At 38.2% G+C, this 144,179-nt stretch overlaps 7 protein-coding genes and 1 pseudogene across 9 annotated transcripts in view; 4 read left to right on the forward strand and 4 right to left on the reverse strand.

Annotated features, from left to right (window-relative positions):
* LOC127657309 (N-acetylaspartate synthetase-like) overlaps positions 1-3,230 on the reverse strand; it is a 12,226-nt gene extending 8,996 nt beyond the window's left edge. The window contains exons 1-2 of the mRNA XM_052146045.1: positions 2,820-3,230; positions 902-1,066 (exon numbers count right to left, since the gene is read on the reverse strand). Of these exons, the coding sequence (XP_052002005.1) occupies positions 902-1,066; positions 2,820-3,126 (472 nt within the window). The 5' untranslated portion in view covers positions 3,127-3,230. The remainder of the gene's footprint in view (positions 1-901; positions 1,067-2,819) is intronic.
* A 9,440-nt stretch (positions 3,231-12,670) lies between these two features.
* On the reverse strand, positions 12,671-15,685 carry LOC127657318 (neuropeptide-like protein C4orf48 homolog). Its single transcript, XM_052146056.1, has 4 exons — positions 15,567-15,685; positions 15,199-15,370; positions 14,744-14,832; positions 12,671-13,539 (listed from the first exon to the last, which is right to left on the reverse strand). Exons 2-4 carry the CDS (start codon positions 15,320-15,322, stop codon positions 13,468-13,470), a joined length of 285 nt encoding a protein of 94 aa, XP_052002016.1. The 5' UTR covers positions 15,323-15,370; positions 15,567-15,685; the 3' UTR covers positions 12,671-13,467.
* Positions 15,686-18,175: 2,490 nt separating this feature from the next.
* LOC127657298 (negative elongation factor A-like) lies at positions 18,176-27,158 on the forward strand. The gene is made up of 11 exons (XM_052146034.1): positions 18,176-18,385; positions 20,302-20,473; positions 22,886-23,047; positions 23,155-23,244; positions 23,412-23,539; positions 23,676-23,745; positions 23,863-23,951; positions 24,030-24,141; positions 25,030-25,340; positions 25,430-25,529; positions 25,635-27,158. Exons 1-11 carry the CDS (start codon positions 18,176-18,178, stop codon positions 25,817-25,819), a joined length of 1,629 nt encoding a protein of 542 aa, XP_052001994.1. The 3' UTR covers positions 25,820-27,158.
* A 10,868-nt stretch (positions 27,159-38,026) lies between these two features.
* Positions 38,027-70,856, forward strand: LOC127657284 (dual specificity testis-specific protein kinase 2-like). 2 transcript variants are annotated; one of them, XM_052146023.1, is made up of 11 exons: positions 38,027-38,150; positions 38,745-39,275; positions 56,440-56,561; positions 58,861-58,909; positions 59,037-59,183; positions 61,151-61,233; positions 62,586-62,676; positions 66,021-66,104; positions 67,020-67,106; positions 67,203-67,299; positions 69,448-70,856. In XM_052146023.1, the coding sequence occupies exons 2-11, from the start codon at positions 39,096-39,098 to the stop codon at positions 70,509-70,511; spliced, it is 2,004 nt and encodes a 667-aa protein (XP_052001983.1). In that variant the 5' UTR covers positions 38,027-38,150; positions 38,745-39,095; the 3' UTR covers positions 70,512-70,856. The 2 variants fall into 2 exon arrangements, with proteins under 2 accessions (XP_052001983.1, XP_052001975.1); XM_052146015.1 differs by lacking the exon at positions 38,027-38,150 and adding an exon at positions 38,211-38,372.
* Positions 70,857-82,664: 11,808 nt separating this feature from the next.
* Positions 82,665-104,276, reverse strand: LOC127663531 (phosphatidylinositol 3-kinase catalytic subunit type 3). 2 transcript variants are annotated; one of them, XM_052088884.1, is made up of 26 exons: positions 103,912-104,276; positions 101,120-101,308; positions 100,751-100,894; positions 98,829-98,958; positions 97,894-97,920; positions 93,836-93,922; positions 93,589-93,684; positions 93,326-93,397; positions 91,249-91,353; positions 91,079-91,171; positions 90,806-90,991; positions 89,856-89,998; positions 89,594-89,660; positions 89,417-89,484; positions 89,101-89,206; positions 87,862-87,978; positions 87,563-87,694; positions 87,346-87,474; positions 87,127-87,196; positions 86,934-86,998; positions 85,410-85,494; positions 85,196-85,270; positions 84,938-85,106; positions 84,666-84,756; positions 83,275-83,400; positions 82,665-82,906 (listed from the first exon to the last, which is right to left on the reverse strand). In XM_052088884.1, exons 1-26 carry the CDS (start codon positions 103,974-103,976, stop codon positions 82,892-82,894), a joined length of 2,652 nt encoding a protein of 883 aa, XP_051944844.1. In that variant the 5' UTR covers positions 103,977-104,276; the 3' UTR covers positions 82,665-82,891. The 2 variants fall into 2 exon arrangements, with proteins under 2 accessions (XP_051944844.1, XP_051944853.1); XM_052088893.1 differs by lacking the exon at positions 97,894-97,920.
* A 4,297-nt stretch (positions 104,277-108,573) lies between these two features.
* LOC127662805 (prostate-associated microseminoprotein-like) lies at positions 108,574-110,437 on the forward strand. Its single transcript, XM_052154157.1, has 3 exons — positions 108,574-108,683; positions 108,826-108,934; positions 109,106-110,437. Exons 1-3 carry the CDS (start codon positions 108,581-108,583, stop codon positions 109,269-109,271), a joined length of 378 nt encoding a protein of 125 aa, XP_052010117.1. The 5' UTR covers positions 108,574-108,580; the 3' UTR covers positions 109,272-110,437.
* Positions 110,224-130,483, reverse strand: LOC127655099 (RAB6A-GEF complex partner protein 2-like; annotated as a pseudogene).
* Positions 130,206-144,179, forward strand: part of gba2 (glucosidase, beta (bile acid) 2) — a 20,061-nt gene continuing 6,087 nt past the window's right edge. The window contains exons 1-11 of the mRNA XM_052147213.1: positions 130,206-130,487; positions 132,026-132,279; positions 136,568-136,659; positions 136,744-136,859; positions 137,160-137,378; positions 138,275-138,514; positions 140,609-140,865; positions 141,812-141,937; positions 143,038-143,222; positions 143,503-143,607; positions 143,707-143,814. Of these exons, the coding sequence (XP_052003173.1) occupies positions 132,089-132,279; positions 136,568-136,659; positions 136,744-136,859; positions 137,160-137,378; positions 138,275-138,514; positions 140,609-140,865; positions 141,812-141,937; positions 143,038-143,222; positions 143,503-143,607; positions 143,707-143,814 (1,639 nt within the window). The 5' untranslated portion in view covers positions 130,206-130,487; positions 132,026-132,088. The remainder of the gene's footprint in view (positions 130,488-132,025; positions 132,280-136,567; positions 136,660-136,743; positions 136,860-137,159; positions 137,379-138,274; positions 138,515-140,608; positions 140,866-141,811; positions 141,938-143,037; positions 143,223-143,502; positions 143,608-143,706; positions 143,815-144,179) is intronic.

The raw sequence follows: 144,179 nt of genomic DNA on the forward strand, positions 1-144,179 counted from the left end.
TCCTGAAAGTGTTTGTTGTAGAGATATAAATGTCAGATTGAGGAGGCTGGTATATTGTGGAAGGTCAAACACTGCACTGATGTTTTCTATTTTGGAGTAAAGTTTGTATTTTAAGTATTTAAGGCTAAGCATGTTATAAGATTAGCATAATTACATTCAGTATGAAGTGCCCAGATGCTACTGAGTCTTTAAGGAACAGTTCGCCCAAAAATGAAAGTTCTCTCATCATTTACTCACCCTCATGGCATCCCTGATGTGGATGACTTTTTTCTTCTGCTGAACAGAAACAAAGATTTTTAGAAGAATATCTCAGCACTGTAGGTCCATACAATGCAAGTGATTGATGACAAGACCTTTGAAGCTCCGGAAATCACTTAAAGGCCACATTAAAGTAATCCATACGAGTAATGTCACTTTCAAAATGTAAAAGTGAAAGTGAAGATTAATAGTAAAAACATATTTAAATATTGATCTGTTTCTCTCCCACAGCAAACACATTGCTTCAGAAAACAAGGATTTAAACACTGGAGTCTTATGGATTACTTTTATGTGGCATTTATGTGATTTTAGAGCTTCAATGTTCTGGCCACCATTCACTTGCATTGTGAGGACCAACAGAGTTGAAATATTCTTCTTAACATGTTCATTTGAGTTCAGCAGATGAAAGTAAGTAATACACATCTAGGATAGTATGAGGGTGAGTAAATTATGAGAGAATGTAAATTTCTGGGTGAACTATCCCTTTAAGTGCTATTTGGGAAAGTTATATTTATACATAATTTATGATATGACAATATATTTCTATTAGTAACATTTATATATTTGCAATATCTATTGAAATTATATCTAATATAGTGTATAATATCTATTACGTGTGTGTGAGAACGAAGCTACCCCTTACCTGTGGGTTTCATGTAATATGCCTCTATGTCAGCCATATCAGTGTGCAGAGCGCAGTCCAGGTAGTTGAGTATGACATTTCTGCTGTAGTAATAACGTGCACCCATGAGAATAAAGGGTGTGCAGAAGGTCAGTATGAAGGATTTGGTCATAACATAGCACATTACTATGGAGAAATGGAAAAAAAATAAACGACACCTGTCAGAAAAGAGAATCAAGTGTTTGATTTTTGGCAGAAGAGAGACATACAGACATCAAATGCATTCACATTGGGGATTGGGGGTATGGAAAACAAACACATTACATGGAGTATCCTGGAAAATAAACACATTTCCAGGTTCCAAAGTAACACTATACTTTTGTACTGCTTGGAATGGAACTGCATCGGAGGGCACAAAAACATGGTCTTCATTGCTGTAGTAAAACCCAGAGAAGTGTGTGTGTGAGGACAGGTTTAGGTGGTTTACTAGGACTTTTTTTAAGGTTATCATCTGGTAATTACAAGGGTATTTTGCTATAAATATGGTTTATGAGGGCATTTCTAGTGTTCCCATAATTAAAATCGCTTAAAAACTAAATTGTGTTTTTTTTGAACATGTAAAAATGCCGAAAGTTGTTTGCGAGGGTTAGGGGTATGGTTTGGGTTAGGGGATAGAATCTATAGATTGAACAGTATAAAAATCATTATGTCTATGGAGAGTCCTCATAAGGATAGCCACACTAACGTGTGTGTGTGTTTGTGTGGGCAGGTTTAAGTGGTTTACTAAGACTTTTTTTTAGGTTACAAACTTGTAATTACAAGGGTATTTTGCTATAAATTTAGTTAATGAGGACATTTCTAGCATCCCCATAATTCAAATCGCTTTAAAAACATACTAAATTATGTTTTTTTTTATATATATTTAAAAATGCAGAAAGTTTTTGTGAGGGTTAAGGGTATGGTTTGGATTAGGGGATAGAATTTATTGTTCGTACAGTATAAAAATAATTATGTCTACGGAGAGTCCTCATAAGGATAGCTGCACCAACGTGTGTGTGTGTGTGTGTGTGTGTGTGTGTGTGTGTGTGTGTGTGTGTGTATGTGCGCGCGCGCCTCAATAGACACAAGAGGTCGCCCTTGAGTACTCGCTACTGACTTACTGCGCCAATTTGCATGCTGCACCACGATGCGCACTGTTTACTGTCAACACAGAAATGTGTTTCCACTGACAAACTAAAAAAGTGTCTAAAATAAATTCATTGATCCACTAAAAAAATGCATATGAACCTAGCCTATATGGTTTATTTATCTGATTTCACAGAAGAACAATCACTGTGTACTAGGCTGTGTGCGGCGTACTCTGTAATTGACTGTAATAACTGATGGAAGTTTATGGACAATTTTAAAACCTCTCATTCATTTCATTCGTGTGGCGTAAGCACATTTTCAATTTAATTTCAAGATTAACAATAATTGGCCTTGATGTTCTTAGAACACGGAATCTTAAATATTCCGCCTGTAGATAAAAACATAATTAGTAGAGAATACAGTAAATGTTATTTTAAATATAGACGGGGGGAAAAAACAGCAAATGTAGGAAACTTACAGCCATTGGAGCACTCGCGCGGGACTCAGCGCGCGCACATATTCACCGGCAAAGCATGCTGCATGCTTTCATTTGCTGTTGTCTTTGTGCCTCATATTCTGATATTCAGTGGTATTTTATAATGAAACAATGCAATTAGTGCATGCGCTTGGGGAAAAAAATAACAATTAGATTCAAGGTTGAATTTAACTGTGCTCTGTTGGCCATATTGGTACTTTTTATTTCATTGTCACTGTAACGGTTCAGAGCCGATTTGTGTGACTTTATGTGATGTGCCGCGGAGCAGCGAGTAGACCGTTACGCTCATCGTTCACCACGAGTTGTGCCACCTACCTGTGAGAAAGGCGTAGATAAATTGGATTTTATTTTGTTGTTTTAGACCCCGAAATGCCGAATTGGGTATGCGCTCCATGATTCCCTCGTTGAAGATCCGGCGCACCTCCTCATGGTCAGAATGTTCAAACTCGCGGATAAAAACCTGATTCCGTTTTTCATCCTTGCTGTCGTGCACACTGGGAGAAGACGTCCACATTTGCGAAGAGGAAACGATCATTGAATCTTTTTTACTCCCAGCTATGGCCTCTTGTTCGTCTGCAACGATTTTAGTTTCGCAAACCATTTTGGCAGACATACAATGCATGCAATTGGCCTGGAACGAACTAAAACTGTGAAGAAAAGAAAAGAAAGTATGGATGCTGGTCTTCTTTGTAATGGAAAGAAAATAATGAATGCACCGCTGCAACCCTGAGCTTCCTCGCGACCAATACTTGCCGGTGTATCACAAGTGGTATTTATATTGCGCCAAACCCGCATTCAGATGCTGGAGAGTGGGTGTGCTCCTCATATCGCTTATTGGATGGAGCGTCGTGCCACATGACATGGGTGGGAGGTGAGAGTACAAAAGAAACACCCTAAAGTGTCATTTTAAATTAAAGTATATTTTACACCCGTCAATACACCGGCGAAATTCCTCACATGTGTGTTTCGGGGGGAGGGGAACGGATACGGGGTAACTGCATATGATGCGCATCGTATCGCCATGGACCCAAGAGCAACGTCATCAGACGCCATTGTCTTTCTCCTCATGAGACGATGCTGCGCAACAACAGTGGTCATATATCTGCCTTTTAGACACGTTTTACAATGTGCTTGGATAACGGTGGTTTAATCTCTTCCACCGGCATCTAGTTTATAGTGGGTGACACATCTGTTGCACTACTATTACGCTTCAGGGTTTATGTTCATCCAACACACCCTTCTTTTGACCGGCGAATGTCTGTCCCACAAATTGCTTGTGATTTGACACATTTAGACAGTGTTTCGCGGCGCGTTGTAATGCAATGTGACACGAGGAGCACCCTTTATTTACATCACGGGGTGAATGTTTTATATCACAAGCTTTAAAATCAACAGGCTACACCTGCTGCAGGTCATTTCTGTGTTGCGGCATCATGGAGTTGTAAATGTGTTATGATGCATTGATAAGAAGTAACTGATGCTATAAAGAAATAGCCTCGATTTTAATGTTACGTCGCATTCCACTCGTATTGTATAGAACTGGTTTAGACTGGATCTCGCCCTCCCATATCCTTTTCTCCTAGCCCTCACCCCCTCACTGACGAAGATTGAATATTTTTCTCCGAATGTATGTGGATAATGTATATCCGCACTCCTATACCAAAGCGGCGTTTAAAACGACTTAAAACTAAAGGCGCGAGCATTTGGCTCGTGTGAAAGAGTCGGTCATTTTCTCAGCCTCAGCAGCTGCGGTGCACGTGGGGTGACTGCTGGTTCCACCGGGCATGCGCGTGAATGCAGAAACTTGGCTAGAGCAGTGAGCACCATTCCACCTCAATTAGACTCCAAATTTTTTTATGCACAGCAACTGTAAAGATAAGAACGCTCGTGTATAGGATGTATTTATATTTTAGAGACATATATTAGTGCATGAGGATTTAATAATTTAATTTAATAATTTAAATATCACCCGCGAAGTTGTACACAGGATAAGCTGTTGACAATGCCTGGATGGATGGAATTTAAATATCAGGAAGTTTAAAGGATGTTTTCAAGCCTGATAAATATATATATATATATATATATATATATATATATATATATATATATATATATATATATATATATATATATATATATATATATATATATATATATATATAAACAGTGTTTCCCATAGTAGACAAAATGATTCACTGACTCAATCATAGCACATAAGATGTTGATTTGTCATCACCTAGTGACATTTCCAGAAGGGCTCACTGAACTAATCAGTTAATAAAATTGAATAAATTTGTGAAACAGAAGCAAGCTTCACCAAAATACTCTTTATTTTGCAGCTAATTCTGTACAATTATAAACTTGAATCACTATAATATATGGAATTGATGCTTTTAGATGGTTCTTTAAAAAAAAATATCCCCAGAAAAAAAGTTCGTAGACCAGTGATTGTCTTACCTTTTTGGCCCCTCATGAGTTTGCATCCCTGTAATTTGTGGTGGCATTGCAAGAACAAATCTACAAATTATAGAATTTGAAAAGAAGCAAATAGAAAATAGAAAATAGAAAAGAAGCAAATTGATTGTTTTTTTATTACCTATTTAGCACTCTTGCCACCTGTGACCTCACACAGCGTAGCTCATGGCATGGGTCAAATTAAACCTATTCACCGTACAGTCCATCAGAGTGGACCGGACTCATTTACATTTACATTACATTTATTCATTTGGCAGACGCTTTTATCCAAAGCGACTTACAAAAGAGGAAAACATAAGCGAATCATCTTAAGGAGACAGTGGTACGAAAAGTGCCATACTACAAAGTTTCACTATCATCAGAATAGTATACAAAACAGATTTAAGTGCAACAAAAAATGTACCCGCGTTCAAGACAGTACACAAACAGCACCTGATCTAGCAATGAATACCACTCTAACAACGTTAAAAACAGAACAAGCTGCTGGATGACAATCAGTCAGGCTTCAAAAGTGGAAACTCCACTGCGACTGCCCTGCTGTCTGTCATCGAGTCGCTGAGACAGGCGAAAGCTGAATCCAGATCATCCGTTCTGATTCTGCTGGACCTTTCTGCTGCCTTTGACACAGTCAACCATCAGATCCTACTCTCCACCCTCTCTAAACTGGGCATCACTGGAACTGTGCTTGACTGGTTCAACTCTTATCTCTCAGAAAGGTCCTTTGAGGTAGCCTGGAGAGGGGAGGTATCCAAGCCACATCAGTTACTTACTGGGGTACCTCAGGGATCAGTGCTCGGGCCACTTCTCTTCTCCATATACACAACATCACTGGGACCCATCATCCAGTCACATGGTTTCTCTTATCACTGCTACGCTGATGACACACAACTCTACTTGTCTTTCCATACCAACGACACCACAGTGACCGCTCGAATCGCTACAACTACAGTTTCACCTTCCAAAACGGTCAGAAATCTAGGGGTAACCATTGATGATGAGCTAAATTTCACAGACCACATTTCAAAGACTGCAAGATCATGTAGATTTACACTCTACAATATCAGGAAGATAAGACCCTTCCTCTCTGTACATGCCACACAACTGCTCGTTGGATGAATTAACAGTTTAGCTTTCTTGTTTTTTCCTCTTCACATTAATGTTATAGCCTCTGCCCCTGCCGACCCTGGCATGAGGAGATCAGAAGGCATAGGAGATTTTTTGAGTCTGTAGAAAAGTCAACAAACTGAAAAAAAAAGTTTTTTTGAGGTAATGTGTAATGTTTGCAATCTTGTTAAAATGGATTTCATAAAATTGGTATCAGAAAAAGTATTGATTAGGAACAGGTATTAACCTAAAATTTTCTTTAAAGATACCAAGCCCTACTCACACAAACACTAAACACCATCAGGGTAATACATGTTAAATTTAAATAATGCAGTAAACATGAACTAAATTACATTAAATATAAAACAGAACACCCCAATGTACGTAACTGTTATCAAAAATAAGATGAACCATAACTATTCCCATGAAATGTAATGAGCCATGCAGGGAAATCTAGGAATGCCTGATTACGTTTTGTTTACTGTAATTTTAACAATACTTTTCTGTAAAAAGTACATGTACTCTCTTGTTAAACACAATGTACATTTTTTACCATTAATTATACAGGAAAATCTTTATTTTTACATCTAAAAAAAAATAATTTTTATTGTAAAACTACTGTATTGTCTTTTCAAATATATTTTAAAAAATTACTGTATATTTTACAGTTAATATTTGTTAATCAAATAACATTTTATTTATGTAGCATTTTTACAGTATTTTACTGTTAAAATTACAGACATTTTTTACAGTGCAGACTTAATGAAACCAGTCTTACATTTTTTAAATTTAAGGAAATATGAGGGGGAACCTTGGTGTGGAAAGGAAAGAGTTTGCATATATCTTTGGACAAACTTATACCTTAATCTTTAATATTATCAGATTATATCCATTATGATGTAAACTTATACAGTAATATAACTTTAATATAAACTGATAAAACTTCCCTTTAGAGAAGTGTATTATGTGTGGTTGTGTAATGTGTATATCTGAATTCATGAATCGGTGTATGTAATCCAATGTAAATGGGGTCGCACACCGGACACGTCTGGTGGATGACATGGTGCATCCTAGAATTTGAAAGAACTGTTTTCAATGAAGGTAGCACACCGCCGACTCCACTCGGCATCTGTTGGCGGTGCCCAACTGTGACTTCGGAGGCTGCTCAAATTTCTTCTGCGCCTCGCATATTTTTCCATTAAATTCAACCCAAATCATCGCCTCTTCTTGTCTGGTGTGCGACCACCTTAAAAATCTAAAATTAGGTTAATTACTAGCCATTTATTATTGATTTTTTGTTTATTATAACGCATATTGTCAAGTTTTATGTCTGTTGCATGTCTTTAAGTCATCATTAGTGAATTTACTTTTTTTGAATTTATGTTCTTAGAATGAATCTTTTGAAGTTACTTGATGAACCAGTTTGACTATGGACTCAGATCACTTATCACAGGCTTGGTTACACAAGTGGTCATGTGCTTAGCAGTTTCTGTTCTGTTGTTACTTCCATTTCATATACAAATTTATTTTTATCAAAATGATTGTTCTTACATTTACAGACAAACATTTGCGTGCTGAGGGAGAAGACGGCAATACAGCACACAATCGAACGTAAGGTGTGCTTGATATACTCGTGTGTCTGTATCTCTGTGCATTCTCAATGTGCCCTGTCTACCCCGCTTGCACAACAGTAGCTCTAGCAGGTGTATGTATGTATGTATGGTATTGGAGCATTTTAACATGAACAAGAGCACAGTATTGGGCCCAATAACATTCCAAACACATTCTTTTCGAATGGTGCTATTATCAACAAGAGCAGATGGCCTGTGGACTGTAGTTTGGACACTCTTGCTCTGAGGGTTGTTTTGGACTGTGCATCTATACTGAAATAATTTTTAGAACAGTTAAAGTCAGAGCCAGAACAGGAGTACATTTCAGAAGAATAATTCAAAAACTCAGTTGCGTTTAGTTTGTCCATCAACCCATGAAAGCATTGGGACAGAGGACACAGAGCCCCAGAGGGCATTGGGATGTGTAGAGATATGCAATGAAGTGTGAAATGACGTGAAGTACAGGTATGAGTCTCACTGTTTATGTGAATGACAGGTTGGGATTGCCCATATTGAGTAATGTTACTTTTCAACACAATTATACATCATTGTCTGATGACTATAATGTCAAATATGTATTCCATTGAGATTCTATCATCTCTATCTTTTTGATGTTGTTGTTGTTGCTGTTGTCTTTACTCATTTCCAAAGAGCACTGCCCTAATTGAAAAGTTAGACAAGGCAAAGTTGTCATGGCAAGAGCCATTTTATTTTTTTTTACTGAATTTGCATTTCCTGAATAACATTCCAGTTATTACAAGGCAAGAATAGAACAGTGTTAAAGTTTGACGTACTGGTACGTTTTTAGACCTACTGAAGGTATTTAGGTTTTAGACTTGAATTAATGAAATTCTGCATCAGAGCTGCTTTTCTATTGCCATGACACTCAGCATGCATTTTATTTTCTGTAAGCTGTCTATAGAATTTAGTCACACTAGCACCATATTTCATTTTTGTGCCGGTGGTGGATTTGGCTTAATGTCTCTTCAATGGCATGCACTGTATAAAGCTGAAAAATTGTCATAGATCACATCTAATTTTAACAACTTATGCTTCTGGAGTAATTTTAATCCAAAGCAGACCAATCAGAAATAAATTTGCGAATATTATAATGACATCACAGCTGTCGCTTTGAATGGCATTCTATCACTCGTAAATGAGAGATATTCACTTTAACTTAAATCTAACATTTCTTAAAAATTATAATGTTGAAAAAACTAAACAAAAATAGATATCACAACTAAGGCTGAAAAACAAAACATAGTTTGAATCGGCTTGTTAAGCTGTTCAGGCTGAATTAATTGCAGAAGTTTAATACTTAATGTTAGTGGTCTCACTGCCAACCCTAACCAGAGTGTTTGAAGAATATCAACGCAGATCTGCTTTGCAAGCACTGTAATTATTCTGCTTTCTATAGAAACTTTCTCCCTTGCTCTGTAAAATTGCTACATATGAGTATTTCTCCACAATCTTTTTATAAAGAGTTTATAAAATACTAATATATGTTTACAGTTACACAATTAGAAGTACTGAAGAATTCAGAGTCTTCAGAAGGCATTCATTTTCCTGAACACTTTGTACACATGGCTTACTTGTAAATTCATAACAACAGAAAGAGAGGAAGTGGAAGAATGAGGGAGAAAACTGGCTGGTGCAGGATCTGATAAAGGCTTGAATGGGATGCCATATCCTCTGATCAGTCAAATACGCAAGTACACTACCAAATATGTTGTTCATCCAGAACCGTGTTGGTCAATTGTGCTCCTGTCTCCTCAGCTAAACCAAGCAGTCACATTTTTGTGTTACTGCATGAATCTGGTTTTATTCTGTGTTCAAAAAGTTATGGGAAAAAAGTAAAGGGACATAACAGCATTAGGAATGGACTAAACTGGATTTGAACAGGTTGTGATATTTGAGGTCAAAGAAAAGGGCTTGTAGTAATACATTTTGTAGAGTGTTGAGGTAGGAGCGTGCAGTTCTAGAAGAAGTCCTGAATGCCATCTTTAAATCCTTGAATTTGATGCATGCAGATAGAGGTAGCCAGTGGAGCAAGACCAAGAGATGTATGATGTGGTCGACTGATGAGCTATTTGTTTTTGTGGTATTATAAACTACAGTGTGTTTAAATGCATGAACATGCATTATCAGCCTCATGTGATTTCTGATTCTAAAATTAATCCATCTGTATGTGGGTGTGTCCTAGGATGCCCACTGTCAGCACACTGTGTCCATTTTCCTCTGTGACTCATGTCTATTGCCAGGAGCATGAACCACCCAGAGAGTAATATCACCATCAAGACACAGGGTCAGAAAGAGGGAAAGGAGGAGAATTAGAGAGAGAGTGAGTAGAAGAGAGGGAGAGAGCTAAAAAGGCTGTAAGGTTGGGAGGGTAGGAGGAGAGGGAAACAGGAACAAACTGGATTATCCACCGGAGGAGACAGATAGACAGACAGTTCTGGGAGGGAGACCGGAGGATTGGCGAGGCTCTGTTCTCTTTAAAAAACAGACAGCAACTCTACTTTACTTATTATGTTCAAGATCAGCAACAGATGTGGAGGTGTCAGCAGATGCATAATGCAACAGGGTGTCACCTTGTACCAATTCGTCACACAAGTTCTGCAAACACATTTACAGTGTGCATAATGGGAGGACTTTTGTTCTTCCTTCACCTGCCTCTTTTCTCCATAATTGTGTTGTATTTTTCTCACAATCCTTCTTGCCTATGATGGCAAAAATGAATATGTTTGAAGCTTCTGCAAAAATATGTATGCATTAATAATAGATTGTCATAATTCAATATTCATGAGTCCCCCTCCACCATAGGTGGAACTCCCTCTTAGACCTTTAGTTGCTGATCTGAGATCAGTGTTGCCATTTCACTTCAGACTCAGATTTTCTGTTTAGTGTACCAGTGTCATCTTAAATGATCAATACTTTGCTATTATTGCTAATTTGCTGGACATCATGAGTGAATCTCTAGACCAGTTTTTTCTGCCCATCCTTTGATCAATAACATTTTCTGATCTTTCATCCCTCACATTTTTGTCTTATGAGCTAAGAACCACAACAAAACAGACTCAATGCTAATTAAAAACAGTCGTTCAAATTCAAAGTGATGAATATTCTGTATGTCCTATTCATATATTTCTGGAGAAATATTATGCAGTCACAGATTCATCTATTCGCCGCAGTTGACTGTGCACAAGCTTGGGTTCCGCTGCATGCTCTGGGATCATGTGTTGTCGTGTTTCAGGTTTTCTTACAAGTGAGCAATTTCCTCTTTCTTCTGCACCACAGCTGGAGCAATGTATGCAAACGAGCCCTTTCCCTTTCACCCAAAGTTCTCCTTTTCTCTTCTTTGACTAAATTAAACATGTCAACAATGAGCCAAATAAATGTTGGTGCAAATTATGAGTATAGTATCTTCAGGGAAAATTTAGGATTTTTCTATTTTGCGCCATTGCCAATTGTTTAAATGGCTTTATTGCTAAGCTAAAGCTAATCAGGACAATGCAGTTTTGCACTATAGAAGTGGGGATCATGCCGGTCTCTGAACTTCTGGGTTTACTACTGTTGTGTCTATTTATTCCTTTAAAACTTGCTTGTTCTGCAGAGATGTGTTTTCACACCCCAATGGGAAGTGCTGCATTGATGCGACAGAGCTATAATTAATCTTTATACCCTTGTGCCCCCATCTGGTCATTTGATGTGTTACAAGCGAGATGTGTAGGTCACTAAAAATGCTGTTGAAGGCATTGCGAGTAATTTGATATTCACAAGTCATAAGTTGTCAGCCACCGTGCATAAAACTACACTTCTAAACCTGGATAGAAAAATGTACTTTATTTTTGATTGGCAACAACCTTTTTTCAAAGTCCATAGGCAGAAGACATTTACTGGCGGCTCATAAGAACTGATGAAATATTTAATTAGATAATTTTCAGACTTAAAATTGGCATGGAAAAAAACATGACTCTAAAATGATAAAAACCAAGCAAATTATAGTTGTGTTTTTTTTGCCTGGAATGCCAAACACCAATTCACAATATTGTTCTCTTTATTTCCACAGTGAACATGCACAAACATATACAAGCTTTGGTTTGCACCACACATTTACAATGACAGAGCTTGACAAAGCCACCAGAGGTTTCTGTATAAACAGCAGCATCTCCTTTCAGAAATATAATCTGATCTGGAACAAAAAAAACCCTGTCTCACATATGGGCCAACACCATCTGTAGATCTTCATTTAGGGGACAGACGTTTATTTGTAGCTGCCCTTAATGCTTGTACCACATGTATTTCACTAGCAATGAATTATGAACTAAAGGCTTGGTTACTGTTTTGCTTTAATTTCTTACAGAGCAAATATGACATCACAAATACTTTGTTAAATGCACTTTTTTCTACACACAAAAACATTGTTACAGCTGTTTATATACAGCTGTATATATATATATATATACACACACACACACTACCGGTCAAAAGATTTGAAACACTTACTCTTTTTTTTTCACATTTTAGAATAATAGTAAAGTCATCACAACTATGGATTAATAGAAATGAAACTATTGGAATTATGTTGTGACTAAAAATACAAAATAAATCAAAACTGTGTTCTATTTTAGTATCTTCAAAGTAGTCACCATTTGCCTAGATTTTGCAGACATTTTTTGTCTGTGACACTCCTGACAACTTCTTGAAGTATCACCCTGGGATGGTTTTCAAACAGTATTGAAGGAGTTCCCATCTATGTTGGGCACTTATTGGCGGCTTTTATTTATTATTTGGTCCAAGTCATCAATTTCAAAAACTTTATTTTTTTTTTATAAAATTGTACTTTTATAATGAAATAAATTAATACGGTGCCACAACTACATTTTTGTCTACAAAACTAATTTCAAACATTTAAGCATACACCTTCAGATTTTTAAGATCATGAGAAACATTTCAGCCAAGTGTTTAATTGGTAGTGTGTGTGTGTATATATATATATATATATATATATATATATATATATATATAAAACCATCTTTTTTGTTTCCTTTTCAGAATTGTTTTATGCCAACTACTATAATCATAATCATATGTTGTAAAGACACATACATTTTGGATTTACAAACCTCCCCATATAAAAATGCTACACTATTATCACTTTAAATGCAGGGTCTTTTCAAATCATCCATGGTTATCTAATCAGCTTGAAGAAAACCCTAAGACAACTCCTAAATATCTACATTTAAAAACTGATATTCCAGAAAGGTTCAGAGTCTCTTCTATCTAAATTAATATTTGCTTAATTATTGTTTAAAGAAATATTTAATCTGGTGTAATCATATATTTCTATAACACATAAGAAATTCAATGTCATGTGTGAAAAAAAGACATTCTACTGCGCAAATAAAGTCGGATGTATTTAATGTTTGCTCTATATATTGCAGTGCATGGTGCCTGGAGAGGAAACATTCACCTATCTTCACACACACTCACATGCACACATGGAACATTCATTGTATTAGAGCTGCTGCTCTAATATGAATGTACTTCTCAATATTGGCTTTCTAATTTATTTATTTTTTACTGTGGAATGTTGAGTTGACTCTTTAGTCAGGAATGTGGATTTATAACGTGTATGTTCAATTGTACAAAGACAAATCAGGTGTCCATGAATGCTATGATGCTACATAGAGAGAGTGTATGAGCATAAGAGCAGGTAATATCTATTAGGTACATAGATTTCTATAGCTGAGTGCAGTGTTTATATCTGGATTTCAGCGCAGGCCGCTGGCAGGCATACAGTCACACAGAGCCCTCTTCTCAGCCCGCAGTACCAAACTTTCAGTCTAAAAAACACAACAGATAGTTAAAAGTTACAACCCATGGTACACCAATCTCTACAGTTGATTGAAAACGGTATACAGTATACTTTAACGTTTTTGTTATGTATTGTTATATATTTTAAGTGCTTTTACAGTTCACTTAAATAGCCCTGTGGTTTGACAAATGTTTAAAAAGTAAAATATTATCACACCTTTCACATTGCTGCCATCCTGTGGGTGCGAGGTCCTGAGCACCCACAGGATGGCACCTAAGGGTGGACCGGGAAGAGACATCGGCCCTGGATTTTACCGCAGTTCTTTTGGCATATCACGGCCCCCTTCAGCATATCGGGGCCCTTTCGGCGTAACTCAATGGCCTGTTTCAACTTATCGCCACCCGTTCGGCCCCGTTTCGTGGCTGGCCCACCGGGAAAAGTCTCGGTTCTCTCTATGGCCAGTCCGCCCCTGATGGCACTTTCGCATAAAGGTGTCTTTCAATTAGACTGACCAAATTTAGACATGTGAATCGGTGAAGCATTTTCTTTTACCTACAATAATCGTTAAACTTAATTAAAAAAGGAACAAACTTCTATAACACTACAATAAGGTTTGATTTGTTAACATTAGTTAACAACATTAGTTAAAATGAACTAACAATGAACAATACTTTTACAGCATTTATTAATTTGTGTTAATGTTAATTTCAACCTATACTTTTTATAATTTAAAATAAAATGTTTTCTGTTAACATTAGTTAATGCACCACCAACTAACAATGAACAATTGTCTTTTTATTATCAAGCATAAACAAAGACTCATAAATGATGTAACAAACATATTGTTAATTGTTTGTTCATGATACCTTAGGCGTTAACTAATATTAACGAAAAGAAACTTAATGTAAAGTTCTACTCAAATTTCAAAGGATGTTAGATAAAAAATGTTTGTAAAAAGACACTTGGCTCAAAAAATTGTTTAAACGGGAGTTATGCTTCTGTCAATTATTATGAGGTCATAAAAAGTGCATGTATAATAATTAAGAACTAGAATATTGTTGTTTGACATTTTTGGATGAAGTAGCAAGCTATAACTGCAGATACTGCAGTACATTTCTGTCACTGCATTATATCGAAATTACCACATTGACTTAACATAAATTTAGAGGAATAGACATTAAATGGGAACAAGTTTCATGATCCAAAAAGTTTACTCCTTTCTATGGTCTCACCCGTGAGTCCAGGTTGAAAGCTGTTTTCTTCAGGTCTTGCAAGGCTCTCTGCATGAACTCAAAGGCATGACAGTCAACACATGGTCGGCCTATTAAAAGAAAAAAGCAGATAAAATTGTGCTGTAACTGATGACTTAACATTGGCCAACATTTTGCATCATCACTAAGGCTGAACAGGTGCAAAGCTCATTGTGGTCTTCGGGTAACAGCAGAACTGTAGCAAGGAATTTTGGACCCACTGGCTGTATATTGCTCTGGGCCACTTTCATATGAAAAATACGGTTTAAAAATTGTTGTGAGCCCCCCTGGACCAGTGGGCCGCTAGAATAGTTACCACCTTTCACCCCATTACCTATGGCCCTGGGTAACAGGACTCAATGCTACATCTATGTGTTAAATATTAAATTAAACATCCTTGTTGCCCAAATGTCTAAATACGTATACAGATGTCTTACTTTCTGCAGGGATGACAGTCACTGATTCCTCAGCGTTCACTGGTTTGACACAGATGATCTGCACCAAGACCAGCAGCATCACAGTCACTAGAGCTCCGCTTGGCCTCATACTGTCGAGCAGCATCACCAAACACACGGGAACGGGCGACAATATCTGCTAAATCTATTAGCACTGTAAAACATATACATTTCTTAATTTTGCAGGTCATTTTGCTCAAAGCGATTTACAGTTGACTTTAACCAGCTCAAATAGCAAACCACCGTTCTTCAAAAAAAATGTGGCCCTATCTTTCTAAAGCCAATAATGTGGCAATTTCCAAATATGATAACCAAAATAATTACACAGGAATGGCGCACACTTGCATTACCTGTAGGGTCAGATAAAGACAGCAGCAGTACCGTTAGTCAAACCTCCGCTCTCGTATTCAGAAAGACGCAGTTTCTTTGCGGAGCTGCAAGAGATCCAATTGCGTTTTCTTCAGGTATATTGTCCTTCGCGAAGCACCGTAGGATAGAACTCAGCAAACTCTGATTGGCTTCTGGTGGTCACATGGGTTCAAACTGTTTTCATATTTTATATTAATGTCATAAAGCCTTGTTTTTTAAATTTTTATATATTTTTTCTTTATATGTTTTAATTCTCTCAAATAAAATGATTGGTAACATAAATCTTATCTATTGTCAACAGCACACCTCTTACAGAAATCTAATCGGATGTTATGTAGATTTGCAGTTCACAGTTAGTTGTATTTTTACTGTTTCTGTATATTATAAAGAATACAAAAGTTTCGACGAGTCTATCAATGAAATACTTATGAAAAGTTGAATGTCCTGCTGTAAGACATGCTGTGCTCCATCTAAAATGCTTTTACGACCTCGTGGTTATTCTTGTAGAGAATACATTAAATATTTGTTATTTTTCAAACGAATTTGTCAAACCACAGGACTATTCCAAATAGGAGGGGCATTTTGACCGTGGTGCAAGGAAAATCTAAATGTGATACTCATTCTCTCTAATTGTCGAATAAATTAAAGGATGGTATTTGGGGTTAAAAAAAAAAAAGCCCACCCTGTTGCAGTAACTAATGCAATGCTACTCAAATCTTGTGTTTGTTAACATTAGTTAATGCATTATAAACTAACAATGAACAACTGTATTTTTATTTATTAGCATTAAAACAAATGCACCACGCCCCCATCTTTAGACCTAGCAAGTGGTGAATAAGTTAAAAGAAATAGTGAACAGTTACAGGGCCTACGATATACACTGTCCCTTATACATTTATATAAATGTAATCCTAAATTTACTAAACGTATCAAGATTTAACTGATTTATTTTTATTGAATATTAATGGAGCAACATAATATTTGCTCCATTATATATAATAAAGGAAGGATGTTCTGATTAAAATTCATAAAAAAGGTAGCGAGGGAGCCTTTTACTCACACACTTGGATTAAAAGGCCCCTAGGGGGTTTAAAGTCATATTGTGTTGAAAAAGGGGCCGTGCAAAAATGGTCAACTAATGCAAATAATTTTGAGACCGCAGGATGCTTTTTTTTGAGTGTCAATTAGAAAATGCTTATTCAGAAGAACTTCTTCAGAAAGGGGTGCACAATTTCCTGTTAATTTCAACCACATTTGGCATTTTAAAACATCTCAAGTTCTATAAACAAATTAATCTCCATTGTGATTGTATCAGTCGCTAAACATGAGCCCACTTTGAACATTTTACAAAGCATATATTACCCCAACTTAAAAAAAAACTGTGTTTTATTGGGGCTTTTATTTATTTATTTATTTATTTTTACCCCAAATACCATCCTTTCATTTATTCGACAGTTATATATATATATATATATATATATATATATATATATATATATATATATATATATATATATATATATATATATATATATATATATAAACTTTGACCATAAACCAAAACTGAAAATGAGAAATATTTTGTCTCAAAATAAATTTCAGGGACTTTCATTATCTACATACATTTGCAATAAACATAAAAAATGTGATCAAATTGACTCAAAATCAACCTTATGACACCATACCTTCAACCTTGTGAAAATTGTGCACTGCAAGTGACAAACTTGTGTTTAGAAAAGTGCTGTGTGTAGTTTTTGTTGCTATTTAGTGTTTTGGGAGAAAATCAAATCAAAGGATCATTTTAACCCGCGGGGCCTTTTGCCCCCACCCAAATACATTGTCATGGCAACGAAGTTGTAAAACTGCCAATAACTTTACACAGAAAAGTTTTGTAAGCGATTTTATCACACTACAAATTATGTTTTGTGGCTATACTTTTAAAAAAGTTGACATTTATGGATTGGCCCCATTCACTTCCATTGTAAGTGCCCCACTGCCACCCAGATATATATATATAGCCTATATTATTTTTTTTTTTTTAAAGAAAAGGAGGGACAAGTAATCAATATTATGCAACAAATGCTGTCGATGCCGATTGATCTTAGCTTGAATTGAACCCGGAATATTCCCTTAACGTTTTCCTAACAACATTAATGAATGTATGTATTAGGAAAATGTATTCAGCAGTCTTTGAAACGTTTATGATTTAAAATATTTGTAAATCTGATTTTAAAGATGTTTAGATGAAAATATCTAAAACAGACTTCTCAGAGATCTACGTGTGCTATCTGGGTTGTTGATGTGGCTTTGACAGTATGTAAGTACTGTAGCGTACCAATTTATTAATATATGCAACCAAATATCTATGTTATATGGATAAATTACTTCAAATAGTCCCGGGGGGCATTTAACATAAAATAAAATGCGATTTCACTATGTATTCACACATAAAATGAGCACTAATGAATCAGATAGCATACTGACTACATAGTGATCATATAGTTTAGGTTGTGATATCATGGGTCCTACTGTGTGTGCTTTCTTAGGTAGCCTGTTAAAATGCCCGATTTCGTAGTTCGTCTTTTCCAAGATGGCGTCGATGAGGGAGAGCGACACCGGCCTGTGGCTCCACAACAAACTAGGGTCGACGGACGAGCTGTGGACTCCTTCGAGCATCGCATCCCTACTTACAGTGTCGGTCATTGATAATATACGACTGTGTTTCTCTAGTCTTTCGCCTCCGGTGAAGCTGAAACTCTTGGTGGGGATGCTGCACCTCCCGCGCAGGACCGTGGATGAGGTGCGACTGCAGGACACTCTCTGACCTGCTGCACTCACACAAACTGCTTTAACTTCCCAGTGCTGCACGTAAACGTTAATTGGGGTGGCATGTTGTTTTGTAGTATAATTTGTGTTGTATGTTGTTGACATGAATATGTTGCATGTGTAATAACATGGCTTCCACCATGAGACCCCTGCAGGTTATAGGGCTGCAGCTGCTTTCTGGATCATGTCTGTCTGCTCTGCTCTGCTCTGCTACAGATCAACTCAGTCAATCTGTCTTCAGTCTCAGGGCTTGAGCTAACACGTTAGCCTCCGAATACTTACCCCTTGGTGTATCTGAGTCCCTCCGTAATCATGCATTTAACTTTGTGTACGTTGCTGGTATGTAATTACTAGGAAGTTTATTCACACACGTTAGTACACGTACTATTCACACACGTTAGTACACGTAAACCCCCCCCTTACAATATGTTAACGCCCGTTATAACCATAGTTTTCTTCAAACACCATAGTTACTACTGTTATAATGATAAATTGGTTTGAGCCACCACTGTCACAATAAAACTACATAGGTTGAATCAAGACCCCCAAATGATTGTAGTAACTGGTATTTTGGCGGCTGTAAGAACATTAACGTTTAAACAAAGCTCTCATGCGTTTGGAGTGAAAATCATTCACACGTGAATAACCCAGAAGTCTATTTGATTCTTATATTTTCATCTCTGGAAAACATTTTTTCGGTTTGCTGTTTTATGGGGAACTTATAGACGTATCTCTTAAAGGGATCGTTCGCCCAATAATATCAATATGTTCTCTCATCATTTACTCACCCTCATGTCATTCCGGATGTGTATGACTTTCTTTCTTCTGCTGAACACAAAGATATTTAGAAGAATATTTCAGCTCTGTAGGTCCATACAATGCAAGTGAATAGTGGCCAAAACTTTGAAGGTCCAAAATGTATATAAAGGCAGTGTAAAAGTAATCCATAAGACGCTATTGTTTAATTCATATCTTTAGAAATTATATGATAGGTTTGGATGAGAAACAGATAAGATTTAAGTCCTTTTTACTATAAATCTCCACTTTTACTTTTCATTTTCTTTGTTTGTTTTTTTGGCGATTCACATTCTTTCCTGAAGGAGAATTTATAGTTTAAAAATAACTTGCATATTGATCCATACCTATCATATGGCTTCAGAAGACATTAATTTAACCACTGGAGTCTTATGGATTATTTCTATGCTGCTTTTCATTAAAAAAACTTCTGTGTAAAATAAATACTATATTAATGACATTTTTTAACCATGACACTTCTTCTATTTGAATGATCTTTTACAAATTATGTTATTTTAATTATTTTTATACTGAGTCCCTGCATCTGTAAACGTTGAAATCCCCTGTCCTATGAATAATTTGTTGTTGTTAAGCAAAATACACAACATGCAGTTAGTTGTATATGTTATTTGTCAAGCTTAATGTTACATCTGTGATGCTATGCATTTACTGTTTCATACCTTTGATTTTGTAAGTCATGGTAGTTAATGACCTGATCACCATACTTTGACATTTTCACTAATGGTAAATGTAATCGGCTTTTATATTGTTACACATTTATTAACAATAACAGATAATTCCTGAGTCTGACATGTAATGGCAGTGCAAGAACTGATATAGAATATTAGTTAGAATAGTTTTTATTTTCAGAATCAAAACTTTATTTAGCATTTTTGTGCATTGATTTCCTGGCTTGGCCTTTAAATGGCATCACTTCAAGTCACAACTCTTTCTATGCATTTTGCATCCGGGTAATATTCACTACAAAGGATGGAAACATATAGGGTAAACAATGTTGGAATGATGTGTTTACCGTATGAGGCAATGGATAGATTTGACAAACTCTCTATTTCCTCTTCTTCCCTCTTATTCTAGATGAAGGAGGCTCTGTCAGAGATCATTCAGTTGGCCACAGTGGACTCTGAGCCATGGGTGTTAATGGTGGCTGACATCCTAAAATCCTTTCCAGATACAGGCTCGCTAAACCTGGACCTGGAGGATCAGAACCCTAATGTACAAGACATACTTGGAGAGCTGCGTGAGAAAGGTCTGTTCTGTGACTGAAGTGTTAAGAGAGTGTCAAATGTTGTTGTGAATGGGGTTTCATAAAGGAAAAGCCCAGATAGAGAATTTAATTTGAATGATATCTTTATGAAAAGCTCTATAAATTTCAACTACAGAAACTTTTGTGTGTTATATACTTCATTTCTAAACACTGACACTTTAATTTTGAATTTAACCATTTGATTCATTTCATGTGCATGCATCCTAATATAAAATGGGTAGTACCAGATATGCTATGCACATGTTATATCAGATGGTGTTATGCACGTTTTTTGTCCGCAGTAAAGATAGTTTGTGGTTTGAAATTCAGACTTTGTTTGGCTATAAATCTGTCATTTTCTTCACAATTTGTGAATTAAGGTGATATCATCTGCTTCTTCGCAATAGGATGTTTTAACATTGTGACTAATGCAAATTGCTCAAAAAATTGAACGCCTAGAAGAGTAAAACCACTCATCTTGACAAGTCTGCTTTGTGAATTTGTTTCACAGCAAAGTTTTGGTTTGTCAGCCCTTGATAAGTCTGCACACATAAAATAAGCACTTATTTAACAGCTATTTCCAATAAACCCAGAGTCTGTTCATTTGTTTTAGACATAGCTTGATTTGTGAAAACTTTCACAATTACATTTGGTTGCATTTGATTGTGTCTTCCTAATATAGTCTGTGTCAATGGATTAACAAGCCATTAGAAAAATAAGATTTTAACCCTAAAAACTGTCAATCTATACAGGTAGGCTCAAATAGACCTTAATAATCTGGGATTCTTAATTTACTGCCTGTATGTATGAAGCCATCAAACAAGGCAAAATACATTTGTGAAAGTTTTCACAAATCCAGTTTTGTCAAAAACTAGTGTTTTCCCCAAATTATAGATGGTGTGTTTGATGAATATGTCCTCCCAAGGCCTAAATACGGATTTGATTTTAGAAAGTGGTTGACCTGGGAAAAGGAAATGGATAGTTCACCCAAAAATTTAAATTCTCTCATTTACTCACTATCACAGATGTGTATGACTTTCTTTCTTCGTTGAACACAACTGAAGATCTCTAGGAGAATATTTCAGCTTTCTGGGTCCATACAATGCAAGTAAATGGTGACAAGATCTCCAAAAGCTCCAAAAAGGAGAAAGTCATCATAAAAGTAATCCATAAAACTCCAGTGGTTTGATCAATGCCTTAAGTGATCCTGATGTTTTTGGTGAGAACAGACCAAAATAGTTAAAAAAAATTATCTTTACATCTTGTCATTGCAGTCTCTAGGCACAATCATGATCATGAAGCTTTATTACACTTCCTTGTGCTTGATGCATGTGCAGAGTCCTAGATGGCGCTATAAGAAGTGTAATTGAGCTTGAAATCATGATTGCCAAGGAGACTGCTCTCAAGATGTACCGTCAAAAAGGAGTTCTATTTTGGTTTGTTCTCACCCAAAAACAATTAGCTTGCTTCAATAGACATTTATTAAATCTCTAGAGTCTGATGGATTATGTCTATGCTGACTTTATCTGCTTTTTGGAGTTCATTCACTTGCATTGTTTGGACCAACAGAGCAGAGATATTCTTCTAAAAATCTTTGTGTTGAGCATTGAAATGAAAGTCATACACATCTGCGATGGCATGAGGGTGATTAAACATGCATTAAGAGACAAAAGCTGAACTGTGAAACATTTGACAGGTTATGAAGGTCTATTTGAACCTACTAAGACTTTTCTTGATGGTCAGTTTTTAGAGCTGAATTCTCATTGACAGCTTATATTGTTATTATTACACAAGGCAATGGAGATAGAGCAGTAAGACACAATCAAACACAACCAAATGTGATTATCAGGCTCCATCAATAAATTCACTATGTAGAGAATTTTCATGAACCCAGACGTGTTTATTGAAAATAGCTATTAAAATTGAAGAGCGGTTATTTTTCACCTTTCGGACTTAACAAAGGTTGACAGATTAAACATTGCTGTGAAAAAAAATCACAAATCAGACCGGTCAAGATGAGTGGTTTCACATTTCTAGGTGTTCAACTTTGAGCTATTTGCATTATAAAATAAAGAGTTGCAATGTTAAAACAACTGATTGCGGAGCAGTGGACAAATTCACAAATCGTGAAGAAAAACATGCAACATTATTTACGCCTACGACAATGTAGCAGGGATTTCTAGTCAGACAAAGTCTGAATATCAAACTGCAAATTATTTTTACTCCGATGTATTTTTGATGAATTTGTGTTATTTTAGTAGCGACACATTTTAAACTTTAATATATAGTTATTGCTGTTGCTTTGTTTCTTTTTGGCTAACTTGGCTTGTGTGTGTATCCTATCTATCTTTGTAATTGTACACTTTGGTAAGAAAGTGTCTGCTAAGAATGAAAATGTGGACTTTCCTTTCTCAGTGATTGAATGTGAAGCATCTGCCATGTTGCCTCTGGAGTGTCAGTATCTGAATAAGAGTGCTTTGACTACGCTAGTGGGGCCACTTACTCCACCCATCAAGCACTTCCAGCTGAAGCGGAAACCCAAGAGTGCTACGCTCAGAGCTGAGCTGCTGCAGAAATGTACGTTTGTATATGGTTTAATTATGACAAATCTGTTCAGTGTGTATTTACACCAATGTTTGTATGCTGCTCATATTTCTTTATTATTTGTTACATTTGTTCTGAAGCCACAGAGACTGCCCAGCAGTTAAAGAAAACGGCAGGAGTCCCATTTCACTCGAAAGGAAGAGGACTGGTGAAGAAGATTGACACCACAAGTAAAATTTATATATTCCTCCCTCATTTCCTTGATCTTTCCCTAGATCCATATGTGACTCGTTCTGGATTTAATTTAATTAATTTTTTTCCATTTCTAACCTCTTTCTCTCTTAAAAAAAACAAACATTAAAGTGATAATTAATCATCATGTTGTTTCCTCTCATAGCACCGCTAAAAGGCATTCCTAAAGCACCATTCCGTAGCCCAACAACCCCAAGCATGTTCAGCCCCCCCAGCAACAGAACACCTATTGCCCCTACCCGCACACCCCTGCGCAAGGAGAGGGGAGTCAAGGTAACCGTTAAGCAAGGACCCACAATCCAGCTGACATGTTATAAAAGACGTCTAATACCATGTATCACAAATCATTGAATTTGTTTACTTTAGTTTTGTGTCCATTGTCAGGTTTTGTGATTGTGTTTATTTACAGCTGTTAGATATATCGGAGTTGGATATGGTAGGAGCTGGCAGAGAAGCTAAGAGGAGAAGAAAGACTTTGGGTAAGTTCAGGACCTCTGAACTGACTCACTTAAGGGTCATTCCATGCCCCTTTATTCTGAGTTCAAATGAATTGAACTGCTGGATCTGTAGTTTTAATGAATTTGTATCTTATACAGATATAGAAGCTGGAGAGAAGGCCGCCAAAGAAGAGGCAGTGGTGGAGAACGCAACGCCAGACTATGCAGCTGGATTGGTGTCCACACAGGTAGTCCACACATCAGCCTTCATGCTTGGCATTTGGGTTTACTGAACACTTGGAACCAACATTCTCTCTGTATGACAGAAACTGGGGGCACTAAACAATGAGAGCGCCTTGCCGTCAACCAGTTACCTTCCCGCCACCCCCAGCATGGTTCCCTCCTCATCCTATATTCCCAGCTCAGAGACACAGCCAGGTGAGTGAGACATCTGTGAATGCAGAATGAGACGAATGCAAAGATATTACATACAGTGGGAAACCTGTTGATTAGACAACATTTTTGTTTTCAATACCAATTCGGGTAATGCAATAACTAATGTGCTATTAAAAACATTTCTTACTTTTAAAAGTTAATTATTCGAGTAAACACTAATAAAAAACACAGTGAGTGGTTTTCTTTTTCTCGTCAGTATTGTTTGATTAATATTGTTAACATAATAGACAGCAACCGGACTTAGGACTGAGCCAGTTGAAATGCACATCAATACCCGGATAACTCCTAAAAGTCTGCTTATTTTAAAATTCAGACAAAGCAAGAAACACGTGTTTACATGAAATGTAAAATAATCTAGTTGTTTTCCTTTTGACTTCAAACTGTGAAGAGGCATGCACACAACACTTGCACTCATTGAATAAGAGGTGTTTATATGCAATGCAAAATCAGGGTAATAGGCAAAACTCAACCATGTTCTGATGCCATTTATGACCTAACTCAGATAAAGGAAAGTCGTTTAATTTGTTCACTTGACCACACACATTGTCGGCTTATTAAACATATCTGGTGTAAGAACGTGCATTTCTTGAGCCGGGTCCATTGCCCAGTAGTGTAGTTCATCTCAAAAACTTTGTCAACTAGCATGGTGGTGTTACCCATAAACAATCTTTGTGATTGTAATTATATACCAGGAACTCAAGTTACATGCATGTAGATAATGTGGAATCATTTTTAAATGAAGCACATTATTTTATCTTCCAATGTTTTGTGCTAATGTAAGCATTTCATGAATCATTTATAAAAATCTCCTCTGCTTAAACCAAAGTATTCTCAAACCCAATTTTTCTATATTTACCTGTTAATTCTCAGCCAATGCAGGTGGTTCAGTGCGTGAAACTACAAACCGGCAGTCGGAGGAGTTGCCTGCTCCCAACGTTGCTCCTGCTTCGTTACCCGGCCAGTTCAAGCAACGGCCACCCATGTATAATGCCAGCACTGCCAGTCCCACTGCCCCTACTTCACCCACCACGCCAACCAGCACACCCACCAATAATGCCCCGCCCCCTGCCGCTACAGCAACACAGCCAGACATGCCCACACAGCCGCCCACCACTGCAGCCCAGCCCGCACCCACACCAGGGCCTCCACAAACCCAACCTAAAAAGAACCTGTCGCTCACGGTGAGAAATACAGTTCATAGATACGCTCATGAAATTTGGTTTAACCTCCAATTTGTGATTTTCACATCTCATTGTTTGGTTTCCTACAGAGAGAACAGATGTATGCTGCACAGGAAATGTTTAAGACTGCAAACAAAGTTACACGGCCAGAAAAAGCCCTTATCCTGGGCTTCATGGCAGGATCACGAGGTATTCTAGCCTTGATTCCTTCACAGCTCTTATTTTGAGAATCTTACCATTTCTGTTCATTCTTAATGTCCTTCCTAATGTTTGTCTGTGTCATCCTCCCAACAGAGAACCCCTGTCCAGAACAGGGCGACATCATTCAGATCAAACTGAGTGAGCATACAGAAATACTGCCTAAAGCAGATGGAACGGGCAGCACCACCATGCTGGTTGACACAGTGTTTGAGATGAACTACTCTACTGGGCAATGGACCCGGCTCAAGAAATACAAACCCATAACCAACATCTCCTGAGGAGGACTGGGTTAACAATAACACACACATGCACAAACACACAGTCAGCGTGTGGTTACATAGACACATATGTACAAATTCATACACCCCTCTTCGGTGTCATCTACACACATTATGTACATGCGCTAGAATGTACATATATATATATATATATATATATACGGGCCAAATTTGGAGGTATTGGGAATATGCGGTAGTGACTCAAAGTGGGCAAATTGTTAGAGATTCAGACAGTTGTGAAGGACATGCCAAGTCCCAAAGGCATTGCCAAAGACAGGGACCCACTTCTAAGACTTGTTTTCCTTATCTTTTTGTTAACGTTTGTATCTTCTCTCGTTTTTATGCCAAATTCAAATTTCTGAGTGTTGGGGAAATGTGATGAAACCGAGGCAGGGCTTGTTAGTTGTCTTAACCTACTTTTGACTGACACGTTAGTACAAGATCTTACAAGGGTACAAACATGCTATTACAGTGTCCCCCAAATGAAACAAAAGCATCTGTCGGTGTTTTCTCACTCAATGTAAAAAAAAAATTCAAGTTCCTCCTTGACCAATGGACAGAAAAAATAAATGAAAACGATAAACAACCCAAAAAGTGCAAAACAGGTTATTTTCTGTTTAAAACTGTTCAAGAATGTAATTTTTTTTTTTTTAAAAGAGGAAATAAATGGAAACATGTCCAGATTTAAATTGAAAATCTGGGTTCCAATGAGGCACTTACAATGGAAGTGAATGAGGCCAATCCGTAAACGTTAAAATACTTACTGCTTCAAAAGCATAGCTACAAGATGTAAACAATATGCATGTTAACATGATTTTAGTGTGCTAACCTTTTCTGTGGTAAGTTATAGCCATTTTACAACTTTGTTGCCATGATGACATAATGCCATAAACTCTAAAACAATTGTAAAAACTACAAGTTAAACAAATTTACAGCTCAAAAAATACACACATTTTAACAGAAGAAGTAATATAAGTGCTTTTGTAAAATTATAAGCTTCACATATTTGCCTTTAGTTTAAACCCTGCAAAAAAAATTGGCCCCATTCACTTACAGTGTAAGGGCCTTACTGTAACTGTGATTTTTGCTTTTTTTTTAAGAAAAGGAAAAAAATATTTCTTGTGTAATCAATATTTGCTGTTGATTGAGCTTAACTTGTATTGAACCCAAAATATTTCAAGTTTTGTCTGTATCCAAAGTATGAGACAAATGTGAACAAATTATTTTAACTGTAAGGATACTTGGGAGATGCTGTGAGTGCGTGAATATGCATGTATACTGCATTTGATGAATTTGGTACAGTACAGGTTTCTGAAGGAAAACAGTGACTCGGGGTGAAATTTTAGATGGTAAGGTTTAGTTTGGGGGTATACTCATCCCCATCTTATGGTTTAATAATGACAATATACAACTTTCCATACTTTGTTCACCAAAGGTCTTATCTGTGCAATTCAAAGATATAACTAAATTTTCAAGATTGATTTAGTACAACATTTGGCACAAAACTATTCCAACACTGTATATTTTTCACTGTATTTAGATAAGTTTACAGTGATGTGAAAGTATTTCCCTTTCTTGATTTCTTCTATTTTTGTGTTTTTCATTCTAAATTGTTTTAGATCTTCAGACGAGATATAAAACAAAGGCAACCTCTTAATAGCCGGTTGTGCCACCTTAAGCAGCAATAACTGCAACAAACACTTCCAATAACTGGAGATCAGTCTTTCACAATGCTGTGGTGGAATTTTGTCCCACTCTTCTTTGAAGAACTGATTTAGTTCAGCCACATTGGAGGGTTTTCGAGCATTAACTGCTCATCTAAGGTCCTGCCACAGCATCAAAATCCGGTTCAAGTCAGGACTTTGACTAGGCCACTCCAAAACTTAAATTTAGCTTCTTTTGAGCCATTCAGAGGTGTATTACTCCTATGGTTTGAATCATAATCCAGTTACGCTTGAGCTTTAACTCACGGACTGATGACTGGTTCTCCTTTAGGTTTTCTGGTAGAGAGCAGAATTCATTTGTCCCTCAGTAAGTCACCCTGGCCCTGAAGCAGCAAAGCATCCCCACACCACCATGCTTGAGGTATGATGTTCATTTGGTGGAATTCTGTGTTTGATTTACACCAGACTTTATGGGACCACTCTCTTCCAAATAGATCCACTTTCGACTCTTCAGTCCACAGAACATTCTCCCAAAAGGTTTGAGGATCATCAAGGTGTGTTTTGGTTAAATTCAGATGAGCCTTAATGTTCTTCTGGGTTAACAATGGTTTTTGCCTCGCCACCCTTCCACGGATGCCATTTTTGACCAGTATCTTTCTGATAGTGGAGTCATGAACTGTGACCTTTATTGACATGAGAGGGGCCTGCGGTTCCTTGGATGTTGTCCTTGTCTTTTTTGAAAACTTCTTGGATCGTAACAGTCGTAACTGTGCTCTTGGAGCAAATTTGGAAGGTCACCCACTTCTTGGAAGGATCACTTTTCCTTTTGGAGATAATGGCTCATACTGGGGTTCTTTGGAGTCTTAGATCCTTTGAAATAGCTTTGTAACTCTTCCCAGACTGATATATTTCAACCATCCATTTCTGGAATGTCTTTCGACCTTGGCATAGTGTGCTACTGGGTGAGACATTTTAGCCAACTTCATGCTGCTGAAAAATTTAGGTGTTGATTTGATTGAACAGGGCTGGAAGTAATCAGGCCTGGGTGTGTCTAGTCCAGCTGAACCCCATTATGAATGCAGTTTCATAGAATTGGGGATTTAATAACCAATGGGGCAAATCATTTTTCAATCAGGCCCAGTTGGTATTAGATACATTTTGTAAAAACTGTATTTTGTGTTTACTCAGATTGCCTTTGTTTTATGTTAGATTTTGTTATACTAAATTTTTAAAAAAAATTGTTTTAAGATATACACAAAAACAAAAGGAATCAGGGTGGGGGCAAATAATTTTTTACAGCGCTGTAAGTAGGAAAAAACAAATGAGTGTGTACAAAGGCTAATTGTTAGTTATCTGAAGCAGAGGCTTAGCCAAGGGTGGGTTGGGGTGGATTAGACTGGGCCCACCCAGAATATTTGAGATTATTCTTTGACAACAAATATATGTTTTTAAAAGTACCAAAAAAAAAAATGCATACATTCCGAAAGTGTGAAATAACTATTTGAATGCACTGCTGCTCTGTTGTTTAATTTGGTAACGAACAAAAAAAGATTTTGGGTGAAAACTTGGCCCATCCATTTTCAGTAAGACCCACCCAATATGTTAATTTCTCTTATGTTAAGTATTCTCCTTGTTTGAATTTACTGCAAATTACAAATCTCATTGCTCCCAAATATCTTAAAAAGATTACACTCAACATGGAAATCCTTAAACTTCAAACAACTGTCTAAAATGTAATAGAGGGCATAATTTCTTAACATTTATTCACCTTATATCAGAAAAGCAAACTTTTGGGTTTGTTTAAGTTTTATCTATTTTTGAGATCATTTGTAGACCCAACGATTTCTCCAATGTCTAGATTCTTCATTCCTCAAACCACTCCGGGGTCTTTCCAGCTTCCAAAGGCCTTTTCAAGGTAGAGAGCCACAGCTAAGGCTCAGTTAGGCTGAGAAATACTGGAAAAATAAATATTTTTTAAAGTGTCTCCAACATTAAAAGAAGGCTGTGGTTTTCAGCAGTTGTTACCTGTGTAAACAAAGTTAAAAGGAGCAAGAAGAGGATGTGAGTGGTTGAGCAGCACTCCATCTCTCGCTGTAGATCCTCTTTCTGCTTCAAGATGAACTGAGATGGCCCAGAGCTGCGAGTACTCTCTGATAGAGCAGACCTGAAATCAGCGACAAGAGAATAACATTTATTTTTTTATTTTATTTTTTATTTAACCTTTATTTTACCAGGTAGGCCGATTGAGAACAAATTCTCATTCAACCATCCATCATTGACATCCAACATGACACGTAGAGTAGTGAGAGGAGTCTTCACCCATCCGTAGATTGGTACGTTGAACCAAGAAGGACAAAAATAGGTTTCTGTCATTGTTTATGTGCAAATGAAGATTTTGAATCTTTGAGGCAACAGCGCACATCCTAATTATTCTAAAAATCCTGAACAAGCATAATTAAGACAATTGCGTGCCAAGGTAATGCATTAACAACAGCAGCCAGTATGTGTTCAGATCTTCCAAATAACCACTTCATAAGCTCCCACATGGGCCAAACCGAGCCTCCACCTACCATCAGATCAGCAAAAGGTTGCAGAGGGTACAACACACACACATCTAAACTTACTCTTCTTCTCTGGATGTGCAATGTGCTTAAAATAATTTATTAAAATCATGTTGTAGTCAAATAAGAAAATGTAAACTTGGTTTGAAAGCTACAGAGTTAAAAATGATATCTATCTGGGTGGCCAGGATGTTTTAAAATTCTGGTCTTAATTAAATTGTTCAATGTGTTCAATGTAAGTTACTACACACCTTTCCATCTCTGTCAGGAAGAGCCATGAATGTGTCCCAGATCTGAAAAGAGTGTTTGAGCTGAGGAAAACTAACATTCTTTACCGTTACTACCAGTTAGCCTCTAAATGTGCAATCACCTGTCATACAACAGTAACAAATCATAAATATATCTGCAGGTAGCGATATAAAGGGCACAAACACCATGGGTCCATTTCCACCTGATAGCTTTCGGAAAACAATGTTAGATGGACATATGCATTTGGCATCTGACATTATTATAAACATTTTTGAAGCAATTTGGGTAAACAAAAGAGGATTATTTTAAAGTCTGTTATAAGAGCCACAGTTCCTGCTGCCAGGTGGTAGTGCTATGATCATGACCCAAAATAGGCACATACATGTGATTAGCCCCAAGACTACATCTCAATTTTGATCTAAATCACACATTGCACAGAAAAGATATAAGACACTTCCTGTTTCCCATTTTTCATCATTAATTGAATGCCTTGCCATGGCGACACCTTTTGATGTATCAAAAATCTTTTCAAAGTTTAGCATCTTCAATGTCTTGTCATAATGTTGTCTAAATGTGGTGGCAGTCTCATGAATCCACTAGGAGGTTTATTTAAAAGTTCAGAGACTGCAATATAATTAAAATAAATACAAAATGGCCGACTTCCTGTTGGGCAGAGCTAATAACTATAATTATGAAAGTTGTCCAGCTTGATGAGAACTATATATGTACCAATTTTGGTGACTGTAGGTGAAAATAGGGGTGCTACAGAAGCAGTCTTACACTCCCATTTTAAAGGGGGCGCTACAGAACACCGTGTCCTAATTCCCAACGACTAATAAGTGTGCAAAATTTCAAGAGTTTTCATGCATTTTAAGTACCCCAAAAGTACCAAAACCCTTGAAAAGAATAATAATAAAAGTTAGGATGAAAATACGATACATTTCGAACTTTTATGTGATCAGTGCAGCACACTAGAAGTTAAGTGATTAACTAAATGGGGAGCAAGGGAGAATCGTATAGCTTTCCTATAAAGCCAGTTTTCTTTCATCATCTCGTGTTTGATATCCACCTATGGAAAGGGCATCCAAACCTGACCTCTGGCTAGACAGACAGAAGTGCATGACCTATGCCAGGTAAGGATTATGTGCAGAGCATAAAAGGACCTGCATGCATTGCTGTTCCTCAGTTGACATTCGCTTCTCGCAACCTCTGGAATTGGACTTTCACAATTTTGTCTATAGGAGGACACATCATTCAGATCAGCCTCCACCAGTCGTGACTGTCTTGCTTTAGCCAGTTTAGCTGTTTCTATTTGCTGCAAGCTGCCCACGCTCACTTCCTACCAGTCAGGCTGCCCACTTTTCTCTCTCACCACTTCCCCTGCTCCATGGCTGGAATTTTTCTCTAATATGGCACTTTCCCGGAAAACAGTAGCCACTGCCTGGCACTGCCCAAAAAAACCCAGGTGCTGGAGGCTCAATGTTGCTGCTACCCCGAACTTTCTGACACTTGATAGGGATCGGTGATGACAACACGCTCCTGGGGGCCGCCCGGGCCACTGTCTTTCTCAGCTGGGCTGACCAAAGCAACCCGGCGTTCCCCGAGGACATTTTTCAGGGGATTCCTCATTCATCAATGAGCTGGCTGGTTCTGGTGACAAGGACGATGTGGGCCTTCTTGAGGGTTCGGAGGATGAGGAGGCCTTCCCATCTTCCATGACTCCCCAGGCTTATGCCCCCATGGCCTTACCCCAGTCCATCCTCATCGAGTTTTGTGAGCAAGCCTAAATATTGAATGGCCAGCCCTAGGGACGTGTACGTTGGGAAACTCCCGGGACCCACTCCCAGCCCGAGAAAACAACTTCTCACTGTCCTCCATGCATGTACTAAGCATATGAGGCTTTCGAAGATGGCGGCCTTTCGCATTGGTGAGCCACCACACGTGTTCTCCCCAATAAAATTTACCGCTTTTGCCATCATGCCTCTTACAAAGTCTCGGTCTTGGCCCTGCATACAAGGCTGAACTCCTGGTCAACATGGGCTACAACTAGAGAAAGGGACCCCCACGCCCATTGTCACAGCTAACAACTTTGTCCTCCGTAATGCCCGTCAGGCTGTCCAAGCATATGGGCGTTCCATGGCTCTCTCAGTGGCCAGAGAATGTGTGCTCTGGCTTAATCTGTTGGGACTCCCAGACAGTGACTGGCCAGGCTGTCTTTGGCCCTGCTATCACTTTGATGCAACAGCATTGCGACGACACGAAAAAGGACGAAGCATTTAAATTATGCCTTCCTTGGACAGCGACACCGTGCCAGGCACCCCCCAATAATCAATAATCCACTAATCCACCTCCTCAGCAGAGTAACCCACCCCTCCGCTAAGCCCTGGGGGAGAACGTTTTTCGCCGTGGCCAAGAAACCCCCCAACCCTACCCCCTCCGACTCAAGAGTAAATGGCCAGATGATGTATGGCCTCGGGGCTTTGAGTCTACGTTCTCGGGCCCCCGGATTCCTATCCTGCCCTCCTAGATCACCCATTAAAAAAAAAAAAGGTTTTCTCTCAATGGGGTCCCTCCCCCCAGTGAGAAAAAGTACACAAGCATTGTAACCACACCGGTCATATTACATTTCTCTCACCCATCATATAAAGGCTTCGGCCCCAGTGTTTCCCAACACACACACACAAAAAAATGTAATGAATCAAATTAATTTGTTACAGGGAGAGATTATCTCTCTGCAACCCCACATGTTGCCCCTAAGTTGTCCATTAGATAGCGCCATTGCATCACAAATGAGCAAATCGGGCATAAACGCAGCTATGAGCACTTCCCCAGTTCATGTGGGGTCACTTGTGAGTCACACAAAGCTTGGCAGTCTGTGTCGGCTCCCGAATGGGTTATTCAAAACATAATGAATGGGTACAGTCTCTAGTTTGCCAGGAAACCCCTGTGTTTCTGTGGCGTTATCTCCTCTCACACAGAGGAGAGGGCTGCTCCCATTCTGAAAGAGGAAATCTACTCCCTCCTCGTGAAGTGGGCACTTCATATAGTACCCCTGGATCAATGCAATCAGGGGTTTTACTCCCATTATTTCCTAGTTCCAAAGAAAGATGTCTCTCTTCATACTATTCTGGATCTCAGAATGTTAACATACGGCACACTCAATCGATAAATTTATCAGAATGACTGGTTCACATCAGTCGATCTGAAAGAGGCTTTTTCCACATCAACATTTACCCCCAGCACAGGAAATTTAATCTTTTTGACTATCAGGCGAATGTTATGAATTCACAGTCCTTCCTTTCTGCCTCTCGCTGAGTCCGAGGGTGTTCTGTCTATGTGCAAAGGCGGGCTTAGCGCTGCTGAGAATAACAGGTCTAAAGATCCTAACATACATGGACGATTGGTTTATCATAGCCAATTCCAAATAGAAAGTGGTGCAAGACACTCGCCATGTGCTCACGCACATCACATCACTCAGGTTCAGAGTGAATGTGAACAAAAGTAATTTTACACCCACTCAGAATGTTATATTCCTGAGTCTGGAGCTGAATTCAATCTCCATGCGCACGTACCTCTCACGAGCGCATTCCCTATTTAATGAATTGTCTATCGCAATTCAAGGAGGGGGCGAAAGTGCAATATCGCACAAGTCTCAGATTACAGGGTCTTATGGCATCAGCTATTCAGGTTTTGCCTTTGGGCTTTTTGCCTGTGGGGTTTATCCCTCCATTTCAGCCCATTATGCAATCTCTGTTGCTCTGTTATAGCGACATGCTTGTGCACAGCAGCCTTGCACCACTAGAGGAGTGCAGATTTTTAGGCACATGGGACCCCTCTCTGGGATGTTATCCTGTGAATAGTAGTAAAGACAGACATGTCTTTAAAAGGGTGGGGAGCCACACAGGGAGGGCAGTGCGGTGAACAGTTTGTGTCCGACTGAACTTCGTTCAGCCCACATAAATAATTTGGAGCTCATGACTATGGAAAGCACTTAATCGTTTTCTGCACTGCTTGCAGAGGCATTATGTGCTCGTATGCTGCGACAATACCACAGCAGTGGCACATATCAATCACCAGGGTGGTGCTTGCCCAAGCTTCATGCTCTAGCTCACAGGCTTGTAGTGTGGAGCAGGTGGCACTTCCTGTCGTTACGCACACAAAACCAAGTTCCAGGCATATAGAACAGGGATGTGGACCTTCTATCGAGGGGATATCCACTCTACGGAAATTGATGCTTCCACCCCAGATAGTGGGCATGTTGTTGAACAGAATCGGACAGCCCTCATGCAAAAACTCCCATTGTTCTATGTTCTTCTCACTAAAGGACAAGGACACGCCCCTCAGCATGGACGCACTAGACCACCCGTGGCCCAAAGTGCTGCTCTACGCATTCCCTCCCCTGTGCCTGTTAATACCCACCCTGGCCAGGGTGAGAGAGCAGAGCCTGTCCCTCATTTTGATAGCACCCAGGTGGCCCAAAGTACTGTGGCTGGCAGAGATAATTCCTCTTCTGCATGTCCAGTCATGGCCCCTCCCTCTACGCACAGCCCTGTTGTCTCAAGCGAATGGGGAGATATATCACCCCCACCCGGACAGGGTAGTTCTCTGGGCTTGGCCCGTGAGATGACAAATGCAAGCTTGATGGCCCCCTCCCCCCCACGTGTGGATCCCAATATACAGAACGCTAAGGCCTCCTCAACATGGTCCTTATATGACTGTAAGTGGCAAGTGTTTGAATGGTGGTGTGATGGCCACGGTTCCACTTCATATCAGTGTTCAGTCTCTGATACTCATAAGACCTTATGGATAAGGATAGATCTCCATTATTAAGATCTACCAGGCAGCTATTTCTGCTTGTCATGTTGTGTTTGACGTCTCAATGGCAGGGCAGCTCCCCCTCATTCGTAAATTTATGAAGGGTGCCCGCCGTTCTCTCCCAGTTACTAGGAGAACTGTTCCTGAGTGGGACCTCTCTATTGTGCTTTATCTCAGCAGCATTTTGAGACCCTGGGAAGCATTTCCCTAAATCTGCTGTCTTTCAAGACAGCTTTGCTCCTTGCCTTAGCATCAGCTAAACGTGTCAGTGACTTGCATGCACTCTCTGTTCATTCCTCGTGCACTAAATTCTCTCTTAGTGGAGATAAGGTTTTCCTAGGGCCCAACCCGGCATTTATGCCTAAATTCTTCCCAGCATTCTCATGTGAGGTAATGGAGCTTACTGCTTTTTTCCTCTGCGTGGGATCAGAGGCTGAATGCTCTGTGTCTTGTCTGTGCCCTGCGGGTGTACTTAGATAGGACTAGTCCTTTTCGGAAGAGCGATCAGCTCTTCATCTCTTGGGCCCCCCCACACATGGGGAATCCCATTTCTAGGTAATGCCTCAGGCATTGGCTTGTGGAAGCTATAATTTAGGCATATGAATCTAGGGGAGTGCAGCCTCCAGGAGGCTTCAGAGCGCACTCCACGAGGGGGATGGCTCTGTTTAAGGGAGTTTCATTGCAGGACATCTGTTCTGCTGCCAGCTGGGCTTCTCCCTATTCTTTTGTACGTTATTACCGGCTGGATGTTACCAGGACCCCAGAAGCTCATTCTTCACTGGGGGTGGGTTCTTCATAGCCCCTCCCCTGTATGCTCCTTTTCTTTCTTTTTTATATTCATAATATATAGAGTAACAAAAAGGGGTTATGGGTGGTCGGCTATGCACATTCATGTCACCAAGCATGCATTTTCATTCCTGCCTGGGTGCTATCTTCACTGTATATATGCTGCTGAGCTGATTTATATGTTTCTGCCAATAACATGTTATTCATGCTCTGCTTGTGCACAGTTCTCACTTGTGTGCTTCAGGGTTGCCAGGTGCGTGATTATGGGACGTGTCAAGCACCACCTCTTTGAGGTGACCATTCCCTTAACTGGCTTGCAGGACCTCACTGTGAGTGCATTGGGCAATCGTGGAGCTGCCAATGTCTCCCATAGGTGGATATCAAATATGAGATGATGAAAGAGAACCATATGTTACTAGCATAACCCCGGTTCTCTGAAACATCGAGTGGAGAGATCCACCAATATTGCCCCACTTGCTGCACGAGAAGCGAATATACTTACTGAGGAACAGCAGCACATGCAGGTCCTTTTATGCTCTTCTTACCTGGCATAGGTCATGCGCTTCGGTCTGTCTAGCTAGACTTGGTGCAATTGATGCTTCTGCAGAGGTCAGGTACGGATGCCCTTCCCATAGGTGGATCTCTCCACTCTGTTTCAGAGAACAGGCTGCAGGTGTTTGAACCACTCAACATATCTGGCAAACATGGGACAATGGTAATCAGTACATAGATTCAGAATTTATCTTGTATAATTTATTTTAACATAGTTGGCAGTGATTGGACGATGCTGGCCATTATTTGTATCAGAATGAATTATGCTAATTTCTGATTGGTAAAATGCTTCAGCTCTGGCTGTCACTTGTTTGACAGTGCAAAGAGAGAAAAATAAGATTTTAAACTAAAAGTCAAATCAAGTCAAATCTATTCATTTGTATTTTTTATTTGTGCTTTTCCCTATAAACATTGTTCCAAAGCAGCTTTTAGCTAGAAAACTAGCTGTAATGTCTGTCTCAAAAACATGAATGACAAGCACATATGTGGACATACATTTTTAGGAAAACTATTTGTTCTAGAACATTTTTTGCATGTTAATTAGGTGCTTCTAGTTACAAATCAAAAAGGGAAATAGAAAATGCACACAGTAGTCATGCTGGGATCTCAGGAGGTTTTAATCTGTCAAATCATGTTTATATTTTCATCTCCTGATGAGCAGGTTTGTGTGAATGTTTAGGGGCTGGAAATCAATATAAGTCTAAAAGATGTCCTTGGTAATATAGTGATGCATACCCAAATACTGTCGTCAAAGTGAAACGTTTTAAAGATCATAAATAACTCAACAGTGACTGCTTTGCTCAATAATTCATACATCATAGATTCAATAACATGGTGTTATCCTCATATAAAGCTTCTCACAACAATGCCGACCAGTTTGTTGTGAATTTACGAGCCAAAAGCTATAGAATAAATAATGTTATAGGCTCTCCACATTAATAGAGGTTGCTCTTGAATGTTTCGCTGAAACGTTATAGCCTAATGTTAGGCGTGTTGATCTGTAGAGAGATGTTGCACTTCACTGTTAACTAATGTTAACGCTTTAATGCATCGGGTCATATTGGAGGATCTCCTTGTCTTCATCATTGATCTGCACTTCACAGTTTTGTTCTAAACTTCACGTTATGCGGGCAGATTATATTTTGTTAAAAAAAAAATTGTACAGAGCGCATGCACATTAGTTTTTCACTACTCTAATTATTTTATGAGCTTGAAATTTCTTGTGTAGAGTAGAACTTGCTCGCAATCCATAATCTCGTATGTCAGTGAATCGTTATTTCGTGTCTGTTTGTCATTATTGCCATTATCGAGAAAATGGATAGGGCTGCCCTGTAATTCACCGATCCAGTTTCAGATGAAAATCGTGTACACGCGCGTATTCGCGAGTTCGGAATTCGGCCATATGTACGGTTCAGATGACTCTTCCACCAGCCGTGTGTTTAACACTACTGACGTAAAGCGCGGTTCAAACAGTAGATGGGGATATTTGTCAGCTGTTATTAGTGGTGGATACCAGTTTATTGTGTTTTGAGAGCATGTTCAAGCCCAAAAACGTCACTGTACTCCGGAAACAAGCCCCAAAAAACCGCAACATGCGACTAGTAAGCGGACATGACAATACTTGCCTGACCCTTCAGTGAAACCCATAGCTTGAAGTCTGAGCGCGCGCTCTGCAGGTGACCTGCTGCTGCTGGACCCGCCCAGGTGAGTCGCTTCCAATAAGAACTCAAATTCTCTATGCACACATTTCCTGCGACTGTAAACACAGATGCCAATCGGGGCTACCCATTTGCTCGTTTATAACATAAAACACGTGGAAATCTGAGGCATTCCTATAATTTCATGATTTTTACAAGATGGCAATAACTAGATGGCGGTGAAGCGAAGACTTCATAAGTTTGATACCTGTAGTGCAGCTCCCCGCAGGTAATTTGGGGGGTATATGGGGTAGCTACATTACGATGAACGAATAGTCACAAAATCATGATAATAAATCTAACAAGGCTACTTCGGAGAATAAATAGCGATATACAGTCTGTTTAAAACGCATGGATGGTTAGGAGACGTCCCAACAGCTCGCATTGGCTCACGTCTCTATGTATAATTTATTATCCGTAGTCCGACTTGCTGAAGATGCCGCTCTCAGTTTGACACAATATTATTTACAGAAGACCAACTTCACCAAAACACGTTCATCACGAGACACGCTTTTGCAAATGCACAACAGGCACATAGTAATCATAATATATACATATAAGTGTAATTTAGCCTACATCGATGCATTTTTCTTTTTATCAGGAAACTGAAATGAAGCCAGAAATCGGTATGAAGGAAGCGGCTCAAGAGACCTGAAGATCTGTGCAACATAGGTCACGGTTTTTAGGAGACGTTGTTTGCAGCGCGAGGCCCGTCTGACACGCACAGCCGCATTCGGCACATGCCGGAGTTCAATAAACCGCGCTTAACGGGCGCCGGACGCTCTGCGGGGATTGCGTTCTGCCTGCCTTAACTTGATCAAAAGGACAATTTCTTGACAGACAATTACACAGACCTTGAGACTACATGTCACTGTCGCGTGAGTGTCAGAGATATGTAAACGCTCGTGTTGGAATTTAGAGTGCGCGAGGAATTTTATCCGGGACCACCGTAATGGACCACGATGACCTGGATGCGGAGGCTTCGGATTCCACCGTGCACGGGATTCACGGGGCGCACCGGCCCAGGCCCTCCTCTTACCGGGCGCTGCGCAGCGCCGTGTCCAGCCTGGCACGAATAGATGACTTTATCTGCGAGAAGATCGGCTCAGGTTTCTTCTCGGAGGTGTTCAAGGTACGTCTTTTATTTTACGCCATTTGTTTCACTGGTCGTTTTAAAACATGATATTTGTATTAATGTGTACTAATTAATTACATCTGTGATTTCCATGATTTTGGACAGCTAACCATCTTTTTTTGTTTCTTTTTTTTATGCTGTTATAATATTCATCCAAGTGTTACAGCCCTGTAAAGCACATTTATGATCCATTACACGCTCAAGATGATTGCTCAGACAGAGAGAACACCCTTTATTAATCACTTTGCCATTAAAGGAGAAGTTCACCCATAAATGAAAATCCTGTAATATACTCATCCCCATACCAGATGTGTATGACTTCATTTCTTCTGTAGAACGCAAACAACGATTTTTAGAAGAATATCTCAGCTCTGTAGGTCCATTTATATATATATATATATATATATATATATATATATATATATATAATAATATAAATAGTGAATGGTGGCCAGAACTTTGAAGGTCAAGCATATAAAGGCAGCATAAACATAATCCATACACAGTGCCAGTGGTTAAATCCTTGTTTTCGGAAACAATATTATAGGTCTGGGTAAGAAACAGATTAAGATTTCAGTCCCTTTTTACTATACATTCTCTTCCCTGCCCAAAAACGAAAGAAGAATGTGAAAGTAAAAGTGGAGATTTATGACAAAAAAAGGTCTTACACAGATCTGTTTCTCACCCACACTTATATCACTTTTGAAGTTATGGATTTAACCACTGAAGTTTTATGGATTACATTTATGCTGCCTTTATGTGCTTTTTGGAGCTTCAAAGTTCTGGCCACCATTCAATTGCATTGTATGGACCAATAAAGCTGAGATATTCTTCTAAAAATCTTTGTTTGTGTTGAGCAATAGAAAGTCATACACATCTGGGATGGCATGAGGGTGAGTAAATGATGAGAGAATTTAAATTTTTGAGTGAACTATCCCTTTAAGAATGATAACCCAAGTTATTCTTGGTGTTACCTTCCTGCTAGAGCAGAAGGGTCGTGAGTCTCGTGACCTATGTAAGGACAGAAGATCTGTGTTTTTGTAAGAGGATACCTGTTGACAAGTTACGCAGGTGTGCTGGAAACCCTACCCTGGTGTTTGTCTGTGGGCATGTGAGACTGACTGTGAAGGAGAGACCTAATTAGCCATCTTTTAAAGGTCACCCTGTCACCCAAATTACTGACCTTACACTTAATATGGTCATAGCTTCCTACCAGTTATTGCCTGCATTCTAGAATGTCACTGCTGATGTGGTCAATATAAATGCAAATATTCTGTAGCTGCTATTTGTTTATTTTGTTTATTTGTCCAGGTAGGGAATGAGGTTTTGCCCCAAGTGAAGGAGTTCAAGTACCTCGGGGTCTTGTTCACGAGTGAGGGGACAATGGAGCGGGAGGTTGGCCGGAGAATCGGGGCAGCGGGGGCGGTATTGCGCTCACTCTATCGCACCGTTATCACGTAAAAGAGAGCTGAGCCGAAGGCAAAGCTCTCGATCTACCGGTCAATTTTTGTTCCTACCCTCACCTATGGTCATGAAGGTTGGGTCATGACCGAAAGAACTAGGTCGCGAGTACAAGCGGCCGAAATGGGCTTCCTCAGAAGGGTGGCGGGCTTCTCCCTTAGAGATAGGGTGAGGAGCTCAGTCATCCGTGAGGAGCTCGGAGTAGAGCCGCTGCTCCTTTGCGTTGAAAGGAGTCAGTTGAGGTGGTTTGGGCATCTGGTAAGGATGCCCCCTGGCCGCCTCCCTAGGGAGGTGTTTCAGGCACGTCCAGCTGGGAGGAGGCCTCGGGGAAGACCCAGGACTAGGTGGAGAGATTACATCGCCACACTGGCCTGTGAACGCCTCGGGGTCCCCCAGTCAGAGCTGGTTAATGTGGCTCGGGATAGGGAAGTTTGGGGCCCCCTGCTGGAGCAGCTGCCCCCGCGACCCGACTTCGAATAAGCGGTTGAAGATGGATGGATGGATGGATGGATGCTATTTGTTTCTGCCTAGAGTTAAAGCATTATAAAATTTGTAAATATGACTTTTATTATTTTGACATTAAATGTGGTAAAAGTCCAATAAATATTCCAGTGCAATAAATAATTTAAATTGAAACTTGAGTTAGATACAGTTCCTTTCAAGTTACATCAATTACCTACAATGATACTGTTGAGCAATCACACAGTATCTGTACCTGTTGTGACAGATCCTTCAGGGTATTTTTTTTGAAGATTCTGGCAATAGTAAGGAGTTTTGCACTTGACTGAAAACTGTTTCTGTTCATTCTCGTCTAATTGTTTTTTTTCTCCTCTTCCATCTCATGTATGTCTGCAGAATTAGTCAGAAAAACCTCAAGACATGCCTGCATCTGTTCAACTAATGACTTGGTTGATATTTCTTCAGGTTTGCAGGAGGAAATATGTTTGCTTGGCTGCAGTGCAGCAAAAGTATTTCCCCCTTTCCTGATTTCTTCTATTTTTGTGTGTTTTTCATTCGATCTTAAGACGAGATATAACATAAAACAAAGGCAACCTGAGTAAACAAAATACAGTTTTCAAATATATATATATATATATATATATATATATATATATATATATATATATATATATTATTATTATTATTTTATTTGGTTTGTTTTTTAGTTTTTTTTATTGAAGCATGTGAAAAACGAACTGCCCCCTTAAACTTAATAGCTGTTTGTGCCACCTTTAGCTGTAATAACTGCAACAAACACTTCCAATAACTGGAGATCAGTCTTTCACAATGCTGTGGTGTCATTTTGTCCCACTCTTCTTTGCAGAACTGCTTTAGTTCAGCCACATTGGAGGGTTTTTGAGCATGAACTTCCATTTAAGGTCCTGTCATGCCACAGGACTTTGACTAGGCCACTCCAAAACTTTAATTGAGCTTCTTTTGAGCCATTCAGAGTTAGGGCTGAAACGATTAGTCAACATTATTGACAATGTTGACACAAAATTGTAGACATTTTTCATTGTCAAATAGTCGTTTGATCTCATTTAAAGGTGCTATATGTAAGATTGACAACAAGTATTTGATATGCGTACTGCAGTCCAAATTCAATATTGTGGAGTTGTCTGCTCCGCCTCAAAGCTCATGCGGGTTGACACACAACAGGAACAAGCGAAACTGAAAATGTCAAGCGATGATATTTGTCCTTGTTTTACTTTGCCTCTGGTAATGGTGATTTTTAGATGGATGGCGAGGCTTTTTAGGTCAGGTGGACTCCGTCATCTCTGATACAGTTTGATTGCTGGCTTCCATGGCTGCAGCAATCAGTGTTGTTTGCCTGCAAACTTGTTCAAATCTGGCAACCTGGCGGTGTGGCTCTCACTGTGGTCCCAGAGCCTTTGAAATAGCTTTGTAACCCTTCCCAGACTGATGTATTTCAATCCCCTTTTTCCTCAACATTTCTGGAATCTTTTTGACCTTGGCATATATTGTGCTACTGGGTGAGACCTTTTAGCCAACTTCATGCTGCTGAAAAAGTCCTGTTTTTGTGTTGATTTGATTGAACAGGGCTGGGTGTGTCTAGTCCAGCTGAACCCCATCATGAATGCAGTTTAATAGATATGGGCATTTAGTAACTAAGGGGGCAAAGAATTCTTCACACTGGCCCAGTTGGTATTAGATAACTTTTTTGCTACAGTAAATAACGTTGTCATTTAAAAACTGTATTTTGTATTTATTCAGATTTCCTTTGTTTATTAGATTTAGTTTGAAGTTTTGAAACTATTTTGTATGAGATGCACACAAAAACAGAAGAAATAAGGATGGGGCAAATACTTTTTCACAGCACTGAATTACGTTCTTCTAACCATGGCCGTTCTCTCCCTTTTTCTGCCTACTTTGATTAAATCTGAATGATGAAAGACAAGGGAATGTTTTTCCCTCAGTTTGATGTTCACCTCATTGTGTGCTCAGCGTGCTGCCTTCCTTTCGAGTTGCAGCAAGACAAAAGTGGCTGTTTAGGTGAGATTCCTGAACATGAAGCTGACAGAGATTTACAGCCAGAAATTTCTGTCTGTTGTTTTTCAAATCACAATGGAAACATGGAGAATAGTTTGCTAGTTGTAGCACCATGGTATGAAAAAAATAAATTCTGAGGTATATACCATCAGTGGCCCTAAAATATTTGTGCAGTCAAGGCACTAGAATTGTATGAATTTTATTGCATTACATAACAAAATATCAAGATATAAGATGGCACAAGCAAAACATTACATAGTTGTTTTAGGTTTTAAATTATAAAACATTTAAATTTGATCTAATTGGCAGACTGACAGTTCATTCAAGGTATACGTTTTATCAGTATGTGTGTTCACTGGAAATCAACCCATTGCGTTGACTGTGCCATGGTCGACCAGCTGAGCAACAGAATATGATGATCAATAGATATACAGACTATTCAAAATTAAATAAAGTTTTTGGACCATTTTCTGGCCAAACAGAGTGGAACATGTCTGTAATTCATATTATCAACTACACCTGTGGTAGGAGACTCGTGTAGACTTTAGGGAAACTGATCTCATACAACCAGATGATGAAGAAAAGGTCTAGCATCATTTGTTTACAGATGCCTGTTTTGAAATTCTTAGTGTTGCATATGTGTCAGCCTTGTCTGACTAAACGTGTCTTGTCACTTGCATGCAGTTTAAATGAGAAACTTTATTGTGATAGTGAGTTGAATATTCATAGTGGAGAATTATGTTCTATTTTCATCGTTTCAATCAAATTACGCTGGACATAGAGATCGTATAGCAGAAGAGCGTGGATGAAAATCAAATTTGAGCTTTCATTAAAAGTTGGAAAAAAGTGTATAGAACTTATTGAAATATTCATGTGTTAATGTATTTGTGTAGTCTTCTGTTTGAGCTTTGTGTATCGAGAGTGCTCATTGAGTGCCAGTGTGTTTTTGAAATCCTGTAATTAGTGTGGTGACTGCATGCTGCTCTGGATTTGACAAAGGGGTTATGTCACGGTAACGTTAGATCCACAATTAGAAAAGATGCTTGTAGATTGGATCTGGTTACCTCCTTTCCTCTGTGTCATACATTTTGAAGATGGGCTCAAGACTCACGTCCATTAAACATTGATTTGTGGAGTGTAGTGGAAAGTTTTCTAGGAAAGCACACAACCGTACATTGTGGTCTTGTTGACAGTAAAGTTTGAGCAGAAAGGGATTTATGGACTGAATGGTAAAAAAGTAGTCTGATTGGTCAGACAGTTTGAGGTTGTAAACAATTTGCAAGCTAGTTTTGACACGATTCTGAAAGCCTGATTGACAACAAAGTCCCACTTTAGTGCTTCCCTTTTGCATTCTCTCTCTCTCTCTCTCTCTCTCTCTCTCTCTCTCTCTCTCTCTCTCTCTCTCTCTCTCTCTCTCTTTCTATTCTTGGTCCTCAGTGTCTCTTGTCAGGGCATGCATGGCTGTTAAGCTCCATTGCTGCCACTGAGCTGTGTGCTCCTGCACACGTTTGTTTGTGTTTGCGTATGTTTTAAATATCAGAGCATTCTGAACGATGTTTGAAGCCTACTTGAAACTGCATGTTGGAGCAACCTTACCTGTGTTCTTACGGTTGTGTTTTTGTGATATTGAAAATGTTTTGGTGTCAGTGTAATTACAGATTTTTAGATGGTAAAAACTAAAATTCGAGATTTAAAAACTGAAAGGGGCATCTCGTGAATCAGGAAATTGCTTGACTCTTCTGTTGTAATTGGATCCTTGAGCAAGGCTTTTAGCCCTAGGTTATTACAGGAGTTCTGTTCCTGTAATAAATAAAAAACAAAATGATAATAGAGACTGTATGGACTAAAAGTGTCTGCTAAATGCCAAATAACTGGGCTAAACTTAATGTTGATGCTAGTTTTTGTGTTGGTCTTTCACTATATACATTTTTTTTTATAGGGGTTATGATGTTTTCATACACATTGATCTTGTCATTGAAATTACAGACAAAAATTATCAAGTTTTGTTTTTATTCTGTTAATGAAGAGGAGATGAAAAATATGCATCATGAGGATAATTGATCAGTTAGGATTTAATACTTCAATATACTCATTCTATTATGTCTATTTATTTTAGGTCTTATATCAGCTGATACATTTTCGTTCACAGTGGGAGCCAAAAGACCTGAATACCATTAAACTGAAGCGCTTCACTAGTGGGTTTATCACCTTACTCAAACACATCATTTCTATATGAGATTAATCAGCTATATCAAAAATATAAGTATAATATTACAACTTACACAGACTATGAAGTGAATGAAAGTTTCTAAAAAGAGAAAATAAGTTTCTCTGGCATGAAGAATTGCAGTAGAATGAAGAATCTAGCAGTAACATGGTAACTAAAGATCTAATACTTTACTGTACTCCTATGTGATTATTTCTGGTTTTCAAAAGGTATTGCATAAGTTGATACGTTTATGAGCACATGAACGCTGGTGATCCTTGCAGCCTTAGCCCTTTTCTGGTCAGTTACAATGATGCTTAATCTCCTGTGATGTCATCAGTCAAAAGGAGCAGATTATCCAGCCTGATCTCATGAAATTACATGACGTGGCAACATTTTTGCAAAATGAAATTACGTGCTTCATTAAATTTTGCTGCAGTTTCCCAGTGAAATGTCCAGTGAGGAGCGCCAAAAGCCGGTGAAATGGTGTCGTAATCATACAAGGTTTTTAAGGTGAATGTTAGATTAAGTTTTTAATAAGTTAAATGTACATCCCTAGCCTAAAACCGTAACCCAAATCTTACCGATAGTGTCCTAAAAACAAATGAGAGGTAAACAATACAGACATCCTTACTAGGGCTGCAACGGTATGAGATTTTCACGGTATGATGACCGTCTCAGAAAATATCACGGTATTACACAATTACCATTGGTGAAAACAGAAGGGTTATTTTATTTATTTATTTTTATAATTTAAACTTAAAACCGTTTATTTTAAGTATGTGTAAAAAAAAAAAAAAATTGTCTCCCTTTTGAAAATAAAATAAATAGAAAAAATAAGAAAGATAACAGCATTATAATAAACAGAATTCTAAAAAAACTAGCATGTAAATATAACATGTTATATAACTAAAGCATGTTAGTTTACATTTTATCATAGCATGTTAAATGAACTACTAAATGAAAAATAACATCAGCTGTGTGAGCTTTTGAATTAATGTCCTATGATTATTAATAATGAACATATACTGCTCCTGTCTGTACCTTTAACTCAATGCTTCTCAACTGGTTCTGCTTCAGGACAGATTTTACATTGGACATCAAGTGGTGATCTGCCATAGATTAAACATAACCTGTATTTAATGTATCCTGGGTTGCATTTCCTTTTATGTTGCCTAGTTTTGTTCATGGTTTTCCAGTACAAGGACATTCATCAAAGTTTTTTCTAAAACTTTACCCATTTACATGCTAAAAGGGTCATGATGCGGGTCTCGATGGTTTGACTTTCAGCACGCAACTGAATAACACAGACGGCATGACTATGATAAATTATTACTGCAAGAGTTAGATTAACATACAGGTACGAAGGGACTTCAACATTTCTAAATTGCACAAATTTGTCTTTCGAGATCTACTTTCATATTGAATTTAATCACTGAGGTGGTTTACCTGCACGCTTAGTAGCACCAAACATCACAAGCAGCCTCAAGAATGGACACAAAGTAGCCGTATAACACTTTTCCTTGAGCAGAATATTGCACTACAGATCGCTAAGTTTGTTCAAAGGGGAAAGTGAGAGACTGAAAAAGTGCACTTGCGTGCATCGTTTCCAAATTGCACAAAATAAGTATAACATTAGGCAGAATATTTCTAATTTGCGCAAGTATAAATCTCAAACTGGGGGTGTTGCGTCTCTTATCTGGCAACCCTGAGCATGTTAAACGCTTGTGGAGACGCGTTAGGTTCCAATGCAAGTTAACTGAAGAAAAAAAAAAAGATTTTACGATAAATGAGCCGCGGGCCACATTAAACCATGTGGAGGGCCTGATCCAGCCCGCGGGCACGTCTGCTTTAGCTGTTTGCGAGATTATCATTAAATCTGCCTCGGCAGTCCTAAATAGTAGATCACTTGGGCGCCCGCCGAAATATCTTCAATGGGAGAACCATGGCATTGTTCTTTCCCTGCGGTCCACGACCCAGTCCGAATAGACCAGTTGAGAAACACTTTTAACTCACACACACACACTCATGTCAGACCCCCTCACCTCTCTTCTCTCTGACATTTTCTCCGCTGCGTGCGTGTGTGCGTGTGTGTGTGTGTGTGTGTGTGTGTGTTGCAAGTTGACGAGTCTGACAGGCAGACAAGGAATAAAGGAGATGCGCATGTGAGATTCTCCATCTGGTTGCATTTTTTTTCTCAATACCATAGATAAGCAAATGTACATGGTATGATAACCATCAATTTTCAAACCGTGGTATACCGTGAAACCGGTATACCGCTACAAACCTAATCCTTACCCAAAACCAACACCTAAACCTAACTGACAGTGTCCTAAAAGCATTGCTTCAGAAAATTGGCTTTCAGTGTTGCATATCACATTTCGTGTCACTTCTATGACACTTTCGGCTCATGCGTCAGCTTACCTGCTTGGCTGGGCTTGAGTGTTTTGATATAACAACAGCAGTGTGAGCAATAATCATCTGTTGTACTTTTTTTTGTGTGTGTGTGTGTGTGTGTGTGAAAGTGAATAAAACGCAATAATTTTTTTGTAGTGCCTGTATTGTTCATTTCACTAGAAAACTGCAAGTGAAATTTAGAATGCGGCATGTAATGCATGAAGTTATAAAAACATTCAAGCCTTTGCCAGCCAGACCACTGCTGAAAAAAAAAAATTACGAGCATGTGGTTATTAGATACATACTACATTGTTCAGTGCTGGCAGCAATAGCCCTGAATCACAGTCATGTGATATTACAGTATAGGACATTTTCATTAATCATTTTCTAAAGATAGCAGGGGTTGATGTTCATGTGCATCTTGGGTACCGATCTTTGGAATTTGATTAAAAAAAGCATACTCTTTACAGTGTAAAAGAAAAGTGCAAGGTCTTTTCAATTTATAAAAGATTCAAGCAATGATGAAGGAAAATGTTTTATGTGTGTGAGTGTTTTAGGGCCTGTTAAATGTTCTATTTGGACTGCAGCAGGGCACACTCCGCCAGTGTGCTGTAGTGTGAAAGTGGGTGAATGACACTAACCCTTTCGCACGTTCGATCAAACCAGTGTGATAACCCGAGGCTGGGCTCAGATGCGTACAATCAAACCGGTGTGATCTGCATTCACACCGGTTTGAAACAATTAGTCGACATTATCGACAACTTCGACACTAAAAAATTGTCGACAAAAATTTTAGTTGTCAAATTGTCATTTGATCTAATTTAACGTAACATGAGATCACATTAATCTCTAATGATGAGTGAGAGCAGCACTGCAGTTCACGTCTGTCTGAGGAGAGGAAGAATTACACAGCTCACAGTCCAAATGCACTCTAAACTTTCCAAACAGCTTCAGGTGATGTAGATTGCAAATTATGAGGGAATTATACCAAAAAAATTAAATAATAAGTAAATTCAGAAGCACTCTTGTTGTGGAATAAGTTGAGTCGGAGCTATTTAAAGGAAACACTCAGGCATTACATCTTAAATGCAGGTATATTTAATGCATTATAGCTTTATTAAAGTTCAAATAATACAGAAGCAGGTCATGTAAATAACTTCAAACTCCAAAACTGGCATTTCTCTGTGTTTTCAGCGTCTTCTATGAGTTGCGCAAATGTCGCGATCTAAGGGGAGAGTTTGAAACTGCATACGGCTGATACGCACTCCGTCACAGGACGCTCGTCCCTTGAGTACGTCATAATATATATGTCACTGTGCATTTCTTATCGTGAAGAAAATTAGCAGTATGCAGCTTTATTAATATGATTTTTGAATTACCCCATTATACGGTGTAAAAAATGTTTATGATTTGATTTGTTTTGGCTTGTTTTCCAATAAAAATATCTAAAACTCCTTTAAAACAATGTTCATTTTCTTTAGCAGCTATACTGCAGAAGAAAAAATATTGTCTGAGTATGTTGAATATAATATTAAAAATACAAATATTTTAAAATATCTAAAAATCCTTTAAAAAAGATGCATTCACCTGAGAAGCAGCATATAAAATATTTAGACTTGCTTTTGGAGAATAGAGCTTGAATATAAGTATATTTTGTCTTTACTGCACTGAATTATAACCAAGTGAAAAAATACACTTAATGCAAAATAAACTTAGATTTAAGATACATCCTCATAATCTCAAGTCTAAATAACTTATATGTTGCTTCTCAAGTAAATGTATCTTGTTTTTTATAACAATAGGATTTTTTGCAGTGAATCTCTTCACTGAATTAAACTTAAGTTGTTTCCCGTCAATTCGGTGAATGTCACTTAGAGATATTTTTAAAAGATGATTTTGTTGTTAGTTAGCACATTTAATGCAACCTTTTAAGTCGGGGCACAGGCTGAATAATAGGTTAAGAGCTAATGACGAATAGTCTAATAATCGTTCTAATAATCATTAGATAATCGATTATCAAAATAATCAGTAGTTGTACAACTTTTTTTTGGCCAAAAGTTTGGAATAATGTACAGATTTTGCTCTTATGGAAAGAAATTGGTACTTTTTTCACCAAAGTGGCATTCAACTGATTACAATGTATAGTCAGAACATTAATAACGTGAAAAATTACTATTACAATTTGAAAAGAAATGTTCAGAACTTCTTAAACTTCTGCAAAGTGTTCTCTACAAAAAATCCTCCACATGCAGCAATGACAGCTTTGCAGATTCTTGGCATTCTAGCTGTCAGTTTGTTCAGATACTCAGGTGACATTTCACCCCATGCTTCCTGTAGCACTTGCCATAGATGTGGCTGTCTTGTCGGGCACTTCTCATACACCTTACAGTCTAACTGATCCCACAAAAGCTCAATGGGTTTAAGATCCATAACACTCTTCCAATTTTCTTTGCCCACTCTTTGTTTTTTTTTGTATCAAAAGTGGCTTTTTCTTTGCAATTCTTCCCATAAGGCCTGCACCCCTGTCTTCTCTTTACTGTTGTACATGAAACTGGTGTTGAGCAGGTAGAATTCAATGAATCTGTCAGCTGAGGACATGTGAGGCATCAATTTCACAAACTAGAGACTGTATTTATCCTCTTGTTTAGTTGTACATCTGGCCTTCCACATCTCTTTCTGTCCTTGTTAGAGCCATTTGTACTTTGACTGTAGTGTACAACTTTTGTATGAAACCTTTTTTGGCAATTTGAAGCATTGTATAGCCTTAATTCCTCAAAACAATAATTGACTGACGAGTTTCTAAAGAAAGCTGTTTTTTTTACCTAATATTGAACTTAAGACAACTCAAAACCAAACACAGACAATTTTAAGCTTCATTTAACAAACTAAATGGCTTTCAGCTGTGTTTGATTTAATGGCAAAGGATGTTCTTGTACCAAATTAGCAACTTAGCATGATTACTCAAGGATAAGGTGTTGGAGTGATGGCTGCATGATGTGGGGTCTGTGTAGATTTGATCAAAAATTACTTTTTTCAAATAGTGATGATGCTGTTTTTAACATGGGGGGGTCGGTCTTAAAGCAGTCTCCTGTACTGGGGTTCGTCAGTACAGGAGAAACTTGCTTGTGAAAATGTTATGTGCTGTCTCATTGTCCAAGACCATCTGTCTAAACGATGTGAGATGTTTGCTGATAGAAATGGGCTTAATCACTTGTTGTACCCTGTATACACATCCATACTCTGCACAGCTGGTTTTCATGCACTCTCACTCCACAATATTTGGAGCAACCCCGCTGCATTTAGGCACTGTTTCACCTGTCTGACATCTCTGGTGTAGAACGAAAGTGTATTACGTGTGTGTGGCACATCTGCAGGATTCCATTGAAAGCTCTATAGATTTCGGCCTAATTGGAACGCCTTTCATACAATCACATTTAATATATATTATGTTTATATATATTTTTGGATTTTTATGGCTCTTTTAGAGGTTTTCTTGTAATTACAGTTTATAGGAGACATGAAATATAATAAGGTATAATAGTTTTACTTTGGTTCCATTTCTCGTTGCCTACTGAGCAACTTTGAGATCAGTTGAAAACTGTCTCTTATTAATGACTCTCTCTCCCCTAAATACATTTTTTATGGACAAAGTACTCTTTGCAAGTTGACACAAAGTAGCAAGTTTGTAACCTCCTTAACATCAAGTCCAATGGCATCTACAGTAGTTTTGTGGCGAATGCTTTGAACAGGCTGGTTGAAATAAGATTTGGTGCTCTTCAATTGTGGCACCAGAATAACAATGTTCATAATTCCACATTGCTGAAAATACACACATAAAATGTGTGTTCAGGGCGTCTTCTGTGTCCAGCCCTGTGAAGGCACTACACCTCAGCAGTGTTTACCTTTGATAAAAGCAGTGAGAAAACACACACACACACACATGCATGTACACTCCTGCACTTTAGCTGCAGGGTTGTGTTCTATCATATCGTTTATGCATTAAGTTTCCTGCTATTGAATAACACCAGACTTTCACAGCAGATAATGGTGCTCATTGTTATCCCGATATTTTAGAATTGCTCAATTTAGACAGGAAGAAAAGGAAGTTAATCTGAGATTTAATAAATTATATATATAGTTGAGATGATTAGTTTGCATTCCATTTAGTCTCATAAATGTTCACACCCCTTTCATAATTATGCATATATAAGAGACCGATAACTTCATAGAGTATAGTATACATATAGTAGTGTGTTGTCATCAATGAATGTTTGCACCTTGTGTAATAGTTGTACACAAGTCCATCAATTGTCCCAAGTGTCAAAAGGTGTGTGTGTCTGTGTGTGTGAGATGTTTTCATATGCTCACAGATTTCATATTAGCACACTATAGTATTGGCAAGTCGTTTAGGACATCTACTTTGTGTAAATATTGAGTAATTTTTCCTACAATGGTTTACAGACAGATTGTTTCACTTTTAATTGAATATATATATATATATATATATATCACAATGCTAGTGGGTCAGAAGTTTACATACACTAAGTTAACTGTACCTTTAAGCAGCTTGGAAAATTCCAGAAAATTATTTCAAACCTTTAGCCAATTAGCTTCTGATAGGCTAATTGGAGGTGTATTTTAAGGCCTACCTTCAAACTCAGTGCCTCTTTGCTTGACATCATGGGGAAAATTAAAGTCTGGTTCATCCTTGAGAGCAATTTCCAAATTCCTGAAGGTATCATCTGTACAAACAATAGTACGCAAGTATAAACACCATGGGACCGTGCAGCCATCATACTGCTTAGGAAGGAGAAGCATTCTGTCTCCTAAAGATGAACATAGTTTGGTGTGAAATGTGCAAATCAATCCCAGAAAAACAGCAAAGGATGCTGTGTGAAGATGCTTGAGGAAACTGGTAGACAAGTATCTATATCCACAGTAAAAATGTGTCCTATATCGACATTACCTGAAAAACTGCTCAGCACGGAAGAAGCCACTGCTCCAAAACCACCATAAAAAGCCAGACTACAGTTTGTATGTGCACATGGGGATTCTTTTTGGAGAAATGTCCTCTTGTCTAATGAAACAAAAATGTAACTGGAGGAAAAAGTGTGAGGCTTGCAAGCCGAAGATCACCATCACAACCGTGAAGCATGGGGGTGGCAGCATCATGTTTGGGGGTGCTTTGCTGCAGGAGGTACTGGTGCACTTGATGGCATCATGAGGAAGGAAAACTATGTGGATATATTGAAGCAACATCTCAAGACATCAGCCATTTAAGGCAACAAATTCAAGGTATTGGAATGGCCATCACAAAGCCCTGACCTCAATCCGATAGGAAATTTGTGGGCAGAACTTAAAAAATATTCACGAGCAAGGAGTCCTACAAACCTGACTCATTTACACCAGTTCTATCTGGAGGAATGAGCCAAAATTCAACCAACTTATTGTGGGAAGCTTGTGGAAGGCTACCCAAAATGTTTGACCCAAGTTAATCAATTTAAAGGCAATGCTACAAAATACTAACAAAGTGTATGTAAACATCAGTTGTGTGAATGTGTGGAAATGTCTCTATGTCATAAGTGAACAAGTTTAAACAGGCAAACTTTTGAGATAATGTCAATAGAATACTTTAATAGTGATAAAATATGCGTAAATAATTGCTACGTCATGAATCAAAATGAATGACAGTTAATTATTATTATTTAATTTGTTTTGTAGTTGCCAAGAACCAAAATATAATGTTATAAATGAGCATACCTTTGTTTTGTTCTTTCCTAAAGCAAAATATTTATTTGTAAAGGTTTCATGGCAACTTCTGTATCAAAGCTGCCTTAGGCTGAGGCACAGGTTTGAAAGATGAAGACATGCCCGAAGTGATCGACATACACACACTCAGGGTTCTGCATGTCATAAAGGCAACCAGACAGCTTGATGCCAAATAGTGTGTTGTGAGTCTTTTGTATATTTTTTGTGAGATGTTATGTGCATGTGCCCTGACTAAGACCTGATGGACCACTCGAACAAATGAGAGAAGTGGGAAGGACCAGCATTAAATGATGGAAGAATCTACTTCAGAGTGCACTAGAACCCCTGAAACACAAAAAATCTTGAACATCTTGCCTAATGATTTTATAGTCTCATTTATGGATCTTAAGTAGCAGTATATTACATTTTTAACAGGAATGAAAACAAGACTGTGAGGGATAGACTTATAGGGCTCTATTTTCAAGACCCTGCTAGGCACAGCGCTACGAGCTGTAACCGTGCAGCTTATCTGATTTTCGTGAGAACACTAATTTTAAGCGCAGTTTTCGTGCCAGCACAAATGGGCTTGGTTTGGAGTGCTTGTGCTATCCGTGGCCATATGCGTGCAAACTGTGGATGTATGTAAATGAAGTGGTGCAAATCGCAATTTGCTATTTTCCTGAGAAATAGGTAATTGGGCGAAGAATTGTGAGAACCACGTCTATTCTCATTGCGAAGTATAAACTAAATTCCTGCATTTGGAGTCTGGGTATTCCACCAGAAGATGACATCAAATAGCTATTTATCACTTTTAATGCTAGCCATTATTTGTGTCGGTAGATCAATTATACATAGATTCTTTTATAATTAATCCAATTAGTTAAAAAAAGCCCTACATTTGCCTTGCGTATTCAACAGGGTTTAGTAGTTAATGTGTAAAAGAATGTTAGATTGTCCATATTTGTATTCTTCTAATGCATAGCATACAGTTCATTCACACTAACAAATTCTTATAAATAGGCTTTGTGTGTGCTCTTTCATCATGCTTAAGACTTTGTGCATGCTTGCACAAAAATACCAAAACTTCATGGCCATGCACACTTTGCGCATATGACATATTGCATGGAACTGCACTTAAATCGTAGCAGTCTTAAAATGGGGAGTATAGTCTTTTCAATGAATTGTGCTGTTGTTTAAATTGCCGTTGATGACAAAACATTGTGAAAACATCATTCCAAAATATTTAATTTAGCAAAAACTCCAGAAAACACGAATTGTAAAAATGAGATATGATCTAGGAACTTTATGCAGTGTATGTCATTGAAGAGACTGGAAGCCAATCCTTCACAGCCTCATTTTAATTCCTGTAAAAAATTAAATATGGTGCTGAATAAGGTATTGTGCATCATCATATAGGAGTCTGTGAATATTTGTTTATCTTTAGACATTTTAGGATTCCCAGATCTCAGTTCTTTAGGTATTTACAGCTGTGCCACCTGCTCTGTACTATATTTGTGAGTAGCATACACCCCCATAAAGTGGCAGATACTCTGGGAGAGGTGATTACTGCTTTTGGAAAAGGTCATGAGGCATCAGTGTATTACTCCCTCCCTGTTGATTCAGAGCCTGGGGAATGGAGCTTCAACTTCTCTTAAGAGATTATGTGAGAAAGATTTAGACTCCGTATTGGAGGAAGGAGTGTGGGCTAGGAAAGATTGTGGTTGATCTCTCCCACCCTGGCCACAATCTCTTTGAGACTCTCCAATCTGGCAGAAGGCTGAGGTCCATTAGGACAAAAACCTCACGCCACAAGAACAGTTTCTTCCCATCCGCCACTAGCCTTATCAACAAGGCCCGGTACCCACCCTGACACTCTCCGCACTCCACCTCTGGCTCTACATGCCACTGTACTTACTCTGCTGCTCTTTTATATTTATTCTTACGTTTAATATATACTGTGTGGACATATTTATATTAGTATTGCTTATATTTTAATACTTGTTTTTCTATATTTAGAGAATGTGTGACACGCGCCTACAACACCGAAACAAATTCCTTGTATGTGTAAAAAACATACTTGACAATAAAGCTTTTTCTGATTCTGATCTCGGTCCATGTAAATTCAAAGAGAACTTGATTGAACTAAAAGTCTTGTGTGAAAGTCGGATATCTGAGTTTAGGTCTTTTGGTCCTTTTAGCTTTGATAATTAATTAATTAATGTTTATCATCTTTTTGTTCAAGTATTGACAAGCACAATATTTGTCAAAATATCTTCAATATGATTTTTTTTGGACCAAATCATGCAGCCCTACCCCTGAGTGCAGAAAATTGTTTACTGGAGCCAGTGACTTTGAAATCTGGGATGTGTGTGTGTGTGTGTGTGTGTGTGTGTGTGTGTGTGTGTGTGTGTGTGTGTGTGTGTGAGCGAGCCTGTATTTATCACTTTGTGGGGACCAATGTCCCCATAAGGATAGTAAAACCCGAAATTTTTGACCTTGTGGGGACATTTTGTCGGTCCCCATGAGGAAAACAGCTTATAAATCATACTAAATTATGTTTTTTGAAAATGTAAAAATGCAGAAAGTTTTCTGTGAGGGTTAGGTTTAGGGGTAGGGGTAGGTTTAGGGGATAGAATATAAAGTTTGTACAGTATAAAAACCATTATGTCTATGGAAAGTCCCCATAAAACATGGAAACACTACGTGTGTGTGTGTGTGTGTGTGTGTGTGTGTGTGTGAGAGTATGATCCGAGATCTCGGTCCAGCTGGTCCGTGAATAGAGCAAACCTTTAGTTTGTCAGCCAGTGACAGGAGGATCTTCTATCTGTCTCTCTGAAGGTGCAGCATCGTATCACAGGACAGGTGATGGCTCTTAAGATGAACACTATGGCCAGTAACCGAGCCAACATGCTGAAGGAGGTTCAGCTGATGAACCGCCTCCGACATCCCAACATACTCAGGTTTGCATCCAACCATATAATCCTCTGTGAAACTGCCCTTATATCTGAAGAGATGGCTTACCCAAAAATTAAAATTCTGGCATTTGTTTTATTTATTTGACGTCATTTTGTTTAAAACCCATATGATTCTTTGGCAATGTTCACACAGTCAGTGTTTGGGATTGACGGATACATTTACTTACAAATGAGTCTCGATATGTCCACATAGCTTACAGCAGTGGCTTGAAAATTATCTGTATGAACGAATAACCAAAGTCCAGCCTGCATTCCAACACCTGTAACCATAGTGACAGTGCCTGAAGTAAATATCCAAGATAGTGTCATCTATAACACCGTCAAGTTTTATCATAGTTGAAACTGCATCATTAAATAAATGAGTCCAATCGAGGCATGAAAACTATAAATAAATGTGTAGCGCGCAGCTATTGAGTCATACGTCTTGTGCCCAGACCTTAAAGCTCCATTCATGTAGTCAGTGACTCGCAGTCACAGAGCTGACATCTTCTGGCGACATGAGCGACAACCATTTGTGACAGGATTTGGCCATTTCAAGAGATGCCATAAAGTTAGCAGCCGCAATAAGAAAGGAAGATGATTTTCCAGGGGTGGTGGCTGGAGATATAGTGCATAAGCTTTTGCCTTACACCGATTATATTTTATTATTCTTCTCCGGCCCCACTAGATCTATGCCTTGCCACCACAGAATTATATGGATACTACTACTCAGGATACAGTCACTTGGTCTAAATCCGAACCTTTGGCTCTGACAGCGTACTGCCCAGCGGCGGCTTTTCAGCTGGGCGTCTTCCAGTGGCCCAAACAGGGCATTAAATATTTGGGCATTTTATTCCTAGCAAATTTGTGTGTTTTATTTCATTTTGACCCCTCAATAAAAAGGATTGAGCGACATGGGCAGCTGGACTTTATTACATTTATCTATGATTGGGAAGGTTAATGTTATTAAAATTAATTGTATTACAAAATTCAACTACCTGCTACAATCTCTCCCGGTAGATGTCCCCCTTTCTTATTTCAAGCAATTTGGAATGGTAAGCATCCCATATTACATTTCAAAAGTTACATAGGCCAATTGACAAAGGTGGGCTAGTCCTACCCAAGATTTAGTTTTATTATGCATTCGGGCTCAGACATTTGGCTCATTGGTCGCTTCCACCTGAGAGAGCACCTCCCTGGTTTTGTATTGAACAGGATGTTCTTGCCCCTATTTCGCCATTGCAAAGCCTTTCTATTAAACTTAACGGTGAAGTTAAGTTACACCCCATTATCTTGCATTTGCACGCAGTATGGACAAGTGTACAGAGTGTTTAATTTGGAGATTTATTTAAATGTTGCCTCGAGCATATGGCTGAAACCAAAATTATGTATTATGTCCCCTTTCTGCTAGACAGAGTATATTGTGAGGGGGGTTAATACGCTCGGTGACCTATATAAGAGTGGAGTGTTGAGATCCTTTTGAAATATGGTTAGACATTTTAGGATTCCCAGATCTCAGTTCTTTAGGTATTTACAGCTGTGCCACCTGCTCTTTACTATATTTGGGAGTAGCATACACCCCCATAAAGTGGCAGATACTCTGGGAGAGGTGATTACTGCTTTTGGAAAAGATCATGAGGCATCAGTGTATTACTCCCTCCCTGTTAATTCAGAGTCTGGGGATGGAGCTTCAACTTCTCTTAAGAGATTATGTGAGAAAGATTTAGACTTGGTATTGGAGGAAGGAGTGTGGGCTAGGATTCTAAAAAACGTCAAGTCTACTAGAGATGCAAGGGTGCGTCTGATGAAATGTAAGATTTTACATGGTCTATTTGACCCCCTCTAGATTGTATAGGCTTGGTCTTAAAGACACACCCACCTGCTGGTGATGCCAGTCAGAAGACAGGGACACAACAAATGTTTTTTGGGATGTGTTAAGATCCAAGAATTTTGGTTGAGGGTTCAGAGCTTTATGTGTGACGTTATGTGGCACTCAGTTTTCATTTTGCCCAAGACTCTGTATCTAGGTTGGTTATTAATATTGGGGATATTCATTTGAAAAGTTGGGTCCTAGTCGGCGTTATGATCGGCAGACAAGTAATCCTCAGGGGGGTGGAAGTCTGCTGGGGCACCCTTGTATCGAGAGTGGTGTGGGGAGATGGGCAAGTTGGCAGCATTCAAGGAGGTTATTTTTAGAAGGCTGGGAAAATGGGATTTGTTTGACAGGAAGTGGGTTGATTTTTGGCTTCTTTTTTGTTCCCTCTCAACACCCTTAATGCCCATTTGTGTGTATGTGTCTCTTTAGGTTTGTAGGAGTGTGTGTGCATGAGGGACATCTCCATGCTCTAACAGAGGTGAGGTAGAAAGAGAAAATATGTACAAACAGTGTAATGGCTTTAATCGTGACACACAGCATGTCTACTGTGTCATTTAAAATGTTAAATTGAAGAAATGTTTGACCTGTGTTTATGTGTGTTGTAGTACATTAATGGTGGTAACCTGGAGCAGCTGTTGAACAGTGATGTGTTCCTCACCTGGTCTTTGAGAATAAGCCTCAGTATGGACATTGCCAGAGGACTGCAGTACCTCCACAGCAAGGGCATATTCCACAGAGACCTCACATCAAAGGTACACACACACAGGAAGGGCATATATTATAGATACACTTGCAGATACAATAAGAGCACTGTACTACAGTGGAATTATGCAGTAGTGATGTATATAATTTTATAAATACACTTTGATGCATACCATGGCACTGAAGGATTGCCATATTCATATTCGATGCTATTTCAATCAAATTTAAGGTACTCAAATGATACAGAATAGAGGATGATCGATAACTAAGGTGATGGAAAAGGCTGGTTAATCAGCCAATAATTTTTACAATTAATTTACAGAATGTTGAAAAAATGTCTTGGTCTTTCCTTACAATGACGAGCACAGACCCAAAAGTCCAAAATGAATTAAATCCTAAATGCAGTTTATTGCACTTTTAGCTAAAAAGAAGCCTGAAACACACCAGGGACTTTGCTTCGTTACAATGCTCTATATACAAGTATTTGCCAATTTAAGCTTTTTATAGTCTGTAAATTATCCAGATGAAAGGTGTTGTATGTATATACAGTACTTTTTCACCAGTTAAGGTTCAATTAGGAATGAGGTTTATTATTATTCACAAGACATAAAAAGTTGGAGAAACAATAACTGCATTTTCACTATCGGGCCAAATGTGGGCATGCTAGTGATGCCATATTCCAGTTGCATTTCCACTGTCACTTCCGGGCTTCATCATGTCTCCCCTGGGCTTTCTCTGGGCCAATGGCCGATTACCCTTGGGAGAAAAAAGGCCAACTGGGGATTGAGGTGGGGAAGATTAAAAAAATGCAGGCACAGTACAAATTTGATAAAACACAATGGTCAAAGCGGTGCCCAAAGAAAGAACTTTCCATGATTCAAGGTCATACATAGATGGTGTGCTGGGACATCGTCCCACCAATAAAGTTGTCAACCCTAACTTATCTTGCTAGCTAGTGTTAGTACAAACTATATAAACTCGATATTCAATAGAACTAGATAACTTGAGCTTCCCTCTTCCTTGTGAAATGGGTGGAGTGTGTGGTTGGTAACAGGGCGGCATATTAAGGGCGGGTTTTAGGGCAATTGCAGGGCTATTGGTCTGGTGGTGGGAACGCTGATTGATTTTGGTCTCGAGGTCCGAGGCTATTAGCCCCCGCCTGACCAGTTGATATCCCAGGCTTGCCTGGCCAATGCCCAATAGTGAAAAATTGGCTAATGTATGTTTTGCACGTTTCCATATGCTTACTTTTTCCTTTGCATGCCCTCACATCAATTTAAAAAACATAATCTAATCAAAATAACTAAATATGCATTGAAATAAGGATACAAATTTGGATGATTATTGTCAGATACAGCAAATCCCCACAAGATGTCGGTGATTGTTTTTATATCACCTCTGCCGCTTTTATACTGTAGAATCCTCCAGCACCAGCCACAAATAAAAAAATTTAAAAAAATTTTTTTGGCAACTATCAGCATAGATCTTTGCCAGTAACCAATAGTTCTAAAAAGGCACTGATTTATTGGTAAAACCAATATATCTGCCCAGGCCTGTAACCAGGGTTTGAAAATTAGTAAGGTCCGGGTGAGGTGCCAAGAATTTCACAAAAATAAGATTCGATTTTTACCATTGACTTATGATAGATTAGCTACTCAAATGAATTAAATGGTATAGTCTTCATCATGGCCAGTGTTTGCATATTTGACACTAAATAGCAGTTAGTTAAAATTGACCTAAGGCAATTTAATAAATTGCAGACGCGTGTTGTGTATATAGCTTCACATTTTTTTATATGAAACATTTACTGGGGTCCAGACCTCGGTGACCTCAGCTAGTTACATCCATGTATTGGTCTACTTCTAGTACAGTAGTGCTGTTGTATATGTCCAATAAACCATGGTACTTTTTCTTACGTGGCACAGTCATATTTATCAGATTCATGCCAAAACATAAATGTGCCCATATGGTAAGGGCACACAAACATTCATCTTTTCCTCCAAATGTGTTTGTGCAGAACTGTCTGGTTTGCTGGGAGAATGGGCACTGTAGTGCGGTGGTGGGGGACTTTGGTCTGGCAGAGAAAATTCCTGATCACAGGTCAGTAAATTGCATCGTCATAACTCAAGAGACAAGATTAGATATACTGCCCTCTACCAGAAACAGAGCGAAAATACTGATTGATGATCTTTCATTTTCCCCTAAAGCATTAGTATCTGTAGCCAGAGTGTTAATAATTAAGTGTATGTGATTTAGTCAGCACATCTTCAGGTTAGCACAGCCTCTCCAAATCCATTCCAGTCGTGTACTGTTGATATTTGTGTAGATGTGTGTACACACTGAGCTATACACTATGTGTAAATTAAATTAATGTTAAATATTTCAGCTACACTTGAGTTATGATGTTGAACTTTACTCTTAATGAGTCTCAATTCATGTTCAGCCTTCCTTTTACATCTTGACATAGTGTGTGTTTTTAGTGCTCCGGAACAGAATGTGTACATGTCACCAGGGTTCCATTTCCGCCCTGCATTTGTTTATTTTTACAATGGCATCATAGGAAAGCATGTTTGTATGTCTCTGGAAGGCTGCAGTATATTTTAGGGATGCACCTACGGCAATATTTATTTTTTATATAATGGCATCATTATTAATATGATGACTGATATTATACATTTATATTGTTTTATATATTTACTGTATTTATTCATATGAAATCTCCAGTCTAGGATTTTAAGTGATTCTATTAAAATCAGAGGAAAAAGTTAATATGTGATAGAAAATATTGATAATGATTTTAGTACTTTCGTAATGTGGCATAGAAACTTAATGTAATGTTGCGACTGGAAAAAATAAGTCCTGCTGTCAATTCCAGCCAATACTGATATGGTCACGAAGATATTGTGTATCCCAAGTATATTTATCATGCCAGTAAACCAAAATCTTGAATTTGAGGGACGAGAATTGTTGACCATGGTGGCCAAGCAGTATTTTTCTTTGTGTTTAAGTGTAAAAACTGTTGAGTGCGAAATGGAGCAGAGTGCTAAATTGCTTTTTGGAGAGCTCTCCTAATAAGGACAAAGAATTGCAGCTGCCGTTGCACTTAAACTGACTAACCCTTAACTGTCTACACATCCCCAAATGTTGTTTACACTGCAGAACATTACTCCATTTATCTCTCCCTCTCGCTCTCCTCTCATCTCACCTCTTTCCTCAGGCTATGTATGCCCAGTATATTATCCCAGACCAAAATAAACTGAGAAAGTATCTCTCAGCAGGCTATGAGTGTGCCAACTATAATGGAGAACTTGAGAAGAGCTCTAGTTTTATTTTTACACATAATAGTGGTGTGGGTTTATAGACTAGGGGATTGTCTGTTAAATTTGGAAATGAGGAATCGTTATGAAAGATGAATGGGGGGAAAAAACTGCTTTTCCTGTTTTCCCTTTCAGTATTGAGGTGGACAAACAGACCTTGGCTGTAGTTGGCTCCCCCTACTGGATGGCTCCGGAAGTGCTTAGAGGAGAACTCTATGATGAAAAGGTTTGATACAGTGTGACTGATTACCCAGACACAAACCATTTAAATGACTCTTTCACTCAGATAACTCATCAGATTACTGCTATTATGCAATAATATCAGATTCCAATTTAGCACCACTATGAACCTTACACTGAGATAAACGTAGGGTGGCCAGACGTCCCGTTTTTCCCGGGACAGTCCCGTATTTAAGCACTTTCTAGTGTCCCAAATTATTTAAAAAAAATAGTGTTTTGTACCATATTTCTCCCCTCCTAAAATTTCTTTCTCACCTATGCGGCATTCTCAGTCATGTGAGTATTTTAATCAAAGGTAGCAAGGATACGGCTTGTGCAGAGCCATATAAGAGAGAGAGTTGCGACAACGGAAGTTCTAAATGCTTGATCGTCACGTGATTCACGTAGACTTCAGATAGTTCCAGGAAGTGCTTTGGCGGGCATTTCAAACTGTTAGAGTAGAGTGACAGAACTGCGATTTCTGGTAATTAGTAGTCAATAAATGCATTTATTTTATATATTTATGTAACACACCGACATATGTATGTAGCATGGGTATGTTGTTACAGCGATGTTGTTTTTTAAAAATCAAATCAGCTAATATTTGAGGATTTGTGTTCGCTTACCGTTATTTGCCTCAACTTATTTCAGGCTAGGGTTTCTGTTGCCTTTTTATGTTACCTCTCATTGTTTTCACTAATCTCATGGTAACTAATGTCATATTTATGACTTTTCAGATAGTACAGAGACAGGCTGGTGACAGGTGATTTCCAGCTCGCACCGCACAATGGGTCAATGAACTATTAACTATTAGCAGCAGTTACGTAAATGTAAAATTTAGTGAAATGAAGCTTATTGTTTACAATTCTTACAATTCTATATATAGTAATATAATTATTTATGTATTATCAATATTATATATCTAATATATAATTCTTACAATACTTATTCATATACACAATATATTCAGCTTTAAAACAACTTAAGCATACTCGTATATAAACTGCCGTTCAAAAGTAATGAGGCTGAAAATTCAGCTTGGCATCACAGGAGTAAATTACATTTTAAAATACATTAAAATAGAAAACAGTTATTTAAAATTGTAATAATATATTACGATATTACTTTTTTTTTTAAAACGATGGATGAAACTGAATCAAGAGAACAGATTTTACAATTAATAGGGTGTTCGTTACTAACGTTATCCAGCTCCAATCCTTGCCTAATCTGTTAGTTATCCGATAAGATCCCTTATCTCCTAATTTAATGAGTAATACTCAACTATAAAGGTTTTAATTTACAAGTTATTTTTATTTAGATGTACTGATAATATTCAGAATAAGATAATATTATTCTTTAAACGTCTCACCTTTTAAAAGTGCGTCGCAAACGGTTTGTTCTACGGCGCGGCATGTGTTTGCTGCTACTTCCGGGAACTATTGAGAGGCTCCACGAGCCGCCATTGCTGTAAAAAAAAAACGTTCCATTGGAGTCAATGGAGTTGTCGCAACTCTCTCTCTATATGGCTCTGGGCTTGTGAAATCACACTGTGTTATTTGAAGTACATGATTGGATTAAATTATCCAATCACAATCCCCTATCAATAGACATCCAGTTAGTGAACTGATTGAAGAGTCAGTTTGAAAGCACACAGATGAGAATGCGGCTGGAAAAATGTCAAGGAAGCGTGCATTTACATTTAATGAGGATCTTCAAAAGAGTTTAAATTAAAAAAATTATAAAAATAGAAAAAGTCACAGACAGAGCCTAGTAAAGTGAGGTGTGAGATTTGTGGAGCTCACTTTTCCATCGCCCACGGAGGCCACACCGACATCACGTGGCATGTTCATACAAAAAAACCATGTGGATGCTAAACATCAAGCCACACCAAGTGTTGGCGAATTTTCTTTTTTTATTATTTTTTTTTGTTGTTGAAACAAAGTTCTGGATCTGTCAAGGTGCACGCAAGTGAAGGACTTTTTGCTTATCATTCTGCCCGCACCAAATCTGAAGCTGTCATATGCAACATACTCGCTTGTGTGCAGCTGGACTATCAGAAATTACTGCAGCATGGCAACACACGTTTCCTCTCTCTGGGTCCAGCTCTTGAAAGAATTCTACACATTTCAATGGTCTGCGTGCATACATTCTTTCTCAAGAAAAATGCCCAAATTTTTTAAGAGACATTTTCAGCTATCCTTGCATTTAGATTGGCTTTGCAAACAGCCACTTTTAACTGTGCACTGGAGATAGCAGAGCATGACCACATATCAGCCACAGAAGTGGTTTGCACATTCATGACCTGAGGAAAGTCTTGCAGGCCAGTCTGGAGGAATCATTCATACCCTCTGACATTAAAAAGCAGTTGGATGCCCTGGTTGAAGCTGGTGAGCGGGTGATTTCTTTAGTGCAGTGAGAAACTTTTATTCAGCATCAGTGGATTGCCTCCAAAACTGGAGCCACTCATTGGAGAACACTGAAAAACTTGAGTGGGCCCTACTGAGAGACATCCCAGAGTGAAAAGACATTCAGAGCAGCCTCGAACACTTCTCTAGAAACCCTGCTTTCGGTTTGATTGACGAAACCATGCTCTTTGATGAGTGGAGCATGAACAAGACTGCCGTGTCTGAGAGATGTTTTTTGGTGAGCTGGAGAGCAAGACCATCAACTTCGGAGTCTTAGCCAAGGCTGTGGAGTTTGTTTTATGCCTGCCTGGGACATCTGCATCTGTGGAGCGTGTGTTCTCATTAATGAAAGCAGCAAGGACTCTGGATAAATCTCAACTCAGTCATGAAGGCAACGTCTTAATTTTGGACTGGACTGCTCTGCATTTTACGATAAACACTTGAAAGACAAGTGCACACTGAGAAAAATTGCTGCCAGCGAAAAGTACAAGGTGACAACTGTTACAGATGTGGATGCACCCTCTACTTCGCATTGATCTGTGCCTAGGTAAAGATACGTCAATTTCATTTTTGCTGGAAGGGAGCTGTCCCGTTTTCCAAAAGCAGGAATCTGGTCACCCTAGTTAAATGGCATGTTTAATTTGATGAATCAAAACAAGAATGTGAGGGATAGAAGTGCAGTCTATTCAATGGGTTTAACCATCTTAAGGTCATAGGTCACACTTAATTTTCACAACCCATGCTTTTGTCCACAAAATATTTACAATAATAATATTTATATTTTTTATTTATCTATGATGTCATCAACATCATAGTACACAACACATTGAACAGATTTTGTATATCCCTCACAGCCTTGTTTTCATTTGTGCCATATTTAAAATGAAATTTTAAATTAATGTTATTTTTAATCAGTTGATTCACAAAAGCATATGATCTTTTACAGGTGGATGTATTTGCCTATGGTATCATTCTGTGTGAGATTATTGGCCGGATTCAGGCAGATCCCGACTACCTGCCAAGGACAGAGGTGAAAAACTGAAGAAAAGGAATTTTATAATCTCAGTTTAGCCATTTTTATTAATAAAATACTTTTTTATATTTAAATAATATTATAAATGTTTGAATAATTCCATATTATTTAAATATTCATAATGATATATATTATAATAAAAAAAAATTTGTTTACAGTTATTTCTAATATATTTTTGTAGTACAAAAATGTATGTCCTGCTAATGTTTACTAATGTTTAGCTGATGTGACTGATACTGGATTTTATTGGCTATGCATCTCATTTTCACCTTGTCACTAGATCCACAAGTGTAAAGTATTGTAACCAATCACATATACTCCCTTATTTTAACAAGGGTCTGAGTTCACATAGTGTAAGATAGCTGGAATGTACTGCACTGGCAATGAATGTGTTATGTTTAGTGTTAAAGTGTCTAATCAGGCTGATGTGTTTATAATGAAATGACTGTATTAAATATGAATGCGTGTGCAGTTAGATATTATGTTGATGTTAGTCAATGAATGATACATATTCTCATGTACACTCAAATACTATGCCATATTCATTGTTAGAATTGTTTATTTTTATAATGACTAAATATGTATTGATTGATTTTATAATTACATGGAGCTTATACTTCACACAGTGATTCCAATCAAGGTTTAAAAGTGAGAAATCAAGAATCAGGTAGTTTCCTGCAACTCATAAAGCAGCTAAGATCTGAAACTACAGTATTTAGTATTTTCTTTTATTTACCAAGATGCTTTTATCCAGAATGACTTACAAAATTAAAAAGTAAAACATTAGATGTACATTTCCAACCGTTTTGGAACTTATTTTGCAGCACATGCATGTATGACACAGTGCTTCCTGTCTAGCTTTATACTTCATATGTGATTTGAGTGATGGTTGATGTCTGTTCTGTCCCTCAGGACTTCGGTCTGGATGTGGAGGCCTTTCAGCATATGGTGGGAGACTGTCCTCCCAATTTCTTCAACCTCGCTGTCATCTGCTGCAATGTTAGACCTTACATGCACACATTTGTCTGCTGACATGACAGATTGCATACATTGTCACTCATAACATATTCTCTTACCAATTTCACCTGCCCACAGATGAATCCAGAGAGTCGGCCCTCATTCACAGAGGTGGTCACAGAGCTGGAGAAAAGAGTGAGTGATCAGCATGAATATATGGAGCCTGATGTTCAGGGTGAGTCAGCAGATAAAAGACTGCAGAGGGAATGCACTGCCAGAGGCACTTTCTCTCTCTCTCTCTCTCTCTCTCTCTCTCTCTCTCTCTGTGTCTCTCTCTCTCTCTCTCTGTCTCTGTCTCTCTCTCTCTCTCTCTCTCTCTCTCTCTTTAGTCTTTAACCCACTCAACCTCTGTTTCTCCCTCATCTTTTCATTTTATTTAAATTGTTTCGAGGGCTCAATCAGATTTGGATAGGATAGTACTTTAATCATCCTGGGGGAAATTTAAGTGTTACACAAGTAAACATAAATACAAAATAGGGGGGAAAAAATAACATTAAACAATAAATACAACACTTTACAATATAATACAAACATATGAGAGAAGGCAATAAAAATAAAATGGGCTGTATTGTGAAGAAATTGTTAAGAAAAACCAATATGTAAGATGTGTGCAGATTTGTGCAGGAAGTTGTCATTTTCATTTTTGTGTATTTAGATTGGAGGGATATAGTCTTGAACATGGTGGTATTTGGTTTTTGTTTATTTAATGAATTCATCACTTCTTTTTTTTTTTTTTATATATATATATATAAAAGCAACTTTATATTTTAGCAACTTGTGTTTAAAAACACAATGGCTCAATTTATTTTTGAGGTATAAGTGTGCAATTTATGTTGTAAAACAAAATGTTACAGTCTCTTCAAATTATGTAATCCACAGACATTACTCATAAATCACAAACCACTATTCTAAAAACCTAATGGAAAACCCAAAGATCCTTTCCGGTTTCATACAATACTACAATAAATAATGCCTTTGACTATTTTGCACCAGCAGCCCTATTTCCTGTGCTCACTAAATATTCACCACTAGAGGGAGCTATATTAACTAACATCTTCCTTATTTTCAAGAAAATACACTGATCAACCACAACATTAAAACCACCTGACTAATATTGTGTTGGACTCCATCATGTCTCCAAAACAGCGCCAAACTGCATCTCAGAATAGCATTATGAGGTACTATTCTTCTCACCACAATTCTACAGTGTGGTTATCGGAGTTTGAACCAGTCTGGCCATTCTCTGTTGACCGCTCATCAACAAGGCATTTCCATCCACAGAACTGCCGCTCACTAGATGATTTTGTGTTTTTGGCACTATTTTGAGTAAATCCTAAATTCTAGTGACTGTTGTGTGTGAAAATCCCAAGAGATTGGCCAATCGTGTGGCTGAAGTGCATAAAATCATGCAAATATGGGTCAGCAGCCTCAGTTAATGTTCACATCAACCATTAGAATGGGGAAAAAATTTATCTCTATGATATGGACCGTGGCATGATTGTTTGTGCCAGATGGGCTGGTTCGAGTATTTCTGTAACTGTTGATCTCCTGGGATTTTCACACACAACAGAATTTACCCTGGATGGTGCCAAAAACAAAAAACATCCAGTATGTGGCAATTCTGTGGACGAAAGTGCCTTGTTGATGAGAGAGGTCAACAGAGAATGGCCAGACTGGTTCAAACTGACAAAGTCTACGGTAACTCCGATAACGGCTCTGTGCAATTGTGGTGAGAACAATATCATCTAAGAATGTGTTGGCTCTGTTTTGGCACCATGAGGGGAACCCACACAATATTAGGCAGGTGGTATTAATGTTGTGGCTTATCGGTGTTAACAAATTCATTGATCATCCAGCCAGGTCTCCTAAGCAGCCAAATTGGCCCTGTTGCTAGGGAGGGTGGGGAAACCTCCTCGTGGACGCTATAATGTGTGGTTCTTGCTCATTGTGGGGCACACGCTACGTCTCCACATTAACGCGCTCAAGCCACATGATAAGATGCGCAAATTGACTGTCTCAGACACCGAGGCAACTGAGATTCGTCCTTCACCACCCAGATTGAGGCGAGTCACAACGCCACCACGAGGACTTGGAGCGCATTGGGAATTGAACATTCCAAATTGGGGAGAAAAGAGGAGAAAATCACAAAAACAATAATACAAATTCATAATCTATTCAGTGCTGATATTCAGACCATGATAACACTTTAGATTCAATTACATTTAAAACAATCAACTAAATATTTATTGTATTTTTTTTGTACAGCATGTTGTTCTTTAGCTCTGAGCCTTAAGGATTTGTTTTCTCTCTCTCTTTTTCTCAGACCTGTTGTCCCAAATCACAGCATCTTCCAGTGGAAAGCATTCTCTAGACATTCCTGCCGACACCCGTCTCTGTCGCAGCAAGTCAGATATGCTTCCCCCTCCCCTGACACAGGCCACACCAATGCGCGTCAACCCTTTCTCCCAGCGCCAAGACCTCAACGGGGGCCGCATCAAGCTCTTCGACACCCCCAGCAAGTCTGTAATTTCCCTCACTTTCACTCTCCCCCCGCCCCCTGATCCCTGCAGCCCCACCTCCAGTGTCAAGACCCCACCCTCTTTCCATAGACGTACCCAATCACTGCCCTGCACACCAGAAGATATCCAGTCTTTACGCAGCAGTGGTGACAATGACAAAAACAAGAATAAAAAAAGTACTATGGACACAGATGTTTTGGAACTGAGTGCAAATCAGTCAAATCCAGTCAATTGCAGTATATTGGACATGGGGAGGGACAGTGTATTGACCATGAGCAATGAGAGTATTCTTGACTTGCCTTATAACAGTGGGCTTGTTGATACACCCACTGAGGACATTAGGCATTCAAACCCTGAGACGGACAATGAGGAAGAGAATCTTGAAGTTGTTGCTGATGATTCTGGCCTCCGGTTGGATCTAGAGTTAATGTCTGTCAACAGATCTAGTTTAGAGGAGTCTATGGACTGTACTAGCTCTCCTGATACACCAGATGGTGCTGTTCCTATTTCACCCATACCCTTCTCCAATGGCTGGAGCTCTCCTGTCTCCAATGGACCGCCCTCTTTGCCACCATTGTTGGACAAAAACAACTGCACTACCAACCCTGTAACTCGATCTGTAGGATGGGGCTTTAACAGCTCCTACAGTGCCACAACCCCTCTTACTCCACCAGAACAGGATGAGGTCATGTCCTGTCCGGGATGCTGCCTAGCAGGAATGAGTTTCCCCTCCATTTGTGCACGTGGACCTCGACAAAACCTTAACAAGAAATTGAATGGCGATTCGGCGGGGAAAAGGCTTTTGTGCAAAGCGTTGCCACCCTCACCGACAGATCCAAACATTGCTCTGCCTGGCACTCGGACATAATGACAATGACATGTATGATAGCTGCATGGGATATAGACTATACCTTCAAACGGATGCTACTGCTTAATGTGTTGTCTTAACTAAAGCTGAAAAATGTCATTCTAGAGTTTAAAAAATAAAAAAAATGCTATGGATGATTTGTTAGACTAGGTGGGTCATTTGTAGCCTTCTGATCCAATTGAAATGCCTTAGTCCTCTGAACTTGAACACTCCATAGGCTTTACTGCCTTTCCAATGACATGTATTGTCAATATTTTTATTTGTAAAATTATTTGAAAATTTATGCTTTAAGAATGGAAAATATGATGTCAGATGTATTATTTTATTAATGACATTAAATGAGATTAAAACTGATATTTTTGTCTTCGTTTTTGCTAATGTCTCTTCAAGAGTGCATTCCTTTTCTCTGTATGTGCAAATGGGTTGAGTCCATGTGTGGTTTTGTGGCCCTGCATTAAGTGAGGTAGCTGTCCTATTCTCAATTTTACTTCTCATCTACTGACAGTAACACCTTTACGAAATCTCTCCATTCTTCTGTTTAAGGTAAATGTTTCTACAATGCATGTTTTTTTTTATATTCTTGGTAGTTTGTTTGTGATTTAGGTAAATTAACAGTCACTGTGTGTGTGTGTGTGTGTGTGTGTGTGTGTGTACACACACAGTATGCATGTATGTATAAACATTTTATATATAAATATACATATACACACACATACTGTATATTTTATTCTATAAAGTGCTGACAACATTTCTCATAAATGACAATACTAGGACACGATACTAATGTTTTAACTTGGGAAGAGTTCAGAAATCAGTATTTGGTGGAATAACCCTGAATTTCAATCACAGATTTCATGCTTATTTACATGTCCTCTCCTGGTGCAAAAATTGAAGCCACTCCGCTTTGTTTGATGGCTTATGGACATCCATCTTCCTCTTGATCAAATTTCAGAGGTTTACAATGGGGTTCAAGTCTGGAGATTGGGCTGGCCATGACAGGGTCTTAATCTTTAATTAATTCATGCCATTATCTAATAAGCCAATCATGTGGCAGCAATGCATAAAATCATTTGGATAAAGGTCAGGAGCTTCAGTTAATGTCCACATCAACCATCAGAATTGAGAAAACATTTTTTATCGAAGTGATTTCAACCATGGCATGATTGTTGTTGCCAAACGGGCTGGTTTGAGTATTTCTGTAACTTCTGATCTTCTGGGATTTTCACATATAAGAGTCTCTAGAATTTACTCTGAATGGTGCCATAAACAAAGAACATCCTGTGAGTGGCAGATCTGCGGACAGAAACGATTTGTTGATGATAGAGGTCAATGGAGAATGGTTCAAGCTGACAGAACGCCTACGCTCAGATAACCGCTCTGTACAATTGTAGTGAGCAGAATAGCACCTCATAATGCACAACACGTCCTACCTTGAGGTGGATTTATCGAGACCATAGTGTTCCTAATAAGGTACTTGGTGAGTGTATATATGAGAGCCGAGTGGAAATAATTTTTGTGATAATCAACTTTAACCCATAAATGCTGCTGATTAAGCTTAACTTGTACTGAATCTGAAACATGCCCTTAAATATCTTTTAATTTTTAATTGTTGCTTTCTCTCTTTATACACATATATAATAGTGAACAGTTGTGGGGATGTCTGCCACTCTCCTAAACTTCTTTTTCTTTCTATGGATGCTGAATGTAGGTAGGTGTAAATTTTTCCATGTAACGTGTTTTGAAGACATGTCTGATAAGAACATGTTGCATCTTTGTTTTTATACCTGTTTCTTAGAGTCTGTGCTCTCTGTCTGTGAAGCCAGAGTGAGTACACTAGATTTAGGATGCCATCTTGAGTGGGAGTGCCCTGATGCCAACCCTAAAACAATGTACACTGTCCAGACTAAAATACATAGGTGGGATTCTCTGTGTTATTCTACACACACACACACACACACACACACACACACACACACACACACACACGGTATCCATCAATAAGGAACATTTTACAATACATATAAATGTGTGGGTTTCTAAACAAAAGAAATGTTCAGACTGTGTTATTTAGATTAAATGAGTGGGTTTATAAACAACTGAACAAATGGAGTTACCATGAATGATGTGAAAGAGTAGAACAGAGAATGAGAAGACAGATGAATCTGCATGTGGCATGCTGATAACCACAGTGAAACACAATTCATGCTCATTGCCCCAAAGCAGGTATGATATTATCTTCACATCACTTTTGGCTCGCTGCTGGTTTCCTTATGAGTACAAATTTTAAATGACTCACAAGCATTTAATCTGCTCTTCATTTGTTTGTTTCTATTAAGTCAAATGTGAAATGTCTGTTTGCATCACATAATAGAAAGAGATGAGTGGCCAAATGATCACAAAGGAAATTGACCCCCACCCCCACAATAAAATCATGATTTATTCACCCTCATATCCAAACCCATATGACTTTCTTACATGAACACAAAAGGAGATGTAAGGCAGAATGTCTTAGTCATCATTCACTTTCTTTGTATGGAAAAAAAAAATGCAGTGGAAAAAGTGAATGGTCTACATTTAACATTCTGTCTAAAAGTCATATAGGTTTGCAAAAACATAAGGTTAAACTGTCCCTTAAAGAAACTGCCTGGCATCTAAATAAAGTGTTAGTGATATTTTGTGTTTATATGTTGCGGTAGATCCTGGAAAAATGTGTCCCACTGCGTCCAGATTTCCAGGCAGAGCTGCGATCTGTCGCTTGTCTTTCCGAGTCTACACGTCTACAACCCCATCAGACTGAGCTCAGAAGAGCCTGACTGGATGAATGAAACACATTGTGACCCAATAAATGATGGTTAGTACTAGAACTCTAAGTAAACTCACAACTGTTTACATTTGTGTACCATATTTGTTGTAGACTGTGTAAAAGTTTGCACAAAGCTGATTGATTGGAATTGAAATCACATATATAGTTAAGAAATAAATATTTGGGCTTTAGAAATATGTTATTGTTTTTCTGCCTTTTGGTTAAAATCAAGCAAAGAAACATTCAAATGATGGCCAGCAGTGTTTTATTAATTCCTACACAATTTGACAGTAAAAATACAACCATAATTAAAAGATAATATTAATATAAATATGTTGTGTTACAAAAAATGTTGGACCCTTTTCACAAACCTGTTATGACCCGTTTACCTTTAACAACGTAAATGTAGGGGAGCCTGGTTATCTGAGTGAGTATTGATGTTGACTATCAACCCTGGAGTCGCACGTTCGAATCCAGAGTGTGCTGAGTGATTCCAGCCAAGTCTCCTAAGAAATCAAATTGGCCCGGTTGCTAGGGAGGGTAGAGTCATATGCGATAATCTCCTCGTGGTCGCAATTTAGTGGTTCTCACACGTGGTAAGTTGTGCTTGGATCACGTAGAGTAGCATGAGTCTCCACATACTGTGAGTCTCCGCGGTGTCATGCACAATGAGCCACATGATAAGGTCTCAGAAGTGGAGACCTCAGGCAACTGAGACTTGTCCTCTGCCACCTGGCTTGAGGTGAGTAACCGCACCACCACAAGGACCTACTAAGTATTGGGAATTGGGCATTCCAAATTGGGATAAAAGTGGATAAATAATATTTAGTGTAAATTTATGACATTATACTTTGCATGTTATTACCCTGTAGAAAGTTTGAAAAAAAAAATCAGTTACCACAGCTGCGATGAGGCTTCTAACACAACTGCTGAGAGAGTGACAAAGAATTTGGTATATTTCCGTCTGCTGTTATCCAGCTCTCTATATTATATCTTTTTTTGAAAGCTGTGAAAGCATAATGTCTGATTTGTTTTTAATGGCTGATTTTTATTTTATTTTGCTGTTGGAACAAACAGATAAGCAGAATTTAAATTGGCTGTGGTCTCCCATTCACCACCATTCAAGTTTACCCAGCTATGGCAACTTCCGCTTCACGAATGGGAACATGTGAAATATAATAATATTAATATATTAATAACTATTAAAGGGATATTCCGTGTTTAATAGAAGATAAAGGTACACTCAGTATTTTTTCCTCATTAAAAAAGTTTATCCTCCTAAAGACATGAATTGTAATTGTGCAATATATGTTGGAAATCATGACCACATTAAAATTAACACCAGTAACCTTATAAAAGCTGTTTTATTCTACATGGAGAGGGACCACACATGGGGGCTGACATTTTAGAATCACATGATCAGCTGAATACTACTTGCATAACCTCAGTATCCATCCTGTTATTTGACACTTTCACTCATTGATTAAAGTAATCATGGCTGAATTTCTACAATGGCATCTGAATATTACTCAATATTAACTATTGATTTTAAATGATGCTGCATCCAAGCCACTAGGTGTCAGTGTAAGTCCAAGATGACAAGGCCAGTGGACCTTTAAGACAAAGACAAGACAAAAGATACTGAGTGCACCTTTAAGCTCAATCGACAGCATTTGTGGCATAATATTGATTACCACCAGGGGTGTAAAGTAATGAATTACAAATACTCACGTTACTGTAATTAGCTACTTTTTCCCAAGAGTTGTTCTCTTAAGTAGTTTAAAAATTGTTTACTTTTATTTAAGTGCTGTAACTGTCTGTGTTCACTACATCAAATCAAATCACATAAAAAACTTGAATGGCAGCTGCCGATCCAGAGCCAACTGTTATAGATGTGGAGAATACCTCAAACACATTTGAACATCACAGCCACACCTAAAAGGGATTTTCGCAGTCAAAACGGCCAATTGCTTGATCGTGTCATGTGAGTTTAACTTGCTCAAGCCATATATCAGCATTAATCCTGCCTCTAATTTGAAAAAACATATCGAGGTAAATTTCATATTTCTGCTCACTAGATTCTGTGTGTCTATAACGTATACTGTAATTGAACTATCTATCACTGAGATTATTGGGCTGCTTTGAGAGATTAATGCAATGTTATCAGTAGGGCTGGGCAACAAAATTATCTAGATTTATCTGAAAAAAAAAGAGAGATGCCTGCGATATTGATGATAAACTTTTGAGTTGTTTTCTATATTTAGCCTATATTTTACATCTAGCACATGGGTGTTCATTACATCAATCACGATAGCAAGACCACTGGTTGGTTGACCTAGATGAAATATAAAAGACTGACTTTATTTCCTGACGTCTATTGTTGTGTGCTGTTTGATTGACAGGCGGCTAATGTTTGAGCACTTAAGCGCCTAAACGATCAAATACACTTCATAATTCCGCCAGTGGCCGTATTGATGAAGCATTCATGTAAATGCAATCAGTTTGGTCGAAAGTGAACGTATGTTGTTGGACATATCAAATGTTGGACTTGAAGTGTACATGTAACCGAATTACTCACTGTCTGCAGTATTAGGCTATGTCATATAAAATCTATTAATCAAACAACAATAACAAGGAAACGAGAAAACCACCCACTACTTTTGGCTGATTAACTTGAGTAGCTTTAGAAGTATTAATGTAATATAATAAATGTAATAATATTATTTGTAATGATATTGTTAGGTTTTTTTTATAATACTGACCCCTGATGTAGAGAGTGTTCATTAGTATAATAAATTACTAGGAATGTAGAGATGATAAAATCATTTTTAATTATGCCTTTATAAAGATAGAAAAGTATCAACATTTGCAGAGCAATCCTTCAACAGAACATTCCACCAGTCACAAACTTCAGTAAGTTGTGCATTGTGCATTAGAATGAGAACACAACTATTTCTAGGCTTTAAAGGTACAAGAACTAAATGAATGTGGAAAATTGTATCTTAAATGGAGGCCCATGTGCTACTTAAAGAAATAGTTCACTAAAAATGTAAATTCTCTCATAATTTACTCACCCTCATGCCATCCCAGATGTCTATGACTTTCCTTCAGAACACAAATGAAGATTTTCAGAAGAATATTTCAGCTCTGTTGGCCTATGCAATGCAAGTGAATGGATGCCAAAATGTTGATGCTCCAAAAATCACAAATTGATTTAAATATTGATCTGTTTCTCACCCATCTTATCATATCTCTTCAGAAGAAATGGATTTAACCACTGAGGTCACATGGATTAGGCTACTTTTATGCTGAATAATGTGATTTTTGGAGCTTCAAAATTTTGGCACCCGTTCACTTTAACTGTATGGACCAAAAGAGCTGAAATATTCTTCAAAAAATCTTAATTTTTGTTCTTCTGATGAAAGAAAGTCATACACATCCGAGATGGCACGAAGGTGACTAAATAATGAGAGAATACAATTTTTTGTGTGATTTATTCCTTTTAAAGCCCGATGTGGCCCCTGTACCAAACAACTGCTCTACCGCCTCTATTGTGCCAAGTGACCCTGCTTTTTTAGTGTTTTTTTTTTATTAATTTCTTTGCATTCCTTGCATTGTTTTGAACATGTTTATGTGCAACAATATTTCTCTCAGTCGGCGTTAAGGGAAATTTAGACCCTGCACATAAACTGATTTTAATGTAATTAAATGTAATTTATGTTATTGAAAAAAACGTTTTTATCTTTTCATTTCTGTAATCATGTCGCCATTTTATTTATTTTTTAAATCAGATTCATGTAGTGTTTACAGTATCATAGATAAGTGATTTTAAAAGTTATAAGTCACAAACACCTATAAAATGCCTATATTTTTTATTCTTTCAAACAGCCATGAAAGGGAATGTAAATTAGGGTATGTGTGCTACATTTTTATATTGCAGCAAAGAGTTTTTATAATAAAGGGGCATAGATTTCACAACTCAAAACTCACTACTCATGAGTACATTTAAATTAGCTACTCTTTAACTCTTACTTGAGTAGTCTTAAGGACAGGTACTTTTACTCTACTCAAACTAAATTTTTTAAGAAGTAACAGTAATTTAACTTGAGTATTATTTTTCAGTACTCTTTCCACCCCTGATTACCACAAAAATGTATTTTGAATCTGTCCCTTTTTTCTATACTGTAAAACCGAGGTTACAGCACTTACATTGGAAGTGAATGAGGCCAATCTGTAAACATTAAAATGCTCACTGATTTAAAACTATAGCCACAAAACAAAACAATCTGCATGTTAACATGTTTTAGTGTGATGCAGTCGCTTATCTTTTCTGTGTAAATTTAAAGCCAGTTTTACAAATTCGTTGCCCTAAAAAGTAACTCTAAAACTACCATTTAAACAACCACTCAAACCACTCAAATAATACAGAAGTTTTAACAGATGAATGAATGTAAGTGCTTTTATAAAATTATAAGTTTCACATTTATGCCTTTTAAACCTTTAAAATAATTGCCCTCATTCACTTCCATTGTCACTGACTCACTGTAACCTCGATTTTCACTTTCTATAAAGAAAACGATATACAAGTCTATTATAATGTTTTTTTTTTTCTTTTGTTTTTTTGTGGTAATGAACATCATGCCACAAATGATGTAACGAATCCGTCCTTTAACTATTGCTATTCCTTTAACATAATAGACATCTTCAAATGCAGCATAGGGACTAGACTTACTGCTAAATCAACTTCCTGGGGAATTTGCCCAATAATAATGGACATAGTGACTATGACAGGGTACTGAAGTTTATAGAAGGCATCTTGAATTATTGATTTTGTAGAAGTGCCACAGCCTACTAGTGTCCAGAGTAAGTTTCCACTTTTTAATACATTTTCTCTCTTTCCAGAAGCTGCCAAATTCAGCCCCCCCTCCATCACCACGTCCATGGAGAATCAAAGCTTCTGGGTGATGATACATTTTCCTTGTGCTCCATCCATAACCTGTGGGTTTGAGGAGAAAGAGGCTGAAACCTGCAGCTGCCCCTTAGATGACTTTCTCTTTATGACACTTTCAGCTACAGTTACTCTGTACAACAAACATGAGTCCTCAGACACACAGGTACATCTCTAAACAAAACAGGAAAGTTACAGGGATGTAACTTTCACACTAAAAGAGTATATAACCACTGAATGTAAGAGTTCCCTTCTGATCCAAGACTGTCTGCTGATTTACTTTTTTCACAAATTGGTTCATTTTCCTTAAAGCAGCACACTGCTGATGTGGTAAGGGAAAAGCCGTTCAAAGTGGAATTTGGTTTTCTCAAACCCGGGCAAATGTACTGTGCTGTGGCCAACTTCACATCTAAAGGTCCACTGGCCAGAGGCTCTTCTCCCCCCAGCCTCCCACAATGTGTTTACATACCAGCAAAGATCGGTATGCGGCCTTATCGACATGTTTTTCTAGTCATTTTGTGGTATTAAGGCTAATCACTGCCCCAACAAACACCAACAGGGTCAATACACTAACCAAACAAAACCCAACTGTTTGTGGGGGCAGTGTGAATAAACCTTAATGGTACAAATCCCATGTACAATTACATTTTATGCATACGTGTGTGTTCAGTGGTTTGGCCTCACTAATGTGTGTATGTGTCTACTCTAGACAGCCTAATCGTTGTGGTTGTTTGTGTTGCTGTCATCGCACTTGGTCCAGTGTTTTATCTGCTCTGGAGACAGTGTGCATCCTCTGAACGCCCCCTGCCCAAATCTTTGGTACTGGACTTCATACAAGTTTCACGCAAGTTTCTTGAGACAGCAAGACACGGCACAATTGTCAAAGACGTCCATCAGGTGCATGTTTACATAGAAACATGTATGGAAAAATAGCGCAATCAGATGCGAAAACGTGTTCGTTGTAAATGACCCCTAAAGGATACTTCACATGCTGTTGAATCTAAAGCATTTTCAGTCATTCTAGGCATCAATAAAAATATGAAAATATATATATTTTTTAACTGTCATACAAGTTCTTTAAAACTTGGAGAACACCATAAAACATACAGAATACATTGCTTTAATTTGTATTTTTAAAAAACCAGGAGCCGGATTCACAAAACATCCATGAAAAGAAAAAAACTCAAAGTTCTTAGTAGAAAGTAGTTCAAATTGATATAAATATATATATATATATATATATATATATATATATATATATATATATATATATATATATATATTATATATATATAAATATTCTTTAAATGTTTTATTTTTTTTATTGTCTAAAAACATTGTTAAAAAAGCATGACAGGAATACAAAATATTCTTAACATTTTTAAAGTCAAGTTCCAAATAAGAATTTTATTAAGAATGTTTTGTGATTCTTTGTTTGACTGAATACAGTAAACTTTGTTCGTCCTTGTACTATTTCTTGTGTGTTTTTCAGGTTCTTCGAGAAATGGAACTTCAGAATGAGATTTTTGTCACCTTTAGCAATGCTGCACCAGGCAATGGAAGCTCTGAGAGTGATAGGATATCCATTGAATCCCTCTCTGACTGTAAACTCATGGACAATATGTCATCCTACTATAACTTTCAGAACCTGGGCAAGGTGTATTGCACAAGCCCCATCCTGCATAACCCAGTCTCCGCTGAGGAATTTGAAGAGATCTGGGCTATGGAGTCTGTAGACTTGGAAACAGTTGGAAGTACATCTCCAAATCATTGTTTTGGACTTCTATGGCCATCACATCCAGTTCTAGAAGTAGTGAAAGGACTTTCAAACCTGGATCACTGTGAGGACCCCCCAAACATCCCTCTGAGCTCAGTGAGAGTGAAACAGCAGGAAGAAACTTCAGCTGATGAACCAGATCAGTGTGAAGATACTCAACACTTACAGGATCAGAAGTGGTACTAACTTAAAAGTGCTGTTAGCTTTATTTTATTTTATGAAACAATTAGCACAAAATATTCTTACTCCCCTGAAAGATATTACTGAAATAAATGTCTTGAAATATCTTCTCGCTCTGTGACAGCACTAGACCTGGTAAACATCAAACAAAAGGTTCCGTGGTTGCTGATTCTGATGCGTTTTCTGGCTGTCAATCATTTTGTGGAGTTGTAGAAGTTGAAGTGGATCATTCAGGTTTAATGCCATATTCAAATTCATAACATTTGAGGTTGTTATTCTGATACTGTTGTTTTTGACAACCGTGAGAAGATGCACTGCTGCTCTTTTGTTTGTTGACTGTCTCAATGGTACAATCGTATATATGTAGAGTGTTGTTTTGGTAAGATGGGGCGTGTCTAAATCAATGACTACGGCTGACTGAAGTTCCAGAATGGCTAACATTGCTTACTGCACCTTTAAATATAAAAAGGTCTATGGTATATGGCTAAGCAATCTATGAGCATTGCTTAGCCATATAAGTGGTTTGAAGTGGTATAGAGTGACATAGTGTCTAAAGCTGAGGGCTGGTAACCAGTAGTTTCTGATTAACGCCTTGTTGTGCCGTTGAGCAAGGCACTTAAACCCAGGTGTTTCCAGGGGCAACTGCCCCTATAGCAAGTTCTATTTATAACTGCTGATGCTGAACCCTTAGCACATTCTGCTTTGAGTCAAAGACTTGGATTTGGTTAGTACCTGAATTTACATTTAAATCCAAAACGACTTACAAAATGAGGAAGGATACAACATAAGCGATTTATCTTGAGAAAGTAACATGAAAAGATCTGCATTAAAAAAAGTCATTATACTTTTCTGCATTATCAGAAAAGTATTAAGACAGAGATTATAGTACAAATTTTTAGTTTATTATTATGAGTGTATGGTCCAGTGCTCATTAATTTGTTATTTTTTTGGCCATTAGTTCAGAAGGTCGTTCCACCACTGAAAATTCACTGAAAATATACATTTAAAACACTGCAAAACGCATCTGAAAATAGTTCATAGTATTAATAACAATGGGCATAGTTTACCTGAATCTAGCAGTTACTATTATTGCCACATTTCATGTGCTTGTTTGGGATACCCCCTGTAGTCCAATGACTCACTAAAATCAGCAGTGTACTATAAATACTTGATCTGTCTCAGAGGGTATTACCCCTATGAATAGAAACATGTTTTGGGTAACTGAGTATGGTATGGTTGATGTATGGCTTGATTCATTGTTTTCATATTTTATTATTTTATGCCTCTGACTCAGAGTTGCCACATTTGAATCTAATTTTCTGCAGACCGCATCTCACAGCTAACTACACAAAGGTGCACGTTTTCTGCTGATGTTGTCGATTCTCTGGAACATTCATGGAAATGCTCTGAGGAACCGAATGAGAAGCTAGGTTCTGGAAAATGTATTTTAGCATATACATGTTTAATTTTCTATAATCATGAATGTTTGGTACAATAAATGAAAATCATTTTGTTTGGTTTTGGAAATGTTGTTTGACTGGACTTTTCCTAAAGCAGCAAATATTCCACCTCCGAACTGATACAGATCTCTGCCATCACAATCAACAAATCAGTCTGCTTTTAAATGTCAAGTTTCTTGTTGACCACATGTAGCAGAATGGAAAAAAAATGTCTGCATGTGTTAAGTTCGGTTTTAATAAACCACAGCCTGAAAAACAATATGTATGCGTGCACACATTTATTTGAATTGCCTGAAAATAAACTTGTAGTGCTCTGCTTTTGTACAAAGTAGTACAGAAAAATCTCTTTTAACGAAGCATAATTTGTAATCTCATGTATAAAAATGGTCAGTATAGCAATGTGTTTTGGTTGTGGTACTTTTTCATCAATGTTATTGATTGATTGAAGGTAACTATTTATGACTAATGCAGTCCAGGTTGTTAATCACTATATTTGAAGTCAAATGTTTTATGCATTAGAGTTGATCGGTGTGGTTTGTCTTGATGCACTGAGGCTGGGTAAAAGTCAAAAATTATTTTGTTTGTACAAAACCCTCTGAAAAACAGTTTAAACTGAATAACTAGTTTAATATCAAGGGATGGGTACATTTCTATAGAGTTTGTGTGTGAATAGTCCTCGAAGGAACGTGTGACCTACTAGCTGAATCACTCTGCACAAAAGAACTGAGAACAGAACCTCATTCAGTGAAACCAGCAACCATATTCATCAGTTCCACTCATAACCAGAAAACGGCATGTTTTCCCCCATAACAAATAGAGACAGATCAAAGGCTTTACATGTGTATTTAACAGATGATTCATTTTTCATGATTTGAACTTTCCTATTGTATGGACCTAATACAAACTTAACTACATGCTTAAATGGCACTATGAAGGAAATCCAAGATTAATGCTGACCAATAAACAGAGAAATGCTTAAGTTTAAATCTTTATTTGGCAGTTTTTACTTTACATAATAACAGTTCATTTATTACACTTTTATATTATATATACAAAGATATTCAGTAAAGTCCAGACCTTGTGCATGAACAGTTCTTAGTGAAAACATGATGTCACTATAGTGTGGCCTTGGCACCGATCCATTTCTCTTCTGTCATTCAGCTGTTTTTCTGTCCATCTGATTATATGAGAACCAGCCTCCATGACATCACTTCATCTGCGCCAATACTGTAGATTTTAAAAACACTGTGTAAGTGATAGACCAACATATCAGCTATGCCAATTGATAGACTGATACTTCTTGGCCGATTAACAGGAGTGTTCACTTTCTCTTAGGTCAGTTCCAAAATCTAGCGACTGCCTTGCTAAAGGTATAATGAAAATGTTTTGCTTTTATATATTTTTCCAGAGCTTTGCTGCTAATATTGTGTTAAATACTATTGCAATGTCAGCATTTGTGTATGGCTCTTTGCCATCATGCAACTGTATTTTATATTGGTGTTATAGCTATCCAGCTATATGTTATTTTTTTAAAAAGCAATACATAATCGGTCAACCACTAAAAAGTGGGCCATATATACACATAGAGTACATACCTGTGCAAATTTGTGTATCTGCTCAACCACTGCAGCAAACAATGCCCCAACGCTTTCATCAATCAGACTCTGCATATAATGCACCGCCTCCTCATCTGAGAGGTCCAGTCGGAACTTGTCCTGAACCTGCAGTGGGCGGGAAAACAATGTACAGGTTAAAATCTACTGGTCTACATGATTTGATTGCCTACTTTATCCTACTTACAATGGAAGTGAATGCGGCCAATTTTTGGAGGGTTTAAAAGGCAGAAATGTGAGGCGTATAATTTTATAAAAACACTTACATTAATTCTTCTCTTAAAACTATTTGAGCTTAACATTTGTTTAAATTGTCATTTTTACAGTCCTCGTATGGTTTTAGGGTTTGTTGACATTAGAAGAAGCCTTTATTTTTTTTTTGGTCACACATTATACATAGATTTTTTGCATATATACAGTTAAATTATTTTTGTTCACATATCCCAGCTAAGCTGGGGTCAGAGTGCAGGGTCAGCCATGATACGGTGCCCCTGGAGCAGACAGGGTCAAGGGCTCAACAGTGGCATCTTGGCGGTGCTGGGGCTTGAACCCTCGACCTTCTGGTCAGTAACCCAGAGCCCAGATATTTTTTTCATTCCGATGTCCATTGGATTAAACGTTTTTGTTCTGTGAAACTGTGATGTTGCACTAGGAATATGTTTTTATGTGACTTGCATAAGTTGATGATACGTCATACTAATGTCCTGTACTGTATGTTAATCTAGTTAATGTGTGTTTGGATGATGGCGACTGTAATCTCGACGCAAAGCAAATTTCTGAGGAATTGTACAATAAAATTACTATTTTTTTGCTTTTTTAAAGAAAAGGCAAAAAAAAATATTTTTTCTATTTTGGTAATCAACATTATGCCACAAATGCTGTCGATTGAGTTTAACTTGTTTTGAACACTGAATATTAATTTAAGCTTCTTATACAGGTTATTAGTTGTTTTACCTGTTTTTATATTTTAACCTGGATTTTGACATGAAAACAGCAATAGAAGCTGGAATAGCATTTAAAAAAAAAAAAAAAACATTCTTCCTGTAAAGATTTGTTTTGTCAATACGACTTTGTATTGTATATTGTGTATTCTATATTGTGTGTATTGTATATAATTATTGTGTTGTGTAAGTATGTGTACATTTGATATGTAAATTGTGTTGTGTAAGTATGTTGTTTACTGTAATTGGTATATGTCTCGTCACTGTCATGACTGCTATGTTGCTCGGAACTGCACACAAGGATTTCACCTACTGTTGCACTTGTGTATATGGTAGTGTGAAAATAAAGTGATTTGATTTTATTTTGATTTGATTTGAAGCTAAACATTGAGGACTATGGATCAACAACCCAGTCCCCCCCCACACACAAACCTTTTTTACAGTTTTGTCGGGCTCTAGTGCAATGTCTGGAATATTAACATCCACCATCAGAGAAAAGAGATTCAGAATGAGGTTTGAGTATCTGCATATACAAAAATAAAAGTAGGTTAAGCATTTCCATGAATTCAAGAAACACTGATTCAGCTTGCTGACACACTAAACCTGAGAAAAAAAGTCACTGAAAGAAGTTGGTCTTTGATTTGTTTTTTGCTAAAAATATGAGTCATGAGAAAATATCTGATGTGGGTTTGTGAGTAACTCACCTGCGCAAGTGCAGGAAGGCAGTGTAACATTGTTTCCTGAACTCTTGGTATTGCTCGCTCTGCATGCCCCCCATCCCCTCCACCATCTCTTTGCTCAGTTTCATGGGGGGAGGCAGGGGTTTAGGGTCCCGACCCAAAATATATCCAAAATCTATATGAAACAGTTTCCCTACAAGCCAGAGACACAGACCAGCACACCTGATCAGTTTTTTCAATGCATACAAGTCAATAAAAAGTGTGATCTGTCACAGAATGTACCAGTCTTTGTGAGCAGTAAGTTGTCTAGATGTCTATCTCCCACCCCTAGAATGTAGGTGATGACACAGTAGCCCGCTGAAACCACAAAGACACAAACATGAAAGTTTAGATTAGAATTTAAAATGAATTTAAAGGATTTCATGATTTAGTACATGCATAATTAAATCAAGATTATAATACTGATGGATAATAAAACATATACAATGTGTCTCACCACAGCTTTTAACATATGTGTCCATGACTTCAGAGCTGATGCCGTATGGCCCCTTATCATTTGGAGCATGTTTCCGAAAGAAACTCTGCAAAGAGATATCATTTAAGAGGAATACACAAGTTACTGACTTTGTGATCAATTAGTGTTTTTTATATTTTTTTTTATACCAAAAAGGTAACATTTTATAATAAGGTTGTATTGGTTAACATTAGTCAACTACCTTACTTAACATGAACACACATATTAATCTTGGTTCAAGTAAAAGTTAAAAGCAAAGATTATAACTCTCTCGTCATTTACCTTAGTCTAATGCAATCTCAAACTCGTATGACTTTCTTCTTCAATGGGTAACACAACTTTCAAGCTTCAAAAAGGATATAAATGCAGCATAAAGGTAACCCATATTACTTAAGTGGTTTAATCAAAGTCTTCTGAAGCAATACAATCAGTTTTGGGTGAGAAACAGATACAAATGTAACTTATTTTTCACTATAAATCTTGACATCGGCAGTCTCCTTAGCACAATCATGATTTGAAGCTCAATTATAATTCCTCCAATTGTCGGATGCAAAGTGTATCATATGGGTTAACTTTTATGCTGACTTTATGTTCTTTTTGAAGCTTGAAAGTTTTGGTCCCTATTGACTTGCATTGTATGGATATAAACATCAAATATCCTTCAAAACTATTTGTTTCTTTTCTGTTTGAGGAGACATAAGGGTGAGTAAATGATGAGAGAATTATAATTTTTAAGTGAACTATTCCTTTAAATGTTAATTTGAACATAAACTAATATAAATATTTTATATTTTTATTAAAAGTTAATAAATATACAGTATATTAATATTAGTTAAAGTATAATGAATTAAAATGATCTTACAATGAACAATTGTATTTTTATAAAGTAACATTAACAAAGACATATTATAAATACTATTAAAAAACATTATTCGTTCTTAGTTCATGATACTGTTAACAAATAAAACTTTATTGCAAAGCGTTACCACTAAATACATAAGAATTTTATTTATTTTGATTAACAAAAATATTCAGAATATGCATTAAGTAATTATATACACTCTATTTGCACAACAACAACAATCTTAGTTATACATTAAAGCTGATGTAATTTCTGCGCCACTAGCGCCACCAAACATAATTGCAAAAATAAACAATGTTTATATATGTTTATGCAGAGGTAGCCCCACCCCACACTCACGCCACTAGTATCATTGTTGGTGCGGGTTTAAGTGGGTCGCTCAAAACCAACAGAGCAATTTTCATAGTGCAAAACATAAACAGTGTGTACAGTTTTTGAGACAATTAAACTATGAATGGCTTATAGTTGTCTCTGTATATTAAGCTGGGATAATAGAATGTATTTTAACACAAAAAAGTAACATACTTCAGCTTTAAGGCAAAAAAAAAAAAAAACAGGAAAGAAAAATACATTGTGACAATTCAAAAAGATTTCTATAAAAGAACTGTGATGAAATATGATAACAAATGTACATTGAATATTACCTGAATATTTCCTTCTGTGGCCAAAACTTCTGCCACAGGCACTGACTGCACAAACTGCATGAAACCTGTAGACAGAACATACAGTATACATCCAGTGTTTCGAGTGAGTGACATGACTCTCACATCAGTAGTACGACAAACTGCGATTGGCTTTTGGTTTTGATCTGCATACATTAAGCGAAGCAGCACTGACCGTGTTTGGTGCTGGTCGCCAGAACTTTGTAAGGGGTCAGTTTCAGGTCCAGATTCTCTTTCCTCAGCAGCTGTTCAAGATATATACATTAAGAACATCCATAACTAAAGCAAATAAAAAATAAATATTCAAAAAATTATAAAAGTTTTATTTTAGTGGTAGTGTAATGTTTAGAGTAAGCCTATATTAATTTGAAAAAATGTAATAAGTTCTTCAGACCTTGTCCATGAGTGAAATAATCTGCAGGATGAGCTGGTCTTGTCTCAGGTCATCTCCATGTTTGAAGATCACAGGATACTCCTCTCCATCCTCTGTCTTAAAGATGAGCTTTGCTGGCATAAGAGCACTCTGAGAGAGAAAAAACATTGATAGATAAATGAATGAGTGACACTATGTAACAGATACACAATAGAATGCATGAATGGAGAGATGGTACCTTAAAGAGCGTGGCAGTCTCAGGTATGATGCCTTTGATGCGGATCTGAGGCTCCAGAGGGAGAGGGATTGGTTCAATTTCTGACAGATTCACCTTCTCATTATCAGCCAACAGACTCTGTAACCGCTCCGTCTGATAGAGAGATGATCACACATCATATGTGTCTTCAGATACGACATGGATTTGTGACCAATAAACATCTACAATAGTTAATAATATTAATTCTATTTCATCTTTTCAATTGTAGTCTCATTATCATCTTATCATTACCATTATCAGCGTTATATAATATTTAATACCTTTTTCTTGCGGTTTCCGCTCTCTCTCTGAACGGCCTTCATCAGTTGCACCAGTCTGTCTACAAATGTCTGCTGAGAGGCCAGCAGGGAGCGCATCACTCTCACACTCTTATCGCCCTGGTGAAACACATATAAACTATTTTGGAAAAATATCCGCCATTTAAACCATCAATAATTTGATATTTTGTACTCCTCTGCATTTAAACACATTTTCGTCCAGGGTTCCCACACTTTTCACTAATGAATTTCCATGATTTTTCCAGTCATTTTTGATTACTGGAGGATTTGTAACACTCACAAAGAATAATCTAATATAACTGATAAAATATTTAAGAGCTGAACATGAAATAAAAGTTAGAAAACAATATTATAAATATATATTATTTTACATTTCCTCAAAAGTTTTAATAGTTTACAATTCAGGTCTTGGAAATCAGTTTTAAAATTCACTGATATTTCCAGGTTTTATATGATCATGGGAATGCTGGGATTATACATAGTGCATTTACATGTTTATAAACATGATAATACAGCATAAAAGGCAACATTTATTATTATTTAGAAACTTATTTTGAGAGAAAAAATGTAATCTGTTTTATTTGTATACTGTCACATGAATTAAAGTGATAGTTCACCCAAATATAAAAATTAATAATTTACTCACACTCATGCCATCCCAGATGTGGATGACTTTCTTCTGCTGAACACTAATAAAGATTTTTAAAATAATATTTCAGTTCTGTAGATCCATACAATGCAAGTGAATGTGTACCGAAACTTTCAAGCTCAAAAAAGCATATAAAGGCAGCATAAAAGTAATCCATATGACTTCAGTGGTTAAATCCATATCTTCAGAAGTGATATGAAAGGTGTGGTTTAGAAACAGATAAATATTTATGTCCTTTTTTACTATCAATCTCCACCTTCACTTTCACAATTGTCTTTTGTTTTTGACAATTTGCACTCTTAGTGCATATCGCCAGCTGGAGTAGAATGGATTACTTATACACTGCCTTTATGTGCGTTGTTGAGCTTCAAAGTTCTGGCCACCATTCACTTGCATTGTAAGGAACTACAAAGCTGAGATATTCTTTTAAAAATCTTTGTTTGTGTTCTGCAGAAGAAAGAAAGTCATACACATCTGGGATGGCATGAGGGTGAGTAAATAAGAGAATTTAAATTTGTAGGTGAACTATCCCTTTAATTTGTCTTTAGTGTGGGTTCAGAGTGGGCAGGTACCTTGAGCAGAGCCTGACTGAACCTCCTCATTACATTGAGATACATGTCATGAGTCTTTGGGTCTCTCTGCTGAGTGTCCTGATCTTCACACTCTACAATAACATACCTGCAGGGAGCGAAGATCACATGAGTTTTAAAGCCTAATGCAAAATGGTTATAGTCTTGAAAGAACAGAACTACCATCAGTGATCAGTAGTCCACTGTGATGTGAACAAAGTATAATAGATAATGTGTCTGATGAGATCAGTAAGGGGATGAGCAGACATGTGCCATTTCTGTACTTCTGGATGAAGGATCGAACACAAGGGTTACTCACCAGTATAAATAGTTTGCCAGTGTAGAGTTCTTGCAGGCACGTGATATTAGAAAGGTACACAGATCTTGCTGCGAAACACAGATAGTACACATTGTTACATACTGTACATGCACAGTATGTAACTGTGCATGTGTCATATACACTACTTATTTTTATGAACTTTTTTTTAATACTTACCTCTAGATTTTCACCATCTGTTCCCTCTTTGCTTTTCTGTGTGCTGGCCGTCACTGTGATCTGAGAACTAAAATAAATAATGTTTTAGTTTTCCAGACTTATATTTTAAGAACTCAAGAGCATCTCTGAAAATTGTACATCCAAACTATGAAACATATTTTCAGTCCGGGATATTAATGTAATGTAGCATAAAAAACATTTGGGGAGAGGATTCTATTTCAGGAAATATTACAGGAAATGACACATTGAGGTTGCAGCTGACCTGTCCAGATCTCCTAGTGTTGAGCTCTCTCCGAGACTGCTCTGACTATCTCTCTTACTGGTAGGCTCCAAACCACCCTGGATATCATTGAAGTTCTCATATTTCAAGGCCTGCACCAGCTGGAGCAAATACATTAACAGATCCTAGAGGGAATATAAGAGAGAGAGAGAGAGAGAGAGAGAGAGAGTGTGGTTGGTGTGTATGCAAGGGGAGTTTTCCTGTGATTTAGATTTTAAGCATAAAATCTGTATTATCATAAAAAGTGTTTATTATATACCGTACATACTTGTAAAGATGTAATTAAAGGGATAGTTCTCCTAAAAACTATCATTCACACCTTCATGTTTTTCCATATGGAACACAAAAGGAGAATGCTAGCCTCAGTCACCATTTTCTTTCAGTGGGTGCGTCTTTATCAGCTCCTTAGCTTCCGATGTTGTGAGTCAGCATAAAGTGAAAACAAATTATCGCACTGGCAATTGGGATACTTATGACTTAAATGGATAGTTCCCCCCAAAATTGTAAATATATCAACATGTACTCACCCTCATGCCATCCCAGATGTGTATGACTTTCTTTCTTCTGCTGAACACAAATAAAGTTCTATTAAAAAATATTTCAGCTCTGTAGGTCTTCACAATGCAAGTGAATGGGTACCAAAATTTTAAAGCTCCAAAATGTACATAAAGGCAGCATGAAAGTTCTCCATAAGACTCCAGTGTTTAACTCCATATCGTCAGATGTAATATGATAGGTGCGAGTAGCCGACATTGATCAGTGCCCTGACAACTGAACTAGGGAGCTGATTGAGACGCACCCACTGTAGTGAAAAAGATGAAAGTGAATGGTGACTGAGACTAACATAGAATTGCCTTCTGATGATGTGATGCACAGCAAGATTTGAAATGCATGACTGCACCATTGGTAATGTGAATACAGTACACACAGACCTCATCGTCAGCCTGCTCCAGTCTTGCAACAGCATAGCGTCTAACTGTGGGGTTGGTGAACTGTGAGGACAGCAGCTCCAGGGAATCCTCCACATCCATTGGCCGCCACTTTCCCAGGAGCTCCAGGGCCTGTTTGGCCTCCTGAGGCAGATCCCAGTTCACACACTTCAGGAACTTGGTCAAGGCCTACAAACAGACCCACTATGAGATACTTCCTTGGCCACAGATTAAGCTTAACAAGACTGTGTTTAGCATGCGTGTGTGATCCCCTACCTTCTCCTGTGTGGTGAGGTAATATCTAAACTTCCACACAAGATCCTGCTCCTCAGAGCTCAGCTGCTTGGTGGGAGGGTAGCTCACAATGATCTATGACAGATAAACCGAGTTAACACACAAAAACACCTCTGATGACATCTCGACATTTATACTTTTTTATCACTAACATTGAGTTGATCTCTTGTGGCTGCATTAGGTTTGAGATCGTGGTCGGATGGTCCGCTCCGTAAACTACGAGCCAGTTTATGATGTTTACTTTCTACAAGGTTCTCCTGCAATTGAAGAAACACATATTTACACAAACACACACAAGGAGAAAGAAAGAAATAAAGAATGAAAAAAAAGTAATGTTTCCATCCAAAATATGAAATTAATTTAAGCACAAATTCTGAATATCGCAAAAACAATTTACAAATACAGCAGCGCTTCAATCTCCTGTGTTTCAGAGAACAAAATTATTCTGGGAAAAAATTGGCACATAATAGAAATGGAAGTTGAAGTCACTGTGGTTCTGTTTAAAATGTAATGAATTACTCAGGTTTAGAGCACGCAGACAAAACATTCTGATGAACTTCATGTTTGCTAGCAGTCAATGGCAGATGATTTACGTCTGGGAGCAAAAGCATGTCAGACAGTTCTGGGAGGTATATAGTATTGCTATATAGTAGCCAATCATTTTGATGACAGGCTTTTTGTCCAGCATTTCAAAATAACCAGAGCAGCATTTGAGATGCTATGCAATAATATTGATGATACTCTCTGAGCAAATTATGTATTCACATGGCTTGTTGAGGCAATGTTACATTACTTTTTTTTTCTGCACAATTTGGCATGCCCAATTACCACTACTTACTAGGTTCTTGTGGTGGCGCAGTTACTGACCTCAATCTGGGTGGCAGAGGACAAGTTTCAATTGCCTCTGCTTCCGAGACAGTCAATCCCTGCATCTTATCATGTGGCTAACTGTGCATGACACCGTGGAGACTCACAGCATGTGGAGACTCATGCTACTCTCTGCAATCCACGCACAACTTACCATGCGCCCCATTGAGTGAGAACCACTAATCGTGACTACGAGGACACGCTACCCCATATGACTCTACTCTCCCAAGCAACCGGACCAATTTGTTTTCTTTGGAGACCAGGCTGGAATCACTCAGCACACCCTGGATTCAAACTCGCGACTTCAGGTGTGGTAGTCAGCGAGGCCCCAAATTATTTTTCTAAACCTTTAAGCTCAGATGGGGTAAGAAATCTAAATATTAACAACTACATTCTTGACCAACACAAAATAGGTATCGTTTGAAAGCTCTACTTTCCAATGCATGCAGGCATTATGACCAAAACTGAACAAGTTCTTTAAAATTTGCAGACAAATAAGAAGATTTCCGTTTTGATAATTAAAAAAAAAAAGAAAATAAAAAGAATTGCACTGTATTGCAATCAGTAAAGACATCAAACTGATCAAATAGCAATGTGTCATATGTTGTTGGAAAGCTCTCAAATGGTAGAATACAACCAGCCTAATAGGGAAGTATAATTCTTTGACAATTATGTTGGTGTTGCTTGTATGCCGCTTTTCACTTATAACACCACAAACAATAAACAGAACATAAAATATCACATACCATTATTTAGTTGGGGGTTACTATCTTTTAAACGAGCTCACACATAAGGTAATCAGATGCATAAATCATTAGATAATCCACACAAAGCACAATGTTACATACGGCTATCCGGAGATGGCGCAATGTAAAAAACAAACTCGATGCAGACACATTGAGTCAAATGACACTAATTCTGTGAAATCTCATTGCTAAAATCATGGCTCCATGCTATGCATACCTTTAGTCATTGTTGTGTTTGCATGTGTAATTCGTTTTTTATGTACGGTTATTATGTTTCATTTGTTTGGAGAGGCTTTTTGACACATGGAGACATTTTTGGACACAATGACAAATAATTTTTGCAATGTTATAATTTTTGATTGCTTTGTCGTATCGAAACATCATTTTTCTTAGATACGGTTGACATGATTCGGAACAGAACAAAAGCAGTTTTTCGGAGCCACCTTATTTAAACCCAGAGATACATGTCAAATAAGAAAAATAAGAAAACATCTCAAAATTCGCATAAAATATGTTGATGGAAACCTTTCATCAAAATTAGTGCATATGCCGAGAGATATGATGTGATATATTCTAAAATCTATTTCTATATAGTACATTCTTTGTGTCAGCTCACCATGCACATCTGAGGGTCAGGAACTTTAACAATGTCTGAACTGGTTGGCAAAGGGGAGGAATCATCGGCATCCTGAAAAGAGAAAGAGACATAATGCATTGAACTTCAACTGGTCACTGATTGCCAGCTGAAGGATTTTAACTACTGAGCCACAGTGCTTTTCAAAATAATTTGACCCATCACTGATTTAGAAATGATATCAGTTATTGCTAAGCAAATTTTAAACCAAATAGAGTGTTTAATATCAGTTAAAGTGGATGTACCTTTTCATAATAGACAATGCTGTATTCTCGTTCACCACTTTTGACACGGGGGAATTCCACCATAAGGTACATAAAATTAGAGCTACGTTTCTCACTCTGGAGAGAAAACACACAAGCTTTAGATATCATTTTAATTTCACATGATTGTTGTATTTCATTTTGGGCACTTTAATAACTATACTCATCTTTTTTTTTTCTGGGCCCAATGAATTAAAGTGACTGACCTTTTTACCCCAAACCTACTCACCTCATTGATCATCTCAATCTCTCTGAAGGTCAAGCGATCCAGCCAGTCTACTTTAACCATGTGACCCTGACGATGAGCTTTTGTCAGCTGAGAGAGAAAGTCAAATAAAGAGAGAGGAAGAATTAAAGAAGGAAAATCAACACTAAGAACACTGTGTGCACAAACCAATTGCCAAACATAACACTGCTGTGTGTCAGCCATCAAAAGCCTTGCACATAAAAACAATCATTAGCCAAATGCCAGTCAGTGGGTACATGAAGTAGTAGCACACCAAGATGACTCAGCCCTTTCTAAACAAACAGTTAGTTATAGTTAGTACAATAACACATCTTAACTAAAGGCCATCAAGAGACCAAGGCCAAACCAGTCCATGAGAATCATCATTATTCAAACGTATTCATAGTGTCATAAATGCACATTTAAAAGATGCTTTTTAAAAGGCTTGGGGGGAAATGGTGAATGCAAGCAGTATCCAAAACTTGAGTGCTTCAAAGACTAACACACACAGAAAAGAAGAAAATTATCCTATTTGTGATAAATGAGTCAAATAAAACAAAAGCTACATTTGTAACCTGTTCTACAACTTTCCCAGATATATATATATATGTAGGTATGATTGAGTGTGTGTGTATATGGTGTTGGCTCTCATGTTCACCTCTTCTTCACTTTCACGATTTTTACCTCACGAGGTTAGTTAGCTTTATTTTCATTGATTACAAATATATATTTTATGGGTAAAGGTCTCCATGCTATCCATCTTAATATCCGTAGTTTACTCCCTAAAATTGATCAGCTTAGAGCTTGGCTGTCCTATAATAATCCCAATATAATTACTTTGTCTGAAACATGGCTTACTAATAGTACTACTGACGCTATTATTCACCTTGAAAATTATGTAATGTATAGGGCTGACAGAGGTTCCAGGGGAGGTGGAGTTGTTACTTATATTTCATCTAATCTGAGTTCACAGCTAATTATTCCTGAGGTGAAACCTGAGCTTTTCGAAGGTATCTTTGTTAAGATAACTCTTCATGCAAATAAACATTTGATAATAGGCAATATTTATCGACCTCCTACAGCTCCTAAACTAGAGTCTGTTAAGAACATTTTAGCTACGGTATCATTACTGGGAGACTCGAGAGAAATTATTCTGCTGGGGGATTTTAATTTAAATTGGAATGATTCTTCTACATTCAAAGAGCGTAATATGGTTAATGGTGCTAATTTGACTCAAATCATCACTGAGCCCACTAGAGTCTGCTCTAACTCTAAATCTCTCATTGACTGGATTCTTGTTTCTCATCCAAACAGAATAATGACTTCTGGAGTTCTCTCAGACTGCTTTAGCGATCATTCCATTATCCATTGTATCTGGAAAATTGCTACTCCTCATCTTCCTCCTAAATATATCAAGGTACGGAAACTAAATTATTTAATAATAATTTATTTGTTAATGACCTTCGGAGGATAAATTGGGATAGGTTCTACTTAATTCCTGATGTTGAAGCTGCATGGGATTTTTTTATACTGAAGTTGGGCTAGTTACTGACAGACATGCTCCATGGAAATCCATTAAGGTTAAAGGCCATCATCTGCCCTGGGTTAATGGTGATCTTATTAATCTTTTTAAAAAGAGGGATAGGGCCTGGGTTAAACATAAACATACACAACTGCCTGAAGACTGGGAGAAATACAAGCGATTACTGAAATTTATGTACAACTCAAACAAGAAACGCTAAAGCCTGTTATTATCGAGATAGCCTGTCAAATGAACTAAGTAACCCAAAGCAATTCTGGATCGCGAGTTAACACTCTAGTTGGTAAGTCCAATAATACTTCAAATAATATGATAATTAATAATGAAATAACTAATGATCCAGCTGTGATTTCTATTGCCTTTAGTTTGCTTTTTTCTCAAATACCGCTTGTCCAACCTCCTGTTTTTCTCGCAGACCCGTGTCTTAACAGCCAACCCTGCGGTAGTTCTTTCAAATTTAGACTGGTTAGATCAATGGAAGGCTATTAACAGGCTATTAATAAGCTTTCCAATAGCAGTAGTCCTGGCCCTGATGGTCTTGAGGGTAAGTTTATTAAACTTGCCTCGCATGTACTAGCACCACCATTGGCTGTGCTTTTTAATATGTCATTTGATACATGTGAAGTGCCTCTTGCTTGGAAATGTACTAAAGTTATTCCTTTGCACAAAGGTGGAGACTCACAAATTCTGAACAATTATAGGCCAATATCAATAATTAATAGTGTGGTTAAAGTTTTTGAGAAAATAATTTTTAATCAATTATCTGGTTATTTATCTGATAATAATTTACTTACTCAATGCCAATCAGGTTTCAGAAAATACTTTTCCACTACCACTGCTCTCTTAAAACTCTCTAATGATATATTTTCTAGTTTTGATGACAATCTGTGTACGGTGCCATTTTCTTAGATCTCTCCAAAGCCTTTGATTTAGTTGATCACTATATTCTATTAGATAAATTGCATGCTATTGGTCTCATGAGATCATCTTTACTCTGGTTTAATAGCTATTTTCATCATCGATCGTCAGGGGGTGTCCTACAGGGGTTGTCAGTCAGAGTATACAGGTATAGTAAAAGGCATCCCTCAAGGTTCTTCTTTGGGACCATTATTATTTTCTATTTTTGTTAATGACATGCCCTTATGTTGTACAGACTGTAATATTCATCTTTATGCCGATGATACAGTCATTTACTGTAGTAAACCCACTATCTCCGGGATAAACCTCGCTTTACAGTATGACTTTAATTCTATACAGCAGTGGCTATTGGCAAATAAACTTCTCCTTAATAAATCAAAGTCCTACTCTTTATTATTCCATAGAATAGAACCTTGGATATAGGTGAAAACAACCTTAATCTTTGTTTTCTTGATTCCTCTCCTTTAGAGTCAACTGAGACCTTTAAATATCTTGGTGTTTGGTTGGAAACTGATTTATCTTTCAAAACTCATGTACAAGCATTGACAAACAAACTTTACTCTCGTCTTAAAATACTTTATCAATCTGTTAAATGTTTTAATTTTCCGGTCAGGAAAAGAATAGTCTTACAGCTGCTTCTGCCTATTTTGGACTATGCCGACATTATTTATCAGAACTCTCCTGCTTCTTGTTTGCATTCCATTGATGTGGTCTACAACAGTCTTTGCCGTTTTGTTCTCCGTTGTCCCTTCAGGACACAACACTGTGTGTTATACAGACAGTTGTCCTGGTTGGCCCCTTCGGCCAGGAGACAGTCTCACTGGTTACAGTTTATTTTTAAAAGTTTTTACTTGAATTATCCAGTTTATCTCAAGCAACACTTGGTGCTTTATAATTAGCTATACAGCCTGCGATACAATGATCAGATTTTTTTTGTTGTTCCTAGAGTTAAAAAACAAGTAGGCAAGTATGCATTTTGTTTTAAGGCTCCATATGATTGGAACAATCTTCCTCTTTTATCCGTTCTTTAACTTCACTTACAGCGTTTGAAGGGCTCTCGGGGAATATCTTCGAATATTTGTCTTTGTTTCTAGTTTTGTTTGTTTGACCATGGGCTTCATTGGTCATGTGTTTATTAATTCTAATTTTTATGTCTTCATTTTTATTCATTTATTTATTATTATTGTTATTTTTATCCTCAATTTATTTTTTCTTTTTTTCTTTTTGTATTACTCTTAGTCCTTGACCTTGTGCAATGCTAGTCATGTGGTTGTTTCTCTATCATGTTATCTATAGGGATCGTGTTGGGTAGGGTGGGGTTGAGCATTGTGAGCTGGTGTGTGTGTGTTGTTGTGTTTTGTTGTGCGGTTTTTGACCGTGATATTTGCTCTGCTGTTTTGGTTCTTTTTTGCTTTGATGTATTGGAGGACCCCTCAAAACGAGATGCTTCATCTCAAGGGGTTAATCCTCGTAATAAAGATATGTTTATAAATAAAATAAATAAATATATATATATATATATATATATATAAGACATACACACACACACACACACACACACAGCCACATTCAGCATTCCTGTCCTGTTTTCTCTCATACTCACGTCACTAAGTATCTCCAGGTCTGGGCCCTGGAACATAGGGCAGTTAAAAAAAAAAAAGCACTTTTACAAAACACACACACACACACACACACACACACACACACCCCCACCCATCCACCCATCCACCCACCCACCCATACACCTACACACACTCGCACTTGCTCGCTTGCACATGCTCACACATTCACACACACAATCACTCTCTCTCTCTCTCACACACACACACACACATGTTAGTGCTGCTATCCTTATGAGTACTCTATCATAGACATAATTATTTTTATACTGTACGAACTATAGATTCTATCCCTTAACCCTCACAAAAAAGTACATTTTCAATAAAACAGTTTAGTAAATTTTTTTAAGCAATTTGAATTATGGGGACACTAGAAATGTCCTCATAACCACATTTACAGCATAAAACCCTTATAATTACCAGTTTGTAACCTAAAACCTTTTTCAGGTAAACCACCCAAACCCACACAAACTCACCCTCACACACTCTCTCACACACTTACTCACATAAACTCACAATCACACACACAATCAATCCCACACTCACACGCTCTCACTCACAAACTCATCTCACATTCTCTCTCTCTCTCTCTCTCTCTCTCTCTCTCTCTCTCTCTCTCTCTCTCCCTCCCTCACAAACTCTCTCTCTCTCTCACTCACTCACTCACTCACACACACTCACTCTCACACACACACTCACTCTCACACACACTCACTCATTCTCTCACACTTTCACTAACACAAAAACACATACGCACACACGCACTCACGCACTCAATCCGCATGTCCATCGATGTATGAATCTATCAATCCATCCCACCCACTTGTCATGTAACAGATCCCTCATGTACAGTAACTGTCCACAGGCATATTTCTCTCAGTCCATCTCTCTCTTCTCCACTCCCCACCCCTCAACTGACCTTGGCCAGACGGCCCATCTGGTCCTCTGCAAGAGTGCTGCCAGTCCTTCCTGGTGTACTTGTGGGCTCAGTCCCATCACCCTCCACACCAGGCCACACCTTTAGATCATGCATACCCTGCCGAAACATTCTGGAAGACAGAGGGAGGAAGAGCGAGAGAGAGAATACTCAACATCAACAAATACATTAGGATGGGATTTCCATCTGGAATTGGTCTGATAGTGAAATGTGACCGTTTCACACCAGAATGGACCAGCGTGGCTTGCTAAGTGTGGTCTCTAAAGTATATGTCATGTGGCTGGATGGAAGGGGTTTTAAAAAATAATAGGCCTTAGTGACGTCAAGCGAAATGGAAAATGGACTCCTTTTAGAGTCGGAGCTGAAAGATTACAAACTGCACAATTAATCGAAAACTTATCACGATTACGATTACGGCTGCCACGATTATGTAATCGTGAAAATGTAAGATTACAGCGTTCAATTTAAGTCTGCTACTGTTGCACCAATGGTTTCTATTTACAATGTGTTTTTGCAGAGGTTGAGTATTTTAACCAATCACTAACATGTCCGTTGAGCAATGAAACGGAATTATTTTGGATTAATTGCATATTGTACCGCTCGCTTTGAACATAGATTACAAATACACTGCAAATGAGCAACACGACAAAACTAAAATGATCCAGTTCTAATCAAGGAACAGACGCAGTGTAAATAATTGATTAATTATGCTGATTTGTTTTTAATGAGAGCATTCGTGAGAGAGCAGAACATTGTGTGGAGTGTCACTGAGCTCACGTCGAAAAGCAGATCTCACTCGGTGTAAACCTGCAGTGAGTGACAGCAGTCATTGTAATGGGAGAGGTTTTCACGTTGCTTGATTTCTGTGCACAATTTATTAAAATGCAATAACAGTTTTTTTGTCATGTTAATAAGTAGGCCAATGTGATTTGTACAAAATATGAAGTAATTCACTGTTCTAAGTGTTTTTTGGAGGTGCAGCCAACATAAATTACATGGTATGGCATATGGCATGAATAGCATATTTCAGGAATCACCGTCATTGTTATCGCGTCTGCTATAATATATGCTATAATATAATTTGCCATGGAGCTGGTATTGGTTGATTTAACATTTTCACGAATCGCACAAACTCTGATCGCAAATGACTGTTTTTAATTTCCAAAGTGCAACCACTTGGAATGCACTGGCCAAAAATGATCTAACGATCTTACATGAACAAGATCACCATTGAAGATCTAACAGGATGAATGGTCCACTGTCTAGCCACCAAAGGGCTTACTGGACAGAGTAACTTGGTCGATTTAAATCAGCTGTTAATAAGTTTGAATATTGAAAATGCCATATTTTTTACTGTATGTGGACTAATAATTTAACCAGTAATTTAGTAATAATTCAATTTATTCTATACCATAGATATCAATTTACAATCATTTTAATTTGCCTTACCTTAACAAACATTATTACAATATAAAATACAATACAATACAATACAACATAATGCTTAAAAGAAACTGGAGCGCAGTTCATATCCACCATTAAAATCTGCTACTCTGAAGAACCACACGGGTGCTTACTTTGTGACGTCACGGTAATTAAACATTTTAATCAACATTAATAATCGTGATTACAATATCAAGAGCAATACTTTTTGCTTTAATCGTGCAGCCCTATTGTATATATATATATATATATATATATATATATATATTATTATTTTTATACTACCAGATGATGTTTATTGATGAGGAATAAAAAATAAAAAACAACTATTGGGAACTATCGGCAGAGATATTTGCAGGTAACCGATAGTTCCAAAACGCAACTAACAGCATAGATTAACCATTAAACTGAAATATTTGTCTACTTCTACTTCAACAATTAAACCCCCATTACACCCTTACCCATATTTCCCAAAGAGGGTCACCGTAGTGCCTCCAACAGGTGTGGCACGGCCGGGTCCATACACATCCCACACAGTGAGAGCTACCTGGGCACTCTGAGGCAGGTCAGGGTACTTCACAGGCAACTTAAGCCACTCATTCCAACTACAGTGAAGAAATGACAGGAATAACATTGTGACAAAACAAACATGACTCACAAAAGAAGTAACTGAAGTATGCAACGTTTAGCCTGAAGGTGATCCAATTATATTCTCGCTGTACAAATATACACAAGTATCTGCGAAGATGAGATAATGGTAAAATTTCGAACACACACATTGATTTCCTGCTCTGACATACAGGATTTGACTGTTGGCGAAATGTACTCACTTCCAGCGAGTGCTGAAGGCCTTGTAGGAGGTTCGTACTGGCAAAGCTAATGGCTTGCCCTCAGCAAATACTTGACAAGTTACATACAAGTCGGAACAGCTCTCCTGATAGAGACCTGAGAATCGCAGCATGGGGTCCTCCAGTAGAGCTTTATAGCTCTTCTGCTCTCTTTTGCCCTCCAGACTGCCTCTGCCAAAGCAAATACAACAGGAAATGTGATTTCTAGTCTCTGACGATGATACAGCAACACAATCTCAAGCAGTCTGGTTTTTAAGCTGACATTACATGTGCAGATGTCTTTCGTGGTATGCTACTGTGCTTAATGTCAGAAACATAGATGTCAAAAACAGGTAATCAATTAAATGCCAAACACACATCAAGCAGATATGAGTTTGGTTGGGGTTTGTTGTTTCTTGGATAAAATGCAATATCGTCACATCAAATCATTTCACATTTTTAATAGAGTAGCTTGTCTTTTATTATGGGTGAAGATATGAATCTTAGGTAACAATTCTTTAGTGTGTGAATTATACTTTGAGTGGTAAAATTTTAAAAAGTATTTTCTATAGGCAATTTTCTGGTCACAAACCTGTGCAACCCAAATCTAACTATTTAATCTGTAATCGTTACCTAACAAACTAAAGACTGAAAATAAACAAAGTTTATATTATTAACTTATGTTATTTTTTTTAAAACATAATGGCAGTTTTGTCCACAATATGACCAGTGACCACACAAGTTAGTTTAAAGGAGTGTGTATTTTTACCTGGGGCAAAACAGTCACATGCAAACAAAAGTAGTGATCACCTGAGGAGATAAACATAACAGTAGGCCACTCTCGAGTGCTGGTCTGCAATCAGTATCGGACGGTACATCGACAAACTTTATTCTTTTAAACTAAAAATGATTTAGAACTTATTGCAGACAATTATCACAAGATTATTTACATACATTTTATTGTTTTAGTGTCATGCAATCTGTGGAATTAAATCTATAATCTTTAGTAGTTTAATCTATAACCTTTTAAAGAAATAGTTCACCCAAAAATGAAAATTCTCTCATTTACTCACTCTCATACCATCCCAGCTGTGTATGACTTTCTTTCTTCTGCAAAATACACATGAAGATTTTTTGAAGAATATCTCAGTTCTGTAGACCCACACAAAGCAAGTGTATGGTGATCAGGCCTCCAAAAAGCATATAAAGGCAGCATAAAAGTAATCCACATGACTCCAGTGGTTTAATTCATGTCTTCTGAAGCAATCCAATCAGTTTTGGGTGAGAACAGGCCAAAATATAACTCCTTTTTCACTATAAATCTTGGCATCAGCAGTCCCCTTGGCGATCGAAATTTACACTTTCTAGCACCATCTAACGCAGGGGTGGGGAACCTTTTTTCCATTAAGGGCCATTTGAGTATTTACGAAATTATTCACGGGCCTTACAATTGCTTAATTTCTGATTGTGGGTTGAAATGAATGTACGCATTCCGTTACGAGCTCACACACTAAAAGGTCTGTTTATTATACAATATATTGTGTTGTTATCATTTAAAATTATTTTTAAACATTATTAGAAAGGATTTTTTTTCAGGTTAATTGAATCAAGGCCATTTTTTTCTTATCAAATTATTTCTCAAATGGCCTCGCGGGCTGGGAAAATGGACTTGCAGGCCTTATACGGCCCTGAGGCCTGAAGTTCCCAACCCCTGATCTAGCGCTATGCGCATGCGTCAAGCACTAGAGAGTGTAATTAAGCTTGAAATCATTATTTTGCCTAGTGACAGCAAGGGCAATATGTACAGTGAAAAATGTGTTACATTTTGTTCTATTCTCACCCACAAATTGGATCGCTTAAGAAGACATTAATTAAACCACCGGAGTCATGTGGATAACTTTCATGCTGACTTTATGTGCTTTTTGGAACTTCAAATGTTTGGTCACCATTCACATGCATTATAAGGACATACAGAGATTAAATATTCTTCTAAAAATCTTAATATGTGTTCTGCATAAGAAAGAAAGTCATACACAGCTGGGATGGTATGAGAGGGAGTAAATGATGCGAATTTTTGGGTGAAATATCCCTTTAAGATCCAAGCTCCACCACCCCGTTATAAACACAATGCCGTTATCTCTAAGTGCTTCACATGGTGACAACTCTTCTTCATGCAGTTTGACTTTTACAGTCCCTAAATTATGATGATGTCTTGCGCAAGATTGTTTACTGGCATCCCGGGATTGCGCTGTCCTAATAACGTAATGCAACACACGCGATTCCATTATGCATTAGTGCAGCCGTGGGTCGGGAGAATCATTTATGATCTGTATGTATGATGCATGTGTTGGACAGAGACTTGGAAGGAGAATGATGTCAATAGACAGATCACAGCTCTAAAACCTCTCATCGGACCCATGTTAACACTTTATTCTTCTGACTCACGGTGTTGCCATGCTCGCTTTTGTAAACATCGAAAAACAACGATGAAATAGTTTGGAATGAAGGAACTTCTTTACATAGATTTATCAATATACGTGCATATGGACACGTGTAACTTTTATTCCTGTCATTATGACCAGAAAACATGAGTTTAATAAAAACACATTCCTTGATATACTGTTGATTTATCAACAGACTTCTGCCTGCTGTTAAATATTGATGCATGTAATGTGTGGGGCATATTCAAATCACACATGTTATGTGTCCAGTTAAAGAGTGTACGCATCCTAGTCACTGAAATGGGCTGTTTGTCTGCAATCAAAACAATGACTAAGGTCCTCAAGTATACTTACATTTTCAGTTGGACGTTTATGTCCAGATCGCAACTATACACGTAGTTAAACTTGTCTGTGTCCATCTTCAGTAATGGGCGTTCAGGAAAACCCCCCCAGTGAATTAAATCAAAATATCATGAAATAAAAATGAAGATGTGTGAGGTGGTGGGGGAGAGCCTGCAGGGCCTGATATCAAAACCGGCAATGGATCTGTTGGAGATTTGGCTTTTCTCAATAGTTTAGACTCCTGATATAACTTCGCCTGATTTAAGATAGCCAGTATGGCCTGTCAATAACACTAGCCGTCTTAATTTAAGACAATAATAAAGCTGTAATGTACATCTGCCTGGCAATTATCGCGTCTGCTTTTAGAGAGGAAAACATCATAATAAGGCATAAACAATCGATGCCAGTTCTTTCGATCACTGCTGCGATTAGAAAGGCCCCATCGGAACAGAAACGGCTGCTTTGGTCTGCTGAATCTCTGCGGCTTCCTGTTTGGTTAAAGAACGGGTAGTAAAAGAGGACACATTTCTTGAGGCGTTTAAAAGTCCTCCTGAATTGCAAATTATTTGTTTAATTAATTGAACATTATTTGCATTTGTCATATGCAGAGTTTAAATAGAATTAAGGTAAGTAAATGGAAACCAGTGAATAATCTTTATTTGCTGAAACGCAACTCACTGGATGCTGTCAAAATTGCTGTATTTGCAAAAGCTACAACAGGAACGATATAATAAAATGTAGTGGTGTTTAAAAGTCTTAGACCACTAGTGCATTTTACTAATTTAATAAATGTTATTAAAAAAAACTTTATTATTTGTTTTTTGGTGTGAACCTCTTTTGCTTGGAGTCCAAGTCTGTGCAAAACCGAACGCTTTATATTATCAGAGATTTTAAAACGTTCCAAATGGAATCTTCTGTGCTTCAAACGTTTTGAATAAATTAGTTAACATGGTCAATGTAACAAATCTGTCACATTTAATGTATAGTTTAAAAATAGTACAGAATCAGAAATACAGTACTGTGCAAATGTTTTAGGCACTTACGATGTTTCACAAAATATTTGTCTTAAGATGGTTATTTATATCTTACTATAGCATTAGTAAGATATAAATAAACTATTCAATTTCCTATTGACACATAATTAGTGTGTCAATAGGAAATACATTTTGAAGGTAAAGGTGGTCACACTATATATTGATTTAGGTGTTTTTATGCTTACTGGACTTTATTGAATGTTAACAGATAAATGTAAACTATTTATGTCATTATTTTTGAAGACATCCTCACTATGCATCATTTTTCACAACCTAAAACTTTTGTCTTCATTTATTGTCATTGCTTTGTTTCAAAAACCTAAAATGTACTATATATTTACAGATTTAAATGAAAAAATATATGTTTTCCATTTTTTTATGTGGTCTCAGACTTTTAGGTCCCATTGTATATGTTTGGTGGTTTAATAAACTGAGATCTGCTATGAAACCTGCCAATTTTGCAGCTTTGTCAGCCATTCTTCACAACAGATGGACATATCATTCACAACTGCTATCTGTCTTTGGGGTGCCTAACTTGAACATGATGTTCTCCAAAAAATCTGCAATGAACATTTTATTGGTATGTTTGTGTTCACAGGCACCAAAAAAAGGTTTAATTCTTAAAAACCTCATTGTCTTCACATAACGTTTGTCAAAAAACAAACTGTTCTTGCACTGAATTTACATTCACTGGCAGCTTGGCATCTGATAACTTGCTTCTAAACCTTATTCAACCTTTGGTCCCCCCTGCACATTAGTGTGGTTATATAATTGATGGTGATGAGTCAGACTCCATAACAGATCAGGACTGCAGTACTTTATATGCTCCACCTGGGATTAAAGAGCTGTTAAAGAGGCTAAGGCTCATTGCCATCCCTCATGTGCTCCAAACACTCACAGAGAAGCCTCCGCATCCACGCTCCCAAGATTACAGCCACATTCCTTTGAGTTGAAGCCAAAGGGCAGCTGCAATCTTTTAGGGTGATGAAGGTTTCCACTGGATAGGGCTAAGATTCAGGGGCTGCCCATGACCGATCCTTAATCACTGGCTGGATATTTGCAGGTCTAATCAGTCTTTATTGTCTGCAAGGATCTTAGCATTTATATTATCAAGCAAAAGTGGTTAGAGCAGTTTAAATTAATTGCCATCAAAACTAAAATGTTGCTGAAGATGCTTCTTCAAATCAGTTTGAACAAAAAGGCACATACAGTATGTGAGGTCTCAAGAAAACCTTGTAATATTAAAACCATGCTTACCTGGGTTGATAATCCCAGAGGGTAATTATACAGATTAGTGTTAAAATACAAACGAAATCCACACTGTTATAAATTGAAAGATACTTGAGACAGGTTACTAAACTGCCACACTAGAGGACAATATACCTCAATGCACTGTTTTAGCTCTTTGAGAAACTTATTCTAGTTCTTGCAAGAGCTCTATGGAACTTTAATGACTGTCAACAGTTTCTTTAGAAACTTCAAGGGAAAGGTTTTGAGGCACTTAAAGGGACATTTCGCCCACAAATGTAAATTCTCTAATAATTTACTTACCCTCATGCCATCCCAAATGTGTATGAATTTCCAGAACTTTGAATTTACAAAAATCACACAAAGGCCACATAAAAATAATCCATGTCTTCAGCAGTAATATGATAGGTGTGGGTGAGTAACAGACTAATATTTAAGTCATTTTGGAAATTGCCAAAATACAAAAGAAGAAAAATGTGAAAGTGGAGATTTCTGGTAATAAAATTACTTAAATATTGATCTGTTCTCAAACCTATCATATCTCTGCTGAATACATATATTAAACCATTGGAGTTTTATAGATTACTTTGATGCTGCCTTAATGGGATTTTTGGAGATTCAAAGTTCAGGCCACCATACACTTGCATTGCAAGAACCTACAGTGCTGAGATATTCTTCTAAAAATCTGAATTTGTGTTCTGCAGAAGAAAGAAAGTCATACACATCTGGGATGGCATGAGGGTGAGTAAATGATAAGAGACTTTTCATTTTTGGGTAAACTATCCCTTTAAATATTTTTGAATGTTCCTTGAGTACATTAATAGATACAACATTTGAGGCTCCTTTAATGGATGTCTGGAAGATCTTCAGAGGAGGTCCTCCCATGAGGCAGCCAAGGAACCCCAAATGAGAAACGTAAAATGTTTACAGTGCAGTATAATATAAAATAAAAACATCTTCAATGTCGATAAAGGGGTACTTGAGTCCTACGGATGAGGCTGTGGGGTACATAAGACCAAAAAGTTTGAAGAACAGAGGTATATGTAGTTGACACAAAGTTTTGCTATTAATTTAACAGACTTTCTCTTGATTGCACTTTTAGATTCTAACAAAAGTATCTGAATCGCTGACAACCCAAAACATGAGAACTGTTGCCCAATTGCCTATTGGCAAATTTATAGCTCTAGTTTGAAATCATGCCCTATGAGTTGGAAATGTGGAATGGTTAAATGTGACACTAGTTCTAACGTTCAAGCAAAGGGGAACATGAGGTGCGTGGCCGATCAGCGAGTGAGTCACTTTGTCCAAACTAAGGCACTAGTCAGAGCAATAGAGCAGTAGTATCACATGCAGTACACAGGGAGGAGCTGTCAACACCTTTCAGACTACTGTAGGGTGACACAGGGAGTAAATGCTACAAACAGAGCTTTGTGGTACCCCAGGGCCTCTTTGGAAAATGCATGTTTTATCTATTGCACATTTTTCCATTTTGATAGCAAAGATGTCGAGAGATGAGCTAATGTGCATGAGTATGTAATGTTTGGTTCTGGCTCAAAGAGCATTACCTTCCCGGCATCAAGTCAAACCCTTATCCGTCGTTCTCTAAACCTAACTAGGATCCTTCCTTAACAACAAAATAGAATTTCAAGGATATTACATCTTCATCTCCTCTGGTAATAAACACATTCACACCTGCAGCTGTTAAGCAATAAAAGTCCAATCCTGTCTTTATGAACAACCACCTCATCATGAACATCCTCAGCTGGACCAGGCCCACGTGAGGTCATTAACAGGAGACACAGCCATAACATCATCAGTATGATCTCAGTCCAAAGATGCAGACAAGGGTCGCCGCAACCTGAGGACCACAGTCCTAGTGGATGCCTGTTTGTGTGTTCGAAGATCACCTAGTAACCACTTGGTGATGATGAGAACAGGCTCACACATCCACTAATGTTTCAGTGACAACCTGTTGACCATTTTCAGTTGTATTGACTGTTACTTTAATGGTAACACAATGAAAACCAGATAAAAGCCTGATCATCCTTAACAAGCCATCCATGTTGTCCAGATCTGGTCAGCCCTGTCTTCACCTCTTTGCTCTCTCTCTCTTTCTCCCTCTCACGCTCTTCCCCAACTCTCTTAGTCATCCCACGATGTGTCAGAATTTCTATAGTTTTTCAAGGTCATGCCCAGTGGAGCGAAGAATGGCAATCACTGGAAAGAAAGAACAAGCCAAGCCACAGCTTTTTCCTTTACACCCCCCCACTCCACCCCAGAGACACACCTCAGGTAGGGGGTAAACCACTCCCCTCACCGTGTCCTCATCAGCACAAGGGGGTAATAAATGGAGTTGAGAAAGAGAAAAGAGGGATTCAGAGGGTGACTGAACAAGAGACATGGATGTCATGCTGAGACGCGGTGGAATAATTATCTACATGGGCTTTTTGGTGTGGACAACATGTTCAGCAGCACCAATGCAGTGTCACTTCAACTCTCAAGGTGAGACATGTGTACACACTTCTCATAGCTTTAATCATTAGGTGCGCTTGTGGACCAAGGCTTCCAGAATGCTTGATCATATAAGTTAGGAAGCTACATGTAGTGATCTGCATTAAAAATACTCTAAATTCCCTCTTAACAGCTCTGTGTGAGTATGAAGGGAAGCAGTACTCTATGGGAGAGAGCTGGATGGAGCAGGGCTGTGTGCAGTGCACCTGCCTGCACCCCATGGGAGTGGGATGCTGCGAGACGTAAGAACAGTAACACATCTCGTTTCCATTTAAATTATACATATAAACCAACCATATGAATGATAATTTAGAGTATGATGATTTGATCCATTGAGAATGGAAGCTAATGGAAGTAGTTTACTTTGATATGTTTTCCCCAAAATATATTCAACATAAAGCGCTCATTTACAGTGTCCATCGGCCTGTGGACTTCCCTCCCTGGTGTGAAGTTCGAGTTGAATCTCTGACTTGTCAGGTCACACTGGTGATGACATCTGATCCTCGTCTGCTCTGCATTCCTGGAGAAGAGAACAACATTGACCCAATACATGGAGCCATGAACATGCTGGCAGGTTAGCGATGAGGGATCGCAGATCACCAGCCTGTCTCACTTTTATCTGTGAGATGGGATATTACTCCTTCTATAACACAATTATAATACAAAACTGTATTCACAAAACAACAATTTCCATTTAAGCTGCCAAAATTTGCTGTTAAAGGAAGCAAGGAAGTAATCTGGCAGGTACAGCTTGAGTCCTGTGTTTGAATGATGTATTGAAGCGAAGGTCAATTAAATAATCTTTACATTTTTATTGAAGGTTGTGTATGAATGTGTTCATATTCTAACATGTTATTATTAAGTAATTACATCAATATAACAAAAGTTATTAGCATTGCTTGTCCTTTCTTTGTCTTTTACAGTCTGATTTTTACTTCCATACTAGGGTGACAACCCTCTGCTTCAACACCTCAATTGTCTAGATGTCTCTGAAAACAAACCCATTAGGAAGCATAAGCTTCACTACAACCTGAAATAATTTGAGAAGAAAGCTTGCTAAGATTGATAATTTTAGGCAACATTGCCAAAGCTTTTCCTTCATTTATACACTATTGTAAATAAACATCTTAAAGTTTAGTAATATATGTAACTGTTAATCTCATTTGTTCCTTATGTTACAATGTTTACTCAAATAAAGATGTATAGAAAAAGGCTGCTCAGAGATTTTTACATGCAAAATAGCCTGAAATAGAGTAATTCATATAAAATAGAAACTGTTTTTAATTATGGTTTAAAGCATAAGACTAACATATACAATAAATATATAAATTTTTACGTTATATGAGATAATGAAGCCTTTTTGTCAAGGTTGAAATGTTAATAAGTTGCTTAAATAAATAATTATGACCTCAATGCACTGTAAAACATAAAAATGAATAAAATATCTCCAAATATAAGCTACCTTTTAATATGGAACAAATGGCTAAAAAAATCTTTAGTTTTATGATCTCACAACATAAACACACACAACTCAAATGTTTATGCTGTTTGTCCCTGTGAACTGGGAAACATATGAAGCTAGCGTTGGATTGGTGGGGAGCACTTTGATTGGCAGGTCCCAACTGAAGGTGTCCACATCCACATGCTCTGCCCCTGTCCAGATGGTGACCTCTGACTTATTCTGCAGAACCACAGGTGCCTCCACCGGCTCCCTCGCTGTGACAAACTCAAAATGAAGACGCCAACTTAACGTCACTGTGTTGGAGAGATTAAAAACATAATACAGAATAAGAATGATTCCTTACCAATGTCTTGTGAGGTCTTGAGCAGGCCTATTTAAAATCCCTATTTATAGTAAAGATGGGATTTCTAGGATGCTGGTTAAACTGCCGGTGACTGATTAGAGATTGATTCAATAACAACCAATACCAATAAATTAGGGGGAAAAAAGAATATCGATTAATAATCAATATGGTCATGATACATAGTTCATCACTATTAAAACTCCAAGTAAAGTCATTTTTACAACACACATCGTTTCAAAGCAGCTTTACAGGAAATCATACATTAACAAAAAATAAACTGTAATATCTATAAAGTCTTAGAGTGATCATTGTGTAGTTTGATTAAATATGATTGTAAATTGTGTATAAAAATGAATTAATAAAATTTTATTTAGAAACCCTGTGATGCATTGTCCTTTGTTAGTTGGCCGATGAATGCTTTTGCTGGCAATTAAATGATAGACTATGTATTCCATTTCAAGAATGTAGTCCATCAAAAGACAAATGTGATGCATCGCAGTTCAACCTGCAGGTCATTTCGGTGGGGTCCATCCTAAATCCAAGGTTCAGGCAGTGGCATATGAATTAGTATCCCTAGGATCAAAATGTGGCTTCTTAAACAGTTTGATAACTGCCATTTTAAAGTTTCTTGGGACATGACCTAAGGATAGTGATGAGTTAATAATATTAAAAAGAGGTTCTGAGATTACTGGGAATAGCTCTTTTAAGAGCTTAGTTGGTATTGGATCTAACATACATAACAGCTGTTCATGACCTATGACAGCAAAGGATTGAAGCTGCTCGTGAACAAAATTATGAGACACTGTTTTCTGAAGTACTGTGACAGACGATTGCATAGTTCCAATTTTATTCATTAAAAGTCATTACTATTGTGCTGCGATGGAATATCTGGTTCAGTTGAGGCTTTATTCCTAACCAATTTAGCCACAGTACTGAATAAACATCTAGGATTGTTGTGGTTATTTTCTATGAGTTTGCTAAAATATGCTGACCTGGCAGCTTTTACTGCCTGTCTGAAACTATTAAGAGTGCTAGAGAAGACTGTATTTATACTTTCTGTTATTACATCAAGTTCTTTTAGATCTTTTGAATTACTAAGTATATGAGACAATTCTGGAAGATTATTAGTGAAGCTATCTTTAGTGGTCGAAAGAATAGTTCTACCTGAATGATAGAATGGTGTAGATTGAGTGTTATTAGCTGATTGCAAAAAACAAGAAATTAAGTAATGATTTTAAAACAGAATTTCTATAGTATCAACATCAACTCCATATGACAGAATTAAATCTAGTGTATGATTATGGCATTGAGTTAGTCCTGTCTCTTATTGTCTGACTCGAGAGTTGCAAATATCGATAAATGCTAATCCCAATGTGTCATTTTCATTATCTATGTGAATGTTGAAGTCACCAACAATTAAAGCTTGATCTACATTAACTACTAGATCTAATAGAAATTTGCAAATTCACCAAGGAAACCAAAATAAGACCCGGGTGATCTATATACTGAAGCAAAAGACGACAGAGATTTTTTATTTATATCTGACGGTGTCATATTAAGCATTATTAGTTCAAAAGACTTAAACGTATATCCTGTCCTCTGAGTAACACCAAAAACGTCACTGTAAATTGTAGCGAAACCTCCTCCTCGACCCTTCAGATGAGGCTCATGTTTATAACAATAACCTGGGGGACTCATTTAAACTAATATATTCATCTGGTTTAAGCCAATTAAGCATCCAAACAATGATCTGAATTAATTTAATTTACAATTAGTGCTTTGGTAGAAAGAGATCGAATGTTTAGTAGCCCTACCTTTATATGATGTTTATCTTCATTGTTAGTTTTTTTCCAAGTTTGACTCTCATCAAATTTTTTCTAAATTATTTAGTGAGAGTTTTATGTTTGGTAGTTTGTGGAACAGACACAGTCTCTATGTGATATCTAGGTAATACAGTCTGTATGTGTTTTAGTTTATGTGAACTGTGTGACGTCTCAGACATTCAGATTAACCAGTCTGTCTACTTTCTGACCTGGGCCCCAGTTAGTTAAATACTATCATTATTAAGACTATGAGCCAAATTACTTGAGGAGAGTGGCACCATCCCTGGAAGGATGGAGTCCGACTCTCTTTAGCAGATCAAGTCTGCCCCAAAAACTCTTCTAATTGTCTCTAAATCCTATGCTATTCTCCAGACACCACTCATACATCCAGCCAGTCAGTGACACTTATCTACTATAAACCTCATCACCATGACAAGTTTTTGACATAGTTTTTGCAAGTTCAAACACATATTTAACATTATTTCTAGTGATCTCTGACTGGCAATGCTGGACATCATTAGTGCCGACATGAATAACAATTTTAGAAAATCTACGTTTGGCATTAGCCGGCACTTGTACATTTTATCTGATGTCAGATGCTCTGGCACCTGAAATGCATTTAATAATAGTGTCTGGATTCTCTATTTCCACATTCCTTACACTAGAATCACCAATTATTAAAACTTTTTCAACATGATTCTCAGTGGGTGCATCACTGAGTGGGGAGAATCAATTAGAACCCTAACAGGAATGGGAGAGTGGTGTCGCTTTGCTGAGCGAGTATGCCACTGAGACGTCACCCAATCGCCCTGCTGCAGAGGCTCTTCAGTCAGAACCAAAGTGTATGTGTTGCTCGCTGTACTACCAGCATCCGAAACAGTATCTACTGGCTTCTCTTTCTCACTGACCACCACATTTATCACATGTAAATTCCTCACTGCTGATGGAAGAAGCTATAGTAAAAATGTGACATTTAATAAAGGAAGCAATAACATGAGCAGAAGCAATGACCTATGTTGTTCATCTTGAAATGTTGTGACTTTTCCTCAATTAGAGTCATGAACATGCATGCAAAGTGTGGAGACCCTGATGTGTTGTAAAATGTGTGTACAAACTTTCTATTACGATTATGATATTTGTGGGTAACTTTGACCTGCATACTTTTATGTTCAAACGCAGCCACACAGAACCAAAATAAAACTTTGACATATGTCATGTTGGCTCTCACTACATGTGAATCTAAAATGGAGCTTCTCCACCCTTCTTTTCAGTATGGTAACAGATTTTGTCAGACACAGATGGTAAAAATTAGCTCTCGTTTTCATTTTCAAGCTATTAGAAATACTAGTTAACCTATTTTGTTCTCCTTGAAATTGTGTGACTTTCCCTCATTTAGGGTCATGAACATGCATGCAAAGTGTGGACACACTGATGTTTTGTGGAATGTGTGTACATAATTTCAATTATGATTATGATGTTTGCGGATCAATTTGACCTGCATATACTTTCATGTTCAAACTAAGTTTATATATCATATTTTCTAAATTATTTTAATTTTTTTTGTAATATGTGACAAGTCATAAAATTTAAACCTTACTATTTTAACCTGGTTCATTGCTGTTTTTAATTGTATTTAAACTGTGTGGATCAATTTGTTTCCAACAAAATGAGTGTCAAAATAGTATACATTTCATTTGTTCACCGTTATTTCAGTCTCTGACAGGCCACAATAAATCTTTTCTGTTTTTAAATGATTCTTTTCTGTTTTTCATATTGTTATCTTTGGTGAAAAACATTGAAATCAATTAGGGTTAATTTGACACCTACTATAAAGGATGTACCCCTTTTTTTTTTTTTTTTTTTTTAAATAATATGAGATTTAAAAGAGCCTTTTTATTCAACACGCATTGTACTTCCACACACAATCACTCACATGGGCATCTGCGTGACATGGTGATCATGTCCAGAGCTCTTTTAATGGTCTAGTGTCCTCTCCTGCTGCCTTCATCCTCCTCCAGGAAGGGGTTTGAGGGAGCCACCTCATCCTGGGGGAATGGTGGCTCTGTCATGCCTACAAGAGATGCCAGCATAAACCTCTCTCCTGTAATATCAGAGAAACAGTCCTTTGTGTACAACATCAAATCAAGCAAAAAGGTATGGTGAGCCTCAAACTTTTCTAAAAAGTACTTGGGTTCAGAACAAATCTGGGACATTAGAATATTGATGTGATTTCTGATGCATGCGATACAAAAGAAAATAGCATGTTTAATCTTTTTTTCAATTTAAATAAAATAAATAATTCATTTAAATAAACGTAATTGTATTCAAGATTATTTTTGCTGGCTCTTATTTATCTGCCTAAACAACTGAAACTGAACAGTGGTCTTGGACTTATATTGACATATCAGCATGGATGCAACATGGAAACAAAAACTTACAGTTAGCGATAGCATTATAGAAATACCCTATTTGCAGAGTCACTCGTGGTCAATTTATTCCACAACCCCAAAATGTCCTATAATAGGGGCTTACCAAGATAAAGTGAATTGTAATCAGGTGGTCATTAGATCTCAACATGGTGGTGATCACCCTTATGTAAAATAAAACAGCCTTACCCAGGCCACTGTGACCGGAGTCCTCATTTCATGCGAGTATCCATCATTTGAAACTTCAAAAGAATTATTATTTCTTTAAGTGTACAACATTTTCAAGTGGAAAAAAATTCCTTGGTGCACCTTTAAAGCCTGCTGGAAATTATCCTCAAACTGCTTTGCATGAAAACCTGAAAGGGAAAACCTATACAAAGAAAACCATGTGTGCAACCTACCATAGAGCACTAGAACTCTGAAAGGGACACGCAGTAACTTGATGGGTGAGTTGAACCGCTGGCAGACATTTGTAAGCTTGTACACATATTTCACTGCCAGATCCCGAAAACTCGGCGGACCATCAGTGGGAACAACCTCAAAAAAAAACATTATGGTATACTAGGTTGAAAAAAAACCTTGTACATGTGTGGAATATTATTGTTGGCTGTCTCCTGTAGTTCAGAATGATATTAAAAAGGCTTAATGTGCAATTACATGAATGTACAGCTGAACTGTGGCCAGTTGACTGTTGGTTCTTTGCCATAAACCAGTTTTCAGTGGACAATCAACACTATCTGGTCATGTGGGATTGGTCTTTTTTCAAACTGATTAAGGGACTCACTTCAGTTTCTATTCCTGATGTTTTGAAGTTATAAATACATTCACAATGTACGAAAAACAAATTGAAACGCATCATCTAGACCAGTGTTTCTCAACTGGTGGGTCGCAGGTCTGTTCGGATAGGGTTGCAGACAGAAGGTAAAAAGCAATTCCAGGGTTCTCTCTTCATTGAAAATTTTTGGCGGCCACTGATGTGACATTTCAGGAAGCCGGGGCAAATTTAATAATGATCTCACATCCATAGCTTTATACACACTATATATGTTTCTAATCAGCAATGTGATATTTTCGCTGTGCGGTTGAAGCCTGGTTTTCAGGTGAGGGTGGCGTGAGCAATCTCAAAACCACTCGTGCCAATGATCTGCTCTGCTCTGCTGTAACATATTTTATCTTTGGAGCATGTCAACTGGGCTTCCATCGATACCACGATGCAGACCACAAAAACAATGCGACCCGTTTCAATTTTAGTAGGAATTTTACAAACCTCTCACACAGTAGACAGCCCTGACATTATAAACATCACTGAGGAAAAAAAGTGCAACAGTGTTTTTCAAATCACATCATCACCCTTAAAATATATCACAATTTCACAATAGTAACAGTAACTGAGGTATATTGAGAAAAATGTAATAGTTTAATATTAAATAAAGACTTATGGACAAAGTTTTCCTCTCATGTAATATATGTTATGTTTGAATGATGTTCGATATTAGGAAATAAACGTGATACTAAATATAGTAGGCTCATATACACAAAAAAAGCTCATCAACTATTAAAAGGGGTGAGATAAAACTTCCCGTATCTTTTGTTGTTGAAATCAACAACCATGAACAAAACTATGCAAAATGAAAGAAAATGCCACCTAGGCTACATTAAATACAGGTTACGTTTTTCACTATGCTGGGTCGCCACTTGATGTCCAATGTAAAATATGGGCCCAAAAGCAAACCAAATTGAGAGCTACTGATCTAGACCAGAAGTGATTGAATCTATGTCTGAAGAAGTTATAGTCAGTCTCTTACAGGTTTTGCTCTCTCCAGGGTCCAATCAGAGGTCACAGAACAAGATCTTTTGTGGCGTGTTAAGCACAAACTGCCTTCGTTCACCTGGATAAACAATGGATAAATCAAGAAATAAATACATACTGGAGTGGTTTGGCACTAGGGGTGGGAGATATGACCAAAATCTTATATCGTGATACAAGTAATTTCTTATCACGATAACGATATACAGTATATATCACGATATAGTAAAAGTTTTCTGGAAAGTCAATAACAATTGGTTTATTTATAAATAACCATATTGTAAAGACTATTTTTGGAATTCCAATCAGTGAATTAAATACTTAAATTATAAATTAAAACTACTTACTCTTAATTTGGAACAAGACAAGCAATGACAAAGTAAAAAAATTTAAAGTAAATTAATGAATAAAAATCAACTTGTTTTAAAAAATCAACTTTATCAAAATGCTAAATATAATAGTATGCCACATTTCAGATTAAATTCTGGTTGACAAATATAAATATTATAATAAACTTATATCGCGATATACACAATATGATAAAATCTCTGCCGATTGACACTTTATATTGTCGCCACGATGTACACTCACCTAAAGGATTATTAGGAACACCTGTTAAATTTCTCATTAATGCAATTATCTAATCAACCAATCACATGGCAGTTGCTTCAATGCATTTAGGGGTGTGGTCAGAATGGGAACGAAAGGTGATTTAAGCAATTTTGAGCGTGGCATGGTTGTTGGTGCCAGACGGGCCGGTCTGAGTATTTCACAGTCTGCTCAGTTACTGGGATTTTCACACACAACCATTTCTAGGGTTTACAAAGAATGGTGTGAAAAGGGAAAAACATCCAGTATGCGGCAGTCCTGTGGGCGAAAATGCCTTGTTGATGCTAGAGGTCAGAGGAGAATGGGCCGACTGATTCAAGCTGATAGAAGAGCAACTTTGCCTGAAATAACCACTCGTTACAACCGAGGTATGCAGCAAAGCATTTGTGAAGCCACAACACGCACAACCTTGAGGAGGATGGGCTACAACAGCAGAAGACCCCACCGGGTACCACTCATCTCCACTACAAATAGGAAAAAGAGGCTACAATTTGCAAGAGCTCACCAAAATTGGACAGTTGAAGACTGGAAAAATGTTGCCTGGTCTGATGAGTCTCGATTTCTGTTGAGACATTCAGATGGTAGAGTCAGAATTTGGCGTAAACAGAATGAGAACATGGATCCATCATGTCTTGTTACCACTGTGCAGGCTGTAATGGTGTGGGGGATGTTTTCTTGGCACACTTTAGGCCCCTTAGTGCCAATTGGGGATCGTTTAAATGCCATGGCCTACCTGAGCATTGTTTCTGACCATGTCCATCCCTTTATGGCCACCATGTACCCATCCTCTGATGGCTACTTCCAGCTAGGGTTGTGCCGATGGACGATATCATCGTCCATCGTGATGGCTGACCAACATCACGATGTAGAGCCACCATCGTGATGCCACGCCCCCTTTTGCGAGTCTTGCTAGTGTGACTCACTAATCCTAGTCTCTTCTATAGTTAACCTAAAAACTTTGCAGGGATTGCTCTGTAAATTAAATTGAGAATATAACTAATGCATATATGCCATTTTAAATACTGTAGTATATGCCAGAGACGTGACGTGTTAGTCTGTGAAAATACCGTGTCAGGCAGGCTACACAAATATTGATCTTGACATTGTTAGCTTCTTGTCTTTTTTTACATGTCTTACACTGTACATTTAGATTAAAATATTTTATGTTGTAGGCTACAAGAAAATAACCTTTATTAATTAATTATTAGTAGTTGTAGTGTCTCAGAAAATCTTGCTCATTGTCACATAGCTCTTGTATACACTGAAGCGGCAGTTTAAGATAAACCCAGACCAGCGAACGTCAAATAACTTTTGTCTGGTTAATACTTTTAAAGAAAAATTTCCTTGGCCATAAATCCATAATGTCAAATCAAATGAAAGAAACAAGGTGAATATGAATAACACACATTTATTAAAACATAGAAGAACAACAAATAAAGAACATGAAAACGGGTACAACACTCAGACCGCCTCCAGTTGGGAGAGGAGATCCTTCCTGGGGGGAAGCTTCCATGGATTGCCTGACAGAAGTCTTAGCAACAAAGGAAACCATGGTCTGGCTGGCCATCGTGGTGCCACGAATAGTACTCTGTGCTTGCACAGGGAGATCCTGTGTAACGCCTCCCATAACAGAGGGATAGGTGGGAACGCATATAGTAGGCAGTTCGGCCATTCGTGAGCCAGTGCATCCTGGCCCAAGGGGCTGGACACTTCTGTCCTTGCGAACCATAGACGACAGTGAGTGGTCATCTCCGAAGCAAAAATATCTACCTCTGCTCTTCCAAATCGAAGCCAGATCTCCTGCACAACATCTGGATGAAGTCTCCATTCTCCTGGATGTACCAGATCCCTGGAAAGAGCATCCGCTGTCTGGTTGCATGCTCCTGAAATATGAGCTGCCCTCAGTGAAGCGAGTCGCGGCTGGCACCATATCAGGATCTCGTGCGTAAGCTGTAGAGACCTGCGGGATTTCGTGCCGCCCTGGTGGTTTAGATGGAACACTGTTGAGGTATTGTCGGACCGAACGATAACATGGCGGCCTGCCAGGACGGGCATGAAATACTTTAATGCCATGAATACTGCACGTAGTTCCAGAAGGTTGATATGTTCGGTTGTCTGGGTCGGTGTCCAGTGCCCGCAAATACCCCTCTGGTTCCATGTTGCCCTCCACCCTGTGAGGGAAGCATCGGTTGTGACCAACTCCCGTCGAGAGGGAACCACACCCAGGGGCACTCCTATCTTCAACAACTCCACCGGCCTCCACCACCTCAATGCCCGTAAGCAACGGTGAGAAATTACAATCAGTCGATGGCGATGTTTGGTGGGCTCTAGTTGCAAACTGTTGTTCCACAACTGAAGTGGTCTGAGGTGGAGTAAACCTAGGGGAATCACCACTGTAGCAGCAGTTAACATCCCTATTAGTCATAGGACTACCTGGTACTGTAAAGAGACACCCGGGCGAAAGCGAGCCAAGAGTTGTAGAATGTTCATCACACGTTCTTGAGACAGGGAGGCAGACATTAGGCGAGAATTCATGGTTATTCCTATGAACGTAGTGGTCTGTGTTGGATTCAGACAGCTCTTTTTCTCGTTCACAGAAAACCCCAACTTCTGCACATGTCTCAAAAGCAGTCTGGAGTCTTGCACAGTCTGCTGTTTTGTAGGGTCGTCCAGATAAGGCATAATACGCATACCTCTCATCCAAAGAGGAGACAGAGCTGCGCTCACACACCTTGTGAAGACACGAGGAGCAAGGGAATGACCGAAAGGTAGAACCTTGAACTGGTAGGCTTGATTCAGGAAACTGAAACGCAGAAACTTTCTGTGATGAACAGCAATTGGGATGTGAAAGTATGCATTTTTCAGGTCGACACTTACAAACCAATCGTCTGCTGCCACAGCCCGAAGAACGTCGGCTGTGCGAAGCATTCGAAAAAGGAAGGACCTTCAGGAACAAATTCAGATGCCTCAAATCGAGAATTGGGCGGAAACCACCGTCCTTCTTCGGAACAAGAAAATATGTTGATTAAAACCCCTCTTCCTGAACTAGGGGATGAACATTTTCTATGGCTCCCTTCTGTAACAGTGACCGAATTTACAGAGAGAGGGCCATTGAACAAACTGCATTTTTGACAACCGTAGGAACGATTCTTGAAAATCTGGGAGGCCGGCGTCGGAACTGTAGAGTATATCCCCTGCTCAGAGTCGTCATGAGTCTCGATTTCTGTTGAGACATTCAGATGGTAGAGTCAGAATTTGGCGTAAACAGAATGAGAACATGGATCCATCATGTCTTGTTACCACTGTGCAGGCTGTAATGGTGTGGGGGATGTTTTCTTGGCACACTTTAGGCCCCTTAGTGCCAATTGGGGATCGTTTAAATGCCATGGCCTACCTGAGCATTGTTTCTGACCATGTCCATCCCTTTATGGCCACCATGTACCCATCCTCTGATGGCTACTTCCAGCTAGGGTTGTGCCGATGGACGATATCATCGTCCATCGTGATGGCTGACCAACATCACGATGTAGAGCCACCATCGTGATGCCACGCCCCTTTTGCGAGTCTTGCTAGTGTGACTCACTAATCCTAGTCTCTTCTATAGTTAACCTAAAAACTTTGCAGGGATTGCTCTGTAAATTAAATTGAGAATATAACTAATGCATATATGCCATTTTAAATACTGTAGTATATGCCAGAGGCGTGACGTGTTAGTCTGTGAAAATACCGTGTCAGGCAGGCTACACAAATATTGATCTTGACATTGTTAGCTTCTTGTCTTTTTTTACATGTCTTACACTGTACATTTAGATTAAAATATTTTATGTTGTAGGCTACAAGAAAATAACCTTTATTAATTAATTATTAGTAGTTGTAGTGTCTCAGAAAATCTTGCTCATTGTCACATAGCTCTTGTATACACTGAAGCGGCAGTTTAAGATAAACCCAGACCAGCTGAACGTCAAATAACTTTTGTCTGGTTAATACTTTTAAAGAAAAATTTCCTTGGCCATAAATCCATAATGTCAAATCAAATGAAAGAAACAAGGTGAATATGAATAACACACATTTATTAAAACATAGAAGAACAACAAATAAAGAACATGAAAACGGGTACAACACTCAGACCGAAACTCGGCATTAACATTTCACTTATAATTAGCAGCACAATTAACTTCAGCACAGGCTACAAAATAAATTATGTTATTTAAATATTGTAAAGTGGTCATATGAACTACACAAATGAACGTTTAAAAAATAATATGCAAAATCGAATAGCTCCGCAACGGATGGCAAAAAATGCGTAAAGAAGTCTAATATCTTTCACCATAGACCATGTTTAAATTTCGATGTTTCTGGCCAGAAATACCAACATATTCACTTTATCTGGTTTTAATAAGCTGCGGATTGGAGTAACTACACTACCCGCTGTGCTGAAGACCCGCTCTGATGGAGTACTGGTAGCACATATGCACAGATATTTCCGTGCTAATCTTGCCATGAACGGAAACCTTTTGTCGTTCGTTTTCCACCAAGTCAGCGGGTCCTCTTCCCCATCAATGGCCATTTCCTGCAGGTACATGGTCATTTCTGCCTCGACCTTTTGCTCATCAGTGAGTAAAATAACGAAATTATAGTTTTTAAGTTGAAAATAGTATTTATGTAAAGAGATATATTAAAATAAATAGTGCACAACACTTCTTAAGTGAAAGCTAAAAAAAAAAATGCTTCACGTGTCGTGCAACCTACTGATAAAGCGCCGACGAGTCATTAGTTGGGTTAGTAAAATAACAAAATTATAATTTTTCATATAATTTTTGAAAATTATATGAAATTATATAATCCCCCCCCACCGACGATATCATCGTCCATCGCGATGTTTTACTGTCAACATCGTCAACTGCCAATTTAGGGGACATTGCCCAGCCCTACTTCCAGCAGGATAATGCACCATGTCACAAAGCTCGAATCATTTCAAATTGGTTTCTTGAACATGACAATGAGTTCACTGTACTAAAATGGCCCCCACAGTCACCAGATCTCAACCCAATAGAGCATCTTTGGGATGTGGTGGAACGGGAGCTTCGTGCCCTGGATGTGTATCCCACAAATCTCCATCAACTGCAAGATGCTATCCTATCAATATGGGCCAACATTTCTAAAGAATGCTTTCAGCACCTTGTTGAATCAATGCCACGTAGAATTAAGGCAGTTCTGAAGGCGAAAGGGGGTCAAACACAGTATTAGTATGGTGTTCCTAATAATCCTTTAGGTGAGTGTATATCGTCATATCACCCAGCCCTATTTGGCACAATGGCTAAAACTCAGGCCTTGTAATCAGAAGGCCTCTACAGGTTTATTGTTCTTTCAATAAGAGCACTGTAAGTCACTCTGGCTAAAAGCCTCATCCAAATGACTATGTACTAACAGAAAAACTATTTCATCTCAGCAACATGGAATACTTTAAGAACCCCATGATCTAAATCTGCAATTACAGAAAGCTGAATAATTTAAGATAGCTCAAACAAACCATGTATGTTGTTTAGTCTAATCCTCACTCTTATTATTTTATACAGTACAATTAATGCCTTAACAGATTATTAACAGCATATGGATATAGGCAAAACAGCATGTTTGTGATCCCCTGACATCATAAGATTCTTTGTACCATCTTTTCATATGCTCTAACAGCTCTGTCTTGACTTTGAGCATTTCTAAAGTCACCCCTATAGCAAATGAAATGCAGTACAATGGTCTGACTGTCTAAATTGAGCAGTAGTGTCTACATAACGCTTCAAGGCACGAACAGGACACAAAAGTTGAGCACTTGAATCAGACCCTGAAGAAGTCTGAAAAGAGGCCAGTTCAATGTGCTAGTTAATGAACTGAGGAAGAAGGACTTTTGGAAGAAAAGAAGGATTGGGTCGTAGGACCACCCCGGAGTCATCCGGCAACCAACGCAAGCACAATTCGCTAACAGACAGTGCGTGCAACTCACTGACTCGTTTCGCAGAGGCAATAGCCAACAAAAAGGCAGTCTTCAAGGTTAAACATTTCACGTCAATGCTTTGCAAGGGCTCAAACTGGGATGAGCAAAGGAATGCAAGCACGAGTGTCGAATCCCACACGGGAAAGTGAGGATTCCGAGCAGGCTTAAGACGGTGTGCGCCCTTCAGAAAACTGCAGACAAGACTGTGAGATCCAAGAGAAGATCCACAAATTGGAACATGATATGCAGAAATGGCAGCGACATACACTTTCAACGTGGAAGCCGCTTTTCCCTCCTCCAGTAAATGTTGAAGAAAACTTAAGATCCTCGGAATGTCACACGTTGCAGGATCAAGCCCTTGCTTCTCACACCATGCAGAAAAAGCCTCCAACGGCCAGCATAGATCTGTCGTGTGGAAAAAGCCCTAGCATTGGAGATTGTGTGAATAACCGCAGGATTACAATCCTCCAGAGAAGGATTTAACCCAATGGCCAGACCCAAAGCTGCAGGCGAGCTGGATCTGGGTGCCAGACGCTGGCCTCCAGTTGGGAGAGGAGATCCTTCCTGGGGGGAAGCTTCCATGGATTGCCTGACAGAAGTCTTAGCAACAAAGGAAACCATGGTCTGGCTGGCCATCGTGGTGCCACGAATAGTACTCTGTGCTTGCACAGGGAGATCCTGTGTAACGCCTCCCATAACAGAGGGATAGGTGGGAACGCATATAGTAGGCAGTTCGGCCATTCGTGAGCCAGTGCATCCTGGCCCAAGGGGCTGGACACTTCTGTCCTTGCGAACCATAGACGACAGTGAGTGGTCATCTCCGAAGCAAAAATATCTACCTCTGCTCTTCCAAATCGAAGCCAGATCTCCTGCACAACATCTGGATGAAGTCTCCATTCTCCTGGATGTACCAGATCCCTGGAAAGAGCATCCGCTGTCTGGTTGCATGCTCCTGAAATATGAGCTGCCCTCAGTGAAGCGAGTCGCGGCTGGCACCATATCAGGATCTCGTGCGTAAGCTGTAGAGACCTCGCGGATTTCGTGCCGCCCTGGTGGTTTAGATGGAACACTGTTGAGGTATTGTCGGACCGAACGATAACATGGCGGCCTGCCAGGACGGGCATGAAATACTTTAATGCCATGAATACTGCACGTAGTTCCAGAAGGTTGATATGTTCGGTTGTCTGGGTCGGTGTCCAGTGCCCGCAAATACCCCTCTGGTTCCATGTTGCCCTCCACCCTGTGAGGGAAGCATCGGTTGTGACCAACTCCCGTCGAGAGGGAACCACACCCAGGGGCACTCCTATCTTCAACAACTCCACCGGCCTCCACCACCTCAATGCCCGTAAGCAACGGTGAGAAATTACAATCAGTCGATGGCGATGTTTGGTGGGCTCTAGTTGCAAACTGTTGTTCCACAACTGAAGTGGTCTGAGGTGGAGTAAACCTAGGGGAATCACCACTGTAGCAGCAGTTAACATCCCTATTAGTCATAGGACTACCTGGTACTGTAAAGAGACACCCGGCTAAAGCGAGCCAAGAGTTGTAGAATGTTCATCACACGTTCTTGAGACAGGGAGGCAGACATTAGGCGAGAATTCATGGTTATTCCTATGAACGTAGTGGTCTGTGTTGGATTCAGACAGCTCTTTTCTCGCTCACAGAAAACCCCAACTTCTGCACATGTCTCAAAAGCAGTCTGGAGTCTTGCACAGTCTGCTGTTTTGTAGGGTCGTCCAGATAAGGCATAATACGTATACCTCTCATCCAAAGAGGAGACAGAGCTGCGCTCACACACCTTGTGAAGACACGAGGAGCAAGGGAATGACCGAAAGGTAGAACCTTGAACTGGTAGGCTTGATTCAGGAAACTGAAACGCAGAAACTTTCTGTGATGAACAGCAATTGGGATGTGAAAGTATGCATTTTTCAGGTCGACACTTACAAACCAATCGTCTGCTGCCACAGCCCGAAGAACGTCGGCTGTGCGAAGCATTCGAAAAGGAAGGACCTTCAGGAACAAATTCAGATGCCTCAAATCGAGAATTGGGCGGAAACCACCGTCCTTCTTCGGAACAAGAAAATATGTTGATTAAAACCCCTCTTCCTGAACTAGGGGATGAACATTTTCTATGGCTCCCTTCTGTAACAGTGACCGAATTTACAGAGAGAGGGCCATTGAACAAACTGCATTTTTGACAACCGTAGGAACGATTCTTGAAAATCTGGGAGGCCGGCGTCGGAACTGTAGAGTATATCCCCTGCTCAGAGTCGTCAAAACCCAAGGGTCTGCGGTGTTGGTCCTCCAGTACTCTATCTGTTCTACTGAAAAACGATCGACCGCCGGCCTGTGAGTCTCAGGCTTTATGTGTGCGACTTTTAGTGGTCGCGGGGGGGCGCTGACGGGTTCCTCCTGGCAAATGCCGATGAGGTGGCCAAAAACTCTAGCATTCTCAGTAGCCCGAGGCCTTTGAGGGGGCTGTGACTGAGGTATAGCGTGCTGGTGGAAATATGGCTCTGGTGTGGCATAGCGATGTCGAGTCTGACCTGCTGGCATCCTAAAGGTAGGGTTGCGCTTTACCTGCATTAGTTGAAGAGTGGCCTCAGACAGCTTTACCCTCTTTTCCAAAAGTTCCGGAACATTAGGACCAAAAAGATGCCCGGGAACGAATGGAAGATCTCTCAAGGTTTTCTTGCAGTCCTCAGGTAGCCGTGCTTGGGCAAGCCACACTTGGCGGCGGGCTGCCAGAAGCGTGGCTGCAAGACTACCCAGCTCGCGGGTTACATGGCCCGTTGCCAAAAGAGCCGTTTGCAGAAACTGTGAAATTGAGGGATCAACATTTGCTGGTTCTCGCGTACTGGTAGCAGCAAGTAGTAACTGACAGATTGTGTTTTCTGCACGAGTTATGTAAGCAACAGACTCGTATGCCTTTTTCAGTAATGAATCTGTGCGACCACATTGCGCACTGGGACATCGCACATTCCCTCGTAGAGCCTCGTCAGGAAACACCACCAAAGCTGCAACAGGCTGCTCTATTTCTGGAGCACGACTCACCCCGATGGAATCTGCTTCAGCCATAGAGGCTAACGTCCGAGCAATCTTTGAGTGCCGTTTAGGCAGACCAGAACCAGTGAGGGCATTTGGAAACTCGGCCACAAAATCTTTACATGGTGGCATGGCAAAAGAAGTCGCAGCTGTGGCCTGCCTGAAAAAGACATTGGTTTGGGCAGATTGGACAGGTGACTCATCAAGTCCTAGATGAGCAAGAGCCATTCGAAGCACAGCCAAAGTATCATCAGAAGAGGGCTGGGCCTGTCCAGATGACTGGACTGACCCCCCATTCGACCCCTCCGTTGCTGGAAAACCAGCGAAAACATCCTGAGGTGATGGTTGCGCCGCAACATTCACAGCATTCTCATGATCATGAAAAAAAGAGTCAGAAGCAATCGTAGAAAGCACATCCAAGTCAGAATGATGTGAAAACGAGGGGAATCAAGCGACTCTTCCCCAGTTCCACGATTCAGAACATTCTCATCCTCCTGTGTCATCTTCACAGGTGTAGCAGATGTTACAGGCTGAAGCGAGTGCAGCAGGCATTTCAGCTCCGCCATCTCTGAAGAAAGTACAGAAACCGTCTTAGAGAGTGAATTTTCCTCGACACGCGAATGTTCATCACTTCGCGATGTGGCCCTCCTCTTAGATGGGAGGGGAGCGCCGGCTGCCGCAGACGCCCTACGCTTCTGAGTGCGAGAAGGGGCTACATCCAACTGCCCGAGTTTCACCGTTGAATTGGGGTCTAACTCAGCAAGACGAAGCCGCCGTTCCAACATAGGTAAAAGACTGCAGTGCAGACACGGGTCCGTGAGAGCCTCTCTCAGATGTTGAACACCCAAACACGATGCGCAGATGTCATGACCGTCGTCCGGGAGTAGATTATTAGGGCACAGCTTACAAGTCAGTGGGAAACCAGTGGCAATCGAGCTGTGAGCCATAGTTACTCGCTAATAACACCTTCGGATAGAACCGTAAGGTTTAATTCAAGCAGAATGATCGTAACGAAGTAGAATACAGGAAAAAAATAATTATATAATTCCTGCGGGTGAACAGACAGGTAATGTCCAGAATATCTCACGAAAAAAAAAATAAATGTCTAAAATGGCCGATGGATTGAACCAAGGGGCGCAGAGTACCACATAAATTCGAGGAAAAAAGTTCAGAACAACTGTGAATAATGAAAATGTCAACGGGAGACCGTTAACTTATAGCGTGGAAAACACCAGCCACCGGATAGCACCGAGAGGCACAGAGTGTTACCGACGAAAAAGAATGAAAACTCACCAAAATGCGGCTAAAAACACTTCAAATCCGTTGAAGTGGTGTAGATGCGCGCTGACACAGCTTGTGAGGATGATATTTCGCTGCTCTTGTAAGCTGCACTTGACAGCGCAATCTATCACTTATGTAAAAACAACCTAATTCAACCAGGCGAGAAAGCGAAAGATGCAGAGTACTACTGAGCGGCTGTGGTTTATAACCCCCAGGGCTCAGCATACGTCACTATGTGACTTTGTTGGTATATTCTCTCGACCTATCTGGCTGGCGCTGCGATAATCCAGTAGTGTTTAATACTGCCTCTGGCGGTCAGTAGGAATGAAACAGAACTGCTCATTACGTCTCTACTTTGACCTGAATCAATACATAAACTAATTAATGTTAAATTATTAGCTGTAATTTACCTTGGAGCAAATGTAGGTGTCCTTCCTGATGTTATACATGTTCATATGGGAATGAGGGCTGACAGTTTAATCCAGAACATGCTCTTCTCAAGATTTATTTAAAGTTTTTTTTTTTAAAGAATGAAAAAACAAAACAAAACAAAAAAAACACAGGGTGTATCCTCTTTACGTACCTCATGCCACTATTACCAGTGACCCTGCGGCAACAGTTTTGAATTTTATTGATCATTTTTTCTATAAAATTTGGCATAAACACACATGGGCTCTTGTTGGAAAAAAGCAAATGCTTGTCAGAGAAATGGCAGACTATCTTAACAGTTGCTAAGATAGGATTGGTAAGAAGCGTTTTTAAGGTGGAGCTTAATGATGGGTGAAGTTGAATTTATATCAGCAGACTGATTTTGGCATTTCTAAAATGTTGCGTTATATCCACATTAACAAATTTGTGCAGTAGGCATTGTGTTTTTGGGCCATTTTCTGCACCACCATGCTTTTACCCACTCTAGACTAAATAGATAACTCATGTTGGACAACATCAATGCTCAAACCATATTTCAATGTTTACTATATTTTACACATTTAAATAGCACAAGGTATTGGTGTTCCCTTCCAGATATTTGTCAAGGGCACTACATAAGGAAATCACAGTTTCCACAACAATGGAACAATTTGCAGTTTCCACTACCTGAAATGTGCAGTAAGTTCAGCTTCACCTATTTTGCCAAACTGCCACAGTCAGTGTAAACAAAGCAGATCCAGCTCTTGTTCCAACTTTGCATATCTCACTATTTTAATCTACCAGGACAAATACCCATTGCAACATGTGACATGCAATCAAAATTATAATTGCAACAGGCAGACATTTCAAAGATTTAAAAAAATGTCAACATTTTACATATGGCTGCTACTGAGGAATTTACATTGACAATGCTGAAAGATGTGCCTCATATCAGCTGTTTAAATTTCACCTCTGCTTGGTATCAGCACAGTGACACAGTGACTCGGCTTGCACGTCCTGTTTGGTGCCCTCAGCGGGCAGAGCCACACAACTCTAGCTGGTGTTGAATTGGTAGTGGAACCTATTGGCCCAAGCCAGTACCTCACTGTGTAAAATGACTTTTTTTGGGATATATAAAGAAACACATAGCAGCTGTATCAATCTTATAACTGAGATTGAAACCGAAAGCAACCATATGGATAATTTAATACTGATGACAATGCTCTTTACCTGCTGGCAGATGTGACATGGGGTTTGTGAAAGTGATGAGACACTCTAAAACCTCCCCGGCCAAAAACACTGGCCCTCGTGCCATGGTGGCCACATTCTCAATCACCTGAGGAATACAGAAAGGGAAAGAGGAGCATAAGTTACATACATGTGATTTAATAAATAATTATTTTCGTTCATGCATAACTTTAGCTACGAAATGATCTATCAGGTGGAGTGTATATTATGCAACAGATAAACATTGTCCTGAATATGAATAGCTTACTCTTGCCGGATTTACATTTTAATTTATTGTGGCACACCACTGTTAATGCATCTCCCCTGACAGAAGAATATGTTGTCAAAGTGGAATTTGTCTACAGCACAGCTGATATCAGAATAATATGAGTGAGGTTTAGCACATCGATGAATGCTTACTATGTAAGAAGCCGTTTATTTGATCCACCTTGAACTTGGTTTTAAACGAAGGACCATGTTTTTTTAGTTGACACTTTTCATGTCTTGTTCCTGAACACAGAAGTTAAAAAGACATCAGAGTTGCCGGCGACGCTCCAAAAATTCAAAAACTAAACAACCGGAGGCGGGATTCTCTGGGAAGTTATGAGGTTTCCCTGAGTTTTCTCAAACGTTGGTCCAGCTACATTTGTAGATGACAAAGAAGCGCTACCATGGCATGAAAATATACATGAGAGAACTCTTCGTTATGAATATGATTTCGTATTAACTGTACAACATGACACGTGGAAACATAAGATGTCTCCTCTATTTCTAAACTCCGGTAAACATTCTATCTAGCCATCGGCATTAGCTCCGTGGCACATGTGACGTAAGAGTCCCAATCCAAAATGACATTGAGGGTCCTTCATTTTCAACTGGATATAAATGATAAAGATAATCTAAATAAAACTATTTTAAAATTGTCTAGGTGAAATTTACTGTATTAAATAGCTATCAAAAGCAACAAAAAGTTATAAGTTGCCAATGTATAAACCAAAATAAAAACACCCTCTTCTACGACCCTCCCTCCGAGTGTATGTTCATTAGTTTAACCCAGCTGAAGGCCCTACTGTACTGCTCGCTCAGTGGGAATTGAACGCTGGGTTTGACCTGTTTGAGTGTTAAGGATATCGATGCACACAGTTCTCAATAAGGATCGGTGTTCTTTATTTATTTTGTTCTTTTATTAAATTTTCTTTCCATAAATGCTTTCCCGTGTACTACTTATTTATTTATTATTTTTTACATTTACGGTTTACTTTCACACACTCTTCCCAAGGTCCTGCCGTAACAAGGTGGAACAACAGGAGCAGCAGCAGCAGCAGCCGCCGCCGCCGCAGGGATACCGGATGGCTTTATTGAACTAGTCATGCTGGTGAGCATCAAAACATGTGCAGCTCTAAGCGGTTTGACTACAAGTTACGTCTGATACACAAACCCCAGCGTGGGTATGAGTTTTTCCACTCTTTTTCAGGACATAATTGACGAGCTAGTGAGAAGAACATTAATAATAAATGAGCAATCTAAGAAGCAAATGCGTAAACATGACAGGATGAAGTGTAGAGTCTGGCGTCAAGAATGGGATGAAAAGCACATTGGACATTGATGCATTAGTGATATGTTTTTGACAGGATGTCACTTGCACAGGTCGGATATATTCTATAATGACCCGGAGATATACAGAAAATGCAACGATATGATTTTCTAAAGGGCAAGGGTTTGTTAGTTAACAAAAGAGAATAGGAACGGGTCACATCTCCAGCCGTTGGTTGTTGCTGGCAGCAGAAGTCTGGCGTTTATCATATTTAACATATTAACTACAATATGTGGTCGTATGTAGATACATGCCCATACACCTACTGTAGATCAAACAGGTGATCTCAACTCCGTTGCACAACCCAGCAGACAGGGAGCATATTTCACAATCATGTGTCATTAAGATGTTTCATTCAACTGCTTTAACCTTTAAAGGTGCACTCAGCAATTTTATCATCATTTAAAAGTTTTACATCAAAAGAAATGAATGGTAATTTTGAAATATATGTATAAAATAAGAACCCTCACTTGATATGAAGACTCCATTCCTACCAGCAACCTTATAAAAGCTGTTTTATTTTACATGGAGAGGGTCCCATCGTCGGGGCTGCCATTTTAGGATCACAGGACCAGCCAAGCACTGCTGTCTTATGCTTCTTTCAAATGCACCTGGGATGCTCCTACATTCGAGTTGGCATTCGTTACTGTGACATTTCGCGCATTCAAGTCATACACAATGAATGACAGCAAAAGCAAGTTTTTTCGGTTGTACCAGTGAGTAAACATAAGTGAATAGACCTACAGCATTTTTACACAACATATAGACATTATTAATGTGTGGTTTCTAGCTAATAATAAATTAATTTGCATTAAACAAACCATGAATGGTGAGTCATTAGCTGTACATCAGCTAATAAGCTCTGTCATATAAAACACATTTATATTTTTTAAATAAAGTATTGAAATATAAATTATTAAGCAAAATCGTTGCTTTTTATTGTATTAATGTTTCATTGTATAACCCATTGGTAAACATGACTTAGTTTGGACATTCCATTGCTCGGAAGTTACCATATTTCCGACTCCACTGGAAGGTTGCATAAATCTCAGTAACCTCCTTGTTATTGGACACTTTCACTCATGCATTGAATTAATCATGGCTAACTGTGAATAATGCATTTCTGTAATGGCATCCATAACTAAAAACTATTGCGTTTTGAGTAATGCTGCATCCAGGCCTCTAGGTGTCAGGTTAAGTCCAAGATGACTACCCTATTGACCAGCAAAACATAAACAAAAAGTTAATAAATGCACCTATAAATAAAGGCTATAGCATATTTAGATTAACAATTTTGATCTGTTTTGCTTTTGCTACAGAGGATTTAAGAAGACCAATTTTTTCCGGTTTGGTTTGCACTGGTGATCTGACCGCTCCAGACTATGGATTTATGTGACAGCACATCGCAGGCTGAGCTTATGAGCCGGTATGTGTCTACAGAAACAGGATTTGGTGTCCCCAAGGATGGTTGGCGGATATGCCTGGCACATGAGTTCAAAGAGAAGAGGAAGCCATTTCAAGCCAAAGATGTTTCACTCTCCAACATGTTCGAGCATGTTGGTCTTGGCCTCAGGTATGTTAAATAATACACATCAATAGAAAGGCCTCAGATTCATTCAGTCCTGTAAGTAATGGGTTTACTGAATGTAAGATATTGTTTCTTGTCAGTTATTAAAAATTAGCTTAAACTGACTGCCACCCCTGGTGTCGCGAGTTCGAATCCAGGGCGTGCTGAGTGACTCCAGCCAGGTCTCCTAAAGCAACCAAATTGTCCTGGTTGCTAGGAAGGGTAGAGTCACATGGGGTAACCTTCTCGTGGTCGCTATAATGTGGTTCTTGCTCTCGGTGGGGCGCGTGGTGAGTTTTGCGTGGATGCCGTGGAGAATAGCGTGAATCCTCCACATGTGCTATGTATCCGTGGTAATGTGCCACATGATAAGATGCACGTATTGACATCTCAGACGTGGAGGCAACTGAGATTCGTCCTCTACCATCCGGATTGAATCACAATGACACCACGAGGATCTAGTGCATATTGGGAATTGGGCATTCCAAATTAGGGAGAAAAAAAAAAAAATCCAGCCTATAGTAGGCCACAGTTGGACCACTGGGAAACACTGGTTACTATGCAGGAACGTGCATGGGGGGTGGCTACAGTGGTCCGAGCCATAGCCCCTTTGCCCAAAAGGGAAGGGGTGCCCCTCTGGGTGGAATATATACATTTACATTTATTAATTTATCAAATGCTTTTTTAAAGTGACTTACACATCTGAAATGTTTTATATGTGATTTGTTTTGTGTTGTTTTAGTATCTGTAAAATCTTGCTATTTATTTTGTACTTTTTACAATGGCTACTTTTGTTAATTGGGTCTCCAGAAATTCATAATCATTTGTAAACAGTCACATCTCTCTCTGTTGGCAATTATGCCATTGAACATGTTCAAATAATGCCATAACGCAATTTTTCAGTACTAATTACCTCTACTTCCTTTAAGTAAGTCATCAATGCCTCTTTAAGCGATAGAACACAATTCGCGGCAGCGCAGAAATTTGCTCATGCGCACAAATTCATACTTTTCAGTTGAAACTGGGTCTGAGTGACAAAACTGACCCAGAATAACATACTTCTTTTCCACTTTTGAAGTTTGTGTCACTTATGGCAATAATGACAATATGGACAGGTACAAGGAAAAATATTACAGGTTAAATTCATATTCGTTCATCAGTTGTCTTGACTGAATGATTATTTCATATGATACATTAATACAGATTAGATGATTTAGGTCTGGCATTTAAAATGAGCCATTTCTGTTTGATTAATATTCCCTACAATTTTATATGTAGACCCAGTAGGCAATCGAAAGGACGTGGTTAAGTATATAATAATTAGTATTTTTGTAAATACTATGTGCTCCCTTTGTTTTACCATGATATCATTTAAGCAGCATAAATTGAATCCAGACTTTATATGCACTTAAAGATCATGTGTTGTGCATGCTCTCTGCATTGGTATACAAGGGTTTAACCATGGGTCTTGCATAAGTTGTAAGGTGTGGTTTTGTACAATCCAGCCTTTCCCTAAAATGACTTTGACATGCCTGATATCCAGTTGAACAAACAAACTTAATATATGGATCAAACCTATATTTAAAGTGACTGTCACAGAAATATATTTGGGTTATTTTATAATGTTTAAATGTCAAAGGTGGGAATGGGCAGCTGGAATTTCCTTATTATTTGCTGTTTAGTAAAGGAGGTGGAGGGTGCCCTTTTTCTTGGTTTGGGTCACTGCCCCTCAAAATGCCTGTGCGCCCATCCCTGTTACTATGGCATCTGCTTAGAGAATTTGACAGTAGCTCCTTGTTTGCTCTTTAAAGCTGATTTGTTTATCAGGTAGTGAAAAGACCATTCTTGATATCGCCATATATGACTGTATATTTGATACAGGAATTTCTTATATTGTAGGAATAGGTAATGTTTTGACCACAAAATTACATGGTTTATTTTTAGTACTTTCTACTAAACACCTTTCCGCCTGGTTCTCAGCAGCCTTATTAGGTTAATTATTAATTATGTGGAACTAGAAGTGGTTTATGGTTACTGATAACAGCTTCATAAAATATGAAAGCTCATTCTCTTTATTACATCTTTCCAACTGGTACAACAGGAAGCCCAATCACCTGTTATAAGCACATAATATTTTTGTTATACTAGCTGGCAAGTAGCAGGAATAGTCGTGGGAGGCTTGTGTACATCTTTACCTGGATCAGGTGGGGCTGATTTTCCCCATTCAGGGTTCAAAGCACATTTGTCTGAATTGTAGTCAGTACACAATAGTTGATAGATTAGTGCACAATAACTGATGAAGTGAAATTTATTCCTGCCCTTTGACATACATTTGTTATTTCTGCAATAAATAGTAATACTCAAGCTGTTGGCCTGTGATGACTAGGATTGCTGTTGTTCTATGTATGGGACAAACATGTGTCCTATTTAAAAATAAAGAAATACAAAGGTTTTATTTTATTATTTTAAATGTAAAAGCTATTATTTAAATTATTTTAAGCTATTACTTTCTCTCCCACCTCAGACATTGACCCTGTGTGGTAGTCCAAGTTAATTATTGACTCCAAAAATGGCATGGCCATGGGTAGCTTTCACTATTGGTGAAATGTATGTTCTTATTCGTGCATTATTGGATATATAGATGAATAATGGATTACATTATTTCACATGTACCAAAAATACTTTTGTACTGCTTTAAGGGATTTTTGACCCAAAATCAAGATTTTTAGAAGAATATTTCAGCTCTGTCCTCAATGAAAGTGAATGTGTACCAAAGTTCTTATGCTCAAAAAGGAAATAAAGGCAACATAAACGTAATCCATAAGACTACAGTGGTTAAATCCATGTCTTCAGAAGTGATATGAAATGTGTGAGTGAAAAGCAGTCTTTTTTGTACTATAAATATCAACTTTCACATTCTTCTTTTGCTTTTTGCGATTCACATTCTTCGTACATACCGCCACCTACTGGGCAAGGAGGAGAATTTATAGTAAAAAAAAAAAAAAGGACTTACATATTGATCTGTTTCTCACCCACATCTATCATATTGCTTCTGAATTTTTAACCACTGGAGTCTCATGGATTACTTTTATGTTGCCTTTATGTGATTTTTGGACCTTCAAAATTTTGGTCAGCATTCACTTGCATAATATGGACCTACAGAGCTGAGATATTCTTCTAAAAAGCTTTGTTTGTGTTCAGCAGATGAAATAAAGTCATACACATATGGGATGGCATGAGGGTGGGTTAATGATTATTTGGGTGAACTATCCCTTTAAACGTGCTTGTGTCTTACATAGTTGCTATTTACTGAAGGACTGCATGCCACCTAGGATACGCCACAAGGATAATATCCTAGAACAGACCTAGGCCCCCTGGCACTGACCTGTATATTGTACATTTCCATTGGCACAATCAATGCTCTCATGTGTATGTGAATAGTGTATTCATGTTGCTAGACCTTCACCACTCTTGATTGATTATTCACTCTCTGTACTGGCATAAAGTCATGCCTAACTGTGATGACAGTCCCATGCAGTTGTAAAACTTGCAAAACCCTCAAACTTGGTGAAGGTTGCACTTTTCAGATAAGCTGATGGATTTAAGGTAACTGTTGTGATAATGTGGGGATTTAGGCTTGAAAATGGATCCTAGATCAGTGCACAGGAATGACTTATACTCAGAGCAGCTACTGTTCACAGCTTTATCAGTGTTTGCCATTGTGCAATCTGCCCTTTTATGCTTGTGTGAGTACCACAAGTCTGAAAACAGCTGTGTGTGCAGCAGCATTTACAGCAGGATATTGAAAGAGACACACAAAGAATGACATTGATGGGGTAGTTTGTGTGGGTGACAAAAGGGAAATCTAGTTTGTCTATTTTAAAAAGAGAGGTTCATTATTACTAGAAGGTGCAGTCAGTAATCTTTTCTCATAACATGTTTTTTACATTTAAAGAGATGAATAACTCTTGATAAATGATTTACACTCACTTTAATAAAAACACAAGGCACAGACAGCACTGGTGTGAAGAGCCAGCAGTTAAAGTTCATGCATCTACTCTGATAGGAGGAATAAAAGCCAGCCAAACATGAACACAAACCTGTAGATTACACCTTTAAAGTTGTAATTGATAAATGGCAGAAGGACTGATCAAAACTATTGAAAACCCATCAATACCAATTTAAGTCTGTGTAAGGGAGATATATTTAAGATATTATTAAAGATATCAAAGTGAATGTGAGATATGAACTATTGTTTATTAAATTACTCCTTGTTTTATGTTTGTCTGGGCAGGTATCTAAGATGGTGGTACAAAAAGACCCAGGTTGAGAAGAAAGCTCCTTTTATTGATATGTTTCGGGCCTTACCACTGAGGCAAATTTATGGTAAGAGCAAAGACGAGCAGAAACACCAAGTCAATAACAGAACTCTTAAAATGACCCATCTTTAAATTGACATGTTTTCTGCAGGTGCTCCACTCGGTGGCATTGGGGGAGGTAGTATCACACGTGGATGGAGGGGGGAATTTTGCCGGTGGCAACTGAACCCTGGAATGTACCACTACAAAACCGTTATTGCTAACCAGGTAATGAACTAGTTGTAATCCAAAAGCTTTTATGAATTCTATTACATGATCAAATCAGACACGTTTACAGATCTAAAATATTTGTGTGTAATGAAAGTGTATTAACTCAGATTTTAATATTTGGTGGAGAAATTAGTAACTAATTTAATCTATTGTAATTTGTTTTTAAAGCTTATTGGTATTTCTAACATACCGGTAGTTATTATTAAGGGCATGGATGCATCTGTACTATTATACATACAGGTATTATGATCTCTCCTTCACCCAGTTTATGTTTGTTTTACTCCATCTATCTCCTAGTTTACAGTATGTCTGCGCAGGGGAGGTCAGACAATATACCAGCAGGTGTTGTCAACAGAGCGTCCTCCAACTCTCCAGGGTTGGAACTGGGGTTACTGTGGTGAATACGCCTTTTACCATGCCCTGTATCCACGAGCCTGGACTGTCTACCACCTACCTGGTCAGAATGTCACTCTCACCTGCAGACAGGTGTCACCTGTCATCCCCCATGACTACAAGGTGACCAGCTCTTAGCAAGTGTGAAATCTCAACCACATTGTCTCTATTCTTTTTGGTATTAATTTGGACTAGTTCTATGTCCTGTTTTCTAGCAAATTTGCTGTTCTGTGTTTAAAAATACTTTTTTCTGTGGCTCAACTGGTAAAGCATAATGCTTGCAAAACCAAGGTCATGGGTTTGTTTCCTAGGGAACACACAAACTTATGAAATGTAAACCTTCATTATAAGGATATGTATACCTTTAATTTATACACTGTCCAACTACTTTATTAGGTATACCTGTACACCTACTTATTGATGCGATTTATCTAATGGTCTAACAATCGTGTGGCAGCAGATCAATGCATAAAATCAATTAGACACAGGTCAGGAGCTTCAGTTAATGTTCACATCAACCATCAGAATGAGGAAAAATGTGATCTTGGTGATTTCAACCATGGCATGATTGTTGGTGCCAGATGGGCTGGTATGAGTTTTTCTATAACTGTTTTTTTTTTAATGCACCAACAATCAACGGTCGGAATCACTGAGCTCACTTTTTCTCTATTCTGATGGTTGATGTGAACATTAACTGAAGGGCCTGACCATAACAAACATGGTGGTATCTGAGGGGTGGTTAGGGGTAGATTTTCCTTGTGCACCCCATAAACTTCTGATTCTCCCCAACCTGGTCGTATGGTGAAATGACCAAGCCCTCCCTTCCCTGGTCAAACAACATAACAAGAGAACCTGCTGCCCACCCAAAAGATCAAAATGTTGCCAATTGTATAAAGTAAATGTAAATGACTGATAAAACATTATCCACAGCTAAACTATTTAAACAATAACAGTAACCTCTCAAAGTTCTGGCAATCTCAGCAGATTTAAAGCTAAACTCCCCATTTTCTCTTTTTAAGGACTCCAGTCTTCCTGTGGCTGTGTTTGTATGGGACATTGAGAATAAGAATGACTACACACTTGATGTTTCCATCATGTTCACCCTAGTTAATGGGTCGGGTCATAAAGACGATAAGAGTGGGGGCCACTGGAATGAACCATTTCACCTTGAGAAAGAGGGAGAATCTGTCTCTGGAGTTTTGCTCCATCACCAGACGCCCATTAACCCTTACACTCTGTGTATGGCTGCAAGAGAAAAGGTAATGAACCTGCGGAAATATATAAACAACAGGTTTTGCCTGTAGAAAAATACAAGAAAACAACTTGTCTGTGGAGTACAGGAACAAAAGCACTTTGTCAAATAGGTTTCACCATTACACCCACTGTGCTATGTAAGCTCATGTTCTCTTAGCAAATAAGAGAATTATAAGGGTGACTGATTGTTGTAGTTCAACTCACTAAACTATGCAAAGATACAGTTAATACAGTTTTTGAATGTTTTGGCATATGTAATGTTTTATTTAGAACAAAGATTTCAAAACCTACCTTAAACATCTTAATGGCACTAATCTTTTTGCTCTGTTCCCAAATATGACCTTCTGAGGTGGCATCCAAACCAAAATGGAACCTTATAATTAACTGAAACACACTTTATGGACATCAAATTTGTTAACGCTCACTCACACATGCCTCACACATCAGGCTCCTTATGTTAAGTGCACTCGACAATCGCAGTTCATCACAAATGTAAATTGTAAATTTACAAGACTTTCACCTACTGTTGCACTTGTGTACATAGTAGTGTGACAATAAAGTGATTTGATTTGATTTTTGATTGAAATGTTTGCCGTAAGCATGTGTTTCTAAATAAACAACACAATGCTCTAATAAGCACCAAAACATATTTAGCCGAAACAAATACTGGGTGAAATATTACATTTTTAATTAAATGGAAATATAGTTTTATCTATACTTTATAGTAATTTATTACTTAAAATTTTGAATTTAAATTCAACCTTGAACCTTTGAACCCTGGTTTCTCATGAAAAAGGAGCTCTATACAGAAACAACATGTAGATTCAAAAATGACACACACACACACAAAAATGTACAGTGATACATAGAAAAAACATTCCAAGCCTTCTGATACAATGCAATTACTTTAAATGGATAGTTCACCTAAAAATGAAAATGTTCTCATCATTTACTTATGCACATGCCATCCCAGATGTGTATGAATTTCTTTCTTCTGCTGAACGCAAACAAAGATTTTTTGAAGAATATTTCAGCTCAGTTGGTCCATACAATTCAAGTGAATGGTGGCCATTCACATAAGGGCAGTATAAAGTATATGACTTAAGTGGTTAAATCTTTATCTTCAGAAGCGATATGATGGTATGGGTGAGAAACAGATCAATATTTAAATGATTTTTACTATAAGTTCTCCTCCCTGCCCTGTAGGTGGCAATAAGCACGAAGAATGTGAATCGCCAAAAACAAAAGAAGAAGAATGTAAACGTTAAAGTGGAGATTTATGTTAAAAACGTACTTAAATATTTAGCTGTTTCTCATCCGCATCTATCATATCAGTTCTGATGACATGGATTTAACTTCTGGAGTCTTCTAGATTACTTTTATGCTGACTTTTGGACCATCAAATTTCTACTCACCATTAATTTGCATTGTATGGATCTACAGAGCCGAGATTTTCTTCTAAAAATCTTTGAGTTCAGCTGAAGAAAGTCATACACATTTGGGATGGCATGAGTGTGAGTAAATGATGAGAGAATTTTCATTTTTGGGTGAACTATCCCTTTAAATTATGAAAGAATTGTTGGGTGAACTATTCATGCCTTGTCATGCATCCACAGCGCTAATGCATTGAGTAGTAAAGATTTAAGTGATAGAAGCAGGCAAAGGTTCAAAAGAAAATCGAATTGCAATATTAAAGTAGTTTTTACGCTGCCGAATATTTAAAACTGGATGAGTACTCATTTAATCGATTACATATGCACATCCCTAGTCCGTATGCACTGTTTTTTTAATTGTTATTCAAAGTAAGGATGTTCTAGACATACATTTATGACTGGTGTGCTGCGTATAGAGATTTTTCAGGGTCCAGCACAGGAGCGTTGCATTTTTTAGATGCCATGTCAGGTTAAAAATAATGTTAATGCTGTGTTTAGTATGCTTTAGTGCAAGAATAGCCCATTCGAATTTGGTCTTAGAAGATACCATAATTTTGCTGCAAATTATTTGGAACATCCTTTGTTCACTAGGTTTTAGAACATGCGTATTGTGTTTCTCGGTTTTTATTTCATGTTGTGCTTTTAGTTATACTTGATGTTTTATAGGCTGGCCGAGAGATCAGTCACCAAACAGCGTTTAGCCCAAAGGGAACCTGTAGTGCTTTGTGGAGTGACCTCATCACTGATGGGCGGCTTGACTCACCTGAGGGCTCCAGTCCACCCACTCAGAAAGGGGAGAAGGTAGCAGCAGCCCTTGCTGTGAGCTGCTCAGTTCCAAATAATGGACACAACAGTATGGAGTTCAGTTTGGCTTGGGATATGCCCAAAATCACATTTGGCTCGAGAGAGAGAGTACATGTCAGGTACGTGCACACACATGAACTGAGTAGTTCAAAATTGAAATCTCTGGTGCTAACCTCTTGTAGACTTGCTGTAGCTAATCGGATTTAGACTTTCTAAATGGCAAAAATCTAGAAAGGTGAACAGAAATAAGTTCGGCACAGAATAGAAATTACTGTCTTATTTCATCAGTGTATTTATTTCACGGCAGATAGAAATGCTCATGTGTGACATTACCACCTGTGGGCGGGCCCCATCTCATCCTTTGTGGGGGCCCCAATATCTACTTTATGACACTGTTCCTTCATTACTGCTTAAATAGCAGGTTTCTATGAATGCCACCTTGTGCTAAAAATAGCAAGAGGGAGTGCAACAAATGGAGCAGAATGCCATCCATCTAGCACATGTACAAAGGAAAACCATTGAAATACAGTGAGGACAGTCCCAAACACGTGTTCAGTGCGAACGGCCCCTAACTGATGAACAGAATTAAGAGAGCTGTAATCCAGGCATAGAGTGTCTATCAAGTAATATCCTATATATTAGAGAGTTTTCATTTGTTTAATCTTTTTCTGGTCACTACATTATTTCCGTGCTCTAATTCCTTATTTTATTTTTTATTGTTTTTATCTGTGCTACACACTAGGGTTAGCATGTTTAGAGTGAGGACTTTTATCTTTAGTGGATATGCAAACTGGGTGTCACTGACATTGCATTCTGGTTTTATGTGGTAAAAGAATGTGCCATTCCTTGACATATAAGGAAGTCTTTTGTTTGTGTTTTTTTTTTTTTTTTTCAGTTCCAGTCATAAAATGTGCTCAGCATATATCAGACAAATCATGATGGGTCACATTTTGTACTTTCTATAGTAACTCTTTACAACTTCAGGTATAAATAGCTATGATATGTGTTGTTGCCTGAGGAATCAGTCACCCAAGAAATAATAGTACGATATGGTGTTTGTTTTAGGAGATACACACGTTACAATGGCAGCAAAGGAGATGCGGCCCCCTCTTTGTCTCACTACGCACTGACACACTACAGTAAATGGGAGGAGAGCATTGATGAGTGGCAGAGGCCCATTCTACAGGACCGGTAAACAGAAATGTTTTTCCACATGATAAAATTTGAGGCATATCGTGTCAGTTAATGAAGTTGCCTGTGATTGAGCTGCGTGACTCTAGACCACAAAGAATGCGTGTGCATACAATCACCCCTTTTGTAAATTGTTATGTAAAAAATGACATCATTTTCTCACATTCATGCCATCTCAGTCCCAGATGCGAATTACTTTCTTTCTACTGCTGAACACAAAGATTTTTAGAAGACTATTTCAGCTCTGTATGTCCATGCAATGCAAATGAATGGTGACCAGACATTTCAAGCTCAAAAATCACATAAAGGCTGCATAAAAGTATTCCGTATGACAGTGGTTTAATATATGCATCGCTTCAAAAATAGATCCATAGATCAATATTTCAATAATTTTATTCTATAAATCTCCACTATTAATCTTTTACTGAAAATGAATGTGGAGATTTATGGTAAAAAAAAGGTCTTAAATATGTATCTGTTTCTCACCCAAACCTGTCATATTGCTTCTGAATATATGGATTTAACCACTGAATTCATTTGGATTACTTTATGCTTTGTGATTTTTAAGCTTGAAAGGTCTGGTCACCATTCACTTGCATTGAATGGGCCCACAGAGCTGAGCTATTCTTCTAAAAATATTCTTTGTGTTCAGCAGAAGAAAGCCAAACATATCTGGGATGGCATGACGGTGAGTAAATGATGAGAGAATGTGTGTAAAAGACCAACCCGAATTTGCCATTTTGTCTGTTCTGAAAATGCCCTCTATATTGTTAAAGGGATAGTTTACCCATCATTTACTACTATGAATGAGTTTCTCTCATAGCAAGACAAGTCTCTCAATACTTGGTATATGACACAGGTGTCACATGGACTATTTTTATGATGCTTTTTTCAAAGTGGGGCACTATTCACTACAATTGTATTGAAAAGACAGCTCGCAATATTCAGTAAAACATCTGCTGTTCCACCTAAGAAAGAAAGTCACACGGGTATGGAACAAAATTAGACAAATAAAATATACATTAAGAGAAAAGTAACTTGATGATGATAGCTGATATTTCTATAAATAGACTTACACCCCCTGTGTTTTTTTTTCTCAGTTCTCTTCCTGGTTGGTATAAGTCTGCTCTGTTTAATGAGCTCTACTTTGTTGTGGATGGTGGAACTGTGTGGGTGGAGCTTCCAGAGGATAGTGATATCAGTGGTGGACTCCGTCCTGAGGATGGGGGGCTTCCAGCTCAGCCCCAGGTTGTTAAGGAGTATGGGCAATTTGCTTACTTAGAGGGTAAGAGCTGTACTATTTAACATTTAAATGAATATTAAATAAACTCAGATTGTGCTCAGAACATGTTTATTATAGGCTGTTTGGGTGTATTGAACAGATTACTATACACTGCCTTCAACTTTTATGCCATAACAGTTTTATTTACAACTGGTGATAGTTTAAATAGTAAGGATTATTTAACAAACACCTCATGCTTTGCCCCTCAACCCATTGTGTTATTCACTAATGTGGTGTATTGGTGTTACATCTCTTCTGTGTCTCTCTCGCTGTCTGATCCCAGGTCAGGAGTACAGGATGTACAACACTTATGATGTGCACTTCTATGCTTCATTTGCTCTCATAATGCTCTGGCCCAAGTTGGCTCTCAGTCTGCAGTATGATATTGGTGAGCTGAACTTGCAGATAACCATTTAAAATGACTTGCTTTATTTGTTTGCATAACCCAACATCACGTTTCTACTCTTTCTTGTTCTGTTTTATTTAGCTGGTAGTGTTGTTCAGCATGACCCTACAGAGAGGTTAAATCTAATGAATGGCAGATGCTCACCTGTCAAGACCAGGGGTGTAGTACCTCACGACATTGGAGACCCTGGTAAGTTGTGCACACTAGGATAAAGGCACAAATTTTTACAGCAAGTAACAGTTTACGAGATAGTTCACACAAAAATGGAAACGTTGTCATCATGTCGAACCCCATATAACCTTTTCTCTGTGAAACACAAAAGGAGCTATTTAGCATAATTTCAAAGATGTTTACATACAACATAATATTATTACTGAATAATTACTTTTAGCCTCTTTCTCAGACAAAGCTATCTTATGGCTGTAGAATATTTAGCAATTTTGTTGGTCCTAAAAGAGAGAGATTTAAAGCAACTGGTCATATTCTACTATTACTGTATGGGGAAAAAGTAGCTGATGATGACAGAATACATTTTTATGAAACGGGGCCCGTAT

This window comes from Xyrauchen texanus, chromosome 2 (genome assembly GCF_025860055.1).
Source record: "Xyrauchen texanus isolate HMW12.3.18 chromosome 2, RBS_HiC_50CHRs, whole genome shotgun sequence".
In the NCBI taxonomy this organism is placed as follows: Eukaryota; Metazoa; Chordata; class Actinopteri; order Cypriniformes; family Catostomidae; genus Xyrauchen; species Xyrauchen texanus.

Excerpts from the sequence above, each read along its gene's own strand:
- LOC127657298 (XM_052146034.1), top strand. The coding sequence starts at position 18,176 with ATGGCGTCGATGAGGGAGAGCGACACCGGCCTGTGGCTCCACAACAAA. Across the intron at positions 20,474-22,885 it reads TGGAGAGCTGCGTGAGAAAG|TGATTGAATGTGAAGCATCT; the intron begins GTCTGTTCTGTG and ends TTCCTTTCTCAG. Across the intron at positions 23,048-23,154 it reads AGCTGAGCTGCTGCAGAAAT|CCACAGAGACTGCCCAGCAG; the intron begins GTACGTTTGTAT and ends TTTGTTCTGAAG.
- LOC127662805 (XM_052154157.1), top strand. The coding sequence starts at position 108,581 with ATGGATGTCATGCTGAGACGCGGTGGAATAATTATCTACATGGGCTTT. Across the intron at positions 108,684-108,825 it reads GTGTCACTTCAACTCTCAAG|CTCTGTGTGAGTATGAAGGG; the intron begins GTGAGACATGTG and ends CCCTCTTAACAG. Across the intron at positions 108,935-109,105 it reads GGAGTGGGATGCTGCGAGAC|TGTCCATCGGCCTGTGGACT; the intron begins GTAAGAACAGTA and ends GCTCATTTACAG.
- LOC127657284 (XM_052146023.1), top strand. The coding sequence starts at position 39,096 with ATGGACCACGATGACCTGGATGCGGAGGCTTCGGATTCCACCGTGCAC. Across the intron at positions 56,562-58,860 it reads CGACATCCCAACATACTCAG|GTTTGTAGGAGTGTGTGTGC; the intron begins GTTTGCATCCAA and ends GTGTCTCTTTAG. Across the intron at positions 62,677-66,020 it reads GAGAACTCTATGATGAAAAG|GTGGATGTATTTGCCTATGG; the intron begins GTTTGATACAGT and ends GATCTTTTACAG.
- LOC127657318 (XM_052146056.1), bottom strand. The coding sequence starts at position 15,322 with ATGCTGCTCGACAGTATGAGGCCAAGCGGAGCTCTAGTGACTGTGATG. Across the intron at positions 14,833-15,198 it reads GACTGTCATCCCTGCAGAAA|GCCGACCATGTGTTGACTGT; the intron begins GTAAGACATCTG and ends TTCTTTTAATAG. Across the intron at positions 13,540-14,743 it reads CTTTCAACCTGGACTCACGG|ACTGAAAGTTTGGTACTGCG; the intron begins GTGAGACCATAG and ends TGTGTTTTTTAG.
- LOC127663531 (XM_052088884.1), bottom strand. The coding sequence starts at position 103,976 with ATGGACACAGACAAGTTTAACTACGTGTATAGTTGCGATCTGGACATA. Across the intron at positions 97,921-98,828 it reads AGATGGGCCGTCTGGCCAAG|GGCCCAGACCTGGAGATACT; the intron begins GTCAGTTGAGGG and ends CCTATGTTCCAG. Across the intron at positions 91,354-93,325 it reads CTGACCCTCAGATGTGCATG|GAGAACCTTGTAGAAAGTAA; the intron begins GTGAGCTGACAC and ends CTTCAATTGCAG.